Source organism: Diplotaxodon limnothrissa, linkage group LG7, assembly GCF_057381915.1.
Source record: "Diplotaxodon limnothrissa isolate DT_005_m linkage group LG7, D_limnothrissa_male_GT1.1, whole genome shotgun sequence".
Lineage (NCBI taxonomy): Eukaryota > Metazoa > Chordata > Actinopteri > Cichliformes > Cichlidae > Diplotaxodon > Diplotaxodon limnothrissa.
In genome coordinates, this window is record NC_140602.1 from 1,787,949 (window position 1) to 1,932,127 (window position 144,179).

Consider the following 144,179-nt stretch of genomic DNA (forward strand, 5'->3'; position numbering starts at 1 on the left):
GTAAACCCCGCCTCTGTTCAAAGATGGTCGCTCACAGTGGACATAGATGCTTCTTTCACTCCTCTTTCAAACCATCTGTCCTCTCTGTCCAAAATGTGAACATTGGCATCCTCGAAAGAGTGACCTTTGACCTTTAGATGCAGATGGACTGCTGAGTCTTGTCCTGTGGAGGTGGCTCTTCTGTGTTGTGCCATGCGCTTGTGAAGTGGCTGTTTGGTCTCTCCAATGTAGAGGTCTGAGCATTCCTCGCTGCACTGTACAGCATACACCACATTGTTAAGTTTGTGTTTTGGCGTTTTGTCTTTTCGGTGAACCAGTTTGTGTCTGAGCGTGTTGCTGGGTCTGAAATACACCGGGATGTCATGCTTGGAGAAAACTCTCCTGAGTTTCTCTGATACACCGGCTACATAGGGGATGACAATGTTGTTGCGTCTGTCCTTCTTATCCTCCCTCGCTGGTGTCTGGTCTTCTTTTCTGTGCCTCTTTGCTGACTTTAAGAACACCCATTTAGGATAGCCGCACGTTTTGAGTGCTTCCTTTACATGTGTGTGTTCCTTCTTTTTCCTTCAGGCTTAGAGGGAACATGTTCTGCCCGGTGGTGTAGGGTCCTGATTACTCCAAGTTTGTGTTCCAAAGGGTGATGGGAGTCAAAGAGGAGGTACTGGTCCGTGTGTGTGGGCTTCCGGTAAACTTCGATGTTGAGGTTGCCGTTCTCTTCAATGTGCACAGCGCAGTCCAGGAAAGGCAAACAGTCGTCCTTTGTGTCTTCCCTGGTGAACTTGATGTTTTTATCCACAGCGTTAATGTGCGCAGTGAAGGATTCCACTTCTTGTGTCTTGATTTTGACCCAGGTGTCGTCCACATATCTGTACCAAGCTTCTCGGATGAGAGGTGAAACGTCTTCAAGCAACTTAAAGAAGTCCAGACGCTTTTCTTTGCAGGCTCCTTTGACCATGGCTCCAATAGTTTGCTGACGACACAGTGGTGTTGGGCGCCATCTTCAACAACAATGAGGCGGCCTACATGGATGAAGTGAAGAACCTGGCATCGTGGTGCCATGATAACCACCTCCAGCTGAACGTCGGCAAGACCAAGGAGCTGGTGGTGGACTTCAGGAGTAAGCACGGAGAGCTTCTATCCTCCGTGTGTTGAATCAGGAGCTACGTATCAGGTCACATTTCACTGCGTGTTGTACTTGTATAACTACGCACGTGACAAATAAAGAATCTTCAATCTTGAATCCTTTTCATCAAAATGAAGAATGGTATCATGACAGGCAAAATTGAGGAATTTATTGGCCAGACACGAGCCTTTTTAGAGCCATTTTTGGAAACTATATCAATAGTGGCAGGTGCAGTATTTCAAAATAAAAGCTTTAAAACAAAATCACTGTGTAGATTGCAACTACAAACAGTACAGGTCATTTAAAGTCTACATTTATTAGAACGACATATGTTAAAACTGACTAAATGTATATTCATAATATGCACATTTTGGACCCTACTATAGCTTGTTTCCTGGGGGAATTTTAATCCAAAGGATGCAGATTTACTTTTGTTACTGAAAAAGATGCAAACACTGACGCACTGGGACACAGCAGGAACGCAGGTCTAATCTCCATCTCTATCACACATGTTCGATACCTATCCATTTCAAGACTATGAACAAGCTTATTCCACAAAAGTGCAGCACACTGCCTCTATGCTGCTGTTATTTCCCACAGTGCCGACTGGCTGCTATAAAGAGATACTTTGGAGCAGGTTTAGCTTTCTCCCACACACTATCCCTCACTTCTTTCACCCTTCAGTCCACTACCCAGACCAGTCATAACTATGCACAGACATCAGGGACCAGTAGTAAACTCTGGCCTCTGTGCACAGATGGAGACGTTCTCAGTCTAAACGCTATAAAGAAAAGGAGAGTGGAGAGGACGAGTAAAGGGATGAGACGGGGGTCAAATCCAACAGAGAAATCAAAACATTTGTAGTTTATTATGGGAATTTTACTCCTTTCCTTCTCTGTGTACCCTCTTTCCAGCCTCCCTCCACCCCTCCATCACCCCTCTCCAGACTGGGCTTTCACTTTGGGGGGCCCTCAGCTTCCCTCTCGGCTGATCAGGGAGCTTTCAAGGTACCCTGATGGATGCTAATGCTGGACTCTTTCAGATCGTTTTACAGCCGGAGCCTTTGATCTGCCAGCAGGCCTCTCTCCATGGGCTGCCTGTCCTGAGAAAATGTAAATCCCCGCCTTACAGACACCTGTGAAAAAAATACAGCAGAAAGGGGTGGGGGAGGGGGGGGGGGGGGGGCAGAAAAAGAAGTTACTCTAAAGAAAAGGGGGAAGAAAAGATACAGTATTGTGACATTTGGAAAAAGGGGGCATAGTTTAGATTGCAGCAGAGTAACAAAGAATGAGATGGAAATTGTGAGGAAATAAGAGTGAGCAGCTAAAAGGGGACAGAACTGCAGAGAAAAGAGTAGAGAAACCGAAACATGGCGAGCAACAAAGAAGGGAAAGAGGAATGGGGAACACAAAACAGAGGGACAGAGGGGACATGGATGGATGTAACTGAAAGAAAGGCTACAACAGCAAAAAAGAAGGAAAGTTAATCTAAAGGTCCCAGCGTGCACGACAGGGAGAGAGAAAGCCAGATAAAAACAGCGGACTCAAAGTCCGTAAATGCGGAGACAGATGGACAACATGACTTTGGGAGAAATAAAGAGAAAGACAGAAAGCGAGCTGAGCCCAGACAGACATATGAGGCACGCTGTGCAGTTCAAGGGGCGGATGTGTCTATACAGTTGAAAATTTAGGAAGGAAGAACTGAAAAAGAAAGTATGTTGAAGGGGACTCCGGTCAACAGACACCGGTGACAGCAGTGAAAGAGGCCTCCCTCATCAGCAGCAGCAGCGGCAGGGCTCTGAATAGCAGGGCTGCTGCTAGACAGCTGGGTGCAGCTGATCTTTGGAAAGACTGTGGAAGAGCGCTTGTCTTCCTCCAGCCAGCTGCTGTGTGCAGAGGCCCTCAGTGACAGCACAAGGCTCAGAATTGATTACCAGGGCTGGCAGTTCAATGGGGTGGATGGATGGAGTGCAGAGGGGTCGACTTCTCCGAGGTGGCGTGCACTGTACAGCAGCAGCAGAGCGCAGCTGCTACTTACTGTAACCTTTTCCAAGAAACAAACAAACCAAAAGAAAAATGATTATTATTGTTCTGACGCTGTCTTCTCTAAGCTTCGTCTTCCCTGCGAGACAGGCGTTTCTAGCAAGTGTGTCACAGACGAGTCTTGGTAAACAATAAGGTACAGAGGCGCCGTAAACCACACGGACACGAGCTCGTCTCGTATAGCTTTCTGTGTGAGGCTCTAGCCCTGCGTCTTGTACTGAACATTGACTTCTGTGAGACTTTCATTGTCTTATTACATTCAGGGGTCGAGATGGGAATGGGAGGTTAAATATACCCCCGCCGGCGTGGCTATAGTTCTGTAGTTCGTACGGTGACCCGCACACCTCGCTGACTCGAGTCAGTCTTCCTGCTGAGCTATCAAAACAGGAACGATGTCATTCCTCTTGCAGTTCTTGGGCATAAAACCAAACCCGAGGTCCACAGTAGCAGCGGCATCCTTCTGTCTGCGTGTCTGATCAGGGCACATCCGGCCATCCTGACTTCCCTGCGACGCCACCAGGCCTGTGTGTCATAATAAAGGAAGGAAGGAAGGCCCTGCGGTCCACGAGAGGGAGGGCTTTTTGAGAAAAGGAGGGAGGAAGTCTGAAAGGGTGTCTTAGCTGGAGTCGATCCACTCCATTGGAGCCCCTCACTATAGAAGGGTTGTTTGGACAGGGACAAGGCCGAGCACAAGTGTGTGTGTGTGCACCAAGATCATCACAGAGAGGGAAAGTGTTTTGTTGTATTTATTGATGGCTCAATTCAAAACATTCAGCACATAATTCTAGCTGAGCCACAGGCCTGCTGGGGACAGAAGATGGGTGTATATGTGTGTGTGTGACTCAGTCTTTCTGACACTGAGTGAGACCACAACGGAAATGAACTGAGTCATCATTTTGACATCATTTAAGAGCACACAAAACCTCGAGTGCTGTTCATTTTTGTGCGAGAGAAGCTGCGTGAAAACAGCAGTTCTTCTACGTGTCGCTGGTGCAGCCAAGAGCATCACCTTAGCTGGAGATTTTGCTTAGTAACTCATTTCTGCAGCCACATTTACGAGACGACACAAGCCATTTCTGCAAAAGGAAAATCTAAGTGTCAAAGCGGTGGCAGAAAATTTGCAGTTGCCAGTGAAGTGCTAAAAACTGCCAGCAACAGATCTCGTCTGCTTTTGGCTTTGTTGCTGGCGAGCAGGGGAGAAGTAAGTCCATACTGGAGAACGCTTTGGAAAAGTCTTTTCCTGGTGTGAGCAGCGGGTGGCTGGGATCAATACTGCCATGCACAGAAACACACAACCGAGCACACTGCTTACCAACTGCTACAGGTGTTGTGTCCACTAGGATGGCGTAATCGGTTAGATTCCTGGAAGGAAGGGCGAGTTAAGAGCTAAATGTGGAGCAGTAATCAAGGAATGCCTGGCAGCTGCACTTGAAAAATATATACACTTGGGTTTCACCTAACAGACAAGTGCAGTAATAAAGTCTGTTACTTTATAAAATAAATAATTGAGCGGTCACTTGTTGCACGCTTGTTTCAAGCTACAGGAGAAATATTTGGCGTGTCGAGTTCGTGTGCAGCACATCTGACAGCACTCCTGCTCCATGTTTAAAAAAGCTCCTTCAGCACAGTCTGCCAGTTACAGTTAAACTTCAACCATAAATCAACACATCACTTCCTGTATTGAGTCATTATTGTTTTGTTGATTTATAATTTCAATCCTTTCTTCGGTGCATTCAGCTGATAAGACTCACAGTCGGGGCTTGAAAAGGCACACCCTCGCCTGCTCTTGTCCAGCTACTAAAAATAAGCGGTGAAGCAATGTGAAAACACTGATCTATTTACATTCTGTTAACTTACAGCCTCTACACTGACTGTAGTGCTGAATCGGGGCTTAATGACTGAGGGGAAATTTCACTGCTTTTTCCTGGACAAAGGACACGGCGAATAACTGCAGATCCTGCAGAGAGAAAGAGGGTGAAGTGAGCTAAGAAGAACATGGCTGGAACGTGCTCTTGAAAGCATGTTTGATGTAAAAGAGGAAGAAACGGGAAAAGAGTAGGGCTGAATAGAAGAGTCCCCACAGGGCCGAGTGTGTAGATACCGTCACATCTCATTCCTTCCTAATAGCCAGAGGGAGGCGGGGACAGAGATAAGAGAGACTGCAGGCAGACTGTGGATACAAATCTCTCTAGCAGATTTATGAATGATTGGGATCAGGCGGGCACGTGGTGTGTGATGTGTACGCCCTGCTCAGACCATGCGAGCCATCACGCATCTCCTCTGATGACACTGCAGAGATAGGCGGCGAGAACACAGCAAAAGTCAAGATCACCGGTTCCATGTTCACAGAGTCCCATAAAACATCTAAAGGAAGGGGCGTGGCCAGCGCAGAAGTACTTTCATTTTACCTACCGATCAGCAGGGGGCGACTCCCCGTGGTTGCACAAATAATCCGAACTGTTTGGAAGTTCATAAGAAAAACTTCTCAAAAGAAAAACTTCTCAAAAAAAATCTGACGAGTTTGTGATTTCAGTTGCTGGTTTCAAGCTTCATTTAAAACTGTCTGAGCACTGTGTGGTTACCCTGTGAGTGTCGGGTCGTTGAACAGTCGACTAACAGTCAGTGTGTGCTATCACCCTGGCTGTGTCCATTATTTAAATACAGTCTATGCTGCTTTAGCAAAATATTGTCAGTCTGATTTATTATGAAAAATATCGATGATAATCTGATTACGTCAAACGAAAAAAAATACACTCCCTTTGAAGTGTTTCTAATATTACTGCCAACTTCATAGCTTATTGTCTTTATGCGGGAAAAACACAATAACCTGCACCGGAGCATAAAATCTGGGGATCTTTAGCAGTGAAAAGCCAAAGAATGTCTTTTAGCCATTATGGAGCTTATCTGCCTGAAGAATAAAGACAGCGGCAGCATTGTGCGAGTTCCACACTGTAAGAATATCTCCAACAATCTTGTTTTAAGCTGGAAACAATTTAGAAAGTCTTGGATGAGTAAAATAATCACATTACACAGTCTTGATTGAGGCATTTAGGGACTGATGGAGAGCAAAATGGTTTGATTCGGGTAACTGGTCACAAAACGTACTTCATGTATTTCATATTAGTGTAATGTGACAGCGGTCGTGTCATCTACAGCAAAGGTCGCCCAAAGCCAAGCACCTGATAATGAAAGAGGACTATTTTGCTACTGCTCACCCACCCCTCACCTCCCAAACCTCTAGTGAGGAAAAAGAAGTAAAAGGAGCTTGTTTGCATCTTATCTGCAGGAAATAGCATTAGCCAAAATTGTACTCTTGGGTTGGGGCTTGAAAGAGATAGCATGGCTGTGGCCATCATTAGCCTTGTCCCCCGACGTGTGGCCTGCCTCTGATCCAGAGCCAGGGCTGGGCGGGAAGGCAGAAGGTGGGCAGGAGAGGGTCGGCAGTCCTGGGTGGGCTCCGCCGCTTTGGCTTCGCTAATGGGCTGGCAAACATCAGCCCGGTATGTCGGTATGCAGGCCACCAATGTCTGTGCTGACGTCAGGGGGTTTACAAAAAACTGGCAGAGAAACAAGTAGCAGGTACCCAGCCCACCTACCCACCGACGCCCACGCCTCACCATCCCACCTCTGACTGAAGGGAACCAGCATTCAAAGCAGCGAGGCGCTTCTGCTCAGTCTGGACGACTCGCTGGGATTTCTGTGTCCATCTTTGCATGTTTTCTTCTTCTCACAGGGGGCAAAACGGTCTTTCTCAGCTCTCACATCCCACAATGCCCTGCACTGCTACCAATGAGAACTAAAACTTTTCCCAGCATTTTCCACAACGGCAGCTATTTTTCCCATGCTCTCCTTTCACAGAACCCATTTGGGGCATTGAGGCTATCAGACTGAGAGCTGAAAAAAAAGTTATCCATTCAATGGGCACAAAACACTTCACAGTATAACCACACTGTTTATAATTACATTCATTGTTCCATTAGTGTAAAAAACTGCTGTTAAACAACTGTCTCCCAGTTGACTGTACAAAGTGAAGCATTACATGATTCACGTCCTTTCAGAAACAAAGAGATGATTGCAAAGCAACATTTATAGCCTCTTTTGTGCCAGCGAGTCAGGGTTACAGGCTTGGCTGTCCTTGAGCCGAACCTACAGCCTGCTCAATAGCAGAGGCATCTCAACCTTTGCTCCCAGTCCTTTACAACATAACTATCCAGCAGCAACACAACCCAAGGCAGCAAGCACCATCGTGACCAGGACAGAGCTGAAGCAGCAGCTATCAGACACACTGCCTACTGATGGGACACTAGTGTCCTCTGTTGTACTGCAAAGACACTGTGATGTACAGTACAAAAACAGGAAGTGGAGGAAATGTATATTTTATAAGGGCTCTCTGATACTATAACAAGAGGTTCTCACAACAATAAGACGAAAGGCTGTGACACCACGACGCAGACCACTGGCCGGCTTATCAGAGGGCTGCTATTAATACCAGTGAGACTTTGTCCCCACGTCCCCTGGGGGAGAAAGATGGAGGAAGTCATCGATTCTTCCCACCATAATCTCTGGGAAGGAGAGACCTTGCCTTTTCCCTTTTGGGTGACAAGGGTTATTATTCTAAAATTTTGAAAGGGCCCACACAAGAGCTATTTCTGTGGCATTGGAGAGGCAGTTTGATCCACAGCAGCACCGACAGTCACCATTAAAGCCTCCACTTCCCAAAAATGTGGCCTGATCTCCGGGGATCATTTTATCTATTGAAAGCGCTGTTGATCTCTCCAAACACAAATTGTGTGTTGATATTATACCAACAGGAAATTGGCAACAAATCATTTGTTTAAATGCCTGAACCTAACTTTGTGTTTACTGGACAAGGTCCTCTAGTGGCAAAGGCAGGATGCCAACATTCACTAAGTTAGCAATGCTCTCTTAAAAGATTTCTTTCTCAAACCTTGTGAAGATCTGGACACATATAAAAGCAAAAGTTCTCTTCTTCATTTTGCATCAGATAAAACAAAAGATTCTGCGATATTTCTCAGCGATTACGTTGAGCAAATCTGTGGTATTAATCCTGTTAACTCCTTTGTAGATGTAAGAATAGGTACGATTTTCTTTACTTCCTATCTCTTTGTTCTACTCCTTTCCACAACACTACGCATTAAAGTGAATTTAATCTACTTATCAGACTCTTGTTCACCTGCTATAATATAAATGCGTCTCAAATGTCCAGTAAAACCTTCTTAATAAGCAGACGGGGGAAACTTGATCTCAAAACTAAGTGAAAGTGTGAGATATGAAATTATCATTGTAAGAGCAGCTTTATCAGAGTCAAATCATGGCTACACTTCAGGTTTCAAAGGGCGAGTGACGTCGATGACACACTAAAATGCTTGTTGTAAAGTGTGACAGCTGCCTCACCACCACACAAAGCATCTATAATGTATTTCAAGATGTTTGTCTTTCTTTCTTTGTGGAGATTAGAAATAAGCGATGCACGAGCAAATCCACATCAGGACTGTTGAAATATGTTTTGCACTCAGTTAGTATTGTATGTGTGGATGTTTTTAAACCAGAAAACTGTGCTGCAGTTGTTTTTGTAGTTTGCTCTCGTGTTAGCGTCTATGTTTAACACTATGTAAATTTCATCTGATCGGCGAAGATATGCTCTCGTTTCCTCTTTGCTAATTGTTAGGTCACATTTGTTGAGCTCAGTTTGATGATTATGTTTCTCCCAATACAGAACATCTTTATTGTTTGACTTTTGAAAATCATATAAAGCTCACATTCTCAAAACAGGCCTGTGAATGAGTGTTTCCAGGTCAGTACTTCCAAGACAAAAAGTCACCAGCACATCTAAATCTGAACAAACACACCGAGTCCTGTTCACAGATACAGAATTTCACATAAACAAACAAATAATAAATAAATTAAATAATATCAGCACAATACTATCAGTGCTGGGATAACTTACATTTTTGAGTGAATAAAAAGTAACAACATGCTCCGTAACTCCAAAACCTACACAATGTATCGAATGTGCGACTGTGACGCTGATGCAGCTCGTTTTAGCGCCGCACAGCAAAGATGAAGAATATCTTTATGTGAGCGCTGGAATGTGATAACAGGAGGCTTTCCTCACAAATACAAAAGTCTAAGGCGCTTGGAAAGAAAAGCGTCTGTACTTCTTTAAGTTGCTTGAAGTCCAGACGCTTTTCTTTCCAAGCGCCTTAGACTACGATGACCTGGATGACTGAGAACCTTCACAGACACAAATACAAAAGCAATGAGGAAAAAAATCTAAAGTGTTTCAAAATAAATATACAGTTTTTAAATTTTTTTTAAGCATTTCTTATTTTTCATTTGCAATGAGCTTTTTTCCCATTAAATTCAAAATGAGTATAAAATAGATTTATAGATTTATGTATAAACACACCATAAATATTTTTACTTCAATCAATGAAATCTAAATACCTTTTACATATTATATTATTACCTTTTAATGAGAAAGCATCCAAAGAAATATCAGTAGTGTTAAAAGCAGCTGTACATAAGGACACATGTGGGATGGTTATGAATATTCTGTTTTATTTGTGACGTTATGAATGGCAATAAGTACAGTCCATGTGAATCTGTCATGATCCTGGGTCTTTTGACCCAGCGTTTTAAGTTTGAGTTAATTTTGTTCATTAGGTTATCTAAGTTCATTTGGTTATTAGACTCCTTGTGTTTTCTTCCCCTGTATTTAGTTTCCCTCACCCATCGTGTTTCATGCTGCGTGTCTTATGTTATCAAGTTTGTATTATCATGTCTGTCTCATGTTTCCTGTTTTATTTTGAAGGAGTCGTGTGTTCTTTGTTCATTGTATTTAGTTTCACTTCCCTTGTCCTGTCATTAGGCTCATGTCAGTCAGCTGTTCCTCCATGTGTTCCCACTTCCCCTAATCACCTCCTGTGTATTTAAGTCCTCTGTTTTCAGTGTGTGATGTCAGGTCGTCTGTTGTCCACGCCATGTTTCCAAGTTCCTTGTCTAGGTTTTTCTTATTGTTTGTTTAGATTTCCCAGTTTAGGTTTGTGTTAATTTTGCTTCAGGTTGCCTTGCCCTTTGTTTGTACCTTTTTTTTACCAGCCATATTAAACGGCTCGCTTTTTGTTAACATTCAAGTTTTGTTCCTTGGAGTCTGCATTTTGGGTCCTTTTTTCAATTCATACAGTCTGCCCTCGCCAGACTGTGACAGAATCTCTGTCTGTGGTGGGACTAAGGAAATAAACTTGTGCAGAGCAGTGCGCTGACTCCGCCCCTTTTCTTTCCATATAGTTTCAGGTTTGCTCAGCTGTGAGGAGAGCAGGCAGCTGCACAGCGCTAATCCTAACAGAACACAAGTGTTCTGTTTCTGTTGCTGAGCGGCAAACCATGTGTCAAAAGTGTCGAGTCACCTGTTTATATGTTTTGAACAGTAATGTTCTGTCATCTTGGTTTCTAATTAGCAATGGCGTGTCCAGCGGGGTGGCCTGGGGGGGCACAGGCCACCCCCCAAACCAGACTGGCCACCCCAGGTGCCACCCCAAAGGCAAAACAATAAAATTCAATCAAATATCAAATGTCCGATTATGTTTTCACGGTGACGCTCAGATATCCGAGTGTAAGTGAATGCAGCATCGCTTCTGCGCATCACGTTAGCAAAGGTAGGAGAGCCAAGCACGAAAGACGGCACTGCAGGAAACAATTTTTCGGTGAAAGAAAATGAGGACAGAATAAATGTCCCGGTAAGTAATATTAAGTTTGTTGAGTTTAGTAAACTTCGGTGAAATTAGAATACCAAGGAAAAAAATAACACTTAAAGAATTATTGCAGCTGTGGAATATTTCAGACAGTATGCTACTGAGGGCAGCTAACATAAGAGTTATGAGTTATAAGATATAATCTAAGTCGTAACATTGCTGTATGGAGCTGCAGATTTGGTTGCAGGTTAACATAGCTGGACTGGCCATCGGGCATACCGGGCATATGCCCAGTGACTTATTTTTTATTTTTTTTGTAATGGCATGAACAATGAGAGGTGGTGGATTGGCCAGATGCAGGTCGATGTGTAGAAATAACTCCGTTGTTTGGTGGTGGCTATGACGGGGCTTCCACAGAGGCAACAGGTGGATGAGGGAAGGGGAGGCAGGAGGAGAGACCCGAAGCAGCCACCAGTCCGAGTGTCAGGTGAACTGAACTTCAGGTAAGAAGTTATGACCTGCAGTCTATCTGGGTCAGATATAAACCAAGTTTAGGTGGAGTTTATTTTCATGTTGCTGACTTTTTACTGTCAGTTGCAATAACTCGTACTGCGTTCTAGCCAGTTTGACGGAGTTTTTATACAGCTGGGTGGGTGCTATGATGTTACTGATAGTGAACTTTATTTTATTCATAAGGTTAGTAGAGTTGCCAACGGCTCCTTAAAAAAATGGGATGGTCCGTCATTCAGAGAAAATATTACGCGTTTCGTATTGAGCTGAGAAGAGACGCAGTTTGTCCCGGACTTTAGCTAGAATGGAAAAAAGACACAAAGCTGGATTTATTCTGTCTTTATGCTGCACAGCTGCCTCTTCTCTCATTCTCTCCCCCTCCCTCTCCTGTTGCTACTTCAATCATGAAACTGATCAATGATCAGCTGATCGGCTTTTCTCTCTTGTTTGTTTATCGCCCACTTTGCGCCAGAAAGAGGAAACCAGCGGATGTCGCGCTAAACAACAGCAGCACGTTTAAGCTTGATCAGCTGTTGTTAGAATTTATTTAATATTAATTTCTAGTATCAGCTGATGTTTGCTGGAGCCACAGCTGTAAAGCTGCTGGTCATGATGTCTGTTTAGATATGTGGTGAGAGGGAAACATGAAGATGAAACCAGGAGATGTCCTTACTGAATCATCAGAGCTGTGATGGAGAAACAGGTTTACCTTTTAGGTCACATGGATGAGTTGAAGTTATCAACTGTTTCTGAGAGACTAATAACACCAGGATCCTTTTTTATGTAGCTGACAGCTGGTAACTGTGCAGGGGCGGGTCTAGCAAAGTTTTGCCAGGGGGCCAGGTAGGGCATTAACAGGGAAAGGTGGGCACAAAGAAATACTTTTCTTTCTTATTCTCATTTAAAATACCTAGTTTTTATTAAATAATTATCTAAATCTTACAACCAAAGTTTTTATCTGACGTAAAATGTATAGAAATCATACATATACCAACAAGACTGTACATCACTGTCACAACAGCATTTGTTTTCATTCAAAGGCTTTATGGCTTTACTACCTGGTGGGTCGGTCTGTAGTCAAAATGCCCGATTTTCTGTCCCAGTCCAGCCCTGCAGGTTAATACTGGCAGTGTCACCATGCCAGCTGACTGTATTTCATCATCAGCCAGTGTTGTTCTTGATCAATATTACCAAAGTTGACCATAAGGCAGCATAGAAAGTATTTACTTGCTTTCAGGTTTTATTCAAATGTTAGTCTTTTCAGTTGTTTCTCCACTTTTTTCCTGTTTCAAAATCAAACACCAGTTTGTGAGAAGATTATCTTCTTTTTTTAACAGGCAGATAAAGTTTTGCATTGGCTAATTTGTCAATTGTTTGTTACAAATGTTCGTATTTTAATATTCAAAAATGTTTTTGCCCAAAACATATGTGCACTATATGTCAGTAAAAATACTATGCAAATATTGCTGTCCTTGAATGCTGAGTAAACACTGACAAAGCACTGATTGTATCTCTTGTACTTTATCAACGCAGTATCTAAAAACTTTGCACCGTAGTGGTTAAAATCTCATTCTAATAAGAGTTAAAAGCGCATTTGGTTATTAGGTTTATAGGATTATTGAATTATGGTTAAGGGTTGGTAGAAATTTTTTTTTAAACATTATCTGCCAATTAAATCTGCCACCCTTCTCCAAATCTGTGCCCCTACCTGGCCCCCCCAACAAAAATTTTCTAGACACGCCACTGCTAATTAGTTTGTCTTTAGTCGGTGCAGATGACAGAAGCCACAGCTGAGGTTAGCGAGGGCATCTCCACCTGCTGCTTCCTCAGAGAGATGGTACTCGCAGATACCGATTAGCGCATACTCCTTCAATTTAAAAAGAATAAATAAATAAATGTATAAAATAATATTTGTATTATGTATGTTATTATTTATTTATTCAATTGTTTTTTTTATCACCAGAAAGTGAAAAAAGGGCTTAAAAAATGGTGAGATGACACGTTACCATGGCAATATAATTTTACAGTACACCTATGAGTACCTCACTGTTGATACAAGAGCATCTCATGTCTATCTTTTTGCTGAAAATACTTTTTTAAATTAGCAAATTAAAAAGCAAATCAGTCATTGTGTGAAAAATGACAGAGGTAGAGAAAGCACCTAAAGCTAACATTTACAGGAATCCAAGCTTATGTGGTTTCGATGGCAGAGAAAGACACAGTAGTATCATATCATTGTGATACTGAAAATGACAGTAACAGGGTCAATAATAGATTCTCTGCTGACCTTTACCTGACTGAAAGCTGCTTCTCTTTCAGGGAATTACACACTCGCAGAGCGTCTTACGATAGACGCAGCTCAGTTAATACCATCGAAATACACCCGACCAACACATTAGTCAATTAGCTAATCAAAAGCGAAGGCAAAGTGCACGACTGCAGTGAGCGTAATCCCTGCTGCAAAGGCACAAATTAAGTTTCACGTCTATAGTGAGAGAGCGTTATGAATAAAAAGTTCCACTCCTCCCTCATATATCACTTTTTCAGAAACATCTCTGACAGAAGAAAACTACAAGCAAGAGCAGCAGAGAAGCTCCAGCAGGAGACCAGCAAGACTGGTTTCAATCAAAACAAAGCTACAAGCCCAGCATTGCTATGATCTATTGTTAACAGAGACGGTGGCATCTGGGGATAGAAGGGCCGTCCGCCGAGACCATCTACGCAGTGAGAAAAAGACCTTTTCTTTTAAAAGCATCTCCAAAACATCAAGGCGCAAACGTGCCGTCGGGCACACGATGACTGTTCATACACAGCCAATGAGTCATTTAAAACTGAATCAGTCAGGCTTAGTTTTGCCCGAGATCGAGCGAGCTGAAACGTAAAAAAGGGCACAGATGAGTAGTTGCTCACAGAAATCAGCAGCTCATTGAAATAAGGTAGTTTCCTCTTACCTGCAGTCATCTCCCGAGGCTTCCCCCTGATATGCACCTCACTGGTAGGATCCCAGTCCTAGAGGATACGATAAGTATGCTCAATGACATGTCAGAGATCTCACATTTGTACAGTGTGCAGGGATTATGCAGATTCTGAACGGTTTGACCAGATTGGAAATTCCTGTTACTAACAGTCATAAAATACACTGACGCACACTTTCCAGCGTCGCGTTTAACAGAGTTATCGTTACAGTTTAACTGACTGTGATTTCTTATGACAAAATCACAGCGCAGCATAAAACCGATGTAAAGCGAGCACTCAGGGCGGGTTAATAGTCACTCTGCTACTCTTTTTTCCAGGCCTTATCACTCATCGCAATGCCTTGGATGAGAAAAGCGGATTATTCCGCAAAGGAGCCAATTGACTTTATGCTAAGTCTCCTTCCTATCAGGTGTAATCTCCTGCTTTGCCCACAGAGATCATTTTATGTGCGTGATGCAGCGAAGCCCGAGGGCCTTTCACCACGGCGGGTCAGAGAGCTAGCTTCACTTCCGAAAGGTAATGCCCCACTCCTCCCTCCCTCCCGAGGTCCCGGAGGGCTTCATTTAATAGCCAGACGAGGTTGAATTCACCTGGAGGGGAAACCGCAAGGAGTGGGAGAGGATGATAGAAGCCAGTGAAACGCGAAGTTGTCACAACACATATTTTCTTTTTTCAAACAGAATGAACGCACTGGGAAAACAAAGCAGGTGAAAAGGAGCCAGGTTTCAATTAGATCCCTCAATCTTCCCTTATCCAGTCCTGTCTCTGAAACCCGAGCTCCCAGCCGGGCACATCAGTTACTCACTTCCTGTTAAACAAATGTAAGACAACGACAGCAGGAAACTATTCAGCTGAACCCGACTCGACTGCCTCTTTTCTGTAACTCTGATGGCATCTGATATTATTTATTAACCTTGTCGAATAACAAATCGTGCAGCTCTGAGCAGAAGCTTTGAAAGTCTGTCATCATGTCACCGCGCTTTCTCCTCTGTGTTCTTCCCTATAGGTCCATGCCAGTGTGCGCTGAAAACGCTCTGCACCATGTCCTGAAATGACAGCAGCTGCTGGGACAGGCCACACTGAGAGCAACCGAATGCTTCAGTGTGGAAAGGGGAATCTCCCACTCTGAACAATGCTCATTCACTCGTTAGTTCTATTCAAACAGCCCTCGCAGGGCCTCTTTTCTGAAGGAGGAGATAAAAACAGCTGCATTTTATCAGGGTATTAGAAAGTTACTCTTTTGTCCGCGTACCTATTTGTGCATGTGCGTGTCTTACACAATGCTAACAGTTCATCCAGGTGGTTGACAACAAAGATGCAAGTGGTGCAGGTAAAATCCCAGACCTATTCTGATTCTCTAATCTCTCTATTCTGACACACACTTTGATTTGTGAGTCAGACCAAAGCCTGAGTAAACAGCACATTGCGTAGCCACCCAAGTAAAGACCGAGAGCAACTTTCAGCCCACGTTTGTTCAGGGAGGTTCACCTATCTTTTCAACCTCAGGTTAATTGGAGGAGCAAACTCAGTTGATTGGCAGACTTCAGTGTTTTCCCCAATCCCCTTTGTGAAACGGTTCATTCGGGACTCCGTTAGGATTTCAGCCTCTCTATTTGCCGTTCACTAGCATGACTAAACAGATGTTTCTGCACAGAGGTGAGGACGCAGAGAAGCATAAATAAGTGAAAACACACAATTACAGTGCTGACAGAGATGATCCAGCTCATCAAAGATTGAATAAACATTAAGAGAACATAAGAGATTACAGAGGAGAAAGGAAAGATAAGAGAAGGAGAGAAAGGAGGCAGTTTGTAAGAGGTGCATTCAGGTAACAGGACAAAACCACAGATTCCTCTCCTGTTTTTCATGTTGAGACAGAAAGGGAAGCTTTGACTCGGTTGGCTGTTTTATGAATTTGATGAAGCATTATATTGTGCTTTATGTAGAAGAAACCTGCTTTATCTACTTTGTTCATCTTTTGACAAGACTGCTTGCAAAAGCACACGGATGGGAGGCACAGTGGTTAGCGCCATCGGCCAAAGTAAGTCTTGGGTTTCGATCCGCCGAACGGCCGAGGCTTTTGCATGTTCACCCGGTGCTCGTGTCGGTTTTCTCTGGGTACTCTGACTTCCTCAGTCAGAAGACGTGCATATTGTGATAGCTGCTGAATATAAATTGGCAGCGGGTGTGAATGGTTGTCAGTCGTGCTGGTGACAGACTGGTTACCCTGTGACAGCTGGTACAGGCTCCAGCCGAGCCACAGCCCTGAATTAGACAAGTGGTCCAGATGAGCTTAACAACAACAATAATATTAATTGTTAGAATTTACTCTAATGCAAGTGATGGAATAAATCTTTTTAAATCAACCCATCCATCCATTCCCTTCTGCTTATCCTTATCAGGGAGGCTGGAACCTATCCTAGCAACCATGAGTGGAGAGGCGGGGTCCACCCTGGACAGGTCACAGCCTGATGCAGGGCGAGCACAGAGACACAGAGTCTCTGTGAGGCAACAGTGCTAATCACCGCGTCAACGTGCTGCCCTTTTTAAAATACATAAAACAAAAAATTAAACCGTACAGAAACTGTTTCAAGCCGGACTGTTACCAAACATTATCGTAACCAAAATTAGCAAAAAACTTTATTATTTGGTCCGGAAATTATTCATAATCATGAACATCAAGCTAATAATGTTATGATTGAGAAAATGTTTTTTCCAGGTTATTATAGTTGTTTTTGTGATAGCTATCACACTCTGAGTGTAAGAACTGCAAGCATGAATTTAGTATACGTCCCTATTATTACACAAGTGTGCAGGATCGACAGAACTGTGCAGACATGTAACATCTTCTTATATATGTGTGCGTCTGAAATAAATCCTCTTTGGCCAGGTCAGTTTATGCACACTTGCATCTTACCTATACTATTGTTCACTTAATTAATCCTGATATAGTCCAGCTATGGGTCCAGTTAAGATTACATTAGGTCCATAGAACTAGGTAGAGAAGAACCTATCTATTCTTCAAGAATCAGCTAAATGCACCCGGTGCACACGTGGACCCCAACCGGTCGCAGCAGATGGCCCCGCCCCTCCCTGAGCCTGGTTCTGCTGGAGGTTTCTTCCTGTTAAAAGAGTTTTTCCTTCCCACTGTCACCAAGTGCTTGCTCATAGGGGCTTGTCTGCTTCTTGGGGATGTCTCCCTGTTATTGTTTGGTTTTCACCTTATAATATTAAAGTGTCTTGAGGCAGCTGTTGTTATATGATGTGACATAAATAAAGTGAATTGAATGGAAGTCATATGTAAAACTGTTGCTCACGCAGGAGGAGATGTTGTGCACAGAGCTAACTGGTTGCAGAGACGCCTCACTCTGCCTAAAATAATCAGGTGGAGGCAGAAAAGTTGTTCCTAAGAAAATCCGCCACAGTCAAAGTTTGGCCTGTGGCAGATTGGCGCCCTGTCAGTCAAAGTTAGTTACACAAACTTAATCTAAGCACCAGGTTTTATTTGAGTGCACAAGATAGAAAACAGTGTTTTCAAAACACGGCTTTATGGGTACTGTGATGAAAACACAGTGTGAGACAGGTGAAATGGATGAGACTCAACAGTAACAATCAACCCCCTCTCCCAGTGTGTACTATAAGGCTTCCTCCTGTATCTCTCCACTATGCAAATGTTTTCCTTTGTTATTGGTACTGCCACACACCAACCGCTGCAACATCAGCCACGGGCAGGTAGAGGTGATGGCACAAACTCAAGGGCATCAGCCAGGAGACCCTGTTCTTTATTTTCCCCCCACATGGTGAGCTGTTTTGTTTTTCAGTTGCTTTTGAACTTCCACTTTCACTGACTGCTTCAGTTTAACGATTAATGACTACCGAGGTAAAATATCACGGTTTGGGTTCCAAAATATGCACCTGCTCGCTGAAAAATGTTGAGCTGTAATACATTATTGAGTGATGACAAAGCACGCCTTGTGCATAAATAAGCCGCATCAGTGGTTTTGACAAAACCGATGCCTCGTGGATCAGAGTGGGATCATCTCATCTGAGGTTTGGGTTACTTAGTTTGTTGCTTTCAGCTGTTCATAGAAGTCTTTCTTCTGCGTTTATAGAAACTTTTAAAAAGTGTTTCACACATTTACACATATGACAGTATTTTTAAGAAATTAACACAACATAAAGATTTGTGATGGATTTGCCAAATGCATTTCTTCAGAGTTCTTAATCTGTTTTATTCATAAAACCCGATGTGTTATTGAACAGGAAATGAGAGCGTCACCAGCCTTCAGTTAATCAAAGGAGAGGGAGAGAGGATTAGAAACACTGGAGTCAATTTCCAATTTTCTATCTTAATGAACGCACCCCAGGAGAAATGACAAACACGTGACTGTGACATGTCCAAATAACCTAAATGACATGAAAGAAGTCATCTCCATTAAAGACCTGCACAGAGAAATGTACACATACTCAAAGATCCTTATAAAAATGCATGTGGGCACACATACATGTATCCCCACACACACATGGATATGACCAACAGTGGTGAACAGCTGCATGCTTGGTCTGGAGTGAGACCAGCCACCTCTTGGCCACAAAGGGCTGCTTGTGCCCTCAGCTTGCTAGAAACATAAAACACGAGATAAGACCAGACACTGTTTGCCAGAACCAGCGGACCTCCCCAAACAGGAACTGCAAGTGCAAGTGTTTAATGCACACACACAGACACACACAGAGGACAGCGTACACATGCAAGTACACCGCATGCTCAATCACACTATAAAGATGACTTGCTTATTTGTTAAAGACCACCTCTGCTGACCTACTAGCACACATTGCTAAGATCATCTGATCACCTAACAGTACCAAACAGCATCAAAGCATCAATAAGCCCATTACACGTCCCAAATGTGACAGGTGATTTAAAGTCTTATTTTATTTGCAGCTTCAGGTACCTGCTGAGCCTGTTTGGAATATTTTTGCTGATTGTTAATAATGTTACGCATCCCTGAGGTGGTTTAAGAGATCTTTCATTATCGTTCTCATTTCTTTTATAATGCGATTCTTTTTCTCAGTTCACGATATTTACTAAAAATGAAAGTCAAACTATGAACATATTCCACATTCTTTAGAAAAAAAGAATTCATAATAAATTAGGAAATAAAGCACATCTCTACTCAACACAATAAACACCGTGGTTTAGTTGCTCGGGCGCCGGAATCAAAAATAAAAGAGTGAGCTGGCTTTTTGACTTTGTTAGATATTAGCATACATTAGCATGTGTGTTGTAACTACCAGCCGTGGTTGTGTAATAGTCACACAAGCTCACAGTTCTGTAAAACGGAGTGATAAACAAGCATCGAAATAAACTGTAAGATGATTTTCGCATAAAGTTAATAAAGGTTGTATAATATCAACCATTATATTTTAAAATAGAGCAAAGGAACAAACTCATGCTCTGTAAAAAGTCGTCTGAATATAAAAGATTGCTGTGTCCATTGTGATATCAGCCACTTATTTTTAAGTGTTTTTGCAAGATAACCACACACCAGCTGTCAAACCATTACATAAAAAAATGCTGCTGACTATGGTTACAATTATGTTAAAATGTATCCAGCAGTTGTTTTTCTAAAAGCAGGTTATTACGTCTGCTGTTAAATTAGACATTTTAACCTGACTTTCTTTAAGAAGACACAGGAAAAAAAACTTATATACACACAAAATTGCTAAATGCTCTTATGTTTCAGGCCCTGAGATTGCTGCTTGACTTGGATCTGTTGTGTCTGAAATTGTGGCAACTGTGAAGTCACAGAAACCTACTTTTACGCTCTATAATCTGTTCTATTCTATGCTGCTCGCTTTCTGCTGAGTCATGATTTGTTCAGCCACCACTTGCACACGGACACAGGGCCACACACACCATGACACAGTAGAGTCTGTGTGGCTTGGATCAAGGTCCACTCACATAGGGGGAGGAGGGAAAAACCCCTAAACGTGACTGATGTCTTTGTCCTTATCACAGCCCTTCTTCTTCTTCTCCCCTCTCTCTATCTGTCCATCCATCATTAGGCCCGTCTCCCCCTCTCTGTCACTTCCCCGTCACTGTCCGTCTGTTATCGCCACTACCGTTTACCACTCATGTATTTGTGTGCTGCCTGAATTACTGCTATCTTGTTTCTCTTTCTGTTATGCAAAACGTTTTTCATGTGAAATGTGAGAAAAAAAATGCATCAATTCAACTTGTAGGAGTTCCTTCTAAGTCAGGGGTGGGCAACTCCAGGCCTCGAGGGCCGGTGTCCCTGCAGCTTTTAGATGTGTCCTTGAACCAACACAGCTGATTTAAATGGCTAAATTAGCTCCTGCAGTTCTCCAGAGGCCTGGTAACAAACTAATCATGTGATTCAGGTGTGTTGACCCAAGGTGAGATCTAAAACCTGCAGGACACCGGCCCTTGAGGCCTGGAATTGCCCACCCCTGTTCTAAGTGCATGAATGAGCTTGATGACCTTTTGGCATCTGAAATATTTGTGTCCGTTGCATCAACAGTACAGCGTTATAAAGCCAGATGTCTGAAGAAGATGTGATGGGAGAGATGTGGACGCCAGGTGGTTTCATCAACTGTCCACAGCGACCGGTGGGCATGCTCCTATGGCTCCTCCATAAGCTCCATCAGCCACAGATCTGTTACTCAGGCAACATTATTTAAATCTAAACTATGCAAAGGAAAAAATTCAAACACACACAAAAAAACAAATAAACAAACAAAACCATCCCTTTAAACAAAATGTTTCATTATATGGTTGAGAATGACGCCTGGGGGGATTTTACAGAAAGGTGGAAGCTTTAACATCTGTGTACGCAAATAAGAGCGAGAGAGCGCCACGGCGTCTGAAACACCTGGGGCTCGGTCCCTTTTGGGAACAAGCTCAGTGCTCATTCCACAAAATAAGCCTATCATAGAGAACCTCACTGATATAAAGGGCAGAGTGATATGAATGGTCACACATGCTTGCAGATACAGTCATGCATGCACATAAAAATGACTGTATTTGTTCTCATAATGCAATCTGAAGCTAGTGTCCAACAGAGTCGTTTCATCTATCAGCTCACTTTATCGTCATTCATTTGAAGTCCTTTGAGAATAAAAGCTCTAAGACGTTGCATTGTGATAAAAGTTTCTTTTATCACCAAGCCGTGGTTTTTGAATGACTGAGCCAAACAACATTCACAAATATTGAGATATTTTAATCCACTGAATGCACTGACTGAGTGAGACGGACAGTGTCGCAATGTTGAAATGGCCAGAGGTTTGTTCACACGGTACCTTTAGTTTCAATTTTCAATCATTCATGAATGCGAAGGAAACTTTGGACTCTGTTAACTTTAAAAGCGAAAGTTCAGAGAGACCAAAATGGTCACAACCAGCAAATGGCACAGGGAGTGGTGCATTTATTAATTTAGTTTTAGGCGGCAACGCATAAAGCATTCAGAGACTCCTTAGTATGGAACTGCAGCTTGTTTTTATTCCTTTTCACTTTGGCCTTTAGGTGCTACTTGGTCGGGGTTAAGGTCGGTCACTTACATTTAGGAAAAAAATGTCCTTTGGTTTAAAATACGCCACTTCACACGCACGCTTACTAAAAATGATGACAGTCTGTTTGAGGCAGACGGACGTCACGTGAGACGTGTCTCATGTCAGTGAGACACTAGCAAACAAACAAAACACTTTTGATGTTCTAGGAATGAAAACAGGCTGGATAATCAAATGTTAAACATTTAAGGAACTTTAAGAGAATTTTTTTTAACAAATCTGCCTTTCTTTCATTCCAGGCTGGCACAGAATTTGGGTCTAACATGAATTAACAGATCTGGGGTGGGGAACTCCTGGGTCAACACACCTGAATCAAATGATTAGTTCATTACCAGGCCTCTGGAGAACTTTAGCCATTTAAATCTGCTGTATTGGATCAAGGACACATCTAAAACCTGCAGGGCACCAGCCCTCGAGGCCTGGAGTTCCCCACCCCTGCAATAGATGGTGTATTTTCTTTAAATAGCCATAGCCCAAACTATTACTAAAATCAGACCATAAGTAAAAGGCAACAGTGTATCATATCTTTTCTTTGTCTGCGCAAAATATACAGAACTACAAGTATGAAAACACTCCCTGGCTTTCATTTCTTTAGGTACAGCTTGCTGGTAACGGATTAGAACCTATTTTGCCTTCAGGCCTGCTTTAGGTCTTCATGCCATAGGTTTTGATCCATGTTGGCATGGCAGTATCACACAACTGCTGCACATGCGTGATGCAAAATCTCCTGTTCTACCACATGAACTGCAAACTGAGATCTGATGACTGTGGAGTCTGTTTGAGTACAGTACTCTTAGTGTCAAAAAATGCTATCCTCCTTGAAGCAGGCATTTAAACAATCTGGTCTTTAACTAATGACGTAACTACTCTGCATTTATTAAGGCTGTAGTTTTTTTAACATGTTTTAATGTTTTGTATCTTGTTCTATTTAATCTGAACAAGCCCCTAAAACAGTCAGTGATCACTGTCAGCCTCTCACTTTTTATTGCCACTGTTCATTTTAAAGCTCAGTGTTTAAACCCTTCTGCTGTAGCTACAGCCCAGCCCATGCAGCAGTATATGAATAACTAACCTGGTATTGTGGATGGATTATCTCAGTTGTTCTCCTGACTGAAGTTTGGTCCGTTTACAGCATCCTGCCATGCGATTGAATTTGTCCCTAACCATCAGGAACCCTCACGTTAACTTTTATCGAGTGGAAAAAAAGTTAGTGTTCATCCTAACTATGCTAGCATAGCTGTGTCGCTAGCGATCATGTAGCACATCATTATATACCAGCTAGCCCAACTTCAGTAACCCTACAAACGTCACTGCTGTTTAGTTTTCTGTCTTCATTTATGTTGGAAGTGATAGCAGAGCTGTACGTTTGAATTTTTCAGAAATCTCTCAGTCAGAACATGCTATCATGTTTAGGTGGAAGCTAGCGAGCTAACTTCCTGCTAACTTCTAACTCTGTTAAATTTCATAAATTGTGTTTTCATGGATGCCTGGATGTTAAACTTAATTGTTACACCTGGTAAAGCAGCAACGCTGATCATTTTATTAAAGATGAAAGAATTTAGACAGTTTGTAACTCTCAGTGATGCCGCAGTGCTCGTTTGACTTTGGGACCTGCAGTGGAGTTTGGACCCGGAAACGGCTAATGTCAGACTTAAAGAGCAGATGATCATTTGCCTGCAGTGAAGACAAAGAGACATAGATTGTCTTTTGTACCTAGTGCTAGTATTATGGTTAATAACACTAAACCATAAGGGCTGTTGCCATTATACATTGCACTTTTTGGATGATAAATTTAGTTTTTTGTCATCTGGGCTTATTTGTTATTTGTTGTGTTTGTTTGTTTTTTAGATCTCTGTATGGACATACTGCAAATCAATTTCCCATTGGGGACAATAAAGTTACCATTGAACCACTGAACCACTGAACCATTGGTACTAAGGGGCCCAAAGAGTATCAAGAAAATATCCTCACATTATTACACCAACATGCTGAGCCATTGATAAAAGGCAGGGTGGAATAGCCTTCATGCTATTTGCACCACATTCTAAACCTGCGATCTGAATGCTGCAGGCAATGTTTCTGCAGTATTCTGCTGTCCAGTTTTGGTCAGCCTGTGCAGATTCCAGCCTCAGTTTCCTGTTCATAGCTGGTAGTAGTGGTACCAATATGATCATTTGTTGCTGCAGCCTGCTTCAAGATTTGATATGTTGTGCATTCAGAGACAGCCCGTTCTCATTCCCGAGGCGTAACATACTGACGATTTGTCATGTCCCGCAGCGTTCCTGAGGAATGCGAAAGGCGACCTTCGGTGTTCTTATGCTACGCGGTGGGTTATGGATGAAATCCAGTAGAATGACGCTCCTGCAGTAATACACGTTCCAGCCATGTATTGCAGCCCTAACCATAACCTTATCCCTGACCTTAACCAGCACTTTAATGACATTAGTGCTTTCCAAAGCGATTTAAGTAAAACGAACGTACATGTGTAGATTCATTCCAAACCGCTCTCGTGTTTACTCATTTTTCCAATCTCGTAATATAGGGACGTGTTGGGTGCCCGGAAGCGTAATATATCGACGATTTGCCATCTAGCGTAAAATGTTAAGCTTTGGGAGTGAGAATGTGTTGTCACAGATGGTCTTGTGCATATTTTGATTGTAAAAAGTGCTTGTTTGCTCTCCTGTCGAGCAACCTGGACATCAACAAGGCATTTCTGCCCAGAGAGCTGCCACACACTGGACATTTGGTCTTTTTTGGACCGTTTCTGTAATCCTTAAAGATGGCTGTGCAAGAAAATCCCAGTAGATTAACAGTTTCTCAACTACTCAGACCAACCTGCTGGCATCAACAGCCACGCCGCATGTGTACCTAATGAACAGGGCAGCGAGTTTTTACCATAAAATATATAGAAATATTAGCCTTGTGTTATTTACTTTATTTCCATTTAACATACAAATCTGAATAATTTCAGCATAGGAACACTTTTTTCTGTAAAAATAAAGAAATATTTGTAATGAAGATTTATGTTGTCTGGACACTCCTACAGTAGTCACGCCCACGTTAGAGTGAACGGTAGGAAAGCATGTCAAAACAAGGTCACAGACTAATGAAGAATGACAGAATTACTTATTTTTAAATATAATTAATTATGTGTAGCTTATATTATTGCTCCAACATACTGTTTCCATAGTTTATGATGAAATAACCCACTGAGAAACTCTGGCACGCAGCACAAACATTCTCCAAGTGTTTCAGTGACTACAGCTAATTCCTGCATCACCGCCTGTGCCTCGAAACACTCCACCACTGTTTTCTATTTGGATTGAGACATTTATCTCTTTTTTCTCTTCATTTAGCCACTTGAAAAAGGTCCTGTGATTGAGCTGAAGACCTCTCTTTCATTCCCAGAGGGATTTGACTAAACTTTAACTGTTGTTGGGCAAAATAACTCCACATGACAAGAGGGGGACTGATTCCCATGTGATTGGTTGATAATTGCCTTGTTTGGAATGATGGAAACATTCTTTGAAATCTGTGTTGCCACCGTTCATGGGCAATTTAACGTACCTGTAAGAGGAAAACTGCTATCACTGATTAACAGAAGCCAATATGTTAGAAGACTAACTTCCTTTGGTGAACCCTGATCCAGAAACACTATACTAACAGCCTGTCTAGAGGTGGGTTACTCTCTCCATTCAAACTGGAAGCTGGTGAGAATGAGAGACACAGTAACTCTGGAACCAAAGTGAAAGTTTGCACAAGTTAACAGTGATAGGGCTGATTTAAAAAGAAAAGATAAAGCACTGCCATTTCATTGCTTTCAGTTCACAGTTTGACTTGGGTTAACTGCCATTGCTGTGACTCATAAATCAAAAGGGTGGGTCCGTTATGATACAGTAAATATGCTCCACAGCTAACTGCTTTTTAAACTCTGTCAAACAGAATTGGGCACAATTAACACAACGTTGATGGCCGCTGATCTGCAGCAAACAGGATGGTTCTTTGAGTATGAGAAGGATGTGAAACAGAAGGTATTGTGAGGTGTGGCAAAGAGCAGCCTGCAGGTTTGGAACAGCTGAGGGCTCTTGCTCTGACTCAGCATGCTGACACGCTGTATTTTTGTTGTATGGTGAGGTGATTCTCCTCAAATCAGTTTTCCTCGACACCGATAAATCATGCTGGTTTCCCGTTCTTAAAAAAAAGGCATTCATTGAAAACTATTTGTTAAACAGAATTGGAGGCGAGAGAAAATAAACAATAAAAAAGTAATAAGATACTATTTTTGGGTGTCACGTGACTCCAAACAGGCTTACACTGCAGCGTACAGCAATAAGAGCCTGTTGATTATTGTGATCTGTTTGAACGAACTATGACTCGTCTTACTTGCCCTGCATACAAATGTGCAAACTCTATATCCTGCCTGCTTCTACAACTCTCAGAAACAGCAGGCTCTAAGTGAGGCTCTTCCTTTTCTGCCTTTCGGCAACTGCAGCCAGCCGGCAACGAGCGCCCTCTATGAATAGCTGCTGAATGCAAAACTGAAACTACAAGCGCAGGCAGCTGGACAGGGACAAGTGCCGCATGACCCCCAGGAGCACTCGTGGCAGAGACAGCGGTGCAGCCCCCCGGAAACAGCTGCTATGCTATCAGTCACCCTCCACACAGTGACACACAGATACTTTTTATGGCTTCAGAATGCATAAAGCGGCATTAAATGATGTGCACGTAACCCTATCCAAACTACAAATTCATGCCTGCTTTTCATTTAAATTATGGATTGTGTTATCTAACACACTTCCTGCACTCACACATTTGTTTAGCCTCTTTGTGTGTGTGTGTGTGTGTGTGTGTGTGTGTGTGTGTGTGTGTGTGTGTGTGTGTGTGTGTGTGTGTGTTGACAGCTGTAAACAAGTTAACCACAACATCAACCAGGCAAGAAAACAACAGCATAAAGCAAAGTCCATGATGTGTTAATACTCATGGTGGATGAGGTTTAGACCAAGTCAAGGTGTTAAAGTGAGAACAACCCAACTCAAAACAGGAAAAGAACCATACACATTTATTTATGCACATTCTGAGATGAAGGAAAACCCTTAAAAATATCTACAGTAATGAAGAACCTGGGCCAAAACAGAAAGCGTACAATTTCCCTCATATGGGAACAGCAAGCAGCGTAACTTGGAAATCACATATTTTCCATATAAAGCATTCTGGTAAACATCCTGTCACTTCAGTTCTAGCTTTGGCTTCTTTCACCTGTTCTTCCAAAATACTGTGCATACTTTCATATCCTGGTTATTGTCTCGTCACACCTTGTGTTTTCACTTTCTGGGCATTTAAGGCCAAAACCTCAATCTTAGAAATTAAAGGGCCTTCTTCTGTTTACATACGCTGAATACTACGAAACAAACGAACAAACCCAAGGTCAAAGGGCACGGCAGCGAGTTTATGTGGAGGCTAATACATTAACAAGGTATGTGGGGAAATTTATAACTGCGTGAAATTGCTCAAAATGAAACCCAATATTCATTCATTCAAAATTGTTTATGCATGATGGACCCTGAGATGTGATAAGGGAATTTATGATAGTTCTTGAGGACTGATAGCAGAGCTCAGTTAGAAAAGGAAACTGAAAAGAGCAATCGACAATTCAAAGGTGTGTTTGGCAGTAACATTTTCAGAGAGACATTTTTACGATCAGCTTGTAACTCCTACTGTAAAACTCCACCTTCACCGATGTTAACGATGACTCATGTTTCGCAGGACAAAAGAAAAAGAAAACATGATTCTGTGTTTAACAATTAAAGCCAGAGTTGATAGAGACCACAGTCATGTAATCTTATCAGATGAGAGGGGGCGGCTGCTGTTGTTTCCGCTGGCACGCCTTCACGTCGGTGTTTGCTTTTATACGACCATTCCACATCATCACGGCAGGGAAAGGTGGAAACTTATCAGTGTGAACAAAGTGCTTAGAGACTCCAGCATGATGCATGAACTCTGCATTCAAAGCATTTAAAACACCGACTAAGCCATCAGTCGTATGAAATTACCTGAAGCTTACTCATCAGGGGACATGGATGCTATGGATAACATGCCTGATCCTGGTGTCTCTTTACTTCAGGACTCCTGGAAATGTAGCGTCTTAAAAAGATCACAGTTAATTTCACAATTTCCAGATTCCCAGAGCCCAGCGTTTACATCCATCTTCACGACCAGCTGTGTTGATTGTACCCACAGCGTGCACAATCTCAGTAAACACCTGCACGTACGTGCATTCACGGGACCACTTAGATAAACCAGTGTAAAAATAATACGTGCGACCAAAGCGCAGCACCACCAGCCAGGATATCGAACCGTTGAGTCTGCACATGCTCAAACATGACAGCGCACGCATTCACAGTTCTCACAGCTTATGTAGAAACTAAGAATCCACACTGACACAAAATGACATTTACATATTTCCTCATGCTTTCAGTTAAATGCTCCTTGTTGTGAAAAAAGTTTAAAGACTCAGCTTAACTCCCGTCACCCCTCCCTCCTGTCTTTCCCTTCCTAAGTCTTTCTTCACCCCGGTGTGGCCTCACAGGGCCACACCTCACTTCCTGGCTACTGATTACAGCGTCAGACTCACAAAAGGCAAAAAACAAGCGGCCGGTGTCTGTACCAGGTACCATCTGGGTCTGGTTACCCAGAAGAGAACGATGATGGTGGGGTGGAATGTGTTCCCTGCTTAAACTAAGGGGGCTACAATAACCCACTACAACGGTCACGCTTTCACACAATGTGAACCTTCTTTATATTCAAGCAATGCCTGGAAGATTTTAATTCTGGCTGTTTGTTTGCACTGCATACTAAGCAAAAATGTCATAAAACACCACCTTCGCTGCTTGATGCATCTGAGAAAAACTTTAAGAATAGAAGTAAAAGAAAAATGTGCAAGTTTCTGTGCAGCTCCAGCTACACTACAGGAAATGCTCAGTAAAAAGAATTATGCATAAACATGTGTAAAAAAAGTTTAAAAAAAGTTAAAGTTCAAATAAGAAAATCAATTAAGAAAGAACAAAGAAAAACTCTTTGCAGTGTTTGAGTCCCATTTCTGTGCGAGACACGATAGAGCCTGTGTATTTCACTCAAACATGCGTACAACTTTATTTACTGACAAGGAGGCGCATGACACATGGAGACTGCTCAGCTAACAGCCGTGGAGGTGTATTCCTAAAGGGTTCACAAAAGTTTGGAAAACAAACAAAAGACAACAAGATACAGAAATAAGAAAAAAAACAACGTGTTGATGCATCTCAATCATCCAGGAAAGAAAATCTCCAGAAGTTTAATCTGTTCATCTGGACGCAGTGTTTTGTGGGAGAAACGTTTCGTCATCATCAGGTGACGTCTTCAGTCTCAGCTGACTGCAGGTTTCAATCTTATAAACCGTACATTTGTATAATGACTGAAACCAGCCCAGTGAAGGGACAATGGGCTGTAAGATGGTGACAGATGTACCCTTAGGCCCCCTCCTCGATTCAGAGACGGTCTTTCCCTTTTCACGTAAATGGCCACCTTGACTCCGCCCTCAAACCAGCGTTCCTCCCTGTCCAGGATGTTACATCCTCATCATTGAAAGAGTGTCCACTGGCCTGTAGGTGTGAATAGACTGCAGGTGGCTCTTCTGTGTTGTAGCCAGAGGTTGTTTGGTTTCCCCGATGTATAAATCCTGGCAATCCTCCTGCACTTAACAGCGTACACTATGTTACTCTGTTTGTGTCGGGGGACCCGATCCTTGGGCTGGACCAGTTTTTGCCGCAGCGTGTTTTGGGGTTTAAAAGCCACAGAGACCTGATGTTTAGAAAAAATGCGTCTCAGCTGCTCTGATACTCCTGACACGTACGGGATCACTACAGGTTTTCACTTAGGCAGCGGTTGTTCTTCTCTCCTGGATCGGCTGGAGCTTTCTTTAGGAGCCTTCCCAGCTTTGTGGGGATAACCACATTTACTCAGGGCCTTCTTGATGTTCTTCTGCTTCCCTGGCTGCTGTGTCAGTGGGGATGGTGTTCGCTCTGTGTTGTAGCGTCCTGATGACGCCCAGTTTGTGCTCCAGTGGATGATGAGAGTCAAACCTTAAATACTGATCCATATGTGTAGGTTTACGGTACACGTCAGCTTTTAGATGTCCCCCATTACTGATGGAAATCTCACAGGAGAAAGTGTGGAAAAATAAAAAAATAAAAAATAAAACAAAAGAATGTTGTTTGGAATGTAGATGAAGTATTTTAAATATTCAAAAATATTTCAAATATAGACAAAGTGCTCTTCAGTTTTAGTCTATGTAAGGTTGATCTCACATAGGATGAATTGATGGCGTCTTTGCAAGAAAGTAAAGAGGGAAATCTTGCCCGTGAATACCAGTAATATATTATTAGAAAAAAATAATATTCAGGATAATAAAATCTAAAATAAAAGCAAATATTTTTAAATAATAAAAACAGAAATAAGGAAGGCCCACTGACACTAAACTACACTGGAAAGAAAAAAGTAAATTAATGAAAAATAGAAGTCTAGTCTCCTCTGCAGGCCTTTATCTCCCAGCCATGCTGCTGGGTGACATTGCTGTATTGAGGATGTCCTGGACAGAAATGATAACGCTTTCCTCTCCTCTGAGGTCATTTCCTCTACTTACAATGCATTTGGACCAGCTGGTGAACTAGTTTGTGGATTAGCAGCGGAGGTCAGCGTGCAAAGCATCACTGTTGGAGAGATAGACATCATGCCATAAAGTCACTCCTGTCTAACAGCAAATAGCTGATATGTTTTTAGTTTTGTGGAAAATACAATTTTGTAAATAATTTTAAGTTTTCATACTGTTTTCTGCAGTGTTGGGAAATAATGATAATAATAATAATGGATTGCATTTATAGCGTTTTTCGAGACCCTCAAAGCGCTTCACAATTCCACTATTCATTCACTCTTACATTCATACACTGGTGGAGGCAGCTACAGGTGTAGCCACAGCTGCCCTGGGGCAGACTGACAGAGGCGAGGCTGCCATATCGCGCCATCGGCCCCTCTGGCCAACACCAGTAGGCGGTAGGTGAAGTGTCTCGCCCAAGGACACAACGACCAGGACAGACAGAACAGGGGATCGAACCGGCGACCTTCCGATTACAAGACGAGCCTGTGAAGAACAATCTCTCACCCCAACCAATCACAGCAGATGGCCCCGCCCCTCCCCTGAGCCTGGTTCTGCCGGAGGTTTCTTCCTGTTAAAAGGGAGTTTTTTCTTCCCACTGTCGCCAAAGTGCTGCTCATAGGGGGTCACATGATTGTTGGGTTTTTCTCTGTATCTATTATTGTAGGGTCTACTGTACAATATAAAGCGCCTTGAGGCGACTGTTGCTGTGATTTGGCGCTGTATGAATAAAGCTGAATGGAATTGAACAATGACCACCCACCTCAGTCACGGTGTCACAGCTTCTCTAACATCAAGTTAATCAAAGCACACACGAGCTACTGAAGTGTTAATTTAAAATGACTGACAATGGATAATATTGCAGATAATGTCCATATGCTTTGCTGCTGAAAATCATTATTTTCCATATCCACTAAGCTACAATGCTAACAAGGTATCTACAAATTACACATTGTGTTTATCCAGGACACAACACTGTGTTTGTAGTTAAAGGTGAAACTGAGATATTCTGAAACCTGTCTTATGATTATATAGATAGAAAGCAATGTGAAGTAAATACAGTTTGTTCTGATGTTAGTGAAAAATAAAAATGTTAATATTGCTTTTATTGCTAACACTGTGGATGGAACTGAACCTACCCAGAAGCGAATACGAAACATTCTGCTGTATAAAGTAATGTGGTTACTATTTAGCATCAACTTGGTAATACTACAATATAAATGATAACAAAATACTGTTCTCTCTAATACTCACTGCAAACAGCAACCTCACAAATTCAAATGAGAACGCAGAAGTTTAATCAGAAGAGAGATGCTCGGTTATGTAACGCTGACCTATAAAGAACAAGAGACGCATTTGAAGAAATACTTTTTTTAATATTCATGTTGCAGGAATTTGAACACTAAAGAGTGAGAAAGACAACTAGAAGCCCCGATTCCATAATATCCAGGAAAAATCTCTCAGAGTTTTCTTCTGTCGGGGGAAAAAAGAGAAGTTATAAATGGCTGACTGTAGGGATTTACATACACACTGTAATGCCATTCTGTACTGAATACACACGATATTGTATATATTACATCACAGAAGGCACTCTGAATGCTTCTTGTTCATGCCTTAACATTGGCGCTCGTGGCTCAAGAGTTGGGTTTTGGGTGTTCATCTTGTAATCGGAAGGTTGCCGGTTCGAGCCACGGCTCAGACAGTCACCTACTGGTGTTGGCCAGAGGGGCCGATGGCGCGATATGGCAGCCTCGCCTCTGTCAGTCTGCCCCAGGGCAGCTGTGGCTACAACTGTAGCTGCCTCCACCAGTGTGTGAATGTGAGAGTGAATGAATAGTGGCATTGTAAAGCGCTTTGAGGGGTCCCGAAAAGCACTATGTAAATGCAATCCATATTTATTATTATTAAACCGATGACTCAATAACACACAACAGTGTTCTGATCTCTCAGGTCATGCTTCTATAGTATTATTATTACTATGGTACAATTTTTGTGATGTAACAACTTGAACCTGTCAAGGAACAAATTTTGAAAGTAAAATTGTTCAGGTATCATGTTCGGTTGTCAACATTACTTATTGGTTATTCATAAAGGCGACAGCATTTAATTACACTGTATTTTATTCGTTTGTCTCAGTCAAGGTCTACAAATGTAAGCGAAAGTGGACAGCATGCTACTGAACAAGAAGTGATTCTGCTTACACTGCTACAAATCTCACAAACATTTAAATGCTAACAATTAAAAAATGTTGTTGTATGCTTGCAGGTGAGGATTAGCCAGAATTTGGAATAACGCTAAAGACAGAAGGACTGCAGAAAACAGACAGAGGTGGGAGTGTCTTGGAGCAAGAGGCCAAACAGCCAAATCGCTTCTCAACAAGTTTGGAGAGCAACTGTGTCTGTTGGCTCTAAAAGCAGAAGCTCAGTCAGGGTGGCTGAAGAGGATTCTTCTTTTGTTCCATCTCTGTCACCTAATCAATTTTCTTTGGCAAGTCCTAAATAAAGTCATATAGTGGTACTAATGTTTTAATATCATGCCATATGTCTGTGGCACAGTTATGGCCCACAGACCTCTTGATCCTCCTTCTGTATCCTGATTCATCAGCAGGCTAAAGAGGCGGCATTTGCTCTGCGGTGGGGCATAAAAAAAGTAAACGAAGACGAGCAAAGGAGGAACTCACAAGAAGGGAGGGGCCTGAGAGAAAGTAAAAAGCATAAAGAACTAACATAAGTAAGAAAACAAATCAGCATCATTAAAAGTTTAGAGATTGAAAATGAAATGAAATGAATTGAGAATGAAAAATAAAGATAAACAGAAGAATAGTAAATTTAGGGAAAAGGAAGAAGCAAAGGAGGAAGATGATAAAGAAGAAGGGATGAAAAGAAAGGGACTGCTGGGCTCAGCAAGTTAGTGATTACTGATTAGCCAGCTCGATCCTGTAGGCAGGCCTGTCTGTCCTTGGCTTGGGAAAACAACATAAAAGGGAGCCGGCGGTTTTGTGCCGGGACTTGAAAGCTTGGTAGCTATCGGGAGACATTAGCCTTATCAATAGCCGGTCACTAGAGCTCGGCTATATGAAGCAACAAGGGCACTGCTTTTCCAGAATGAGATAACCGACACTTACCACAGCCCACGTTTGCATGTGCAAGAGCAATAGGTACTCCCCAACAACGTGACACATAATGTGTGACGGGAACAAAAAGAAATAAAAATAAAACACAGACAATGTAGTGACGCTACTGGACAAAGCGTCGCCTACTGTGGTGGCAACCCGAATCAGTCAGACTGAAAGGCAACGTGTCTGATCCAGTACCCAAATGGCAGGAAAACCCTGGCAAACAAGCAGTGGGCTGTACTGTATGTGCCTGATGCTTATTAAACCACATGATTTATTCGCCTATTGTCCTGTACGAGGCTTGGACTGGACAGGAAGGTTAATAAGTGCAATGGCATCTTTCAATCACTGAATAGAACACCTTGACACTTGCAATGTGTGTTTGACTGGCTCATGGAAGAGTTTTCCATTGGTTCAAGTCCAGTAGTCCAATCTATTGAACATGGGTCAGTGGAAAAAAGATCTTTGAAAGGGATGGAAGGACCGTGGCGAACTGTGATAATGTGTCAAAACATCAAAAGACTTTCTGGGAAGATTCCTGTTTTTCTGCAACATCCATCACCCGCTGGACCAGACAAACAAACTGGTGGACAACGAAACCAACACACACGCATACACATACTTTCCCATTACACCAAAGCCTTCCCAGTATATTTGTGCTGATTGATTTTTGTGGGGTAAGGTCATCCTGAACAGCTGCTGCAAGACCTGCAATTCATTTGGAGTTCAAAGAGTGCTTGGGTCGGTCAGTGCCATTACTGTTTGTCCTTTACCTAATGACGTCATTAGGCATCATTTCTTGTCAACAGCATGCATGACAGCAAGTCTTCTGTTTGCTCCAACAGTCAGCTAACAGTGAGAATGTCATTTTCATTCTTACATGTGCAGTTAAATGTTACCACATATGATCATCAAGGTTTCCACTTATCAAAATCTCTTCAAACTGACATCATCATCTACGATACAATTTTACAGAAAACAATGATTTTATTAGAAAGTTACACTTTACTCAGCTGGATAACCAAGACACAAATTAGCGTAGTAGTTATTCAAGTTAAAGAAATTATAAATTACTTGGCTGTAAAGCACCTGTACTCTTATCCTACTTGTGCTTGCTATGTTACATTCTTAATATTTGCAATCTACAAACATCTGGAACAAGGTTCAAAGTTACAAACTGCCCTCCGGCGCCACATTTTTTTCACATTTGCTCTTATCTCCAATTCCCTGCGACTAACCCTTGTTTTCTTTCGTCTTTGTCCCAGTTCTAACACCATGGCTTGCTTCAGATCTTGTTTTCCGCTCCCTCTCTCTCAGCTGACTGGCTGGCACACCTATCAGAGGACAAAGTCCCCGAGCGAGACAACATATGCATGCGCATCAGAGCTCAAACGCATATGACACGCAAACACAAACACGCGCACTGGGATCCTGACACATTAATACACACATACTGCATCTCCACGTACAGTAAGCACTCGCTTCCAAAGTCGTCCACCGTCATGCCTTCGCACAGTTCACTTGATAAACTCTTGTGTGAGGCTGACGAAGCAGAAGAGGGTACTCAGCAGCCTGAACACTCAAGCAGGTTACATACGACTGCTCAGTGTAGCAGTGGACCCACACTATATGACTAAGCCCTTTAAGGAAGGGCTTTATTTTTAATACCATTCATCAATTTTTCTATTTTCTTCCACTTATCCATTTCAGGAGTGGCACAGGGTGTGGGGTGCGTGGGCTGAAGCCTATCCCAGCTGCCATATGGTGAAAGGCAGGGTACAACCTGGACAGGTCGCCGGCCCACTGCAGGGCCAGCACTGCCACACACACACACACACACACACACACACACACACACACACACACACACACACAAATAACAGCTTTGAAATGACTGACCTCACACTTGTCTTCTCATCTAAGTGTATTTCTCAAGAATTGCTTAGAAAGTTGTTTGTCGTTGTTATAAAGGGCAGATCACTGTCAAAAGCATCAGCTGACATCAGATGGTGCCATCTCTGCTCAACAAAAAAGAAAAAGTGCTAATATTACGGCAAGAGCAAACACAGAAGGATGTTTTATACAAAAATAAAGCAGCGATGCTTTAGCTTTGTAACTATGCGGAGTGACAAGTACAAGCCAAGTGTGTTTTTCAATGTCATTTTACATTGATGGCCAACAGAGCTGTGATGGATGACAGAGGGTGCCGGGACATTTTGCAGCCCTGCTTCACCATCAAGGGACTGATGTTGGAAGAAGAACAATGGACTCAACATGTCAGCTACAGTTTAGGGTTAAATCAAGCATATCAGGTTAACAGTGTTAGCATTCTACAAAGGATACTTATCATGTAAATATTGTGGAGACAATAGTTGAAAGATGCTTTTTTATAATGCAGTCAGACCAGAACTACTAATTTCTTTTTATAAACACAGCGCTGTGAAAAATAATTCCCTTCCTGATTTCATATTTTGGCCCTGTGTGAAAAAGTGATTGGCCCCTAAACCTAATAACTGGTTTGGCCACCCTTCGCTTCAACAACTGTAACCAATCGATAGCGATGACCTGCAATAACAATTTTTTCACAGAGCTTTGGAGGAACTTTGGCCCACTCATCTCTGCAGAATTGTTGTAATTCAGCCGTGTTGGAGGGTTTTCGGGAATAGACGACCTTTTAAAGGTCATGCCACAGTATCTCAACAGGATTCAGGCCAGGCCTTTGACCAATGCTTCATTTTGGCCAGACACTCTCCTCAGGATGTTTTGGTAGACAGCAGGTTCCATTTACCACAGCAAGTCTTCCAGGTCCTGAGGCAGTAAAACCGCCACCAGACCATCACAGTACCACCACCACGTTTTACTGTTTAACTTCATGCCAGATGTAACACACACCTTAGAAAAAGTTCACCTTTTGTCTCGCCAGTCCACAGAGTATTTCCCCAAACGTCTTGTGGATCTGTCATGGTCCCGAGTCTGATGACTCAGTGTTTTGTGTTTATTAATATTATCTTATGTTCCTGCAGTGCTTTGGATGCTGTTCTGGGTCTTTAGTGGCCTTTTTGGTGGGTCATTGATGAGGAGCCACTCCTGGGAAGGTTCACCACCGTGCCATGTTTTTGGCATTTGTGCACGGTGGCTCCAACTGTGGTTCGTTGGAAACCCCACAGCTTTAGGAATGACTTTATAACCTTTTATAGACTCGGACATGTCATTTGTTCCTGAATTTCCTCGGATTGCGGCACGATGTCTTGCTTTTCAGGATCTTTTGGTCGACTCCACTTTGTCAGGCAGGTCCTATTTAAGTGATTTCTTAATTGAGAATAAGTGTGGGTGTGGCTAGAGAAAGTGAACTCGGTTTTCCAAAGATGGGATACACCACAGTAACTTATGTTATAGCAGGGGAGTGTAATTTTTCCACACAGGGCATTGTATGATTGGATTTTTCCCCCTTAATAATAAACACATTTATTTCTAAACCGCATTTTGTGTTTACTGTGGTATCTTTGTCTAATATTTTAATTCATTTGATGATCTGAAACATTAAAGTGTGACAAACATACAAAATAATAAATCAGGAAGGGGGCAGACACTTTTTCACACCACTGTATGTTTATTTTGTAGTTGCACCAATATGACCTTACCCCTTGAAATTGCACATTACAGCCCCCAGTTGCAGTCTAAGGGCCCTAAGGGTGCAAACTCATTCTTAGCTCCATTGGAAATTAGGACAAAATGTGTCTAATCAGTCTGACTCAACTTGTTTACCATTTTCTTAAAATGTTAACATTCTCCTTGAAGCATCATTGTAATGTAACAGCTAAATTTAATCTCTGGCAGTCTCATGGCAATGTGTAAAACAGCTGAATATTAAAATAAGTCACATTTTACTGGAGAATCCGAGCCTTTGCACAGATCACGCAGGACTCCATCCCATAAGGAATGAATGGAGAAGTTGTTTAAGTTCAAAGCAGTAGTTTCCATCCCTTAGGAGGAAACCAGAGCGCTCTGTTTGTCATTGATGTCATCGCCAGCAAACCACACTTCAAACTGGTAATAAGGCAGCAGGGTTATTCACTCCAAAACACAGAGGGCCTTATTTGTTCAAGCTGCACACTCCACGTGTGCCTCCATGCTTCTACTGATGCTGTGCGCTAATGGTTCCCACATCAGACTCTTAGTGGGCTTAGTCACATATGATTGCCATGCATCCCGATCTCCATCCACCACACCTCACATCGAATGCATTCGTCAATTAGTGAGTGGCATAGGGTGAGCAAAACATGGCTTCTGAATGAGTCTCACACTGAGGGATGCGAACAGGCTGGCTGAAGAAGTCAAGCTGCATTTACAGAAAAGCATATTAATAGTGATCTGACTTTAATTTAACTTGGAAAGAGGGGGTATGAGTGTATATGCATGCTTATATGCGTGTATAAAGCTGCGGGTTTGCGAGCGGCCTGCGCCAACTAATTTTAAACATTTCAGACCAGATCTCGAGTCAGCCACGTCTGGCCCCATGGATGGGTAGACCAGCGTCGACATCACTGTTTGACAACACGTATGGCAGATTGATTTTCTGGTTCAAGTTGAAGGGAGCAAACAGATGTGAAAGGGAGCTACAAGATTACACACAATGAGGAAGGAAATAAAGAAAAGCACAGCACTGGGAACATGTGCTGCAATCTGCACCGAAATAGATTCTCAGATTTTTAAGGACGGTATAAAGTATTAAAAAAAAAAAAAAAAAAATCTAAGAAACTATGACAATCAAGTGGACCGGTATAGAAATGTGGGTTATCTACTCATGGTGCCCTTCCCTTTGCTCAAGGACACAGTTTGTTGTCTACATCCATGTGGTGTTACATCAGATGTAAGATTACTCACTAATGCAACTGTGGGCACTCTGATGCTCGAGAGGTTTACATACACGATTGTTTTAGTGGGAGCAGGCGTTTAACTTGGATCTTTATGCTCTTTGTAGAGCTTTACTAATTATCTTTGACTTTACAAAAACAAGTGCACATCAGCACTGATTCTCACTAAATCCAGTCGTCCAGAAATTAACCTCTGTCTCTCTTCCACAGCATGTCTTCATCCCGTCTTCCTTCTCTCACCCCAACCAATCACAGCAGATGGCCCCGCCCCTCCCTGAGCCTGGTTCTGCTAGAGGTTTCTTCCTGTTAAAAGGGAGTTTTTCCTTCCCACTGTCACCAAAGTGCTGCTCATAGGGGCTCATATGATTATTGGGTTTTTCTCTGTATGTATTGTTGTAGGGTCTACCTTACAGTATAAAGCACCTTGAGGCGACTGCTGCTGTGATTTGGCGCTGTGTAAATAAAAGTGAAGTGAATTGAATGTAATCCTTTGAAGATCTACAGCCATGTACAAAAAACCGAAAAAAAACTCTTGCTATCATAAATTTAGGAGATTGTACAAAAAGTATTCGGCCCCCTTGAACTTTCCCACATTTTGTCACATTACAGCCACAAACATGAATCAATTTTATTGGAATTCCAGGTGAAAGACCAACACAAAGTGGTGCACAGGTGAGAAGTGGAACGAAAATCATACATGATTCCAAACATTTTTACAAATCAATAACTGCAAAGTGGGGTGTGCGTAATTATTCAGCCCCCTTTGGTCTGAGTGCAGTCAGTTGCCCATAGACGTTGCCTGATGAGTGCTAATGACTAAACAGAGTGCACCTGTGTGTAATCTAATGTCAGTACAAATACAGCTGCTCTGTGACGGCCTCAGAGGTTGTCTAAGAGAATATTGGGAGCAGCAACACCATGAAGTCCAAAGAACACACCAGACAGGTCAGGGATAAAGTTATTGAGACATTTAAAGCAGGCTTAGGCTACAAAAAGATTTCCCAAACCTTGAACATCCCACGGAGCTCTGTTCAAGCCATCATTCAGAAATGGAAGGAGTATGGCACAACTGTAAACCTACCAAGACAACCACCTAAACTCAGGCCCAACAAGGAGAGCGCTGATCAGAAATGCAGCCAAGAGGCCCATGGTGACTCTGGACGAGCTGCAGAGATCTACAGCTCAGGTGGGGGAATCTGTCCACAGGACAACTATTAGTCGTGCACTGCACAAAGTTGGCCTTTATGGAAGAGCGGCAAGAAGAAAGCCATTGTTAACAGAAAACCATAAGAAGTCCTGTTTTCAGTTTGCCACAAGCCATGTGGGGGACACAGCAAACATGCGCAAGAAGCTGCTCTGGTCAGATGAGACCAAAATGCAAAACGCTATGTGTGGCAGAAAACTAACACTGCACATCACTCTGAACCATCCCCACTGTCAGATATGGTGGTGGCAGCATCATGCTCTGGGGTGCTTCTCTTCAGCAGGGACAGGGAAGCTGGTCAGAGTTGATGGGGAGATGGATGGAGCCAAATACAGGGCAGTCTTGGAAGAAAACCTCTTGGAGTCTGCAAAAGACTTGAGACTGGGGCGGAGCTTCACCTTCCAGCAGGACAACGACCCTAAACATAAAGCCAGGGCAACAATGGGATGGTTTAAAACAAAACATATCCATGTGTTAGACTGGCCCAGTCAAAGTCCAGATCTAAATCCAATCGAGAATCTGTGGCAAGATCTGAAAACTGCTGTTCACAAATGCTGTGCATCTAATCTGACTGAGCTGGAGCTGTTTCAAAGAAGAATGGGCAAAGATTTCAGTCTGTAGATGTGCAAAGCTGGTAGAGACAGACCCTAAAAGACTGGCAGCTGGAATTGCAGCAAAAGGTGGTTCTACAAAGTATCGACTCAGGGGGCTGAATAATTACACACACCCCACTTTGCAGTTATTTATTTGTAAAGAAATGTTTGGAATCATGTATGATTTTCGTTCCACTTCTCACGTGTGCACCACTTTGTGTTGGTCTTTCCTGGAATTACAATAAAATTGATTCATGTTTGTGGCTGTAATGTGACAAAATGTGGAAAAGTTCAAGGGGCCGAATACTTTTGCAAGCCACTGTATTTGGTGCGAGTATGCATGCTCTCGCTCACTTGTAGTCATTTCTCTTTCCATCTGTTTTTATTTTGTTCGATTTTTTCTGATGCCATTTCCACAGCAGAGCAGTGGGTCACACTTTCATGTGAGTTTGTGGAATGGCTGATGCAAGCACAGAATTAATAGCATGCAACGATAAAACCATCTCAGACATCTATCAACTGCTTAGCTGCTGAGATATTTGAATAGCATCTTTTCTTTCGAGACACATTTTAGAGCAATTGGCCGTATAAACAGCAACATTACTTTGTTGCATTATTTATTTTATCGACCTTTAAAATCACAACCTGCAAGTATATCTGCTAAATAAAAGAACTTTTCCTCTGTGATTCATAGCGTTTAACACCTATCCATCATCTGATGTCAAACACATGATCAAAACCAACACACAAAACAGTTTGAGTTTCACATCTTTAGGGATCATCCCACACTAGCTGGGAAACTGAATGTGCGTGGGTGAGTGTTTCATATTTCCAGTTTAACTGCTAAACTACCTGTAGGTCTATAGAGTTTTTGTTCCCTCTTGTCTTTGATCTCTGCTTCATTGTGGTGTAGTGATTGACCTCAGTCAACTTGATAAAACATTCCCCACCTACAATTATTCTTGTAACACATATGAAGGACATGCTATTTGCAACAGGATGATGTCAAGAGGCATATAAAAAGCTCGATTTAATCCAAGCATTGTGTTGTACTTCAGCTGGTGGGTTAGAAATTCTGTTGGCTGTGCAGGAATGTACCACAGATGCAAGTACTCAACAGCATAATGTACACAATATCAAACTAAAAGAAACAAACCCATTATACCAACCTGGTTACCGGTTTTGCAGGATGTTAAATAAAAAAAAACCCCAACAAGCAGTAACAAAGACAAGATGAGAATAAATGAACAAATTCAAGACCTTACATTTTCATAATGTCAGGCAACATATGAAAATTGTTTTCCCCCTCTGTGATGTCAGATTAATACATGACCAAATACCATAACTTCCTGATGTGCTGTTCACTAAAATGTGGGTTGCTGTACCGAAGAGGGCTGCAGATCAAACGCGGTGGCCTGGGGCAGATTTGATCCAATTCCACTTGGTTACAGAGGTCTGCATTTATTCTCAGACATTTTCCATATAGTAAAGTCAGACGTCACCCTTGTGAGGGAGGCCCCTTTTTCAAATTCTCTTAAACCTATCAGCGGATGGAGAAATGAGAGCGGTGATTGTAGATGGTAAGAAGGAGCCTGGGAGCATCTGCCTTCCATTGCCGAGCACAGCTCGTGCGTTCCACTTCACCGCTGGCACCGTCGCTGTTACCGGAACCCCACAGTCATGATTGAGGTTCTATCCTTACAGGTTGTGTGTGATGCTGTTTTGGGCTGTGCTTGTTTTTGTTCTCTACTTCAGAGATAAGACATTTGTACATTACCGTTCCCGTTTTGTAACATTTGTCTCTTTGATCATCTTTGGTCCTGTGGATGGATTATCTCAGTTGTTCTCCTGACTGCAGTTTGGTCCGTTTACAGCATCCTGCCATGCGATTACATTTGTCTCTAACCATCAGGAACCTTCACGTTAACTTTTATCGAGTGGAAAAAAGTTAGCGTTCATTCTCCAGCTTCACTGTGTTTATGTTATGCTAACATAGCTGTGTAGCTAGCTACCACGTAGCACATCATTATATAGCAGCTAGCCCAACTTCAGTAACCCTACAAACGTCACTGCTGTTTAGTTTTCTGTCTTCATTTATGTTGGAAGTGACAGCAGAGCTGTACGTTTGAATTTTCTCAGAAATCTCTCAGTCAGAACATGCAATATCATGTTTAGGTAACTAGCGAGCTAACTTCCTGCTAACTTCTAACTCTGTTAAATTGAAGCTTGGAGTAACTTCAGACTTAAAGACCAGATAGCTACCGAACAATCATTATTGTTAGTGACTTGTCACAGTGTTCCTGTCACGATCGTGGGTCTCTGACCCAGCGTTTTCAGTTTGCGTTTTCAGTTCTTAAGTTATTCCTTGACATATGTTGAGTAACATATGTCAAGTCTACATTTGGTTGCCTTAAGGCAACCAAATGTAGACTTAAGGCAACATTTGGTTGCCTTAAGTCTAGTTACGTTTCACTTAGGTGTTCTGTGTTGTGTTCTTGTTCATGTTGTCCAGCTTGTGTTATCATGTCTACGTCATTCCATGGTGTTTCCTGTTTTATTTTGGAAGTCTGCGTGCAGGTTTGCTTTCTTTGTCTCGTTATGTCAGATTAGCCTCAGCTGTTTCCCCTTGTGTTTCCACTTCCCTTGATCGCCTCCTGTGTGTATTTAGTCTGTGTGTTTTCTTTCATTCGTCGGCAGGTCGTCTGTTGTTTCTCGCCATGTTTCCTGTCCAGGTATGTTCAGGGTCATAATAATAATAATAATAATAATAATAATAATGGATTGGATTTATATAGCGCTTTTCAAGGCACCCAAAGCGCTTTACAATACCACTATTCATTCACTCTCACATTCATACACTGGTGGAGGCAGCTACAGGTGTAGCCACAGCTGCCCTGGGGCAGACTGACAGAAGCGAGGCTGCCATATCACGCCATCGGCCCCTCTGGCCAACACCAGTAGGCAAGTAGGGTAAAGTGTCTTGCCCAGGGACACAACGACCAGGACAGAGAGCCCAGGGATCGAACCGGCGACCTTCCGGTTACAGATGCGATTCCCAACCCCTTGAGCCACGGTCGCCCCGTGTCATGTCAGGGTTCTTCATGTTGTTTTTTTAGTTCTCCCAGTTTAGGTTAATGGTTAGTTTTCATCAGTTTGTCTTGCCTTTTGTTTGCACTTTGCACAAAAAAAAAAAAAAAAAAAAATCTGCCTTATTAAACGGCTCTGCTTTTGTTAAATATCAAGTTTTGTTCCACATTCTTTTGTGTCTGCATTTGGCTCTACCATTCACAGTTCATACAGTCTGCTTCCACTTTAAAATTTTGCTGCGGTCATCATAAATGGTAAATGGTAAATGGCCTGTATTTATATAGCGCCTTACTAGTCCCTAAGGACCCCAAAGCGCTTTACATATCCAGTCATCCACCCATTCACACACTGGTGATGGCAAGCTACATTGTAGCCACAGCCACCCTGGGGCGCACTGACAGAGGCGAGGCTGCCGGACACTGGCGCCACCGGGCCCTCTGACCACCACCAGTAGGCAACGGGTGAAGTGTCTTGCCCAAGGACACAACGACCGAGACTGTCCAAGCCAGGGCTCGAACCGGCAACCTTCCGATTACAAGACGAACTCCCAACTCTTGAGCCACGATCGCCCCATATAGTAACGGTCTTATCTACTGCTAGATTTTAATGGCCAATCTCAAACAGCAATTATGGCCACAGTACAGTCAATAAAACATGCATAATGATGACAACAGTTTTTCACCGGTTAAATATTTGATGTTTACAGTATGAGTGGGTGTTAACGTCCAGATAAGCTCAACTGTATTGCACCACATACACAATGTGGACAAACAGCTTTCTTCAGCACTTGGAACGAATTCTACACTTAAGATAAGGTGCACAGGTAATCTGGTCCAAATAAGCCATCTGCTGTTCCCACAGCAAACAACAGAGTCTAATAACACTGTGCATCCAATCAGATTGTAGCGGGGTCAGCCGAGATAAAGGCAAAGCAATAAAGTGAAACAATCTGGTGCTTTGACACTACAAGCAAGAAAGCTTGCTATTTCGCTGCTGCGCTAGGGGCAAGAATGTGCTCTTTGAACCAGCTTTATTTAACAGCGGAGCAGCATGCGCACAGCACGCCCCGAGTCTCCGAGCAGGCATAGGGACTGTTTGCTCCTGGCGTGGGCACATCAGACGCAGGGCCACTGGGTCAGGGAGCTGGCATCCTCACCCCTGGCACAAGTCGCTCCCCTTGCGGGCGTAGGGGTTGACACCAGGCTCATGGTGAGCACCAGACAGACAGGGGCCTACCAAACAGCTTGTGACCATAACCAACAGTGGCAGAGAACAATGAATGCAATTATTTACAAGAACACAGTCCAAGTCTCTTTTAGTCTCTCCCCATTACGCCTGTTTACTCTCGCTCTCTTTCGCGGAGGGGCTGCGACCCCGCCGGTGCAGTCGTCAGCAGGACCTTTTCACAGTGCCCAGGGCTACCCGGCTATTCATGCTCTACCGCCATTAGACTGATAATTGTCCAGCTGCAGCCTCTTTCCTACCAACTTCACATTTTGGTAAAAGGTTGAGGGACATCCAAAAAAAGTATATCAACTATAAGACGAATATGGACTTTTTGATACATTGTTGGTAATGTGAAAAGATAATACAGTGCTTTCATGCACCATCAGGGAGGAATTTCTCATGGTCTGACAACATGGCACAGACTGAGAAGTATCGCTTAGCACATGGACAATGGCTGGGAGGAGCGGACATCGTAATATTTTACGTTTTCTTTCCAGGATAAAAGTTAATTACGGCAGCACTCGTTGACCGTAAGAAAGCGAAACCTAGCGATATATCACTATGATGATAAGGTGCCGCTCAATAACCGCAGGTACTTCAATCAGGCTGTGCAATTACTTATCTATTACATAATATAGTAGAATTGCATCACTAGTCAGGTCCGAGTGGAAGCGTACCCTGGCCTGCTGTAATAACTTTATTGTGACTAATACCACAGTGGAAGAACATGGCTTCCTTAACCCCTCGCTGAACAAACAACACATACTCGACGTGGAAATCGCAGAAGAATAGTCCCAGATACAACAAGTGCACGTACCAGCTGAACGTGTGAACACAACTGCATACGTGTGATCGTTTTGCACACACGGTCACACACTTGCACACATACAGTAGATACACAGAGTTCCAGTTTGCTTTTCCCCCGTGGCTCTTGGCCGGGGGCCTTTAGGAGTCTCCAGATGAAGAGAGCGCGGAGTGTGGCAGAGGGTCCCTCCATAAACAATAAACAACAGTTATCTTGTGTGCAGCCGTCTGTGTCGAGTGCCACACGAAGCCAAGCCCAGCATCTGAGAGGCGTCTGCTCCTCTTTACGCCTTTGGTCTTGTCTCTTTCAATGGTTTATAAAAGTGTGGATGTGTGTGTACACGCCTAAGGGTGTGTGTCTCTGTTCCCAGCACAGGGCTCCTCTGTATTGTATTCTGGGCCTGGCTTGGAGTAAAAAGGCAGAATTAAAAGTAGCGGGGGCAAGAGAAAGGGGGCTGCCAGCACACTGCGGAACTGCAGGGAGCTCCCCCAGATCCCAGCTGCCCAGGACTGGCTGAGAGCTTCAGGCGAGTGCCAGGCTTTCTTGGCCCTCGTGGAGAAGGGCCAGAGAGAGAGGAGGCGGACGTCAGAAAAAAAGCCAAAAATAACATGTGAGCCTATATAAAGAAGGCTCCGGGAGAGAAAAAACGCTGACATATAAGAAATGCTCAGTTTGTTGGCAGGTAGAAAGCATCAGGGGCATGTTTTGCAGCTCTTTTCATGAAGAATGAAACAGTGTTTTTTCAAATAATAATTGCTTATATAAGGTGTTCATATTTTATGAAGCACTGGAACCAAAGCACTTCCTGAGCAGCTCAATGAGTTGCTCTTCCAGTTCTGGTGGCCTGAAAGTCTCTCCTTCCCCACAGGGGCTGGCAACACAGAGGTTTATCTGGAACTGTTTAATGCATTATTTGTCCAACAATCAAGGAAGTGAGTTTATTTTGTAGATAATTGTAGCTTTTGTTGCATTGATGGCCGAGATAAGCCAGAGTTCCGAACCATTAACTGGTTGTGCTTTTGCTGGCAACAACAACAACTCTGTAAAGTACAATGATGCGTAAGAGCACTGCAAACAAGGCAGAAGATCCTGAAATGAGCAGAAGAGGCCCCCTACAGCTACGCAACGCCAATCAATCAAGTTTGTTTTTTTCCAGAGCTACAGTTTTCTTACATTTAACTTTCGATACTTATCAGCAAATTGGCTTCCAACCGCCCAACTCTTGATCTGCTCACATCAAATAACACGACTCAATGAAAAATTGGGGCCATTAACAATGCAATATTCAAACCATATGTAAAGCCAATGTCTGATCTGACTCCCACCGCACACTGAATGGAGTTTAACTCTGCACAACTGCATGAAGTGCAACTGGGCCCCGAGAGTCGGGGCTCTGCTGTTAGCAGTAATAATTACAGCTCAGGCTCGAGCCTGTGGAAATCCCCCTGGCTGGTCTAGACACTTTTGCCCTCTGAGCTGACCCAGGAACTGGCTGGGGTGCTAATCATGGCGCTTGGCAGACGGCAGCATTTTTCCATAGGTCCTCAGAGAAAGCCCTTCCTCTGCAGAGGCAGGTAATCACAACAAGAGTACATCCCGCCCAGGCTGCAGGCCAATGAATGTGTGCCTGCTTTGTCCACCCCAGGAGGAGTTGGGACACTATTTCTGTGCTCGTGACAGAAACAAATGACCCCCGTGTCACCCTGCTCGTCAGCCTGACTGCCAGCTAGGGGAGCTAATGTGGGTGGTGTTCGTCATTGTGCCTTCTCGCCCAGGGGCAAGTGAACAGGAAGTGAGCTAAACTACAGCAAGGGAGTTACTATTTACGTCTATGCGCTGTTTACTCTCGGAGACTATATGAGGATGGTGGGAAACTCAGCACTGAGGTGTTGAACATTCAGGAGTGGGCAAGAAGGAAGCAGATTGACTGTATATAAGTTAGCTACTAAATCAAAGTCCTCTAGTTTCTGCAGTGCCCTTGTTCCTCTGAATTCCTGCCCTTCAGATAAACAGCACAGCCTACAGCTAAAGGGGAAAGGTTCTCCTCCCCGTGTCAAGGTCCTGACGTACACCATCGTGCTTTCCACTGCTGGATCTTTTCCTCTGGACACCTGCATTTTATTTGTCATGTCCAGAGGGGCCATTTGAACGCATTTCGTCACCACTGCTGACAAGCTCTTCTCTAACACCTTATTACTGCTACAGTAGCATCAGTAAGCGTTAATTTGTTTTCCATTTAATGTGTTCCCACCTACACACATCATTTTTCACATCTTTTGCATTGAGCTTTAAAGCTTTTAACAAGCAGTTACATCTATAACTCCACAGCAGTCAAAGACAAAGTGCTGATGGAGAGGATATGACACTAAATATATTTACATTTAGCATCACGAGTCCAATCATCACTAAAGCACATTTCATACAAGAGAGCAGACGTAGACAAACTGAATAATTTAAGCTTAAAAAACATGATATTGAAGTGTTTAGTCCATGATGTCAGCTCGCCGGAAAACACTCTACTTTCAGAGTTGCTCATAGCACCTGGTTTACAGGTGAACTAGCAAAAAACAAAGTTGACCACATTTCAGAATAACGTTGCTTAATCAGATCAACAATGTGCTTTATCTAATAGTCAGTTACTTCTATTTAGAATCTTTCTTATTCTCAGTATAAGAAAAAAATCAATTGAGAAAAGAATGAAACAGTTACACTAGAATAACGGTTTATTATAGCAAAGTACTTTTATTTACAGGACCTAGTGGAAATGACCTTGATTTTGACCTTTCATATATTTTATGGTATATAAGAATATGTCTGGCTCTGACATTAAACCCTCTGACAGCTGGTTTCATCTTCATGTGTTATTCTACTGCTTTTGTTCTATGTTGAGATGTGAAGCAGACGGACCACCAACACTGTTCTTAATGGTGAACTCTTTAATGTTATAGTCGGTGTCCTAACCTGTCAAAATAAGGCATATTCAGGCTTCACAGGTTATGTGTTCTCTCCAACAGAAGGCAAAGCAAAAGTGCACCAAGCGATCCACAAATCACTGTGTGACGACGTGCCTGCTGTTACCTGTACCGCACAGCTAGAAGATGAGCATCACTGTGTTAAAAGACAGACAGACAACACAATTTAAATGTGTTGCACAACAGAAGGTGAACAAGTCATGTGGAGAGTGCTGCAATTCAGGGCAACACAACAATGCTATTCAACCAAGAACACAAGTAAGAACACAGCACAAATTGCAACATAATGAATGCATGAATGTAGCGGTTGCTAACTTTAATTGTCCAACATTAGCTCAGACGTACATAAAGGTGAGGCTTGTCAGCGTCTGTCTCACAAAGATGGAAACCTCAAATGCAGTCGCCAAAGATTTGTGTCCAAGGAGCTCAATGAGTTTCAGGAAAAAGGTCAATTTACTGGACACATGTTGTCATATGTTATCCCATCATGCGTTGTTTGGTTCAGGTTTTATTAACATCATCCTCAGGTGTGATGGGTGGTGATAGGGCTGGGCGATATGGCTTAAAATCCATATTGCAGTGTAATTCAAAGCATATGCAGCAACGATATATATTGCGATATATTATTTTCATATATATATATATATGTATGTGTGTGTGTGTGTCAGAATGACTGAACAGTATAGCATGCCGTTTTAAGAACATATATTGTGCAAAAGGTTTTTTTTATTTTTTAAATTACAAAACTTTTCAAATAATTTTTACGATGTAACAGATCTTTTTCCAAAAACTGTAACACAAAGTTCTTACATTACAAATAAAAATGAAGATAAATGCACAACAATTTTTGAATAAAAAAGTTAAATATCAGTAAAACACTAAATTCTAAGTTGTTTAAAATAAAGTGCAAACTGTGCCTTTGGAAAAGATCAGTCTGCTGGTGTGTAGGGCCTCTTTTTTCTTTCCACTTGACTGACTGGGCGTTTGTGGAGAGTGCAGGGTTTTCCTCATATTCCAAAACGTGCTTCGTCTCTTCACTATTACTGTCGCCCGGCATAATTTGCAGATGATATTTTTCTGCTTAACACCCGACTGCTTAAACCCAAACCAGGTGCATGTGACCGACGTCGCGCCGGTCTTCTTTATGAGCACCTCCTCCTCCCCACGTGTAAGCTCCATGCTTGCAGCCACTGCGATGCTTTTGACCAAAACAGGCGCAGCTTGATGACATCATCAACATGCACTATCGCGGTACAGCAGTATTCGGTCTTTAAGTCTGACCTTATTAGCCATCTCTGGGCCCAAACTCCGCTGCAGGTCCCAAAGTCAAACAAACACCAGCATCACTGAGAGTTAAAAAATGTCTAAATTCTTTCACCTGTAATAAAATGATCAGCGTTGCTGCTTTACCAGGTGTAACAATTAAGTTTAACATCCAGGCATCCATGAAAACACAATTTATGAAATTTAATGGAGTTAGAAGTTAGCAGGAAGTTAGCTCGCTAGCTTCCACCTAAACATGATATAGCATGTTCTGACTGAGAGATTTCTGAGAAAATTCAAACGTACGGCTCTGCTATCACTTCCAACATAAATGAAGACAGTAAACTAAACAGCAGTGACGTTTGTAGGGTTACTGAAGTTGGGCTAGCTGGTATATAATGATGTGCTACGTGATCGCTAGCTACATAGCTATGTTAGCATAATATAAACAAGCTAACTTTTTTTCCACTGATAAAAGTTAACGTGAAGGTTCCTGATGGTTAGAGACAAATGTAATCGCATGGCAGGATGCTGTAAACGGACCAAACAGTAGCCTTAATAAATGCAGAGTAGTTTGGACGTGGAAGCAAAATTTATCACGTCATCACTTAAAGACCGGATAGTCAAAATCTCTACTGTTGGCCAAATTCATATTGTTTCTGAATCTGAAGTTGAATAAAATTACACTATTAAAAAGAAAAATGAGCTAGCCCGGTATTACTGCAGCAGGAAGTTACCTTCCGTTACCTTCCCAGCACACGGGCACAGTTAGCCCCAGCACTTCATAAACCGGTGGGGACCTGAGATGTGTACAAGTTTCCAGAACATTACAGTCAGCTGTAAAGTGTTCATATCTGCACATATTGTGTTGGTAACTGATGTTTTTCAAAAAAAAAAAAAAAAAAAAAAAAAGCTCCTGCACCGGCTGGGAATCGAAACCAGGCTTCCTGTGTGGCAGGTGAGAAATCCACTGAAACAACCAATGTCTTGAAGAAGGGTATCGTGACACCTGCTCCTGCACCTAAGGTATAACTGGTTTGAGGTTTGAAGACCTATAATTTGATATTTAACGTAAGTGATGCCAAGCAATTTTGTGGCTCAGAAAATGCTACCATGACTATCTAAAATAAGGTCAAGCCATCTAAGGTTCAGCATTCTCCCCTGTAGGCCTCAACTATAGTGTACCCCTTTAAACACACACACACACACACACACACACACACACACACACACACACACACAAAGTCAGTGTAAGTAATAGTATTGCATTACTGTGAGAAGGCAGAGTGTAATAAACTGGATTTTCAGCTGCATCAAAGTCGGCTTAGTTGTCAGAGGGTGACACACTGGTATTGAAGATTTGTTTTTTGGTATCAATGGATGAACTAAAGGCACTCAAAAGCACAAAAATCATGTAAATTAATACACCTGCACTACAGTGTTAGGTGGACTTTCATTCCCGTAGCTGCTTCATTTCTTTAATATTTTACAGAAGGAGTTGTTTGCATGGCATCCCAGAGACTGTTTATTTCACAGTGAGGAGCTGAAATGTTGGTTAATTTGGTTTCCTGTCAACAGTTCCCACAGTCTAAACAGGAGGTCTCAATTTCAGTGGTCACCAAATAGTTCAGCGACATAAATATGGACGACTTAACTACAGATCTTGTGCCAGAATGTTTTTCCTCCACTCCACAACTTTGAGTGATCTGAGTGATAAATGTCTTTAAACAAAAGGCTCCCAATATCCAATATATATAAGGACTAGTTTAACAGGCACATGGGTCAATACATGAGTGGGCAGGGCTGGACTGGGACAAAATAATCAGCCCGGGCATTTTGACCAGTGACCGGCCCTCCGTGGTATTAAAGCCATAAAGCCTTTATAATAAACTTAAACCTCACTATCCTCACGATTCTGCTATTCTAAACAGTACTTAGCAAAAATATAAAACAACCTAATTTATAATTACATATACCTCACTAATAGGATTGCCAACTCCCAGCAAGATGCTTAACTGATAAAACCGATTTTAACTTAATGCACGTATAAAACAAATGCACAGAAATCTATTATTTTTCTCCAGTAATTAAATTCATTCAACATCTTTCTTCAGCAGAATCGCAGCCTGCACAGATGGTACCTTAACAAAGGAAAGAATACTATAACTTACTAGGATATATACTAGACTTAATATTTACTGAATACAATAATGGATTTCTATACATTTTACATCAGATGAAAACTTTGGTTGTAAGATTCAGATAATTATTTATTCAAAGTGAGACATTTTAAATGAGAATAAGAAAGTATTTCTTTGTGCCCCCCTCTCCCTGTTAATGCCCTACATGCCCCCCTGGCAACACTTTGCTAGACCCGCCCCTGCACAGTTACCAGCTGTCAGCTGCTTAGAAAAGGATCCTGGTGTTATTTGTCTCTCAGAAACAGTTCATAACTTCAACTCATCCATGTCACCTAAAGGTAAACCTGTTTCTCCATCACAGCTCTGATGGTTCAGTAAGGACATCTCCTGGTTTCATCTTCATGTTTCCCTCTCACCACATATCCAAACCGACATCATGACCAGCAGCTTTACAGCTGTGGCTCCAGCAAACATCAGCTGATACTAGAAATTAATATTAAATAAATTCTAACAACAGCTGATCAAGCTTAAACGTGCTGCTGTTGTTTAGCGCGACATCCGCTGGTTTCCTTTTTCCAGCGCAGAGAGAAAAGCCGATCAGCTGATCATCGATCAGTTTCATGATTGAATTAGCAACTTTCTAGCTGAAGTAGTGCGGGACAAACCGTGTTCCTTTTCACCTCAAGTTTAAAGTCCGACCTCCTCGGCTGTAATTGGTCCAGCCCAGAGTCGATCATGACCAACTGGCCAATCCACCACCTTTCATTTATACCGTTGAAAAAAAGAAAAGAAATAAAACCCCATCGGCCCATAAAAACGAAAAATCACGAGCGGCCCTCCAGGCAAATGCCCGGTACGCCCGATGGCCAGTCCAGCCCTGTGAATGCGGCACAGAAAGGGATTAGCAAGAATACCAGAGGTGCAAAACACCAGCTGCACCAGTGTACCAGTGAGCCAGGACTGCAGGACTAGGTGCACCGCCTGGATTGATTACAAGAAGGACTATGACTCAATCCTGGAATGCCTAGACCTATACAGGATCAACAGGACCCTAAGAGCCTTCATCAGGAACTCAATGGGGATGTGGCGGACAAAACTAAAGGCCAACTTCAAGCCCATAGCATAAGTCACCATCAAGAGCCTTACTGCCCATCTACATGTGGATGTCTATATTTTGCTAAGGTGAAATCTGACTAGGGATGGGTATCGTTTAGGTTTTATCCGATACCAAACCGATACTTTCGAAATGGTGCCGGTGCTTAAACAATGGAAAAACACAAACTTTGTCCAAAAACCTCTCATGTTTAACTGTTTTCCACTTTTTCTTTGGTCATTTTAGCCTTTTTGGCCAGGGTGAAGGGAGTATCTGCCATCAAACAAGAAGACAGCCGCATGTAGCTACGACGGTGTTTGCTAGTTCACCTTACATGCATTAATGTAATAACGTGGTTAGCCTACTCAACGTAAATTACACACGAACAACATTAAGCTACTCACGCAGAGAAGAACGGCTGCTGCTGCATCATCATCCTCATCATTTCTGCTACACTGGCAGGGCTAGGGGCCAGGACTCTCCTCTACCCGCAGTAGATGTGCTCGGTGTGAGGTCTCGCAGCAAGCTATCAAATACGGTGCATTTCTCGGCTTTTAAAAAAAACGCTATGCGTCGCCAGGTGTTTCATCGGATTTGAGGTGTTACCTCCTTTGACAGTATCACAGTATCAGCTTAAAGCACTTGTTGCTGCTGAGTTTGCATCTTTTGCTGTGAAGTGCAGCCAGACTTTTGACTGCTTCGCCTTGGGCATTTTTAATCTGTAGCTCTGCTCTAAAAGATCGTACGTACCTGGACCCGCCTACTGTCCTCGGAAACGTAAAATGATTGGCTAGAATCTAAAGTGTATCACAGCTCAGGAAAATAAAGCACCGAAATGTGCGCTGCTTTTCGGTCTGGTTACTACGGTTTATGTCAGAACTGGTGCTATCATGGCACCGGATACCGGTACCCATCCCTAAATCTGACACCAGAATCTCTTTCACACCTATTTTGACTTAAATACTTAAAGAAAGAAAATGACTTACATTAAAACTTGGACAGCTTCGAGTGGGGTGGAGATCTCCATGTGTAATTTCAGCCGAGTATCTGTCACTCAGGGATCCCATAAAGAGCCTGATCCAGGCTTTGGTCTTAATTCTTGCCTTGCTGGCCTTTCTGGTGCTGCTTCTCTCTGGTTTGCGTGACATTATTCTTCTTACCTTCATAGATTTTTGAATTGTGTTTGCGTCTGTGGTAAAAGAAAAAAATGCAGAGGTCAAATTTAGAATTTTGGTTTAAAAACATATTTTTATTCCTCATACACTGAAATATTATTATTCTTATTTTACATCTGGTCATTCTTGTGTGAGCCTTTTTCTCTTGGTCCTGTTGGGGACTTCTGATGCCCACGGTGATCTGATGCCCCCCCGACATTATTGGCAATGGCACAATCAAGCTGCCAATTATTATCTACCTCACTGCCCTTGCTAGCAAGCTGACAGAATGGGCAGCATTTGTCTGGCTGGACCTTCCAGTGCCTGCCTGGCTGGCTAGGCTGGATCAGCGAGTGCATCCTGATCCCTGCTTACCAAATATTAGAAAACAATTCTTCCATAATAAAAGTGTCACAGCAAAGAAGGACTCATCCAGGCTGGAGAAACTGATCAGGAAGGCTAGCTCTGTGGTCGGCATGAAGCTGGACACTCTGGTGACAGTGGCAGAGAAAAGGACATTAAAGAAACTGATGGACATTATGGACAATGCTGGGCATCCTCTGCACACGGCCATAAACAATCAGAAGAGTCTGTTCAGTGACAGGTTGCTTCTCCCCAAGACAAGAACTAACAGACTTAAAAACTCCTTTGTCCCACACGCCATCAAACTGTTTAACTCCTCTCTGGAGGGGAGAGGGAGGGGAAACAGGAGGACAAAGGAGGGGGGAACAACTAAGCTGTAGTGCCTCTTCACCTCACTGTACAATACCTTGTGCAATACTTTTTGTAAATAGTCAACAGTGCAATAGACTTGAAATGTGCAATTCACTTGTATTTTTATTTTTTATTCCTATTTATTCTATTTATCCCCTTTGTATATTTTATTTATATTTGTCTCTGTATTTATATATGTGTGTGTGTGTGTGTGTGTGTGTGTGTGTGTGTATATATATATATATATATATAACAATTCTGTAACTGTAACTTCGGTCGTTGCTGTGCTTTTTGGAAGTCGAATTTCCCAGAGGAACCCACCCGAGGGATTAATAAAGTTCTATCTTATCTTATCTTATCTTATCATTTGTAAGGTTAGAAAGTCAGGTAACACTAAACTTAAAATAACATGATTTCATTAAAGAACTAAGCCAGTCAATGAGCAGTTCTCTTATCACAGTCACAGACGGAGATCTACACAGTGTGGCAGATGTGTGTTTGCAGGAAACCCCAGTCTAACTGACAACGTCTGTGGTGTGTCTCATCCTGAGATCTTCTCAAATGTGGTCGTCTCCAACTCTTACTCCACCTCCCCTCTAATTACTGACGGCTGTTTACCCACCAGAATTCCTCTTATTTAACACAGTTTATACTGATTAACATTCAGGAATCAAGTTGCTACTTCCTTTAATGCGCTACAGATGCTTTCAACAGTATCTGACAGTGATGTCGTACATCTTTAAGAGTCGACGAAAAGTGGCAGCTGAGTCACCGACCTGTGTCCAAGAGCCAAAAAGACTTCACTGACCACATGCAACCAAAAATGAGACGGCAGCTTAGCGGTAATGCGGTATGGAGGATAGCGGTATGGGAAATATCACTGAGAGAACAATAAAATGTAGAATAATAACAGATAAGGTCTGTGACACAGATGCTAAGACTATTTTAGACAGACACCCTTCTCGTCAGTCTGAAATTGCAGAGCTGAGGAACGTTCTCTTGATGTAAACATCACTGGAACCAGAGGATCAAAGACTCATGACGACTCACGGACATATGTTATAGCCTACAGATGGTACAAACCAATGTTTTGGTGTGGTCGTGACTCTATACAATAATTCATATTTTTAGTGGTTTTCTAACGTCTAATTATGCAAGTTGTTTTCCGTTGTCTGCCATATGACCTCGCGTCGTTAGCTTCGTCCACCAGTGCTTAACAGTTCTGGGCAAACTGTTAAAAACTAAAGAATGGACCTTAAAAGACTCGTCCACTAAAATCCCTTAAACAATTTAAGTTAAAAAATAACATGCTAGCTGCACAGCAAACCTCCAAATGAATCTGTGAAGCATGTTTCGAGCTGCTTCTGGTGGCCTAGCCCTGACCCTTGACCCCTGCTCATCTCAGTGAGATATATATGCAGATAAGTTGTGGAAAAAGAGTCAAAGGAGCTGTATCCAGTAAACGTACAGAATCAGTACGCACATACTGTATCCAATCTGAAGATGAATTCTGGGCAATTTTGCTTACAGGGAAAAGTAAATCAGGATCAAAGTATTCTTTAAAGTTCTCTCTGCTTGAAACAAGCTGTGCACATGTACTTGGCTCTGGAACAACATCAACAACGGCACTGCTTTGCAAGACAAAAGAGAGAGCAGCGATTAGCATGTGCAAGCTACAAAACATTAGAATATCCTCACTTGAATGATTAAACTCTCTCCTCCCCATGGTGCTGATGGGAGGGGAGCTGGGTCCTGTTAGCTGAAAGCAGGTGCTTCAGTGTCAGTCCAAAAGCCGAGCCTACGTTTCTTAGCCATTAGCCACATTTAGCTTTCATTGCATGTCAAACATAAAACTGCTGAGTAAAACTATCTGTGAATTAATGAGGCCCGAGTCAGGGAGCTAAATGTGGATGAACAAGTTGAAGACATCATATTTCTATAATTTTAGAGATACAAAAAATTCACAGGTTTGAAAAATTGTTCACACTGTCTCCTAAAGTGACAGATTTTATTGCAAGCACTGCCGTCTTCAGCTGAAGTAAGATACTACCTACATCGGCGGTCCCCAACCCTGGGCCATGGACCGGTATCAGTCCGTGAGTCGTTTGGTACCCGACCGCGAGAGTTGAGGCTCGGGTGTGAAATTTCTGGTTTTCAGGGTTTTTATCGTTAACTCAGTTTCCTGGGGTCTTTTTCCTGTGTTGCAGCTGTGCGTCTTATTTTGAAAGAAATGTTCACGTGTTACCATAGCAACCAGAGAGCATTATGGGGCAGAGAGGAGGATGCTACTCTCAATGTTGTTTACAGACATGCTGGTAAAGCCGTGCGTCTTATTAGTGGAGCTAACGTGGCTGTAATGAAGGAATTTAATTTAAGACGGCACTACGAGACAAAACGTCAGGATAAGCTGAAAAACCTAAACGCAGAAACTACAGGAAGTAGAAGAGCTAAAGAAGAATCTGACATTTCAGCAGACGTTTGTCACCAGAGCAAAATCACAAAGTGAAGCTGTTGTGAAAGCAAGTTTTATTGTAACAGAGGAGCCAAATGAGCCCGGTACCGCTCTGAAGAGCTGCAGGATGAAGCTGTGCGACGGCTTGTGTCCAGACAAAACGCAGATTTTGGCAAATGTGAGCCTGAGCAGAAATACGATTGCTGATCGGGTTTGTGAGACGGCCACTGATTTAAGAACACAGTTGTGTGAAAGAAGCAAAAACTTTATTGCATACTCGGCTGTGGATGAAAGTACAGACCTGATGGACACTGCACAGCTGGCCATCTTCGTCCGTGGAGAGGAAATACTGAACATTAAATCGATGCACGGGACAACAACAGGAAAAGACATTTTTTAAAACGTATGTCAAAGTGTAACGACATGACACTGCCCTGGGACAAACTTGTTGGACTTACAACAGATGGAGCGCCGGTGCTGTGCGGTGAAAAAAGCGGACTAGTCCGCAGGATGCGAGTAAAGATGCAGGAGAACTGTACCGGTGAGTTAACAGCACATCACTGCATCACACACCAGGAAAGGATGTGTGGTAAAGTCCTAAAAAAGGAGCATGTAATGATCACCGTGACGCAGACCGTAAATTTGATCTGAGCAAAAGTTTAAATCACCGTCAGTTTCAGTCTTTTATGTGGGAAATAGATTCAGAGTTTGCCGACATTCCTTCATGCAGAGCTCCGCTGGCTAAGTTGGGGAAAAGTTCTCAACAGAGTTTTTGAGCTCATGTATGATGCCAAGTTAAAGTTTATTTTTTTAAGTTGTCTGTTTTTATTCATATTTATGTTTAAAATACATGTTTTAGTGTGTTCAATAAATGTTTATCTTGTTTGGCCCGAGACCTAAAGTGTGCCTTGAGTTTTGGCCCCCAGTGCGATTGAGTTTGACACCCCTGGTCTATTTGGCCGTCTCCTTCAAAGTCACACTACAGGCAGGTGAACCACTCCGCTCTGCCTCTAGAAAGTTATTCGATAAAAATGAACCTCATCCAGAGACTTCAGCAGGCCCTGCTTTAACACAGCTACATTTCATTACCCTAACACTTCTTTAGTACACTTGATTCATTGATCAGCCAATGAGGTGTCCACCACCATCATATGACACATTCGCACTCTCAGTTGTTCTCATTTTTTGAGATTTATGACAATGACAACAATGACAACACAACATAAACCAGAAAACATGCTGAAAATATGACTACAAAAACATTCTACAGTTCATGAAGATGCAACAACCTTTGATAAACGTCTCCATGTAGAACTTTTAACAGCGGAAACATCAAAGCTTGGATCGGTGCCACGTTCTCCAAGTCCGAGTGACCACTTGTCTCAGCTTGGATGTGATCCTAGAAGTTTTTGACATCGATGTCAAAGAGACAGACAGTCTCATTCAGACAAACTGGTTCCTTCCTGGCTCAGCTCTCTTGTTCTCACAAAATCCAACACATTCATAACCAAACAGTGGTCAACAACACAAGAGGATCAAAGACGTAGAAAGTCTGCGATTCAGAAGGAGTGCCAAAGGGTTTTCCATGATACTCAACACTAAATGACAACAAGTCAGTAATGCTGGGAAATATCATTCACGACTTTAAGCTCTTCCATGATGCAACTCGATATCCTGTACAGATAAAATGCTGCTGTTGCAACAGCAGTGCTAAAGAAAGATCGCACTAAGTCAGCTTACATGCACAACAAAATGTTATTCGTTTATTAGTATTTAATCGTGTTTAACACACTCAGAGCTAAAAATTAAAAACTACAAAAACTTTGACCACAAAGTCACAGAATCGAACATTTGACAAACTCACTTTAGAACCACCCAATATTTGTTTGCTAAACAATTTATAGAATATTGTTCACAATCATCTTTATAACAATAATTTCTGTACGACACACTTCCCCCCCCCAAAAAATCTAAATTTTATAAAGACCTTAAAATTAAGACAGAGCAAGAAAAGCACGGACAAGGCTGGACTGGTAATCTGGTATACCGGGTATTTAGCCAGCAGGCCGACGCACTTTTGGGCCAACGGACCGGCCCGAAGGGTCGCTGCTCACCGGCGATTAAAGCAGGACAGCAGCCCATTCGTTCCTTTTCATCCATCACTGGATTGCCCAATCACATCTCTTCATTTCTCTTCAGGTGTCAGTCTGTCATCAGCTAGCCCACAAAGTGCTGCAGCACGGTTACTAACTGATGCACGCAAGTCAGACCACATATCTCCCGTACCAGCATCCTTACACTGGCTGTCAGTTAGTTTTCAATTTGATTTAAGATTTTATTTCTCGTTTTTAGGGCGTCGCACGGGTTAGCACCCTCATACCTTTCTGATCTTTTGAATTGGTACACTCCTGCAAGATCGCTGAGGTCTGCGGATCAAAGCTGTCCCGAGGTCCAGATTAAAGCCCAGAGGAGACCGGGCCTTTGCTGTGACTGCTCCTAAACTGTGGAACAAACTGCCCCGTCACATCAGGACCTCCCCAACATTAGACCCATCTGAAATGCCACTTTTATTCCTTGGCTTTTAAATCAGAATGAGTTTGTACTACTTCTTCTTATTTTATGCTTCTTTTTAAAAATTTGATCATGTGCGTCTATGTTTTATCTCTTTTGATAATCTTAAAATTACAGCACTTTGGTCACCAGTTGCTGTTTTAAATGTGCTATATAAATAAATCTGACTTTGACTTTAACTGGCCGGGCCCTCTCCTACCTTCGCTGAGCGCTCGCACCGCTTGTAGAAAACCTTAAGTGTGGCAGAAGTGGGAAAAAGGTGGAGCTGAGAAGCGGAGAGAAAAACAATAAAAAGAAACTAAAAATAGATGCAGCAAAATGGGTCAAATTAACCGACACGTTAGCTGCTGGACTGCCGCACCGTTAACAGTAGTACCAACAACAGCCAGCAAACAGGCTTCGCAGGCACAGGAGGTGCTGCTGCTGCTACACCAGCCGTGGAGAGGTGAGGAAAGTCATGACATGACAGTAAGAAAACAGATGGTGGGGCATAATTCTCAAAGGAGAGAATCAGAGATTCAGGTAAAATTTGACCATGAGCCACCGCTAATGCTAACAGCTAAAGTGTAGCTATGAACTATCGTCACAGCTGTGCAAAAAGAAAGAACCCAACAGTAACTGTACCAACCTGATTAAGCCCTGTTTCAATATCTATAATCAAACAAAATGAAATATGTACATTTATTTACTTTTGTTATCTGCCTGGTCCAAAAATACTGGGGCCGATTTTCTGTCCCAGTCTAGCGCTGAGCACAGATGTAACTCATAACATTAACAACTCGACCCCATTAAGTGTCCCATTACGCTGGCCTAATGAGTGCCTTGGAACAGGCTCAGCCAAATGGAATGAAGTCATTAATGTTATTAATTACACCTGTGCTTTCTATTTTCCTGTAGACCTCTAACATCAGCCTCTGATCCCGTCGGTATTTTAAAGCATCCCATAACAAATCCGAGGTTTGTTTCAAGATGACAAAGGTTCAGATTTGTTCAGTATCCAAAGAAATCCCTATTAGTTACACATTAACAGCACAGTTTGAGGGTCCGGTACCTCGCAGAAGCTACTTCACTGTGTGTGTGTGTGTGTGTGTGTGTGTGTGTGTGTGTGCTTTTAATTTTTATTGTGTGTAATACTATTACACACAATACTATACTATTACACATATACTAAAACTATTGATAATAACTATTCTGGTTCTGCAAATACTAAAGTGGCTCCCTCCTAAAATCCAATTGTTACTATGTTGATTTATTTCTTTCCTGCTCACTCACATGTACATATGTTTTCGTACTCTTGTCTGTCTTTGTCTCAGTTTTTCCTGGACACACACGCTCTATTATCTGTCACTCCAAGTCTTCTTTCTGCCGCTCACTGGCTCCTGGGAACATGTTGAATATTCATAACTGTCCTCTGATGAGCATGCTAAATGGGTGTCAGAATGATTTGGCCACATGACAGAAGTGGATTGTCTTTGATAAGCCCCGACTTGAGCCAGAACAAGGCGGCGAGGAGTAAAAGAGCGACAGGGAGAAAAGAGACATTGACCCCAGAAGTTTTTTTGGGTTTTTTTGGTTCTTTGTTGAACTGATCAGAACTTGGGTGTAGAAATGTTGAAGTAAGGGCTGGGCGGCAACGGAGGGGTCAGTAGGAGGGCGGACCCCTGTGGTGGCCCTGGGGGTGAAAGTCATTGTCACCAGGCTTTAATGGGTCCCAAAATTCCTCAACTGACCAAAACCTGTGAACGACTGAGAAACGAAAGACATTTGTGATTCAAATAAGTCCTGTGGGAGCTTCGCTGTGAGGTCTGGAGTTGGAAAAGGATCTCAGAGGAAACAAACGCGCTCCCATCCCAGCACGGAGAAGCTAACCTGGTATTCTTTTTTGCTACAATTTCACATTTTAATATTTTTACATCACAAAACTGTGGGATTTAGCTCGGTTTACTCTGACTGATGAACAAGAGCAGCGTGCACTTGGGAAATAAACCATTCCACTCGTTTGGCCACATGGCGGGGGTTAACATTCAGAGCACAAGGTTAAAGAAAAGCACAGAAACATTGGATTTAACATTATGAGAATACAGTTTATTTACGTTTTTTGACTAATTAACATTAGACCCTCTCTTTGTAGTAACAAAGTAAAAGTCTCCCTTTCCTTGTATATGTAATAAGTACACAGCAAACAGACATTTCTTGATTCATCCGTTTGGAACAGTAGAACTTCACTCATCCCGTCAGACTACGCAGCACTGGACCACGCTCGGCACAAACACGTATGACTTCACACATATAGGAATTCTGCATTCCATGTAAAGCAGTCTAATCTGAATTTATGGGCTGAGTTGCTATGACGCTCATTTAGTGGGAGCACGGAGGGCTGGGATTACAGGCATAGTTTCCCCTGTCAACCAAACATTTGGCTTCGCACTAAACCTTGATGGCAGAGAAAGACCACCAACCACTTGCAAACTAAAGCCCGTCATAATCTGCTGCAGGTAACCAAAATATATAAAACATCCATTCACGCTTACGCGCAGCACAAAATCACAAACTTCCCTGTTAATCTTCAGTAAATCTGCCCCTGATTTAGCTTTATCTGTCTTTTGTTAGCAGGGCTGGGGTTGTAGAATGACAGGGGGTCACAAGGGTAAGACTTCTTTTCCAACATCTGCTTAAAGAGAGGCGAGCAAGGGTGGGGAGCAATGCAGGACAAGGGGCCTCCCCCTCCTCAGCTCTTGAGCACACCACCCCAACCCCCAACTCTGATATTTTTGGAAGTCTTTTTTCCTTTATTTTGCCTTTTTTCCTCTTTTCCTTTCCTCTAAAACCCAAATAAAGTGTGTGATGGATGAGTGAGCAGGAGCAACACCTCCCCCATCAATCTACAGGCTTTAGGGAGGAGGGGAAGGCTGTCCCTTTGCAGGCCTCCGGAGCACCCAGCAGCATGCCCCCCATGTCTGTCTTGCACACAGACACTGGATACAAACATGCAGGAGCTTTATTACATAGTGGCCATACATACATAGCACCTACGAACACTCGCAGATGCAAATGCAGATGCAGATGCAAGTTCAAAGCCTTTGCACTTTGCACACATACAGTGCAGAAATGCAATGACACATAAAAGCAACATTCTGAAACCTCAAGCCTTATCACAAATACCCATCCATTACAAGTTAACAACCCCTTTAAAGCCCCAGCGACAGCAGATAATGCAAAATCTTCCCAACCGATGCACGAAGGAGAACATTTAATGTAAGGAGAGTGAGCAAGAAAAGAGTGTGGTGAAAGGAGACACCAAATGGTCCTAGTTAGTGGCTGCAGAGCGCAGAGATCTCAACAACAAAGTCTCCCTGAGAGCACCACCAGTGCAATGATGAATTCCAAGAGAATGTCGTCACCAGGAGCCGGGGAAAGGCAGGGAAGTGGTTTAAGAAGAAAAAAGAAAACCTTGGTTTCAGCCCAAGGTTTGTATGTCTGTCTGTGGAGTTGCAATATGCATTAAACATACTGTATACTGTGTAAATATGCATGCGTGTACATCCAGAGGCTGGTCGGCAGACTTTCAGACGGGTCGATCGTATGTAACAAGATCACCGCTGTGCTCAAACACAGGAACCATTATATCATCATCATGATAACAATACAAAGAATTTTCATGTAAAAACAAACAAAAACAAGAATGCTGGCACAAAATGTATGTCGCGAATATTTCAATTTTCCAACTCTTTACACACTCGTTATTCGGCTGGTAGGATCAGGAGCTCCAGCATTCTGCCCGAAGACGCGACGCTCGCTCAGACTTTCACTGAGTCAGATCAGACAAAATAAAGCTGCGACGACTTCTCAGATGTACCAGTGAACTGTGCCTTTGTCATCTGTCCACAAATCAGATCAACTACGAGCAAAAGTGAAGAAGAAAGATGAGGCTGCCTGCCTACTGCTGTTGAAGAGGTGGTGGAAGTACAGTGATTAGACAGTGCAATGACACCTGAATGCACAACTACGACTTGCTGATGTCTGTGAAGGTTCTCAGTCATCCAGGTCATCGTAGTTTAAGGAGCTTGGAAAGAAAAGCGTCTGGACTTCTTTAAGTTGCTCGAAGACGTTTCACCTCTGATCCGAGAAGCTTCTTCAGTTCTCGGGTCAAATGGGACATCTGGGACTCTCCACCATTTGCATATGTGGATCTGGAGCTTGAGAGCTCTACCCAATCGTAAACAGATGAGTCACGATGGATATAAATGTGCACACAAACACAGAAGCATGCACACACATGTTCACTTTATATGGTGGTATGTGTGTGCAAGGTTTATTTGCAGCCCCCAAACTTATCACGGGCCAAACCAAAGTCAGCAGACTTCAGGCTGCTTGATGTGGGGACGAAAATCCAGTGTTGTTGTCATTTTTGCTCGTGGGTCGGGCGAGGGCTTCCGGTATTTTCATGCCACAATCGAGTGAGCGGTTTCCCAATCTGTGTTGGGATACAAAACGAACCACCACACGATGAGAAGTTTTAGAAGTGCCAAGACTTTGAGTTTTTCTTTCCCAAACATGTAAATTTGCTGCATTTAATTATCTGCTGAAGTGACAGCATTGTGTCATTCAGACATAAGTCACTGTTTAGTGTTACGGTTTCATTCCAATGTTCCAACAAAAGTAAGCAGGAGAAGGTACGTGCATGATGTTGCATGGACAGAAAACTGGTTGCACTTGCGGAAATGACCACTGTTGGCACACGCAGCACAAAGCGTGTTGTGCACTGCTGCAGTGCGTGATGCCTGCTCCTGCGTTTCAGGTGAAGGCTTAGAGAGAGAGCTCTCTCTTTCTGCACTAGGAAAAGTCAAAAGCCATCACTTATGCACGCTGCGACATCAAATATTAAAATCTAGATGTTTTGGCTATTTTGGACAATCTTCACCTTTTAGTGAGATGAGCAAACTGAACAAGAGGTGCAAATTAGTGATGTGCACGTGAACACGTTCATCGCTGCGTTGAGTAGTACATAAAGTTTGCTAGTTCCCGCCTGGTAACTTTTAGAGAAAATGAACATCCTTTTCATTCATACACAAAGCAAACACATTAGATGCTGTCAGAGGAAGCCAAGAATAGCCACAGTAGAACTAAAAATACGAGTTATCACTGGCACACACTGAGTCAGTGAGAGGTAGGAGAGAGATGGAGAGATAGAAGTGGAGAAACAGTGAGAGAGATCGCTTAAGCAACAGCTGTGAACATTTTCCGTTTGAAGTGAAACATTCCTGCGTGCTCGTGGCCCTGCACACTCCAGCGGGCTTCCTCTCAGCTCCATGTGGTATTTGTCCCCAGCTAAGATCCAGGGAGTGGGAGAAAGAGCTGCAAACTTTCCCAAGGATACCATCCAGCCACATGCCACTCTTGTCCTCTGTCTCAGAACAGCCTTCCTCCTCTCCAGCTCTCCTCCTACACTCCCGACCTCTCTTTACCGCCACCTCACCGTGACCTGCGGCTCATCAGTCGACCATCTTTAGCTGTAACTGCCAAGTTTGAGCCCTTTCTTATCATAAAGTGAAAAAGGTTTCGCCTAAAGCTTAGCGATGTAGAGTCTACTTGGACGTGCCGTGACCGCAGCTGGACGTTCATGAACAGGAGATCTTATTGATTAAACTTTGTCTGCATCTTCTGTTGTGACACAATTTCAAGATCTATAATTCGTGTTAACGTCACTGGTTAAAGGTCATGGTGTCATCGAGATGTTACATGTGATTGATTTGGAATTTTTATACCATTAAATCTCTTTTTTTTTGGCCTGTGAAGTGAAATGTATTTTTATTTTTATTTCTATTATTTTTGTTGTAACTGAAGAAACTGAAGCGTTTTGAAGTGAGATTGTCGTTTTGTTTGGAGGAAAGTTTGCGCTTCAGGGTCACCGCAGTTGTGACTTGGCGTGCGCTGCCTCAAATGGAGGAAACATTTCTTCCCACAAGAAGAACTGGATGTTATAACTTCCTCTAGTTTCTACCATTTGGAATTTTCCAGTTATTTTTGTTGTTGTTACTTTCAAAATAGTTCACTATAAGTGAACATGTAAATTTGAGTGTTGCAGGGAGATCCTTTTTCATCTGGTCACAGCGTTTCATCAACTTTAATTTCACGTTTCTCACAGTAGTATGACTTTGTAGCATAAACTGAAATAGCATTTAAAGATCTTCCTTCTCTCACACTGTCTGAACACCTTGTTCATCCAGTTAGCTAAAGAAGCTCAGCGGAGGTACATTTTTAGTGCTGTTTGTCTGTTTTGCAGAAGTATGCAAATGTACCATGGCCAAAATTTATGAAGCATGCTGGAGAGGTGGAGTGCAAAACCCATTACATTTTTCTGTGATTCCCGACTGCAACACGGGGCACTGGCTGAGTTACTAAATGTTACACAGCCTCGTGCATAATTCCTTCAAGGAACTGTCTGCTGTTGGGTCTCCCTCTGCTGACCCCTCTGCTGCATTTTTCAGACCTCTTCACCTCCATGTCTCATGACAACTGTAACTGCTGTATGTGTGTGTCTGTGTGTCGCCCCCGAATTGTGTCTGTGCTTGTGTGTCCTCAGCATCTTGGGTCTCCAGTTGTGAGAGTAACACGACACTTTGGCCCCAGCCCGTTGCCACAGATGGTAAGAGCACAACAGCTAAGCAACAAGAGGGAAGCACGGAGGAAGTGTTGTTATCACCAGCTGGCTCAGCGGCTCAGCCAGAGCAGTCAGTAAGACGAGAGCAGTGACAGGAACGCGTGGGTGAACACTGTATGTAGCCTATATAGAGGCCCCTGAAGTGTAAGAGGACAAGTGTTAGGAGCGTGCACGTGTATACGCACTGTGCTGCTAGACACAGTACATGTATCCACAGCTGCATATATGTGCACATGTTGGTATGAGTATGCACAGCCTTTAATGCTGCTCAGTGCGGTGGCCCATACATGATGTACTTGCAGCCCTATGACCTTCATCTTGTTTGCGCAGCCTTCTGGGACGATGACAAGCTTGTGTGTTTGTTGCTGTGCTGTTTTTATCCCAGCAATTAAAACGGTTACAGCGATTTATTAACCACCGATAAGCTTCCTGCATGGAAGTATCAATTAAAAAAAAGTTTTACTTTGTGGCTTTTTAAGCCGACTGGGTCATCGGTCTTCATTTCATACACTACAGTCATCATTTCTGATTTGGTTGTGTTATTTGGATGCTTTACATTGACGCCTGCTCGAGTCGACGCCTTTCATTGTCTCTGAGGGATTTAGACCTAAAGAAGTAAGGGCTTCTGACAGTTGGGAGGATGCAGCTATGAGACCCCGAGTACCCGTAAAACTAAAACAAGAACACATTTCCTGTAACATACATTGATTCCCCTCCCCATTTTTGTGTGTGTGTGCGGTAAATGTCTTGTGTGGCCTTGTGGTGGTGTTACAGAGTTCACACACTCACTCGTCTGCCTGGGAAACTTCTCTAACACGCTTCATAACCTTATAAAAATTACTTATTGTCGCATATGTTCAAAAGTCTGTTTACAGTTTAGGGGTAGTTGGGACAACGCAAAGATATGGCAACGCATCATTTTCCAAGCACACTTTTTCCAAGCAGGCCCTTCTCTTTCCACATAAATCTTTCCATATTTACATCTCCATTTATAAAAAAAAAAAGTCCAAGGCCAACATTCCCTTGCTCTCATCATGTCATCCCACCCTTTCCTAAAAGCAGTTATTGTTAGCATGTGGCATCATTATATTGTTATATCCTAAAAACAAAAAGGGATTGCCCGTTTGAGGGGAGGCGGTTGGGCGGGAGCAAAAACCTGACATCATCTCTGCCTCGTCTCTTTTAATAGTTTTTTGATGTTCAAATTCAGCCGCACCTCTGTCACACTACATCTTTAAGAGACGAGCGCTCCTGTTAAGGAAGGCACTGTTACATAACGGACCCCCCACCTCACACCCCTGCCCCTTCCTGTGCACATGTTTTAGAGTGTGACTGCCATGAGCTCAACGCTGAGCGGGGGGACAGAGGACCCTCTGAATGATCAGAGCTGGTAGGGGGGAAGATAGAGAGCAGGAGCATGCACCCCCACCCCCCAGCCGTTCCCTGTTTGCGGACAATAGGACTGTTCAAAATAGTACCTTGCTTTTTCCAGGCTTCCTGTCTGTGTCCCAGCTTTACAATATTCCTTATCAAAAGGGGAATGCTAAATTAAACTGGGATGAAAAATTGGGGGTGGGGATGGGATATAAGATTGAGATCTTATATCCCATCCCCACCCCCAACACTTGCAGGCGAGGAAAGGATGGTTCAGTGCAGCTTTAAAGACGGCGAGATGCAGTTGACGATAGATGCAGAGGTATCGCACCCTGCAGTCAAGCAAGAGTGTGAACAGGACAGGTTACTGTACCAACACTAGCTTCCTGTGCAACTCACGACTGGCTACGATGCACATGCAACACAGAGCGATGGATCTCTACTTAATCCTGCAGCTGGCATGCAAACCTTTTGAGATTAGTCGACTCTGACCAAATTAGACCACAGACAACAGTGCCTCACGTTGCAGGAACAACAATGGACACACATGCTGTCAAAAACAGGCTGTACATACCCACAGAAAACACAAATGAAAGCCTAAAATAGGCTTAGAGAGCGAAAATCCCCTAAAACCTTGTCTTGAGGTGGGTAAACAAAGTAAAAGGAAGTTCTGTAAGAGTCATCATCATATACTACTTGAGAAGCATTTGCATTCTCTGAATATTTGTTGATTGATGGGTTAAAAACAACAAAAAGGTCATTTGGGAGTGCGCGCTTACTTGAGATCTTGTAAAAAGGCTGATGTACAATTTGGGGGAATATCACTGATTAGATGTTTAAAAGCTAAATTTAATTTCACATTTTTGTGAATCAGATTTTCTTTTGTAATGAAAACTATAAGAACGAAAGTGTTCTGTGGACGTCCGGAGAAACAGTAATTTGTTACCATTAGCAGTATAGCTCGCTGGCGTTCCGCCACAGACTTAATTACAGTTGCAGAGAAACATCTGCTCATTGGCCAGTTTGACGGCCTGACATCTGTCACATTCACGCAACGCAACACTAAGAGGCACTGTTCATTACAGTTAAACTCCATCAGCATCGCATCTACAATCAAATCAAATCAAAACAAAACCATGGTCGGGAAACAAAAGTAAAACAAATTTTGCAAACATCATGTAAAAAGAGCTCCAGACCACATGAAGGACAGAGAGTAATACGACGTTGCTCGCCAGATTTCTGAGAAAAGCAACCCGTCTTTCTTTCTCTTTCAAGCTCTCTGAGGCTCGCCGTGCTGCTGCAGTATGAAGACAGACCCTATCCTCCCCGAGGGTTCTGCTCGGTGCAAACCCAAGAAAGAGTTTTCTCTGCATTGTGTAGAAGACGTGTTGTGAAAGGTTTTGGCTCTGACTGCCTGGCAGCACAGGGGGTGCCTGTGTGAGGGCCTCATTCATGGCTGTAGAAATATGATGTGGTGAGTAGATGCATATGGGGCTGTACATCTCTCCCCTTTCTTTCTGAAGTGCATTCAAACCACGTCGTCCCACTGAGAGCTTCATTATACTGCCCAGGGGAACGCAAAGTCATCGTGGGTCTGTGGACTCATTGGCTTCTTTCTGTCTTTCTAATACAAATTACAGCAACTTAACAGGAAGGGTACCTCGTTGATCCTAGACGAGCGCCAGGACCGAGTGCCACACGTCCTGTCATCACAGATAAATGTCCCCTGCTGCTAATCTCGACTTTATTTTCTGAATGAAAAGGTCAAACGTATCGATATATTTCCTCAGCTCCATTGTTAGAGATGTGGAAGCATGCTTGCCTGCAGCTAAAATGATAATGAACTTTATATGAGCGTGCACAACAGCTCAGCTCTTTGTGCAACGCGAACAATGCGATTGTACACGTGAGCTTCAGACATCGATAAAACCCCATCTGAAAATGGGGCAATCCACAAAACCAAAATGTTTCAAGAACAAAACACAAGTGCCGATCACCAGTACGTATACTTGTCTCCTATTCAAAACAAGTAGCACATACCAGCGACAGTTGGATAGAATGTGGCCCCATACAATTAACAACAATTGGCTGCAGTCCCTTAAGGATTTTCTCAGACAGAAGTGCTTACAGTATCAATACTGTCCCTCCCTGGCCTGCAGTGCTGTGGTATCATATCTGGCCTCTTTGTGCGTGAGGGGATTTCCAGCCACTGAAACGGTGAGCCGGTTGGGAATGGGCATTTGTCCTCTGGGCGACGTTTCTTTAACTGTGGGAACGGTTCGCTCCGTGTAGGCTTGAATTCACGGTGATAAATGCGTCACGTGCATTGAAGTGACATCAGGCCCTTGTGGTGTCCGTCTGAAATGTCAGATTTATCTTCAAAAGTAGGATTCGGAACTGGATTAAGGCCCCCGGTGTCTGTCTCTGCTTTGACTGATTAAAGGCTATTAGCTCAGTGGCTCGAGCTCGAGTTCGGAGTGATATTATCTTGGAAAAAGCATTTAATAAACACTTTGAGAAATAGTATGAAAGCATTTCATCTATGGCTGTAGAATAAAGTAATTAGTATAGCAATGTTTTGCACACGTCCAGACTGATAAATGCCCTGTTACAGAATAACAACCATAGTTTTTTAATCCACAAATTACTGCAGTTTCCACCCAAAGCTATCTAACCACACGCAGACACACGTACCAAAGAGGAAGCACTAACATCAGCGTTATTAAGAATACGGCAATCGGAGATTCCTCACATTCTCACACGAGAAACAATTTACTACTCGAATCAAAGGACGGCCACCAGTGGACAAGAGACACAAGAAACTGTTTCTCCAATCAGTGTTAGTTAAAAAAACAACATACAAATACATAAAACGTACACATTCTTAATGTTAAAATACGCACCTAAACTAACTTACAGCACAAACTTCAACCTAACAGCCAGCGATACATTTCTAATTTAATGCAATAAAGTAGAAAGAAAAGAGAAAATGGCTACAGCTCTCATCTCCTTCATGTGTTTCGCAGGAAAAAAACTGGAACTGAAGTTGGGCGCTCTCTCTACCAGGAAAGGTAAACGTGATCACAGAAAACAGAAAACTGATTAAACTATATTAATATGGCTCATTTTGTACATTTCTATACAATATAATACAACTTCATACAATTTAAACAATCTTAATATTGTATATTCTGTGCATATTACCACTGTGACTGTTTCAGCCACTTGCAGTACACCCACACATAAGCTACATAAGCACTTGCTTTACTTTATTATTTTCTACGCTCAGATTTAAGTCTATTCTTTATTTTACTTAGGGCTTTATTTACTTGTGTGAAGGGAAGCTGCAAAGTAAGAATCTCACTGCTCTGCGTAACCACTTGTGTTTTGCAGTGTATATGACAATAAACGTCTTGAATCTTGAATTATTAATGTTCCAGTTGGAAATCTGCAAATTCTTTGCGTTCACTTGTATCATGTAGTTATATTACAATAATGAATAATCCAACAATTAAATCAAAGAATTGAATTAAAGGATGCAGGATTAAATCACGAGTGATATAAACTTAAGCCCATAAAAGATTTTACCAGTCAGAGCGTCACATGTAACGGCTGACAAACCTGATTCTCCAAATTACAATAAACTGTTGTCTGACAAAGAGTGTGCATGTGACCACAGATAGTGGTGCTTTTGTACAAGCAGATGCATAAACTTGTGTCTTAGTGACTAAATGACCAGGAAAAAAAGTTCAGTAATGGTCAGTCTGGTCAGTAATGAGCAGACAGAAGGTTAATCAGATCTAATGCAGAAAACCCCAGCTGCACAGAAACCATTCTTCTCTTAACAGACTTGTAGTTGCACAGATAGACAGACAGATGCGGCTTACAAAACAACTCTGGAAGAGGAATGTCAGCCATTTGGCATGTACAGTACAACAGATGAATGGCTTTTGTTGAGCGGTTTCACCGGTCTTAGCTGACAGAGGGCTAAAGTCAGTGCTCCCCAGCCCAGCAGACAGACGGCACAAAGACAGGCCAGTGTAGTTCATCCACAGTTTTTCTCTGGGGGCCTTTTCACAGCTAATCCACCAGGCCCGAGAGGAGCAGCAGGACAGGTCAGTAATGCTGCTCCACCTCTGTGGACGCCCTAGTCTTTGGCAGCATTATTGAGGCAGATAAAGGAGCTAGAGGCTGCCTTCTGTCTCTGAAGTTATTCTTGTCCAACTGATCCTGTTCCCTGACATTGGACTCTTAGAAGCAAGACTGGCAGCTCAGTCTGATAGCCAGGTAAGCCCAGTAGGGCCTGCTGTCACTATACTCTACCCTGGTCGGCCTGTCGTGAGATTAAAAACGCCTCCTTAAATACCTTCATCATCTGCGATACGTAACCGTTTCTTTCTTTGTCTGAGTTCCTCACCCGACTTTAGGATGATGAACATTTATTCATTATTAATGAAACAAACTTGCAATACACGCCTCTGACTTCAAAGGACTCTCAATGTGTTACATTCCATATGGTCCCTACCTCTGCGGTGGCAGTGCTTTCTCACAAAACTTAAACCCTGTTTTCTTTTTTGAATGAGAGAACTCTATTGTTGCTGAAATTGTCCATCCAAACCATAGCAACTTCCCCAAATCGGTATGCTGCAGGAATTTCTGGCTCCGCTGCCAACTCTAGCTACCTGGTAAAGGGGATTAGGGCTGCTTTATCCTTTAGTCAAGAATGCGGAATGGCTGAACTTCTGACCAAGTCAGACAGTCTTGACATTCAAAGCACGGGTTCCAGGGTGATGCCCCCAACCTCTGTCGTCCTTCTCTCAACTTAAAATCCCATCAGGATAATTTAGTGTTGAGAGGACTGAACAAACTACTGATGCTATAACCCAATATGACTAATTGATATTGACGTAGCCCATAAACAGTAGAAATTTCAGTTTGGTCATGTCTACAAAATAAATAAACAAATGAGTGGTTTTAAATACAAATAAGATAAATGCATACAATATTGGGTTGGTTCATTCACTTCTGTGAGCATGGAGCACTAGCTGCAGCCGGTTGAAGCGATAGTGATAGATAAGATAGCCGCTATTAGTCTCAGAGATGGGAAATTCACATTGTTACAGCAGCAAAACAGGAACAAATAAACATATACAGCATAAATAAGATGCAGAAGAAGACTGTGACCAACTTTATAAAAGCAGATGCTTTGGCATTTTGCAGGTTTGAGGAAATACATCACCGATGACCTTAAAGAGCCAACAGTTGCTGCGCATCAATCTAGGAAGGTTTCTAAGGCATTTCCAAACAATCTGAAGTCCATCTTTCTTCAATAAAAAGATAATTCACAAGTGGAAGAACTCAAGACAGTTGCCAATCCTCCCAGGAGTGTCCATAACAAAGCTCAGAGATAGCGCAGAAAACCCAGGAGCTAAGTGTTAAAGTTTATGACAGTGCAAAGACGGAGACTAAACAAGTGTGGTTTGCAAGAAGAAAGCCTCTTCTCTCTTAAAAATAAATCAATAAAAAATGGCAGTATAGCTTCAGTTTGCAAAGCTGGATCTGAGCACAGACTTCTGGAATCATGTCCGTTGGACAGATGGGAATAGCGTGGAGATGTTTGGTCATAACGTTCAGCATATAGCAGGGAGGGAGCAATGATTTCTCTTTGTTCTGAGCACCTCGTAGTCCGAGTTGACCATGAGCTCCTTTGTGTACCAAAGTATTCCAGAGTCAAATGTGAGACCATCTGTCCCACAGCTTGGTCAACTTTGGGTCATGCAACAGGACAATGACCCACCAGCAAATTTACAACACAAAGGATGGGAAAAAAGGTGCTGGAATACACAGTCAAAGTCCACATCTTGTAAACTTTGATGAAGTGAAGCAAATTTAGATATAACAAAGTTAGAACTTCGTGACCCTGCAACCTCTTTCCTCTGTCGCTAAAACATTAAAATCCTCTGTTAAGAGAACAAATTTATATTGAGCTGTCTACATCGTATCATGTGGGATTTAGGGTGCTAATCTGTGACGAAATCTGTGTGATCCTTTACAAAAACCTCCGTCAACAGAAAACTGTTTGCTAACATTTAATATAGGTCTTAAAATATCCGATATGGTTCGTGAATAAAGCAGCTTTTCTCATACTGTATTTATTATAAATATATCGTTTTTCTACTGTCACAGAGGGGAAAATGATTTCTTAAGTAAGCAAAGGCAATCTTACTGTTACCCAAGCATGAAGTTTGCTATGTTGAAAATGAGGAACAGAGAAACTTGCAAAAACCAAGGAATTTAAACTCAGGGTGCACAATAACACGACGTCTCAGTTTAGCATCCGCTGAATTTCCTGCACTGCAGTTCTTGTGCTAAAGGACGGAGAGAGTAGAGACTGGAAACCAGACAGAGGCAAAAAATGTTACACACACCTATAGGTGTGGATGGGAAACTGCCTCAGGCGATGAGGTGTGACCTTTTCCACAATCTCAGCAGTGAAACTGTGTGCTGTGATCATCAACAGCAATGAAGTTTAATAAAGGGAAGCGTCATCAGTTATTGTCTGACATCACCAGAGATGGGCAGTAACGCGTTACTGTAATCTGATTACTTTTTTCAAGTAACGAGTAAAGTAAGGGATTACTATTGCAAAAACAGTAATTAGATTACCGTTACTTTCCCGTAGGAACGCTGCGTTACTGCGTTACTAAAACCGGGATTTTTTTGCGAGAATGTCTCACGACAGTGACGTAAGCGAGTGCGACGTTCGTGACAACAGCTGTGTGCAGATCAACAATGGATCACATATCAAGTGCGGGAGAGAGTATGAGCGTGCAGCGTTTAAAGCAGCGGTCCCCAACCCCCGGGCCTCGGACCGGTACTGGTCCGTGAGTCGTTTGGTACCGGGCCGCGAGAGTTGAGGATCAGGTGTGAAATGTATAGTTTTCAGGGTTTTTATCGGTTTTCAGCGTTATTTTGTTATCGTTTACTCGCTTTTCCTGGGTCTTTTCACGTGTGTTATGAATAAATCTTCTTTTTTCGGTACCGGTAATAGTTTTATTTTGTTGTATTTGTTGTAAAATATTGTCGGGCATAAACCGGTCCGTGGCGCAAAAAAGGTTGGGGACCGCTGGTTTAAAGCGTGGAAGTACTGACCTTACTTTAAGCCTGCTTTACAGGTGAAAATAGAGCAAAAGGACCGCTAGTCTTTGATGTTATTTATTTTCTGCTGTGTTTTACTTGCATCTATTTGAAAGACTGAGTGTAAACACACACACACAAAAAAGTTAAACAAATTTCTTCCAGTCAGAGAATGTTGCAGATAATTTAATTTTTGCTTGATGCATAAATTTAAAAGAATAAAACTAATAAAACAAGTTTTAAAAAGAGACTTTTCCATTTGATTACATTTTGTATGATGGATTATGTAGAAAAAGTAGAATTGGGCTGAAAGATCTATCGCTTTATCACCTATTCAGGCTGTAAATCATGTTTTTAAAAAGTAACTAAGTAATTAATTACTTTTGAAAATAAGTAATCAGTAAAGTAACAGGATTACTTTTTTGGGGAAGTAATCAGTAATTAGTTACTGATTACTTTTTTCAAGTAACTTGACCAACACTGGACATCAAACTGCATTCATTTCTCCCGTCTGCCTGTTTGTCTTTTAAATTGGTGTATAAATAAGTAACAAGTGAAACAAAATAACCACAATAGGGACACACAGGTGGACAAAAGTGAGCTGTGGCGTGGGAAATGAAAAGACGTCACAAACAGTTTGTCATTAATAATTAGTGAGCATGTGCTATTCCCATCATCTCTGTATGGAAGCCCATTTCCGCCACTAAAAAAAAAAAAAAAAAGTATCCATAACTCGAACTTTTGACTTATTTTCTCAAAATTTTGAGTTAATAACTCGAAGTTTCGCATTAGCGCTGCCAATCAGTAATCTACGTAAAGCTGAAGCCCTCAGCTGCAAATGCTACAGCTAAGCTACCAGTATTACGGTCGTGAATGCACAAATTGCTGATTATTTTCAGCGTGGCTTCACAAATGATGAAATCCCTGTGTTATTAGCTGAATCACATGGCGTTACTATCAGCAAACGTACTCTCGAAAGTGCCAATTTGTTGCGATCCGGTTTTGAGTGCACACTCGCCTGCGCCATATCCTTCCGGGTAACAAGAAAATGACGTCATTTACGTAGATTACTGATTGGCAGAGCGAACTCGAAATTTTGAGTTATTAACTCAAAATTTTGAGAAAATAACTTGAAATTTCGAGTTATGGATATGTTTGGGTTTTTTTGTGGCAGAAATAGGCTTCCATATATCTGTGCATTAACCTGAAGAAAAAAGAAAAAAAAAAAAAGGTGGGCAGTGTGCAGTAATCAGTCAAACGAGGTTCACCGTGTCCTTCCTTCTCTTCAGGTTCAAACACTGAGATAACAACTTAACAAAGAGAAACTAAAAGTAAAAAGAAGAGGAGAGACACATGTTTTATGCATGTATTTGATTCAGATGCTTTGACAAAATATATAATAAAACTTTTAACATCAGGGGCAGCTGGTGCAGTCCAGGGCCCAGAAGGAAGGAAGGGCACAGTCGACCTCAATATCAAATATCTTCTGAATATCTTCTTCTTTATTACGCTGCATGCAAGTCATTGCTGCATTAAATTAAATTTGGACAGACTGTAGTTCCACTGAATCTTTAAGTCATGGTTCTTGTGAACCACATATATTATGTGAAATATATTACTCATACTTCCTGACCTTGCTCTCTGTCACTTGTGGAAAATGCACGTAAACCTTTTGCCATCATCTATGGAACAAAATGTTTTTTAGCAAGTGTCATACAGAGTAATGCATCAGTGCACTACACGGCTGTGACTCTGAGCAGTGGCGTGAGGACCGAGAGATAAAGTGATACGTCGAAGTTCGAGACGAGGGTTAAACATGAATATCTGAAGACTGTTAAAGATATTAGCCTGAAAATTTGCACCGACTTACTTATGGTAACCATCAAAATGAATCAGAGTCTCTCATTTCGGACAGAAACAGCCAAAGATTTCAGAGTATTAGCAAACTGAAATATTAAAAAAAAATCAAGCAGGCCTACCAAGTTGCATATCTAAGCGTACACTGATAAAAAAAAAAAAAAAGTGAATTAGTGACAATTTCTTTTTTTTTTCCTATTGCAACCAATTAAATTTGAGCTAAAACAAAAATATCACAGCAGTCATTACAAGCATACAGTTCTTAGGCAAAGCGCAGATGGTTGAGCACAAAATGATCTGTAAATTTGATGATTTGTGACCTGATGATATCTGAGATCTGGTTCAGTGAGTTAAATGAGTGTGCTTGTTTGGTAAAGCAACTCTAAGGACTGAATTCTTCAGGTACATATCTGTGACTGTCACCAAAAGCCCCCGTTGCCCCCAGCCGTGCACATGTTCTGCAAATACAAATGTTTCTTTTTATGCACACACAGAAATTCTTCATCACTTGTTTTATAGATGCACACAGGCTCTTCTACAACTCTGGAATTATTCCTGACTTCACAGCGCTGGATTTTTCTGACATTAATTTGTGTCTATTTAAGGTTTGGCCAACAGCCAAATTCATATAATTATAATGCTGAAATTCATGTTTGAACAGTATCCATCCTTCCATTAACGATGTTGCGTTAGGACAGGTAAAACCATGTCCCCATTTCCCCCTTTTCGCCTCTAAGCTATCCTGCAAAAATAGCTATCATTGATCGCATTCCTAAGCCATGACCCTGCGCTGTAGGTGACTCACAATAAATTATGAAAATTAAAAAACAACTGCAAAGTTAGAGCTGAGCAATTAACTGAAAATTAACCAAATCTGCCATTTTATTTGGAACCTCTAACTGACATCATCAACATAATGTTGCTCATTTTGTAGGTTTGTTAACCCTTTAAGACCTACCATAGAACCAAGTCTGCCAGACCTTACTTTATATTTTTACATGCTGTGGAGCCATTTTTGGGAGCATTTCAAGTTGCTATACATCAATACAACCATTATAGCCCAAATTTTAATAATATGTATGCATTAAGTCCATAGTAACCACATAAATTGCAATAAAGTGCAATAAACTACAAAAGATTTGTATATCGTTTTTGTTTTCTTTACATATATTTCTAGTTAGAGAAATTTACGAGGCTTATCCCTCAAAACTGTAAATACAAAAAAGTTGTAAAAAATAGTTTACAACAGGAAATTTATTTTAAGTGTCTTCATAGTTTTATTTTTGAGATACACCAATTTTTATACACTGCAGGAAAAACGAAAATAAATATTATAATGCAAATTTGCAAAAAAACAGCATATGCATCAAAATAAACTATTTAAAGCAGTGCAATATGAGTTCTAAGCATCCCAGAAACTATTCAGAAAAGCATAAAGTCAAACATGACTTTTAAAAGCACCAGTAAAGGCTTATAAGGCCTACAAGTAAAAAACTACATTTCCCGCGAAAATGACATCACTTCCAGTTTCGGGCAGGTCATGGCGGACATGCAATAGTTCGCACTGACGTCTATTCCAATGTTGGAAGTGTTATGAACAGCTGATCGGATCGGCAAACCGTGTTTCTGGAATATTATGTTTGTGTTGCTGCAAGTGCTTTTTATGCAATTTTTGCAAAGCTATATGTGGAAGGAAACCGTGGCCGAGGACAAGCTGATGGCATAAGATGCAAGTATAACTCCTCCGGTTTCATATGCAAAAAAACTTATTGCGCTAGCTTACGTGGTTCCGGTTCTACCGGGATTTAAAAATAGTTACCCAAAACAGAGCGTGCTGCTCTGACCGGCTTTAAAGGGTTAAGATTCTGTAAATGGCCTGTATTTGTATAGCGCTTTACTCGTCCCTATGGACCCCAAAGCACTTTAGACTACATTCAGTCATCCACCCATTCACACACACATTCACACACTGGTGATGGCAGCTACATTGTAGCCACCCTGGGGCGCACTGACAGAGGCGAGGCTGCCGGACACTGGCGCCACCGGGCCCTCTGACCACCACCAGTAGGCAACGGGTGAAGTGTCTTGCCCAAGGACACAACGACCGAGACTGTCTGAGCTGGGGCTCGAACCGGCAACCTTCCGATTACAAGACGAACATCGCCCCATCGATAATAAACCTAGTTTCAGGTCTTATTGCCGAGCCCTACGCAAACTTGCAGCTAACTCGATTAAAAACACAGATGGTGTCACACCAAAGGCAGAGTATCACATCTGTTACAAGTGGCAAACTCTAACAGTAATAATGGCTACAACATGTAACAGTGAAGTGCCTACAGAAGAGTTGCCCTGCAGGCACTACATTCATTTTACATAAGTTGTATTCATATATAGAGACTCAGAATAAACCCCAATCTGAGGTAAAAGAAGCTCCGTTTGAGTTTAAAGTGTAAACGTAAAATTCTGAGAAACCGTTGTTAGGCCACAGCCCAAACTACGATCAAAGACAAAAACCAAATCTTGTATTTATCTCAAATGAAAACCAAACGGGGCTTTTCCATTTTTAGTCGCTGCTTGTTCAAGTGATACCACATTACACGAATGAACGGTATAAAAAAGAGAAAAGAACCATAGAAAACAAGGTGTGTCTTGGTTTGGCAAGCTAAATGTGTTTTTTCTCTACAGAAGAAAAAGAATAAACAGGAACTTCTCCAATAAATATGTTTATTGCAAAGATAAAAATTAAACAGTGTAGTGAGGGTTTCTATCCATTTTGTTGAAAGATTCACAAGGTAAGTCCCAGTGCTCACACAGCCTCTCCTTTCCTTCATGAGCCAGTATGTCCTTGATGGAGGATGGGATGCACCTGTGAGGGGGATGCTGCAGCCACAGCTGACTTCTCTCAGAGAGCCAAGTCTATCAAGGACAGCTAGAGCGAGACATACCAAAGAAAGCGCCGCTATCGCACAGAAACTGACAGCTATGAGTGAGAGTGTCAATCTCTGTCCCACATTTAGAACATAATAAACATGCAGACATGCATACGCACACCCATATACACACAGTGTGTATTTACTGGATCAGCATAAAAATTCTTCCACTCTTTTCTTCTTAGTTTGCAGCAATTCCCAAATTCCCCGAAAACCCCGGGGTCAGCCAGAGAAGGGAGGACCGAGGCTCTGAGCCCGACACCTGATGCCCTCCTCCTGGCACCAAGGGCCACTGAAAGATTCCTCAGGCCTGTGAAACCAGCCGGCTGCACACAGGGTTCAAAGATTCATCAAATTCCAGGGCAGCTCTCGGTGGAGAGTTACTTTGCGAACGACCACACAGAGCCAAAACCTAGCAAATATTTGGGAATGGTAATTATAGACTCAGTCAACCTATAGGGGGCAATACATGCTGCTTTGCATATTAATGAAACGCTTATTCACCACATTAGTGACGTCTATTATCTATATAGACACAGAAATCATTATTATTATTATAATGAGAGTTGATGCTGGACTGCTGGACATCCACTACGGCAGATGATGAGGGAAAAAAACAATTTGGGAAATGTCCTGTTGGGGTGGAAGCTCCTTGCTATGATGGACGGATGGTATGTCTGTTTATGCATGCATGCGTGTGTGTGTGTGTGTGTGTGTGTGTGTGTGTGTGTGTGTGTGTGTGTGTGTGTGTGTGTGTGTGGCCTGTCCAGATGGACTAAGGACCAGTATGGACGGACTGGGGTCACAACAGAAACCAGAGCATCAAAGCTAAGAGGGATGCTTCCAGAAACTTGGCACTTTCAAGTAGCACTTATCCAGGGGTATCGGATAAACTTAACCCTGCTGTCAGAATGGGTGCCTGGAAGGAAATGAGTCGAGGGTCATGACCTTGAAAGCACAAGTCAAACGTCGCCGGCCACGGCACAGAGAGAGTCACAATGTAAGGAGTGCAGCCCCAGCCTTCTCGTGCCAGATGGTCTGAAAACCTGAGTCGACCTCTGATAGAAATCTCTGACGGCTCTGGTTCTGTCTCAGGCCCCTCTGCAACAGCAGCAAACTGATACATAAGTAACGTAGCAACTGTCACAAGGCGACCACACAGCACTTTGGACCAATTTCCTTTCATTTGTCTTCCAGTTAAATCCAAAAACTCACGAGTGTTAGCTTTGAAAAAGAGGAAGTAGGAGACTAATTAGTTAATGAAGATGTGAAGCCATATGTTTACTTGACTGGGCTGAATTTGTTCAGCAGCAATCTGATTGGTGCAGCTGTATCATTAAAAGTGAAGCAACATTTGCTTCACAGTGACAAATGTTTCTTTTTTTAAGGTGTCTTCAGTTCTAGTCAGCCAAATACAAGCTAGTGTGAACACCGCCATTAACCACACTGCCAACAACACAAGTAGGTCATTATGATGCATCGCTACTTCTCTCCAGCATCACTATGGTAACAAAAGTAACAAATAATTGATGCAGCACATCTCTCGTTCACACATTTTCTCTCGACTCCTATATCAGGTAATCATCTCATAGTAAGCAACCCTTACTTTTAACTGTACGTGCTGATCCTCGCAGATGTCAGCAACTACAAGTTACTATAGGAATTAAGCTAGCTTTACAGCAGATAGACCGGGTGATTTCCTGACTTTTTGAAGTAGCCAACATAGTGCACATGCTTTTTTTCTACTTCCCCCTGAGGTCCCGTTGCAGTGTCGATAAATAATGTTAATGGCTGTTTTGGCCCCTAAACTGACGAGGTAGGATCCGAGAGTCTCACAGTGTTTGCTTTGTGCCAACACCCACTGAACATCCAGCTGGTTTAAGGTTCAGTCAGCGATGTTGCACGAGCCGTTTGTGCTCAGGCTGCCTGCAGTGGCTACATTAGTTTTTGTTTATTTGAAATTTATATTTCCTCAAGCGTTGCCATCTTTAAAAAGTCGTACCTTTGTATTACTTAACAAACAGAGCAATAATCTGCGAACATATTTACTATTTCTCATCTCTAGATTTTTCCAGCAGGTCTACTGCTTTCAGTAGGGGCGGGGCAGTCACATGCTCTTGAGATATAATAGCTGATGGTCCCAAATGATATTTTTGTTTTGTTACTTTGTCGGAGATTCCCAAATAAACTGATCCGAGCATTGTGGAAACACATTTACAGAAACATGAAACAAAGCACCGCAGGTTTCCGGATTCATATTTTTTTGCTATTGTTCTTGTTTAGTCAGCAACAACCGGAAACATTTTCCCATCGTCAGTAGAATGACCACATGATTGATGTGCGGACAAAGACATCCTACATTTTGTGTCCAACAGGAAACTTGAATGCACTATTTCCAAATCATTTCCTCCGCTCAGCTCTGTGTGCTTTCAATATGTAGCAACGTTTCTAATGAAATAGTCTCTTATGAAATAATCTTCACTGATAGCCTTCCTGGCAGTGACTCTTAACTGCCAAGAGTGATGCTAGTGATGGATGTTATCACTGATGCTACATTTGGTATTAAATGCAAACAGCCTAAAATATAAAATCCGCCTGATAGAAAGAAAAAGCTCCAATGTTAGATTGACTGCATAGAAAAAAGAAACTTTCCCAGCGTTTGCTTACTTTTCTCTTTAAAATGTTATTTTTGCTTTGTGAATCAAAAAAAGAAAGAAGCAAATAATGTGAGAGAAATAATAGTTGTCGAGCAGGAAGATAATGCTTGTTTCTATGCATCTATGCTGCAGGGACACTTCAGTACATGAGACCGGACCTGACAGTCAAACCTCAACATTATCATTATGAAGCAGAATTATGAGTTTATCTAAAACTGCCAATCCAATAAACTTCACTGTCTGTAACACTAAACACATACACTGTGGCAACATAGCTGTCAGAGAAATTTTATTTTATTTTTTTCCATTTCAGAGACGCTGCATTTTTTTGTTTTGTTTTGACATTCACAAACTGGTGAAATGTTCCGATTACTGGTGAGGACCAGTGCTGAACTGGGTGCATCAACCTGATCACACAGAGTCAAAATGATGGGTTTCAATTTTCTGACAGCCAAAGCACAGGCAGTGTGATTTAGTGATCAAGGATAAGAGCTTTTACAACACTTAAACCATCTTTAAAAAGCGTAACTGACTGAAGGCTTCTTCACTTGCTCAAAACAAAACTGAGCTTTGACACTGGTATTTAAACCAGCGACCTCTCAAGCTCTCTCACTGACCCTATTAATATTAATGTCAATAAAAGTTGTATATATGCCGCGTCTATACAAAAAAAAAAAGCACAGGAAATAGAAAAACCAAACCAAAACACCAGTCGCCTCACATTCCTAGAAATCCTCCCAAAAATGAATACCAAGAACAGGACGTGCATGCACTCTTCTCTGCGTCACAGTGTTTCCATCCTGCGTTTAGCAGCTTAACAACGGCTGCTTTGTTGATTCTTACACACGCCATGCCCTGACTTTTACGTTACATGGACTGTGGTGACAGTTTGCATATTACTTGTTACAAATGACACTGTTTTGCATAAATGCTGCATGCTTTCAAAACCAGCAGTAAATTCTGGACAAAACATGACAAGAACCGTCATGGCAACGCAGAAGTAGGACACGAGGACACGATGACATGATTCTGCTGCTGCCATTATTTTACAACTGTACCGCATCTAAGAGTGTAAGTAGTACTGTAACCAAAAAAACACTTTAATACATATAATGAGGTTAGCAACTGACCGTGTGGTGTTCTAGTAAAATGTGAAATGTGTGGTTTGAGACAGGGGAACTACGTGCACGTTTCTCTACGACTGCCACAACACTTTATGATAAACAAACATGTAAACATGGAGATTACACAGAAACATACATCACATGCAAATACACACACAAGCATGACTCATCTTCACGTCTCCTTAGATTTGCATGAATAGTCACACACACACACACTTTAATTGCGACTACAGACAAACTATGACAGTCAATGGGAGGTTGCATCAAAGTCAGTTTTTGGTTTGCTGGCAGAGTGGTGACTATCTTTCAAGGGACACTGGTTCAACGGTTGAGCCCCAGATGGTTGCACACCTGTGGGCCTCAAAGAACAGCCAGCCCGTAGGAACCTCCAGAGTTTGTCAGACGTTTTCCAAATTTCCACCTTTTGTGTTGAACATATCGAAAATGCACTTTTCAGTCCTCACAGAACAGCCAAATTTTGGGATTAAAAAAAATGATACAAATGAAAGACTGAAATACCGTTTTTCACTTAGTACTTGTTCAAAATGGAAACACGTACTAACATCATAAAAAACGTCTCGGGACTGATCCTGAAAGCTTAGCACACCTTTCTGTCTCTCCTCTTAGATTTAGGTTCAGACTCTGGTTGGGCTGAAATTTCACAGAGTTCCTGAATAGTCATTCCTATGTTTTGTTACTTGTATGCTTTAAGTCATTTCTGCCACCTCTACTACTACTACTATCACGTTTGCTGTTGCAAAATTCTGTAATTTGTCCATATTTAATTTATTTAAGCCATATCACATGAGAGGGAGTGGATTATATTCAGTGCATGCATGCGATTTAGGATTAGGATTCAGCTTTATTGTCATTACACATGTATAAATACATGGTAACGAAGTACAGTTTGCATCTAATCAGAAGTGCAAAAGCAGTAAGTAGAGAACAAATACACAGAAGTACTGATATATACAGATAAAGGTAGAATAATGGTGGAATAGTTATATTATTATTGTTTTTATTATAAACAATAAAAAAAGCAATTAATTCTTTATATTGGATATTTTACCCTCATGTTAACAAAAAAAAAAGAACTAAATACACTGTCTTGTCAATTATAAGACAATAAAGATATAATAAAAAAATATCTACAATCTGACTCATATACAGGGATACAGAGAAGGTGCTCAGGTGCTGTGGCTGCAAGACCCAAATCCTTACCCCTCAACCAGTGCTCACAGTTAGTATGAGGTATATGTCTTCATAGACTGATTATGTTTTGAAAATGTGTTTATTTCCACATATATGAACACGGCACTGTGCATTATAGCCAAACACATATGTTGGTATCATCTGTCCAAAGGACATTGTTGCAGAAGTCTTGGGAATTGTCCAGACATAGCTTTGCAAAGCTGAAGCTGAGATCTTGGTGGTGTCTCTTCTCACTGATATTGTGTTAATGCACACCTGAATATTCCAAACCTGCAAACTGCCAAAACTTGTACTTTAACCCTTTAAGACCTACCATAGAACCAAGTCCGCCAGAGCTTATATTATATTTTTACATGCTGTGGAGCCATTTTTGGGAGCATTTCAAGTTGCTATACATCAATACAACCATTATAGCCCAGATTTTAATAATATGTCTGCATTAGGTGCATAGTAACCACATAAATTGCAAAAAAGTGCAATAAACTACAAAAAATTTAAAATCGTTTTTGTTTTTTAACATGTATTTCTAGGTAGAGAAATTTAAGAGGCTTATCCCTCAAAACTGTAAATATAAAAAAGTTGCACAAAATAGTTTCCCACCACAGGAAATTTATTTTAAGTGTCTTCATAGTTTTATTTTTGAAATACACCAATTTTTATTTACTGCAGGAAAAACGAAAATAAATATTATCATGCAAATTTGCAAAAAAAGCAGCATGTGCATCAAAATAAACTATTTCCAGCAGTGCAATATGAGTCCTCAGCATCCCAGAAACGACACAGAAAGTCATAAAGTCAAACATAACTTTTAAAAACACAAGTGTAGGCTCATGAGGCCTTGATGGTAAAAAACTACATTTCCGTAAAAATGACGTCACTTCCGGTTTCGGGCAGGTAATGGCGGACATGCAAAAGTTCGACCTGACGTCTATTCCAACATAGGAAGTGTTAAAAACAGCTGATCGGATCGGCAAAGCGTGTTTCTGGAATATTATGTTTGTGTTGCTGCAAGTGCTTTTTATGCAGTTTTTGCAAAGCTATATGTGGAAGGAAACTGTGACCGAGGACAAGCTGATGGCATAAGATGCAAGTATAACTCCTCCGGTTTGATCGGTTTTAAAGGGTTAATGGAGGTGGTCGCCTTGCCAAGGATCAGTTAATCAAGTGTATTTAATTAACCTGGCTGCTAGTTATTGTCTTAATTCCAAGATAAAGCATTAATGGTATCATTCACACAGCGCTTCTGCATTTTTGATTAATTCACATTAAATAAATATTACAAAGTGTAAAATGTCATATGTTGTTGTTCACCTGAGATGATAGTTTCCTCATTTTAAAACCTGCTATAAGCCAGAAAACCTTTTTACTATGATTGTATGTAGGTCTACAGATTCTCTGCATCAGGTCATTTTAAAATTTACTCTGCCAATAGTGATAATTCCAGTTGCTTTGGTGGCGTGTGGGACTGATTGATCAGGCAGGATGATTAGGACTAAAAGACCTGGGACATTTCAATATTTAATATAATTCAATAAGAAATGAAAATAGTAGCGTCTATTTATTATATAATGCTATGGCCACTCACTGCCATGACATCCTGCACGTCATAGTTCATCTCTTTGCACATCATGGGTCGCGTCTGTAACAGTTTGTTTACTGCCAAAGCTTTGGACTCATCTAGGAACTCTCCCTGGCTTCAGAGGGCTTTTGCACCAGGCCGATGGTGCCATGCAGACAGTATTTTGTTGGCAATCAAATCTGGCAGTCCGCTGTGGTGAAACTGTCTAATGTTGTTTCTTAATGGAATGAATTATTTAATCATCATGCTGCATCAAAGGAGCGAGTGACTGGACTTTGTGTTGCAGAATATTTCACAGCCCTCCCGTCTTTGTCCAAAATCATCAGAATAAATCTGTTTCATATTTCATGAATTTCAAAATGAGCACTAATAGATAATTATATCAAACTAGCACAAAGCCCAGGGTACAGTGATGCTATGGAGTTTGATCCTAGTTGTCCGGATGTATTTTGATGACGGCTTTATTATTACGTATTAAACAATTTAAAAAATAGAAACAAAATCCAGTGTTTAGACTTTTTAGGATTGAGGTAAGCATTAACAGCATTTTTAAAGCCCACGTTGTTGCGCCATCATAGGAAAAAAGTGGATGGTTTTGTGCTCGGGTTGTTTCCTCAATATCGTTGGCTGCTGACCTTCATAACTAAACTTAATTATTTATGGAAATATATTCTTGCAAACTTCAGTTGTTTACACACTTGATCTCCAGAACAAAATAGGAAAAATCAGTTTGGGACATGTGCAAAGTTTTTGTGCATATAAGTAGATAATCTGTGTCAGACGTGCTCTCATTCCGGGAAATATTCCATTTAGCTTTAGCCAGAGTGCTGGAGGAGTAAATGGACTCTATTGGTTATTAGTTACAATAAATATTGTTTTTTTTATTTGGTTGAGCACCCAAAACACTTCTACTCAAGTCTTATTCCTACAGGTACACCCACATTCATACACACATCCCCAAGTGCAACTCAGGGTTCAGTATCTTACAAACCGGATCTTACAAAGGACAATCACTTGATTCTCACTTGTGCAATCAGACCCATGATATCTGAGTGCAATCACACGTAGCTTGGGTTCCCCAGTTCCTCCAGTCCATGTGTCAAAGTATCCTTGGGCAAGATACTGAACCCTGAGTTGCCCCCAACGCTTCCATCGGAGTGAGTGTGTGTGCGTCCATGTGAAGTCAGATTAAAAGCGCACACTTCAATTCAAAGTAATTTTATTTATACAGTGCCAAATGACAACAACAGTCACCTCACGGCGCTTTATATTGTAAGGTAGACCCTACAATAATAGAAAGAAAACCCCAACAATCATATGACCCCCTATGAGCAAGTGCTTTAGCAACAGTGGGGAGAAAAAACTCATTTTTAACAGGAAGAAACCTCCAACAGAACCGTTTGGGGTGAGTGGATGAAGACAGGACAAACACATGATTTGGAAAAGAGACAGAAATTAATAACAAATAATTAAATTCAGAGAGGTTTATAAACACATAGTGAGTGAAAAAGGTGACTAAAGAAGAAACACCCAGTGCATCATGGGAATCCCCCGGGGAATTTTTAGGACATCCTGATAATAATGAATTACAGTCGTCCGGCCTAGAAGTAATAAATGCACGAACTAGTTTTTCAGCGTCACTCTGAGAAAGGACGGTTCTAATTCTGGAGATATTGTGCAAATTAAAGAAAGCAGTCCTATACAGCTCTAAGCTTTTGTCAGCCTGGCTACAGTGCTGAAGAGAAACCCAGGCTTGTTCTTATTTCCTTCAATCTGTGATGAACAGTAATATGTTCTAGCTTCATGGAGGGCTTTTTTATGCTCTCTTATTTAGAAATTATGATCATCTAAATTAGTGAGAGGCAATTTCCTCTCCAGCTTTATGAGTTATCTGCTTTAAGGTGTGCGTTTGAGAGTTATACCTGGAATTCAAGCACTTCTGATTTGGGATTTTCGTTTTCAGAGGAGCTACAGTATGTAAAGAAGTAAATATATTAACAAGATAATCTGTGGGAAAAAGCGTTGAACTTCGCTGTGACGCTGAAATCCCACTGGTGGACCTGATCACAGCCACAGAAACAGCAATTCGAAACAACAACATTGCAGAAGTGGAAGCAGAGCAACTGCGGACGAAATCACGGCCGGTCTCAACAATGCAAAGCCCCCAGCATCCAACATCAGCATGGAGGAGAGGAAGGCACTCACATCACTCGGTAATGACAACAGCATTATCATCCTTCCGACAGACAAGGGTAGGTGCACGGTTTAACTAAACCAGAAGGACTATCGTAAGAAATTCTTGTCACTGCTCAGTGATGACGATACTTATGAGCCCCTGAAATGAAACCCAGGAAGTGGCTACAGGAAGAGGGTGATAGACTGTCTGAAGCAGTTAGAACAACACAAGGCTATTGACTGGACCTCATACCACAGGCTGTACCCAGGAGAGTCTACACCAAGTCTGTATGGTTTACCGAAGATACATAAACAGGGTGCACCTTTAAGACCGATCGTCTGTATGATCAACTCGGTCACCTATAACATCTCCAAGTTTCTGGCTTCGATCCTCAACCCGCTGGTGGGCAGCTCTGAACACCACATCCAGAACACCCTGGATTTTAGATTAGATTAGATAGATTAGATAGAACTTTATTAATCCCTCGGGTGGGTTCCTCTGGGAAATTCGATTTCCAAAAAAGCACAGCACCGACAGAAGTTACAGAATATTATATATATATATATATATATATATATATATATATATATATATATATATATATATATATATATATATATATATATATATATATATAATACACACACACACACACACACACACACACACACACACACATATATATATATATAAATACAGAGACAATATAAATAAAATATACGAAGGGGATAAATAGAATAAATAGGAATAAAAATAAAAATACAAGTGAATAAAAATAAAAATACAAGTGAATAAAAATAAAAATACAAGTGAGAAGGTGAAGGTGAGAGATGTCATTACGGAGGCAGATGAAACCATAGTCTCGTACGACGTTACATCTCTCTTCACTTGCATCCCAGTCACGGAAGCGTTGGAGTTAGTTCGTAAGAGATTACAGGATGACCCCAACCTCAGCAACAGGACCGCTCTCAGCATTGACCAAGTGTGTTTGAACTGTGTCTTCATTCCACTTACTTCACATACAAGGGTCAGTCCTACAGGCAGAAACATGGGTGTGCCATGGGCTCCCAGTTTCACCCATCGTGGCCAATTTGTACATGGAAGAAGTGGAAAAGAGGGCTTTGCTATCCTACCCTGCAACACCACCAAGCCACTGGTTCAGATATGTGGATGACACCTGGCTGAAAATCAAATCTCAGGATGTACTACATTTCACGGATCACATTAACTCGGTGGACCGACACATCAAATTCACCAGGGAGGATATGAAAAGTGGCAGGTTAGCCTTCTGTGACTGTGAGACAAACTGGGCGTCATCAGGACGCTACAACACAGAGCGAACACCATCCCCACTGACACAGCAGCCAGGGAGGCAGAAGAACATCAAGAAGGCCCTGAGTAAATGTGGTTATCCCCACAAAGCTGGGAAGGCTCCTAAAGAAAGCTCCAGCCGATCCAGGAGGGAAGGACAACCGCTGCCTAAGTGAAAACCTGTAGTGATCCCGTACGTGTCAGGAGTATCGGAGCAGCTGAGACACATTTTTTCTAAACATCAGGTCTCTGTGACTTTTAAACCCCAAAACATGCTGCGGCAAAAACTGGTCCACCCCAAGGATCGGGTCCCCGACACAAACAGAGTAACATAGTGTACGCTGTTAAGTGCAGGAGGATTGCCAGGATTTATACATCGGGGAAACCAAACAACCTCTGGCTACAACACAGAAGAGCCACCTGCAGTCTATTCACACCTACAGGCCAGTGGACACTCTTTCAATGATGAGGATGTAACATCCTGGACAGGGAGGAACGCTGGTTTGAGGGCGGAGTCAAGGTGGCCATTTACGTGAAAAGGGAAAGACCATCTCTGAATCGAGGAGGGGCCTAAAGGTACATCTGTCACCATCTTACAATGCTGTGATTGCAGCCATTCCCCAACTCACTGTGAATGGTGCTCATGGTTATTGATCAGTGGTCATTGATCAGTGGGTTTTGGTCAGTGGTTGTTGATCAGTGGTCATGACAATTTACATATTATTGATTAAGGAACTGACCTCCCAGCCCATTGTTCCTTCAGTGGGCTGGTTTCAGTAATTATACAAATGTCCTGTTTATAAGATTGAAACCTGCAGTCAGCTGAGACTGAAGACGTCACCTGATGATGACGAAACGTTTCTCCCACTGAAAACGTCCAGATGCACAGAATCAACCTTCGTGGATGTGTGCGAGTGTTTAGGTAGCTGCTCTGCTCTGCGTTGGCACACGGCATTAAGGAAGATAACAGTGGATGAATCATATCCTTAAACTTCGTTGCTGTGATGACATCCTTTTCACACTGCTGTGTAATCCATTATTTTAAATTTAAATGTCATCAGAAAATGATCAGACACAAGAGGGTTTTCAGGAAACACTGTAAGATGTTCTGTGCCGTATGTCAGAACAAGATCCAGAGTGCGATTAAAGTGGTGGGTGGGTTCTTCTACATTTTGAAAGAAGCCAGTTGAGTCTAATAGTAGATTAAATGTGTTGCGGCTGTCATTTTCAGTGTCTACATGTATGTTTAAGTCACACACAATACTTATTTTTTCTGAGCTGAGCACTAAATCAGATATAAAGTCTGAAAATTCAGACAAAAAACTCGGGTGGATGATAGATAACAGCAAATAAAACTGTTTTTTGAATTTACCAGCTAGGGCAGACGAGGCTAAGGGTCAGGTTTTACTTTCATTAAAACTGTCTAGGTCTTTGGTTAGCCCATAGTGTTTTTTTGGACAGTCAGCAATTTCAGGAGAACATGCAGCTAAACACGTGACTCCTGTTCTGATTGGCACAGGCATGGGTTTAAAAAAGCACCGTATGAATGCGTGTGATTGGGTGAAAGCAACCCATGAAGTTTGCACATAGGAGATGGCAGGTAAAAGACAGCTTCACATACAGACTGTGGTCTTTCCCAGCTGTCATAGGTTAAAAAGTGGGGTAGACATAAATAAGCAAGTCTCTGGACTGTGGGAGGAAGTTGGGTCAGAGTGAACCCTTTTCCAAAAAGGGGCTTGACTAGCCAGTAGAGGTGGGAATCACCATACATCCCACGATACGATATTATCACAATACTTAACGCATGATACGATATTATTGCAATTTTTAAAAATATTTTGCGATATTCAGATTCTGTACATAAAGGTAAACTTTATCAATATTCATTTTATCTAAAATCAAAGTCTCACACTCAGTCTTTCTCTCATTTCAGTTTTATTGTTGACAAACTGAACGGTTTGTATTACAGTCTAGTCCAACTTAACTGAATGCAACCATCTGGTACAATTACAGCTATTCTGCACTATGCAATTTATGAAAACTGAAGAATTTGAAAGTAAATTAAAACAAAATATAATTTTACATTAAATAAAAAAGGTTTAAACTTAATTAAAATAAAACATGTCTTAAATTAAAATAAGTAAACTGTCATGTTTATTGCTGCCAAAAACAAGTTAAACACATTTGGACAGTGAAGGAATGTCAGGATTCTTGCTCAGAAAAAGGATCAACATGCTCTGAAGTCAGAGCACAAAAACCTTTTTGTAACAAAATATCGATTTCTGCTGTCCCTGTATCGATACATTATTAACAAACAAAATATCACGATACTACACAGTATCAATTTTTTCCCCCACCGCTACTAGCCAGTAGGTTCGCTAACCAGTGCACCTTTGAGTCACTCTGACTAATCTAACTAATACCAATTTTAGGGGTATTAGGCCCTTAGCAACAGTGGGAAGGAAAAACTCGCTTTTAACAGGAAGGAAGCTCTGACAGCACCAGCCTCAGGAAAGGGCAGCCATTTGCCGCGACCGATTGGGGGCGATGGGAGGAAGTCGGGACAGGAGTCAGTACCTAAGGTTTAGGATTTGCCACGCCTACGTAATACACGAGCAATTTGTTTAGACGAAGACAGAAATGTATGAATGAGGTTTAAATTGAGGCAAAGAGGATTTATTTATGTTTGAAATTAAATAGAAAAAAAAACTTGAATGTCAAATGTGATTTATTAGTTCACTTCCATACATTTGTGGTGACTAACACGAGGCAGGATATTAAAGTAGCAGAGTTGAAGTAGAATTTATACAAAATTCATTTAATATATGTAAAATAGGCCTTTTTAGACATCCCAGCATACAAAAGAATGGTTGGGCTGCCTCCCAAATTAAACAGCAGAGTATCTGTCAACAATAAGAGCGGTTTATCTTAAAACAACAATTCCATAATATCATATGTGATATATATAGTTTGTTTTCATTTTTCGAGCCCTGGAGTCTTTATGATTATTATTTCAGCCTATATTAAAGCCATGTAATGTGCAGTCTGTATGCAACTATAATCATTATAACATGTGAGCGCCACAACAGAGTCAGTAAAATGAATGCAGCAGTTCCATCTTAAGGTCATTAAAAGGTACTACAACAACAACAAAGCCCATGTTTTACTCTTTGTGCTCCTGCCTGTTAGCAGGCCGTGCTTCCTGCTTCTCTTATAAACAAAAGGATATTCACTACATGAATGTAATGCATCTGCAGGATGGTGGCATGAGCGGCAAAAATACGCATTATCCTCGTAAGAAAGCTCCATCAGAGCGACAATTGAGGGACTTGTACTTGGAGGAATTTGAAAGGTCTGCATGTCATTGACCAGAGGGTTCATTCATGCTGCGCACCCAGTTTGTTTGTTGCAAATGGAGATTTTTTTTCTTTTTGGGAAATTGTGACCAGCACCATTACTTTCAGGCCCATGTGAACTCATGCATAGATGTACAACTACAGGCATGTGCACAAACACACAAGTGCAACCACTCTCAGCATCTAATCAGACTGAGTTTCCCATGAAGTTTTCTGTGGTGCAAAAAGCGAGTTAAAGTGATTGCAGTGGATAAGTGGCCTAAGCAAACAGCATTTCCACTGTGACAAGGGAGTGTAGAGTGCAATTAGTCCGGCCGCATGATCTACAGTTCCATTCCTTTAGATAAACCTTCTTGATTACCCCATAAAACTGGGCTTTTTTTTCAATGGCATGTCATTGAGGAGAAATGGGGCCGTGCAAAATGCAAGGCTGGCAAAAGTCCTGGAGGTGAACAAGTTAAAACTCAGCCCCATGGGAACGACGCCAATCATCCATATTATAAGTTGTGACAGAGATAGCTCTGGGAATGAAAGCACAGAAAATATCAAAGTGCAACCAGCAGCAGCACTCTCTTGGCAGGTAAGAAAATGTTGTTTGCCAAGCCCGAAATGAGCACACGCTCTTCTTAGCTGCTTTTAAACATTGGCACTCAGCTATGATATTGAACAGTGGCTTTAGGCAAGTGTTAAAGGAGGTTTAACTAAGAAAACGCTGTCTCGGTTGAGCCATATTACATTAACACATCACAACTGAAGAAGAGCTACAGAGAAAACATTTTTCCTCTTTGCCCACTCGAACTCCATCGACCTGATTTCTGTTAACTTGTTTTCTGACTCTCTCCTGTTCTTGAAGCAGACAGCCGGGCTGCAGTGAAGAAGAGAGACGGGACTCACATTTACTGTAAAGTACAGTTCATCGCAACAGCTGATTGGTTTACAGCTCCTTCACATGGTTAGGATGTCATCGCTGGCAAAGGTGCCAGCTACACACACGCACAGAGTAAAATGCTGTAAAGCATGATCTAACGGGCAGACTCCCACAAATACACTGTGCTGCTGGTATAAACACAGTACGCCACAGTGAGGCTCAGACTGTCTGGAACAGAGTTCAGCCAACAGATACAGGACTGTATGGAACATTAGGATAGTCAACATGGAAAATGAAAATATGATTACACTGTAGTTTAGAGCAGCATTGTGTGATTCTGCAAACTGAGTGAAGTGCATTATGGAGAGCTCACACACTCAAGTGTAGACCCTGGTACCGTACAGTGAGGGGATTTAAGAGGAGGCAGTTAAGGGGTAGAAAGAGGGAGGCGTAACAAGCAAGCACACATAAAGTCTGTCTTATTCTTTTTCCCTGCCCTCCCTCTCTCGGTCTCTCTCTCTCACCATTACAGCAGCATTAGAAGCTGAGCTGCTCAACTGTTCCAAGATGTCAGAACTACAAAGCTCCCTTGAATGAGGGAATGTGGGGCCCAAGGCGGCAGTAAGGGAGCCTGGAACAGCTGGCTCTGTCGTGGGGCCTCCTGTTCCCTCGCTCTGCAGCCGCTAGCGGGGACAAGACAGGGATGTCAGAGTGGGGCGGGGGAGTGAGAGAGTGTGTGTGTGTGTGTGTGTGTTCATTCCTTTTATATTTTCTGAATAAGACAGACGACACTGTGATCACTGGCCAGGTCACCTTCAACAAAGCTGGAAGTGGCGGGATGGGCAACGAAGAAGGTTGGGTTAGGCCGAGGATTTGTTATCACAAAGGTTCATTTCAGGCTCTGAGATTGCAACGAACAGTGGTTGCAGCATTGCCAAATGACATGCAGGGTGCATTATCAAATAGGAACTAAGCAAGGATGGGAAATAGTGAGAACAAAGTAGGCTTTCAGAACATGACAGTATTGTGCCTTTCACAACACAGACGCACATGCACGCACACATGTGGACAGTACGCTGCATCTCCATCTGCTTTTGCTCTGTGCTTAGGAAGACACGGAAAATTAAAGGGAGAGACCACTTGTGGCTTCTATCCCACCCTTGGTGTCAAAGAGGTGTGACTTAAAAGAAAAAAGAACTTCCTGTTGAAGGTTAGAGCACAGAAATTTAAAAAAACGAAAGAAAAAAAACGTGGTTTCAGGAGGGTCCAAGGAAGGTATCAGGTTCAAATGCTTCGTTCCACAGTAGAGAAAGCCTCGTTCGCTGGGGTTTGCTTTGGGCTGCCACACATGACGCTGGAGATGATCGCACAATGCAGTGAATGGAAAGTGACTTAAGTGGCTACATGTGCAGTCATCGGTATAGAAGACCCACAATTACTAGCTGCAATGGAAATATGACTTTTAATGTAAACCATCATACAGTGAATGTAATCAAACGACATTAAGGCCCATGAAAGGGTTCTGTTATTCATTAAAGACACCATTCAAGAATCTCACTGCGATTGTATTGTTAGTCGTTTTTATTGCTTTGGGGATGTTGTCATCTGCATTAACGAGACACATATGAATCTGCTGAAGCTTTTTCACTGACAAATATTTACATGGGGATGAACAACTACAAACATGCATGCAGGCATGCAACATGGGTATGGTGGACACGTGCACGTTTGGGTTGTGAGCATTCAGGACTGCACGGGCGTTGAAGTGCACAAACACAAATTTGAAAACTAGAATGTGGAACAGCCCCTTTTGAAGGGAAGACTGGGTTTCCATTTGAAAATGCTAACCAGTGAATGAAAACACCTTAAAAAATGTTAGCCTTTGAGCATCCCGGTGAGGCAGCTCGAAGGCTTCGATCACAGCTGCTCTTAAAAGTGGATTTTAATTGTGTACATTTGCACAGTAATTATGCAAAGGTTCACCTCTTCCCTTCAGAGGAGCTTCAACATCTGGAACTGGGCATGACAGAGTCTTTCTTACCACAGCGAGAGGGAAACAAAAGAAGTGAGAGAAAAAACTGAAGTTCAACATTTACTTTTAAAAAAGGAAACCCCACATTTGCCTTTAAGCTGGCAAAGTGCAGGGCTTCCTTTTTATTGAGCAGGCGTGTGGGATATATGCCGGAGGAGAACACAAAAGATGATTTCTGGATTTCCTACTTTTGGCCCAGAATGCAACAGTAAACTTGCCAGACAGCGATTTAAATAGTCATCCCAGTAGCTCCAGCCACACATCAGAGTGCATGTGCAGCATCCAGCAAAAATCCAAGAGTCGTATGCAAGCTTGAGCTTGTTGTTTAGGGCTGCATAATCGATGACCTTTGCATTATCGATCCATAAACTGAAATCTTAAATTGTTAATGCACTACTTGTTTGGTAAACCTGAGAGTCTGTGGTTGCAGTGATGGTGGAGCACAGTGGGAATAAATATGGGACTAACTGTTGGAGGATGGAGCTGTGCAATATTTTAAAATCTGCTCAGATAATCGGTTAAATGCTATCTTAGAAGTGACCTGACTACCTATTCAAACTACCTCCTTAGAGACTCATGGGCATTATGTTTAAAATAAAAACGGACATTGCAAAAGTTTCCAAGGATCAGTGTTTTTTAAAGCTGTATTATGGCTGCAAAAACACAATAAATAAATTATATTGTGCTATAATTTCATGCTACGTGTACACTTAACATAAAAATCACAGACTAAAGTAGATAATATTCATCGGTCCTGTCATTCGTCTGGATGTTACCTTCACACACCCTCGTGAACAACGCTGAACACCTCACACTCCAGCTCAAAGCTCATCCCTGGATGAGTCTTCCAGGTATTCTGTCTACAGAATCCTCTGTAGTATTCATCTAATTAAGATCACAGAAACAACTCTAATTGATATGAAAACACTTCATTCTTTTCTCCACAAAACAACTGCTTGTGACAGCCTGCGCTTTGCAACCTGAACCAGCAGCAATCTATCTCTCATGTATAATGTTAACATTAAGTGAGGCAATAGCACTCATTTCCTCAGTTTATTATTGCACACACTAGTTACACAAAGAAAGCAATCTTACACAATTCACTTCTCCAGGGAGAGCCAAAAAAGAGGAAGCTTCCCCTGTGGGAATGGAAAAGACAAACACAGAGTGACAGGAGTGCTGTGGGCCATTTGGAAAATGTAGGCAAGGCTGCAATAGTAGCTCGCTGTTGTTGGTTAAGTCTGGATTCTTTGATCCATTATTGAAAGATCAATGTAAGAGTTTAAAAAAGGAGGAGACAGAAGACTGAAACGTTTTCACTTCTATGGAAGCCCGTTTCCGCCACAGAAAAGAAATATCCATAACTCAAAATTTCAAGTTATTTTCTTGAAATTTTGACTCATTAACTCAAAATCTTGAGAAAACTCAAAATTTTGAGTTATTTTTATCAAAAATCTTCTACTCAAAATATTTTTATTGAGTAATTGTGGATACAGTTTACAAAAAAAGAAGAGAATAACACAAAAAGTGTTTACATTGAATACAAAACAGAGCTTCTCATGTTAGAACATTGGTAAATAAAAAGAGAGGAAAACAAACAACAAAACAACAAAAAGCCACAACCCAAGAGGGATTATGATATTAACTAACCTTTTATTTTTGTCAAAATTATGGATACTTTTTTTTTTTTAAGTGGCAGAAACGGGCTTCCATACATTTCACCTGGCTTGGAGTATCAAGTAGTGATTTAATACTAGTGTTTAATCAATAAGCTGCATTACTCAATTTAGGGGAAGAGACTTTAAATTATTCTTTTATTTGCAAGGAAACTTCAGGCTTTAACTTAAGCACCAATTTTTAAATGTAAAAATAAAATGTACAAAATGAAAAAGACTTGCATCTATAAATTGAGTTTTTCTTTTTTTAAGGTTGTCGGTTCACTTGACAGCAGTTAAATCACTCACTACTCTAAACATACAAAGCAACGTCTTCATGAGTCGCAATCCTAAGCAAATGATTTGTAAGCTGTTTTGAACTAATACTGCACAGACATCTGATATAAATACCAGAGAGACACACTTCTGTTCACACGCCGTATATATGGTGGGACGTAAAGCACGAAATGTACAATAAAAAAAGTTGCATGTAAGGAAGAGGTAAAAATCAGTCGGATTTCAATCAACTCACTTCTCCTGCTTTTAGTTAGACGAGAAAATCAACAATTATCTGCCCTGAGAATAACGTGTCAGAGTTACACATTAATAAAGACATCTGCTATGAGTCTTTCTAAAAATTAAAGATCTAAGACATCTGCCAGTAGATGGATGGGCTGACAAAGAGAAGTGGCACCAAAACCACATTTTAAATTAATTTCCATTTTCCCGTCAAGGCTAACAAATAAAGACAACCTGTCCTGCGTCACTACCAAATGTCGCACGATGATCCCAAATCCCTTCAACGAGTCAATTATACCTCTCCCCAAGCACTGGCAGAGTATGTAAAGCCAGGACGTTCGGTGGCCTCAGGCTGACTCCAGAGGAAGCCGGCACAAATGACAGTCTAGCTCTGACTACAATGACTCTGACACATTAAAGTGTCTTTGAGGTATTTTCTCAAACGGCATATGACCAACACTAAAGACGGGAACTGAGAAACAGCTCCAGTAAAGAACAATTTCCAAATTGTCCAATTCATTGGAATCATATGCTGTTGTCAACTCTTTTTACTGATGCTGGCAGAAAGAAGGAACCCGAGTTAACAACAAAACAAAGAATTGAAGCTATGAAGCAAAACTGAAAATAGAATAAAGGTGAATGAAGCCTTATCAGTTACCACCTCTGACCAACAAAGGAGGAAAACTGCGTTGTTACAGAGGGATTATAGCAAAAAATAGTTTAAGAAGTATGTTCAATGTGTGGATGTGAAGCGTATAGATGTGTGCAGCGTGCTTGGTAGGTGGCATTTCCTTCATGACACCCACACAGACACAGACACACACACACACACACACATGTGCGCTTCCCCTACTTGAGCTGACTTGCATGCCGTGACATCTGGTCAGTGCTGAATACGATGTTCAGGGAAGTAAAGCGACTATATGCTGTGCACAATGGAAGGAAAAACAGAAAGCCATGGAATAAAATGCATTACTAGAATTCCTTGGTTCTCCATCAGCGTTTTCCTCCATCAACAATGGGACAAGAACTTATTCTAGTACAGCTTTGCCCTCTGGTAAGGAGACGTGTAGTGCCAAAACACAAGAACAACCAACACAAGTGAGAATAAATCCAAAGTTCAGGTTTTTCTGGGCATATTCTACTAAAATCCTAATAATCGTTTGCTCTTGAGCTAAATAGAAAGCTGCTGACAGTCAGTTTTGGCGTTGAATGAAACTAAAAAAAACAATGGCACTGGCCGTGTGTGGAAATGAGCTCAACTGCGATTCAATGCAAAATAATCTGCAGTGAATTTATCCTCTCATCCCCCATTACCGCATCCCCCCATGGCTTCATCTGGGAGAGACACTGGTTGAGCGAGGCTGTTGAAGATACCCACCTCCCTCTTCTCCCAGCACTGCCTCAGGAATGCTTTTCTTCTCCTCCCCTTAGCCCCATGTGTAGACGCCCTCTCTGCAGGGTGTGTTTTGCATGTAAAACAGGCTGCAGATGCTGTCCGCAAAAGGGACCGGGAGGGACAAGGGAGACCGGGACACAAGGAGGCCCCACTGCCATGCCACCCGCTTGGCCTCGCCTTGCTTTGCTGCCACCTCCTCCCATAACACCTCTCATTACTTTACCCCTACACCCCCCTCGTTCTTTCCATCCCCGGTTCAACGTGCCACCCCTCCGTCAGCCCCCATCGGCCATCCCTCTGCCACCCTCCTAGCACACGCAGTTGTGCGTCTCCCTGGAAACAAGCTCTAGTTGGTGTATGGAGGCACGCTGAGTTCACACAGACACGCTCACACATACACCGCTCTACTTTAGCGGATAGAAAGACCTGAGACTGCATTCGGACAATGAAAAACAGAAAGAAAGGGGGGAGAAAGAGAGTGATCACCTCTAATAAAATGGTTCTTTACAATCCTGTTATCCATATTCGGCTTGACACGACTACATTCAGGGGAAATAATTAACAAGTGCATGGCGGACATTAATATTGCATTTGACAGGAGACAGGTGGCTGGCTGGGAGCAGATGTTAGGAGGCAGACTGAAGAAAGAGAGAGAAGCAAACTTTTATACTTTAAACATGTCATCCCTGGACATTCAGATCTTCTGATTTAAATGCGTGTCTGTAGTTGCAAAGCGTTAAGGTAATCTCTTAGTTGCTGTAAACTCATTGTAAACTGATGAAACAGAGTTTTTACTTTATCTTATTAAAACTTTCAGTGCGAGGTTGTGTTGGTTGGACAAACAGGAGCCGTGTGAAAACCACTAATTCCAACAAGCTGTTTTTATTTGACTTGATCTGCAATCGACAGTCACTTTCTAAGCAACATTGTTGCAACATTGTTGCTTAGAAACGGCTCCAGAAGATGAATCAGAAATGTTTGTTACTTTAACGTTCACATTTCTGTGTCAGTAGAGTTCATCAGTTCATCCCTCTCTCTCCACATCCTCAGTCTGCTGCACACAAAGCTCCACAGTGTGGCCAGTTGTAGAGGGTGCAACTGTGATGACATAATGGGGTTTTCCATCCACTCTCAGGATCTGTACAGTGCTGAACAAGGTGTGGTGCAGTGTGAGTGAGAGAGAAGGATAATAACCTTTTACTTTTACAGTACACACAGCTCAGACGGGTGTCCCACAGTCCCCAAAAGCACCTTTGAGTTGATTTCTCACAGCGTGTAGATGTTTGACAAACTGCAGTGCAGGTTTTCAAAATGCTTAAACGGTGTTTTGTGTGAAGCCACACCTGACGTACTGCACATGTGCCAAATCTGACAGCAACTTTAGAGAGATTCAAGTCTTTCTGAATGTCCTCTGAGATGCCTTTACACAATAAGGACATAAAAAGGAACCATCCATCCAATACCAACAGTGAAGGGGGGGGGGGGGGGGGGGGGGCATCCCTATTCAACCAGGACAGTTTCAAAACCAATTAAAACTAATTCCATATGCTGAATATTGACGCTTGGATTTCTCATTATGCCTACTGCGCTTGTCGACAGTTGTTCACTGTACTGTATGTGTGCGTCTCAAAGGGGCTGCAGAAAACATGTGGGTCAGGAGGCAGGGACTCTGGGATTCTTCATGCTTTGCTCCACCATTTGGAACCACTCTCAGCCTATCACTAATTCCTCCTTCTTGGCAGCTCTACAGTTTACCCTCTCTCTCTCTCCCTTTCCTCTTTTCATCAGTGCTGGCAGTAGAACTGTAGTCTACATTCTGCACTAATTAACAACCTTCAGAGAAAGACCACCAAACTGGTGAACTGGCACACTCAAAGCACGCTTACAGTTAGACTCTCTTTTACTCTGTAATCTTTCTTAGTTCTCTATCCTCTAGATTCTATTGTACTGGAGGTTGTGCTGTATGTGCCAATGCAACTAAGCTAAGCTAAAGAGAACCAGTTTGAGAACCAGTTTGGCTCAGTGAGATGAGTAGCTGCTTTGAGACCAGGAAGCCCGGGTTTGAACCCTGCTCATGGTAACATTTCTTTTCTAGGGCAGGGATAGCTCAGTAGGTAGAGTGGTGGCCCATGATCAGAAGGTCGGGGGTTTGATTCCCCTGAACTGCTACCCTGAGGAAGGTACCGTCCCTACACACTGCTCCCCGGGCGCCCAATGGCTGCCCACTGCTTCACAGAGTGAATGGGTTAAATGCAGAGGGGAATTTCCCCAAAGGGATCAGTAAAGTATACAAAAAAAATAAAATAAATAAAACTCCACGCAAACATAAGAGACAGCTCGCAATCAAATTTGCACAATATTTCTCTGACTTGTAGTAGTACATCTGTTGAGAGTATTGCGGTGCTTTTGCCTAGTTATGAAGAGACTCGGAAAACTTCAGGCAAACAATATCATCCAAACCAGGTCACATGGTTGGTGGGTTTACTTTGGTAGAATATTAAGAAACTCTTATGAGTTTCCTATAGGTACCAAAATAAGCTAGAAAGAAAGCGATTTAGTGGTAAATCTGACTTTTTAAGCCTTCTCCTCCACTCAGCGTGCACATTATTAGACACCCAGAGAGAAAACGAGACATGATTTATCTACTAAAGACGGTAATTAACTTGTATGTTACAGATGTGTGATGTTGGAATATGTAAACAACATGAATACATCTCCCGTCATCAGATCAAGGGAGGATCAGGGTAACTCGATTTGCTGAATCAATTCAATTCAATTTTATTTACACAGCGCCAAATCACAACAACAGTCGCCTCAAGGTGCTTTATATTGTAAGGTCGACCCTACAATAATACATACAGAGAAGAACCCAACAATCACATGACCCCCTATGAGCAGCACTTTGGTGACAGTGGGAAGGAAAAACTCCCTTTTAACAGGAAGAAACCTCCAGCAGAACCAGGCTCAGGGAGGGGCGGGGCCATCTGCTGTGATTGGTTGGGGGGAGAGAAGGAAGACAGGATAAAGACATGCTGTGGAAGAGAGACAGAGGTTAATAACAGATATGATTCAATGCAGAGAGGTCTGTTAACACATAGTGAGAAGAAACACCCAATGCATCATGGGAATCCCCCAGCAGCCCACGTCTATTGCAGCATAACTAAGGGGTCATTCAGGAGGCTCTGCCTCCCATCCTACTTTTAAATACTCTAGGAACAACAAGTAGGCCTGCAGAGCGAGAGCGAAGTGCTCTAATAGGGTGATATGGTACTACAAGGTCATTAAGATAAGATGGGGCCTGATTATTTAAGACCTTGTATGTGAGGAGCAGGATTTTGAATTTAACAGGGAGCCAATGAAGAGTCACTAATATTAATATATTTTCCATGATGCTATTGTCTTTTTTTTTTGCCTTCAAATGAGCAAAGTAATATTTAAGATGGCCAACATGCTCATAAGAGTCTATGCAGTATACTGGAGCGCAGACACACACAGACAGACACAAATCCACACACTGCGTCAAAACCCCAAGCTGCTGGTCAGGAGCATCAATTGAGTCTCTGTTCAGTCCCTTTGCCTTCCTTGTCTACACTGCCTTCTTCCACCGCCGACGTCCACACCGCATAATTTGTCATAGGAAAGCACAACTCTCAAAGGAAACAGGCAGCCTTCAAAGCAAGCTTGACTTAATATGTAGTACAGTGCTGTTATCCAGTACTCAATTGTGTATCTCTCACAAGTTTCTCACCTCTAATTGTAAATTCTTAGAGTTCCTTTAGGAAAGTTGATGAATACGAAGGTGTGGCAGGGAGGCTGCTGACTTCTCAAGTAGTAGATTTGTACGATCGCTAGGAGACTTTGCAAGCAGAGAGTACCTTGCAATTGGAGGAAGTGCATAAATTGGAGTCACAATGCCATAAAAGGCGTGCCACCAAAGACAAAATCAAAGGCAAAGGAAGTGGCTCCAGATAGGGCTGGGCCATATCATACCGTTCACGGTAACACCGGTATAATGTTGGGCAACGACAAGAAAATGAAATATCGCGATAGAATATGGGTAAAATGTGCAGTGCCTTTGTTTTCATACACACATGGCGGTGACGGAGAATGAGAAGGGCGAAAGCGGATCGTTGAATGAAACGATGAACCAGAACTGGTTTGTAAAAATGCTGCAGCTTCACTGGTGTGGAACTGGTTTAGCTTTCGTCCGTCAGATACACAACAAAGCACTATTTTTGGTAGCGCATGCTAGCGGGCCGTCGTTATTACCGTGTTGTTTGGAAAATACGGCGCACTTAAAATCAATCCTTTGATTTTTCTGAAAGTCGACAGAGCCCCTTATAACCCCGTGTGCCTTATGTATGAACTCTGGTTGTGTTTACTGACCTCGAAACGACTTTATGTGCACGGCGCTCGAAAATCTGTCAAATGTTTCAGTGCGACTTTGCTGAGCTACGAAGCCGCACCGCTTGATGCATTGTGGGAGCATTACGGCTATCGTAGGCGGAGCCTCGCGGAGTGATACGTACTGTGCTTCAACATAATATTACCGTATTGTGTGTGTATAACCTCTTTTTAAGTGTTGTGGATATTATACATGGTTATGCTGAGGATATGTCGGCCAGTTTCCACTGGAAATGCCTTTTGGTTAAACTGTCAGCGAGGAATTTGCATTTGCACTGTTACATTTTTATATAACATTAATGCACATAAAAAACAGCTGCTTGTTTAAGTGAAAATACATTGATGGGTTTTTTGCACTAATAAAGTTGAGGAGTTGTAAAGTGTTTTGTCTCACGTCAATTATATCGTCAGTTATATCGTTATCGCAAATTTTCAAATGTATATTGTGATAAATATTTTTGGCCATAGCGCCCTGCTCTAGCTCCAGACGACCTCAAAGCAACCTTGAGTAAGATACTACATTAGTGTTTTGCTCGAGCTATCGATCCCCCCAATAATTCTGCATAATGGGGAAAAAAATCTAAAGTTTAGTAGCGCTGCATGAATATAAAGCAGCAGGTTACTGACGAAGAACTGAGCCGACTGCATAACTAAACAAGATGCTTGCATTCCCAGCACAACTGCAAGAAATGACAGAAGCATTCAGGAAAACCAAAAACGCAGACGGAAGATCAGGAAGATCAGGCGGCATCGAGGGGCCGATGCTTTTAGGCCTCCTCCACAAACTCAGCTGCGGGTCAGAAGCCTGGCAAGAACCCAAACATATAAAGCGAGAGGTGAGGAGTAAAGAATGAAGGAATTCAAAGGAGACAGTTTGCCTTGTTTCCCAAAGAGATGCACTGGCACGCCAGTGATCACAGACAGCCTCCAACGTTAAGTGACTCTGAATAGAAGCGAGGCAACGGCGAGAGAACGGCACAACAAGATCACTGGACCAGAGCGGGGCGAGCGGTGCTGGCAGTACCGCGGCATTGTTGCGGGAGCCGAGGAGGAGGCCGTCGCAGCCCGAGCCGACCGCTAGCCACGTGCTCCTCATCGAGGCCCGCGTGAATTATTACATTTCAGTCTGTTATATTTCATCACGGCTCATTACAGACAGACAATCGAGCTCGAAGAGGAGCGCCGTACTCGGGGTCCGCCCAGATGCCCTCGGAAAGAGAGAGAGAGCGAGAGAGAGTAAGAGAGAAAGAGGGAGAATCCCTGCACTCTCCCCTGAAAAGGATAGAGGAGGATGGACAAAAACACATTGTCTGTGGATTTAAAAAGGAGGCTTATGGCTGCTATGAAAAAGCAATGTGCTTTTAGAAATGGAGGAGAATGAATATGCCTGCTGATGCCCACTCAATGAGATGTACGCTGGTGGAGCCATAGAAAAGAAGTGAGAAATGAAAGGGATGGAATCTGAGGCAAATGACACTTGAGTGTTTGGAAATAACTGACAGCTGCACAATGGGACAGCAAAACAGACTGCAATCTGCTCATAGCTAGATGAAAAGACAGGGAGCTGAAAAGAAGTGTGACCAAATACATACAGAGATACTGTCCATTCACAGCTGAGCGGATAAACAGACAGCCGTGAAAATGGGCGAGAAAGGTGAGGTTTAACTACAATAGATGACCCGAACAATGAGATAGCTCCAAAGGCTCCGTGAAACAATTAGGCAAGTATACGAGCGATACGAGAAGTGCTCGCTTTAGGCCGCGACAGTTTTTATTTACCACATTCAGTCTCAACACGTTTAAGCAGAGACCGAACGCTGAGAGTTTAGGAGAAACTTTTCATGTCGTTAGACCGAAGCGCAGCCGATCACAAACCAGACGACGTATCCCTGCACGAATATGTACAATCACTGTGTCTCTCCTGACGAGGCTTTAATGTGCACATGCAGGCTCGTCTTCTTAATCTGTGTGTGTGTGCAGAGAGAGAGAGAGGGAGAGAGGTATTAAAACACACTCCTCTTGTCACTTGCTGTTCGCTGCATAACACAGACATTTTCCATTCTGTCAGTGCAAGCAGCGAGCACACTGGCTCCTTCTAAACTCAGCCGCCACTTCATTAAATGACTTCAGACTCTTGGCAGAGTCAGTGGGAAAAGTCTATATTAACTGTGTGTGAGATCCACGGGGTGACCAACAAAGGCCATAGTTGTTCCTCTGTGTTGGGTGCTGCTTGGGGAACTTCTGGGGCCTATTAGGGTACCCCCTCCACTACCCCAATGTGTCTACCACATGCTCCTGTTTCTCCTTATCCTCACTCTTGACTTCATACACCATGCATACATGCACAGACACAAGGATGCACAAAGCTTTGCTGACCTCTGCCCAACTTTTCTGTAGTTGGTCCCAGAATTAGTAGAACTAGACACAGCATGAAGGGGACTGCGACTGTTTAGACTGGAGAACGCGGTGAGGCGCAGGCTCTGGTTCCTGCTTTCGCAGCCCAACATGACGACCGGCAGTCTGATGGTACCTAATGGCCGGGTGGTACTGTTGCTCAACCAGGTGAATGTGCTGGATCATTTGGGAGCAGATGGGCAGAACTGTCAGTGACACCAACAACAGCACTCGAAAACCGCATCTGTTGTAATGCAAAATCTGGCGAAAGACTTTATCTGTAAAAATCCCAAATTTTTAGCATTCAAACAAATGTTTCCCATTAAATCCTTTGTCATAACAGCTTATTCAGCCCAGACTGCGGAGCCTGGGCTGAGCTGACATTGAGCAACAAATGCAGTCGTAACTCTATTAAAGTAACAGCAAACAATCCTTTTCTATAATAATACAGCACAACTGATTGGTAGATTTAGCAGCTCAAGTTTCAAACTCCTGGATGGAATGTAAAGTGTAATATTATCACGGTCTCATTAATGGTTTCACACGTGGAGACGAAGCCACAAACAGCTCAGACGTGAGTGATCAAATCTAGTGCCGATGACACTTAAACACAGGGCCACAAACTCGCACGCACAGAACGAGATCAGCGTCCAACAAACCACCGACTTCACCGACAAAGGCACAGCAGGCAAACAACCGGCAATTAATCAGCTAGATTGATCTGATACGCCAGTTTGTGTAAATTCTGCCGTGACCTTTAACCAATCTGGTGGATTTATTTGTTCTAATTAAGCAGATTAGGGCCACATGCCTTTGCAAATTAAGTCATTTATCTTCATGTGACAAGTTAGGAGGAAAGACCAACTGCCCCCAAGGAGAAAGGGCAATTTCTTCAATACTGTGAGGTCTGTCAAAAAGGTTCAAATTGGCCCCCCACATAGAAGGACAACACACTGCACAACTGGGTTGTTGTGTTGAGCTCATTTGATATTACAGCATTGCTTTAGATTGTGTTGCCACATTTATAACAATTCCTATGATAGATTTCTTCATACTTGTTGTTACGTGCATGTAAAGACAACTACAGGTCAAACATACAGCAAGTATCTGTTGTAAAAAGCTGCTCCTTTGTCACAAGGGGTCAGTGTTGCATTGTTGACTGCACAGAGCCCGATGCCCTTCCTGATGTCTCCAGCCATTAAACCAGTGACCTTACCCTTGTCATGGGAATGTGTTAACCACTGCACTATACAGGCACATCTGCTGTACTAAACAAAAGAAAAGCTGATGGACACGTTCCCGTGCAACAACGTCAACGGTTTTTTTAGACACCCATTATTCCCCTTCACAGTTTAAAGCTTGGCCAAGAGGTTAAAAATAACCCACAATGTCTAAATCTACAGAGGCCGGAGCCAGGAGGGACCCGAAGGTGGACTGAGCCAAGTAAGAGGCCTCCTCAGCTAGTCCAGCAAAACACTGAAGCCTGGGAACTTCAGCTTGTTTTCCGTACTGTAAGCCCACCTACTGGACCGACCTTGCACGTGCAGCGTCTCAATGAGTGTGCGTCACAGATGTAAGCTGAACACAAAGCGATGCATGCGATCGACACAGCTCTGATTCCATTCAAGTTTCCCCGTGAACGCTCACAATCAGCCTGATCCTACAGTTCATACCAGAGTCCATCCTTGTTGTTGCCAGAATTTCACAAAGCACACCTTTGACTGGGAAGTCTTCATCAAGGGAAGTTTTCTTTAAATTAAAATATACCACAAAAATGTTAATACACACATCCACGCAGCCACTAACCTGTAAATGACTCCCATCACCCTGAGCCATCTAACGCATTACACAAGGAGATTCAGAATGAAGGAATAACACGAGGCAACAATATGGCTCAGTTCTTTTCACTGTGGGGGTTTCACCCTGTGTGGAGATATAAAACACTATATCCTTCCTTCTCCCGAACAAGCAGACCCCCCGCCCCCCTCCACACACACAGAACATTCTCCTCTAATCCACATCCATCCTCTATGCGGAACGTCGTCCAGATTGGTTTCCTTCTAGTATAAACTTCCAACTTGAGGTCAGGCTTTGGGATCACAGGGCCAACAGAAGGTCATGTAGCTCGACTTCTACAGACGGAGCGAGCTCGTTAGTTATTTGTCTGCCCTCAGTTGCACCTTTTCACATCCCTAACATGCTGAATTCTGTTGTTAATGCTATGTTAGCGGGCTGCACTCAACATGATGGGACTTTGGATTCACTTTGGATCTGTGGCAGTCTTGGTCACCTCCTGGATCAATCCTGGATGGATGGATGGATGGGTGGATGGAAGGATGGGTGGATGGCAGACTGGATAATGAAAATTTAAAAAAAAAAAAAATCCAGGAAAGTCCAGGAAGTGAGTGATCAATGTCTATTGTGAGGATTAGTTTAACTAGATAAGATCACTACACATTTATTAATATTTATTACACATTTATTATTGTTTACTTATTTTTCTGCATCTTAGACTTTATTGATTCTTCGGTTCTTAATGGCTACTTAGTTTACTCGTTCGGACTGACTGGCTCACACTTCGTGTTTTTCATTTTAAAAAAAATATTCGATTTCTCAGAGTAACTACAACAACTGAGCCAAGCAAGCATAAAGCACTTCTAGGTAGATATTCCAAACAGTACGCAGCCCTAAACGTGATACAAATGGTTTTCTGTGTGTTTTTTGCAGTTTAAAAACAATAAAATCTCAATTTGAATCCTATAACTTAAGCTGACTGATGCTCTGTCATGTAAAACACTGTCTCAGGGAGTGAGTAGATTCTTACAGTGTATTTTTAAAGCACATCAGCATGACTATTCTGCCATCTAGAGGTACAATATAAGAATAGCAGCCGTGATTACTTGGAGCACTATGGGGGAACATCTAGCGCTGACAGCCTACGTGTACAGCATGTGGATCTGAACGTTCATAAAATGAACTTCACGTAACGCTGTGGATCAAAACTGAATGGAGAAAATCTTCACTGCATTTTTGTCACTCTGTATTTAACCCATTAAAGCAGAAGACTGGGAGATATTTCACTCTACAATAGGAATCACATTTGAAAATGTTTGCTTGACATTAGTTAAATATACTAACTATGTGGTATTTTAAAGTTAAGTACATGTTAATAAGTGTACAATTAAAGGCAGGTTAATTTTTCCATAAATAAAATAACATTACAAAAAACAAAAACCACGACCAGCAGTGCCGTGTAATTGCTAATAATTCAATACATGAAATAATTGCTCAGTATAAAAATAATTGCAGGTGTTGTTAGCAGCGATTTCACATTCTTGAGAAGTACTTGAGGTTAAATAAGTGCTTGAAATCCAACCTTTAAATAATAATTGATATTTGTAATTTAGAAAGTTGTTGTGCGCATAACGACGCCCTCTGCGTGCAGCCAGACTGCTGTGACGCCAGTTCCTAAACGCACATTACAACTGCACTAAGTAACGGTGTGTCACCTGTATGGAACGCCAGGACTGCCATAATGAATTAATTAAATACACCATTAAATAATTAATTAATTAATTGTGTCAATAATTAATTAAAATTGGAAATAATTAATTACATAAATATTTATGACACGTGTAATTAATTAATTACTGACATATTTAATTAATTAATAACACATTTAAATAATTATTGACAGTTTTAATTAATTATTTAATGATTTATTTATTTAATTCATTTTGGCACTTTTGTCCCCTTCATCTCTCTCCTTGAAATAATTTTATCTGTCAGCCTCACCCATCAAACTAAGTGGGCGGGGTCAAATCTAACATTTGATTGGTTGCCCGCAAAGTAAGTCAAGACAGGTCGATCCTAGATAATCGATTGCTTGTGTGGACTTGGGGCAGCCAGGTATCCCAGAATGAACAGGCAGCAATGGTGGTGGTGTACAGTTTTAGAATACCCCGTTTTTTTGTCACCAACTACACTTTTAATAGTGTTTTAGCTGCGAATGTAGTGGCGTAATCTTCACGTCTGGTCAGGTTGTCAACATAGAACATGTTTGCAAAAGTGCTCAGATGTTTTCAGAGATGTCACTAGCTCTGCTAACAGTCAGCTGACAGAGTGCACCGAGCTCACAGCCCCGGTGTTCCAGCTTAACGGGGGGGTTAAGTTAAACAGTTTGTTTACATATTCCACTCTCCGTGTTCCACATGTTGCATTCGCAGATTCTCATTTTCACCGAACGATCGTCTCTTTCCACCTGGTCTTGTGTCTCTGTGCTTCTGTAACATAAAGAACGAGCTGAGTTGTTTCTCAGGACACCAGCGATCAGCTCAACAGACCCTCAGTTTACCTGCATGCATCCTCCTCCTCACCTGTCAGCTGTTTAACACCTGCTGCTAATTCAAGAAACATGCCCACGTGACCTGGTGATAGTCACAGTTTAACTGGGCAGCCGGTGCTCGATATAACACAATGTCAGCGCATTTTTCTGCACAAGATAAGTAAATATAGTGTTCACTGGCACATGTGTTAGACTGAACCGTTCGCTTTTCTTTATCTGGTGTGTTTTGGATTTAACAGTGAATTTTGAGATTAAACTGACTTTTAAAATGTTTTTATACAAAGAGGAAAGAGAAGGCGCATTTCCACCGAGAGGAGCAGAGTTTGCAACAGCATGCTCATCATGAAGTCTGCAACCTGGACAGAAATATTATATCATCTGTTTTTTAATAGTTATTCAACTGTATTCTAAGCACCAGCTGTCTGTTAGAATTTTTAGAGTTTACTTAACTAAAAATAAACAAGGTTAACATACAATTTGTGATTTTTTTTTTTTTTTTGCTTTTTCGGTCATGTTATGTTTACCTGTCAAAGGCTTGTTACAAACTATGAAACACATGGTGCAGACTTCTGGATGTTAGAAGAAAACTAATACTGCTCATGAAGAAGACTAAAGGCAGGAAGGTGTCCTGTAAAACTAAACATGTTAATAGGACCTCCCTGTTTATATCATAGTTTATGATATAGCACGTGTATTTCAGTAATAGCCTGCTGATTTCAGTGTAGTGGTGAACAGTCGCACAGCTCACGTAGGCGTTATCTGTGATACTCCTTAACTATAATTTATCCAAGTTAACTTCAGTTAACCATTCAGACGGTTCTTTTGCAATGAAAAACATAAACACCCATGCTGCCGGGAGGTTTCCTCAGTGCCAGCTGTTAACATTACAGCTGCTTATGCAGTAACCATGGTAACCACGGACTCTGAGCGGCTGGATCGACGGAGGTCAGACAACAATTTTACATGTATGATCTTAAAACAGGACACAGCCACTATACGTGCTGGCCTCATATCAAATGTGAAAGCAGACTGAGTCTATGTTTGACGTTTGTTTATATCTAATCTTCCTCTCAAACATTTAAACAGCAGCGAGTCTGCAGCTGAGGGAATACAAACTCAAACTGTCCGAACAGGTTTGCTCGTTTCTTGCGTGGATTCATTTGGTGATTCATTAAATGTATAACTGTTATCCTAATCTGCTGCTGAGTCTCTTACACTGATGAAAATGCAGAAAACACAGATCACACCTGTTCAACCAATCACTTTCATTCCACTTTGATCTGGACAAACTGACGGTTCATCTCTGTTACAGTGTTGCTATATGTTTTTGTTCTTTATGCTGTAGATTTTCACGTCTCTGGAATAGCTGGCAGTAATACGGATGATTTTCTGTAAAATCATACTGATATGAGCCGTGAAATATTCGTAGATGACCGTTAGATTAGTCAGCTGGGAAACTCTGAGTTAACTCAGAGAGCTGAAGATATCGTGGACATGCTGACCTCGCTGCGTGGTGTACAGGGCCGTTTACCCTCATGATTAATATTCACAATAAAAATATTAGCCGAACATCATGAAGTCTGTATGTGTTTCATAGTGTCGAACAACCTTTGTACAGTTAAAGCCAGCAGTTACTACATGACGGAAACACCAACGTTATCTCTTTTATGTGTTTATACACAGGTCACGCTGATTACTGAACAAAAACCCAAAGATCAGATGTTAAACAGATTTATTTGCTCTCTCTCCTCCTTAAACATGTTTTTAATGTTAGTTATAATTCAGAATTGGTGACTGAAACACGTAGGACACATAAGAACATCGGGAAATAAAACCCTGATAAATATAACCTCAGTAAAAGAAGTCAGCGGTGGTTATTACAGCTGTGTACCAGGCCTGCGCTTTGTCAGTGGCAATAACAGCTCGATTGCTTGCGAGGCGAGCGGGTCTATCCCACGCTTTGCCGTGAGACTGGGCAGACATCTCCGACATCATTGAAGCACTTTTGCAAAGAGGCTGTATCTTGACAAACCGACCAGACACATGAAGATTAAACCACTACATTCTCAGCTAAAAAAATATTAAAACGGTATTTGGTGACACACAAACGGTTTTTCAAAGTTCAGTTCTGTTAGCTTCCACATGCCGGTTGTTGTGTGCTAAAAACAATGGCCACCAGGCCAAAGCAATGGTTTTGACTCGATCAGCGTTTTAATTATTTCGCATTTTAATAAATTCATTATTGCCACATTTAATTAATTATTTAATGGTGTATTTAATTAATTCATTATGGCAGTCCTGGCATTCCATACACTGTATCTCACTGCGTCATGTAAATGTTGCATGTGGGTAACTTTGACACCACTAGAGGTCGGAGTTCGACCACTTATGAACAAATGTGAAAAAGCCCATAGTTGCTGCATTAATTACGCTCTTTCAACAAAGTCAGTAAACAACTGGATGAAGAATAAAAATGCAAAGAGCTCAGATGAGAAGCTTCGTCTAACACGGCTTTTTCAGCAATCAGATTGAAAGTAACAACTGTTCCCACACTCAAAGATGATCATAAAGCATGAGTGAAATATCGCACAGGCAACTGAAATCTGCTCTTTCTATGAGATACACGACAAAACATTACTCATACCAGAAGACATCAGTCATTTCTACCCTTGATTTTTTTAATGTAGGACATAAATAACTTTCTCCTGTTCTCCCTTTACAATACCAACTCGTGTTCTTTGTTTTTCACAGAACACTTCATTTAGTTTGATTTAACTTTGCTTTTTTTATATGAACCACACCGGATGTGAAGATGCAAACTCATCTTCACAGAAGAAGAAAAAAGCCCCATTTGAGCAAAGTGGCACACTGTGCTGCTTAAAAAAAAAAAAAAAAAAAAAAAAAAAGCGTACCTCTGGGAAATGCACCGACATGTCTTGACGTAGACTCTCAGGGGAGTTTGCAACACCAAAACATTGCAATGTCAACAGCTGACATACCTATCAAACAACAAGACACACCCTACAACAGCTGTAGTGACCTTAGAAATCAGGCAAAGACAAAGATTGTGCATCAATAATGCACAGCTGTGAAGTACAGCAAACAAATACAGTGTCTAAAAATATGCAGCAGAAAGCTGCACTGCATTGAGGTTTATTAATAGCCCAAGCTGTACTTTGTGTTCCCCTTTTAACGAGTAAAACACACCAGTATTATTGCAACAGCAGTTTAATTAGACATCAATAAATAAACCCTTAACACAAGTATAAATGGTTTTTTTGTGATGCTGCCACTTTAAGGTGTAGAAACAAACAAACAAAAACCAAATAGACAAACAAAACCAAGATGTTTCATTGACAGCCAAAACTACCCACGGAGCAGAAAATGACAGCAACATAAACAAGTCAATAGTTCATTTGGCGTGAACGCTTTAAAGTAGGGCTGGGCGATATGACCCAAAATTCATATCTCGATATTTTTTACCTGGATGGCGATATAAGATATATATCTCGATATTTATTTTTAAAGCCATAAGTTAAGAACAAAAAGAGAGTTCTTAGTCACACTGTGTCCCAGATGTCACACGGGCACTTTTATTTACATACAGCGTAGATGTACACGAAGAAATTACTCAAAAATAAATTATCAGCATTTATTAAATAATCATGGTCTATAAATAAAAGAAAACAATGTTGTTTTTGTGCATAACAAAAAGCTCACAATTGTGCAGTGAAAATGTAAACTAATAGACGCTGAGCATAATAACAAAGAGACAGATTTCACAGCTGCACCACGTCTCTGAACAGGTGCCATTTGTGGTCCTTATACACACACAGTACGTATCACTCCGCGAGGCTCCTCCTCGGTAGCCGTAATCCTCCGACAATCCATCAAGCGGTCATATTAAAACATTTTTTGACAGATTGCTGAGCGCTGTGTATCACATAAAATCAGTTCGCGGTCAGTAAGCACAACCAGAATTCATACATAAGGCGCACTGTCGATTTTTGAGAAAATAAAAGGATTTTAGGCCGTGCAGCTCCTCCGGGCTGCATGTCGTTAGCGTGGTTAACTCGCTAACACGTTGACGCCGTCCAGCCCCACGCACGGGGCGATCCGCGGTAACTCGCTAACGGAGATTTTCCGCTTTCATCTTGTCATTGCCTGCAGGTGAAGCTATGGGGGAGGGGGAGTTGTGTTCAGTGAAGGAGAGGCGAGGCCGAGTAACGTTGCGTAGAGACAAAAGTGGACGAAAGAGAGGCAAACCTGCGGCTCCACAAGTATAATTATAACGTAACATAGACTATATCGATATAAACGATATTGTCACATCTTATATCTCGTATGAAAATATATCGATATTTTTTTAAAAACTCGATATATCGCCCAGCCCTACTTTAAAGTGTAACTCATGTAACTGCATCCCTACAGGATGTGAGCTGGAATAATCAGCATCAGCGAGATGTTCTTTCCTGCAGAGCAGATGTTAAATCTCAGAGATCCCAGTCCAGTTGTGTAGTAGACACATCGGAAGACACAATCCAACCGCGCTCTGCCTCCTCTTCCTCCTCCTGCTCCACTGAAAACATGCCAGCAGTCTTCGCTTAAAGAAACTTCTTCTCACACCGACTCGTCGTTTCTACTCGTCTTTGTTTCTCACAGGCCGACATCGAGCAGCATCACGAAACACCAACAAGCCGTTTAGTTTGGCAAAGTACTGTTTTCTGAGAAATACACACAAGAGATCAGCCGCTTTACCAAAGCAGCTGATATCGACATCATCTGTGATATTACAAGAACCATGACAGTGACTTCCCAGAAGAGCAACTTTTTACTCAAGGTGAAACTCCAAAATGACGTCAACAACTTCATTACTGATGCGTATCACCACAACAGTATTTTGCAGGAAGCAGCTTCTTCGTCGCTCACACTCACTCGTTAACTAGCCAAAAATAACTGATACATAATGCAGAATGTTATTATATGGTTCTCTATTATCCTTTTACCCTTTGTGTTTGTGTTGCCTCTTTTTTCTTCTCTATATGTAACATCGGCACCGAGTCAACACGTACGATCGTTATCTTCGTCTAACCTACGTCGGGGGTCGGCACATTGTGTATTCAAAGCAATCTAACCACCAAAACACTGCGGTCTGTAAGTCACAGCTGACATTTGTTTGTGTTTAGGTGCTGTGATGGGAAACGATGACGTCAGCGTGCTTCATGTACTGTCAGGGCGGTTAACAGCCCAACCTGAAAACAAACAATTCTCATTTCCCCTTCAACAGTCTGATCGCTGCTTGAGGTCATGAGCAACAATAGTTTTAAAGGGCACTCCAACAGCGATAAAGCTTTTATTATAAATCAAATGTTGCGGTGAATGCTATCAAACGTAAAAAACAAACAAACTCGTATTTCCTCAGAGTATTTCTGTTTTTAACTGACATGCAAATGCAACAAAACCACAGTGCGCCTTGTGAGTCCAGCTGTTATAAAACCCACACACTTACCGGCAGCTGATACGTCACGTGCAAAACAGAACAAACTGGGACATAGGTGGAGTTTTTACGTGATGACACGGCCTGCTCACTCTAAAAACGTTAGAAACAAAGCGATGCAATTGTGAAACTGCGGGGATCATTTCTCAACTTTAATTATTTGATTCTGTTTGAGGGCCAGATAAGATGATGGGTAATTTCACAGAATTTCCCTGAGATCTACCGAATCAGTTTCAGTGGTAACAGGTAGCTGACACACAGCTTGTGTGAACTGAGGCAGCCAGACGACAACAATCAAACTAACACATGTGGGCTGATTTTCTTGTGTAACTTTAAAGAGTAAAATAATGCCTTTATTAGTTGCACAATTTCACAATTACATAATCTTTGGAAACTGGTGGCAGCATTTGGAAATTTTCCAAATTAACGTTGGGAAACTGCATATTTGGACAGTCTTCATTATATGGAAAAGACTTGTGAAAAACACGTCTCTCTGTTCTGTTTCTGTTAAACATGTAACTTTGCCAGTTTAGTGTAAGCAACTCAATAATTCCAAGTAAAATATACCCACAAGTTTACTCTTCGGGTTTATATTTGACCCTGTCTACCGTGGTGTCGCTTTCTATCCAAAACAACATCAGCAAACCAAAAACTGCCCGTAAAAAGAGGCAAAGGACGCATGCAGACAAGTAAATGCAGCAACTGTTAAGCTTTGGACGCTGTTAGGAGACAGCTGAGATGAACTTTTTCAAAACAGAAATGTACTAAGAATGAGCATGATACCATCAAGAAATCAACTTCACAGACCACAAAATGAAATGCGTCACATTTCCAGAGAAGTTACAGCGGAAAAAGTCTAAAATTGAAGCCCCCCCCCCCCCAGGTCTGACTGCCTGCCAAACTTAACCTGATTCACTTTCTCAGCCACTCTGACAGGAAACTTTTCCTCCCCCTTCTGTCTCGGCTCCTCCTTCGCTGCAGTGGGCGTGCTGAGGGAACACAGAGCATGCAGATGTTGATGTTCCACAACGAAAGCTGTGCCCACATCCGCTCTGAACCGAGTCTCCCGCAGTCTACAGCAGGCTGTTCACACTTAACAGTAACACAGCAGGCAGTACTGCTTCTCGCCACTGGAGCTCGCAGATCAAGAACGGAGTTTAAACTTGGAGTCTGTAAATTTTAGTGTGAAACACACGCAGAAAATCGCATATTTAAATGAAATTAGAGAAACAGGTGTAACTTGACTCGTGACTCTGATTTATGGCTTTTCATACATTATAAGGAGCTTTTTCAACATTTCTCAGCGTGACTCCTTTCTCGTGTCCTGCAGAGTCAAATTTCCTATGAAACATTTGAGGCAGGCTTTGAGTAAGCAGCTTCTGATACCTGCTCTTATAGCAACCTGACGCATTCACAGGCTGTGAAGCAGCCTAATAACAGGTCTGTCTCACTCAGGCGGCGGGCAAATGCTGAGTGATTTTTACAGAAGTGTGCTCCATCATTAGCCTGCTCGTTGAAATTACTCCGAGAAATCAAGGATTGTTCAATTTAAACGGCCAGGACCAAGCGCTCTCTCGCTGCCTCACACACATACATGTCGACAGGAAGAGGGGAAGCAAGAGTGGCCCACTCTTCTTTAAGGAAATCTCTAAAATTGAATTCAAATCCCACCGACTGATGAAAAGTCTCGCTAATCATGCTTTTAGGTGATGCAACAGACACACTTTGCTCAAACTACACCGAAACGATCCAATGGAGACGTGCAGCAGCTACAAGCTGTTCCTACTCAGGACTGGAATTCACCATATAGTGGCGACGTCATTCGATACATTGAGGCAACCTCTGGCGACGCGTCCACATAAAACGGTTACATTTGGTCTTTCTGGACTGTCTCCAAACGCCCAGCGCGCATTTCTCCTCCACTTGTCGCGTGAAATGACAGCTGTTTTTGCACCCACTCTACTATGAGTAACGACAGCACGCATACAAACAGTGGGGGCGCGCGCACGGTGCGCGAGACACAAACACAGAATGGAGACAAAAACGGCGAGCGTGTAACACACATAACTGCGTCTCACCTGTTTTGAGTCGTTTGAGTCTCTCGGCTGCAGCACCACCGCGCTGTTTCGTAGTAAATACGGCGGACGAGCTTTAAACCAGCGTGTAGAAGTTGTTTACAAAGTTTCACCGTGAATTCCGACACTCTGATTGGTCTGAGTAAAGTTTAGTCAACGCCCCAAACCTCGGTCACCGGGCCGAGTGTCAAACTTGTTTCCCGGACTCGCTGCATTCATGTAACACAGGCAAGGAGGCGAACGAGAACACTACGCTGTAAACGTGAAGTTTAATATGAAACGTGGAGGCGATCGCAGCAGATTGCCCACTTATATTTGCTTTAATTTCAGTTCAGTTGTATTTACACAGCGCCAAATCACAACAACAGTCGCCACAATGTGCTTTATATTGTAAGGTAGACCCTACAATAATAGATACAGAGAAACACCCAACAATCATACGACCCCCTATGAGCAGCACTTTGGCGACAGCGGGAAAGAAAAACTCCCTTTTAACAGGAAGAAACCTCCAGCAGAACCAGGCTCACAAATATGAACATACACACTTCAGTTCTTTAAGCCGTTGATATTGACGACCCTTGTGTGGTATTAAATGTCCGTATTTATTATGAATATTTATTTATTTATTTTAATTATGGTAGTTTTTATTTTAATGGAGAGAGACAGAATATCAAAAATCCAGAAAAAAATTACATGACAGTTATACATTTATTTGCATGAGTGAAATACTGTAATACTGTGCTCAGAATCAGTATCTTCCATTCCAACCTTCATTTCAGCCACCATGGGCAACACCAAAGAGCTGTCAAAGGAGGTCAGACTTGCACAAGGCTGGAATGGGCTACAAAGCCATCGGAAAGAAGCTCGGTGACAAGGTGACAACTACTGGTGCCTTTACTACTTTGTTGCAAGAAATATAAATGACCCATCAGTCACTCTCAGTCTGGAGCTCCTTTCATTTCTTGCTGCATGAAGCTATGATGATCATGAGAATAGTGGTGGATTAGCCCAAAACTTCATGGAGGAGCTTGCTATTGATCTGCAGGCAGCTGGGACTGCAGTCACCAAAAACACCATTGATAACACACTGCGCTGTAATGGCAGCCCCGAGGCCCATCTGCTCTAAAAGGCACATGTACCGGCCCGTCTTAAGTTTAGAAATGAGCATCTAATCATTCAAAGCATGACTGGGACAAAGTGCTGTGGTCACATGAAAACAAAATCAAGCTCTATCTGCCATGTTTGGAGGAAGAGGAAGGCTGTACATGGCCAAATGACACCATCTCCAGAGTATGGAGGCGGAAACAGGAAAAGGGTGCAGGATAGCTTCATGGCATTGAGGGGATCATGGACCGGGTCATGTACCGTAGAATATTAGATAAGTTATTTACATTACAGCCTCACAAGTGATTTATTACATGTGTGATGCACCTAAAAACCCAAAATAAGTAGTTGCAGGGGGAAGCGTTTAGAAGCACTGCTTTAGTGTTACTGCCCTAAGAAAAGTAGACAAAAGTGGAAACGTTGCCCCGAGGCAATGAACCAAAAATGTTATTTTAGTAAATAAATGAAATGAATGATTTTACAAACAAATACACTTCGGATACATTTCACATGTTCATGCATATGCCTGTATATTTTTTAAAATATAGATTTTCCACTTAAGCAGATTTAAAAATAAAGTTGGCCGTGACTCTGAACTTGATAAGGTGAAGAAAATGGTTGTGTCCCATGCAGATGTGGTTCTGGAAAGAACTGTCCAACCCTTAGGTCAAAGGTCAAACATGCATTTTACTGAATAGCGATCTTCCCTGTGTGTATTTAATTACACATGTTGTTGGTGCTGTTGCTCCAGTGAATAAGGCAAGTTGTTAAAGTGCTTTAATTGCTAAGGTAGAGTAGAAAAGGGCCAGAGAAAGAACCAGTCCATTCACAATTTACCAGCCATATATGGGCAAATAAAATATTTAAGGAACAGTGCAATAAGCAGACACGCTGTGTGTTCCCTGAAGGCAACAGCATTCTACAGAGGGTTAAAAAGTGCTTGTTCATTCAAACAGAGAAATAAAAATAAGAATATCTTGGCAACATTTCTGTTATTTTCATGGTTCGAACCTTATGGCACTGCCATCAACGTCCTGCTGTTTGTGCACCAACCGTGTATCACAAACAAATATTTCATTAGCTTACAAGATGCTCAGCGCAGCCACAGTAATAAGAGAACTGCGTCATCTTAGGTTCCAGTTGTGCAATTTACTAGAATTTCTTTTGAAATGATCAGTAAAACTGATCAAATTGTCTGTCATCTAAAAAAGTTTGCGCTGTTGGAAGTAAACTGTTTATCACGACAACATTTTTCTGCTAGGATAAAATCACGAAGCGATGATTTTAAAGTACACAAAATACATATTTTGTATTACTAAACTAAACTAAACTAAACTAAACTAAACTAAACTAAACTAAACTATCGCTTCTATTCCTTCATTATCTTCACAGACTGGTTGAATGTGCTGAATCCTGAGGCAGTAAATCCATAGATGAGCTTGAGTCCCACGACAATAACCTTTGCATATGAAATATTATGACCATTAAAAAAAATGACATTCTGCAAAATGTGTGCTTTTCCTTGACTGCTGTTTTGCTGGCAGTTAGAGCCCAGAGCCTACATTCATGCCTCAACATTTTATAATTAACATGCATGTCTTTGGACTTCAGGAGAAACCCTGAGCATCTAAACGTACACAGGGCGTGTACATGCTAACGCCACGCAGAAGCTTCTGCTTTGGACACAGAACCTTCTTCCTGTAGGCGACCATGCTAACCACTGCACCGCACTCTTGGCTGGTTTCAAAGGCCAAAGCTTTCAATTTTTGAAAGCCTTTATGTTGTGCTTATATTCACAGGTAACCAGATAAAACCTATTTAACAACCTCGTCAAGCTAAAGCAGGAGGAAGTCCATACAGATACACAGTGCATAGTGTCAGTTCAGTTCAGGTGCTTTTAGTGATCACACAAACATCCCAGCAGCAGATGAGCAGGTAATATAGTAAATGCTATACAGCACTAGCTCACAGACACACAGAGGGATCTTTGCACAACAATTCTCACCTCACTCGAACCTGATGAACTTGATCTCATTCGACAGCGTGTCACCATCACTACATCACATGTGAAGCTGTGGTGTGAAAAACCTTATCTGTGTGCCTGCCCACTCATCGCACGGATGGAGACTTAATGAGAACATTCATAAACATTAGAATTGCTACAGATAAATAAATTCCTCTGATCATACTGATCCTGGACGCACGAGGCGACTTTTACACGCTGCAGGAAAAATATCAAAGACAAAACAACAAAATACGATCTTGGTCAGCAACTGTGTTAACAAGAGAAGGAACGAATGAATACAAAAACTGCTAATCACATTCAGTGAGGCTTAATCCTCCTGCCAATATGAACATCAGCTTATAGCGAGTTACGTGATCGATCGCCTCTTTAGTTTATGACTTCTTATCTGCTCATACAGCCAGCAGAATGCAAATGTTTATTAAATCAGCGAGCCCTTTTAGTTTTGAACAAACATTAAGAAAATGGTTTATGTTTTCCATTACTGATCTTCATGGGCGTATGACATCAACGCTGCGATAACAATGTAATGAGAATTTATGTGCATACGTCGAGTCTTTGAACGTGGCTGCACAGACTTATCGAGCTCAGGACGCCCACCGCTCTCCGTTTGTTTCAGTGTATTTCTCGAACCTCACGGAAGGCTCTGATTAATGAATATGAATTTCTACCTTGGTGGGCTCGCATAATAAGTGTGTTACAGACGAAGCATGGCCCGGCTTTGATAAGACGAAGTAATATTCTTGAAGATAAGCGCGAGTGAAGAAAAAGGCAATTCTTTACAGACGTCATATTCCTCATTTTAACTGGAAAATACAGAAATATGCCAAACAAGGGAAGTGTTGTGTTTAAAATCACATATAAAGCTTTTCATGACATTTCACACACGCATCCTCACATACCTCATACAATTTTTTGTCACAGTTTAGGAGCATTAAATATTTTATTCTAAATGCTGATTACAGGAAATAAGATCATTTATGGAAATGAATACTTTGGCTCGTGATCATTTCTGATATAACAGTTCTGCAGATGAAATGCTGCTGAAATGATATGTTTCATGGCTATATCCTGCTGTTCTGCTGATGTGTGTTCAGAAATGAAGGTCGGAGTTTGACGAGTCTGACGAGAGCGCGCAGATGTCATCGGCAAAATGACGAACCAGCAAAAGCAAACGCAAAGAATAAATACGCTGTAAATATACGCTGAACTAGTGAGGACAGGTTTTACTAATCAAAATCTATATCCTTTTCAAATGTGCTTTATTGTTGTTCAGCAGAGGCCGTGGTGATTGTGGACAATTTCATCATGTACCAGCTCCGCAGGGCTTAATCCCACCTAGAGAGGTGGTTGCAAGATGGCAAGCACATTCTTTGATTGCACTGTTTTCAGGGCCATTCAGCTCCTCTGGGTGAAGCACAAAGTGAAGCAGGTGGACAGCAGCATGGTGTCCTGGATTACAGGCTATTTAATTGACAGAAAGTGCTGTTTGGCCTCCTCCAGAGCATTGTGGTGGAAATGCTGCAGAATAAAAAGGAGTCTCACAGGGAATCGCACATTTCAGCTTTCATTTTCACTCTCCACACAGTAGGCTTCAGATTCACTTCAAGCCAGTGTCATCTCCAGAGTTTCTTTTGATGACTCTTTTGTTGTAAGATGTGCCATACAGGGGAAAAAAAGTAAATCCTGCATGAAATGAAAATTTGAACTAGCGCTGGACACACATCGGGACAATGGGCACGTTGAATCCACTCCTCCTTCAGTTACAAAGTGTTTGCAGGAGTTGGTACTAATAATAGTGCAGCATTTCAAAGCTTCATGACATCAAAATAATAATTAAAAAGTAAATGTGATCCGGGAGATATCCACTCGCACTCACCTTTGCCTGATATGCTGTTCTGTTGTTTTCTACCAAAACATCTGCTACTGGTAAGGACTGGATTCTACTTTGGATTCTATTCATTTGAAATTCATTATAGATGATCAGGTTCTACATCAGTGCAGTTCTACAGTATCTCACATGGGAACTATGACAACAGGCTCGCTTGTACTTACCATCTACTTTATAGAACCTGTAGGAACAAGCTGTTGGTGAGAATCCTTGTTGAACAGTGAAAACTGTTGGTCGAGGCCTTTGGAAGCGTTATAATACAGAAGTGCACTGCACTGCAGGCAGGCTACTGATGGAACCAGCTCAGAATGCAGACTGGTGCTGGTTTGCTGAAATACTAAGCAGTGACCCTGACACAGATTGTTTGGGTGGAAGCAAATGTTGTTCCCAAACCTGTATATGTCATTCAGCATTAGTACCTTCTGACTGCTGATTGTTGAATTATTGTTAAATTGTCCAACTACTTGCCCATGCAAATAATTGAATAATTTATCTCATTAGTTGTAAGATGTCCAGCTGACTTGTTCTGTTAGATTAAACAACTTTTCAAGAGTTTTGTCCCTCTGCTAACCTTATTTTTTAGGTTGCTGACATCACATTCACAGCGAGCAGTGGATCCTCATTTTATTGACACTTTACACACAGTACTGTACCATCTCAAGCTTTTTGGATCCACAATCATGTATTCTCTGAAATTAGCAATTTATGTTTACTGTATTTTCCACACAAGGCACATTTAAAATCCTTTAATCTTCTCAAAAATCGGCAGTGCGCCTTCTGTATGAATTCTGGTTGTGCTTACTGACCTCAAACCGATTTTATGTGCTACACGCCGCTCAACAATCTGTCAAACAATGTTTTAGTTTGTGGAGATACAGAAATTATTTTATTGCTGCCATATAACCTGCATCATTATAAGTGCATTAATAATATTCTTTACATCATTATTCCATTTAATAATATTTCTCACAGTATTGATACTGTATTACAGTTGTTTATTGAAGATGTCCATTTGAGGATCCTTCCATGTTAACTTTTATTACAAGTATGGTCAGAAGTATTTTATACACATTGCATATCTGTGCTTATTTTGAGTTGATGTTCAGTTCATTGAGGGTCTTAAGCTTCACTGGCGTGACTGTCCAGGTGATACATGCTGAGGGAAACTAGAACATAGAAGGATAACTGCAATGCATGCTTACAGTACATATAATACATATAATCTAGGAATAGGCCTGAGCAGAGGCCCAAATGTTTCCAGCTTCTTGTTGCAAACCTGTTGCATTTTATTCTACTTGGTAACAGATGACTGGAGGCGATAACCAGCCCTCAGATGCTCTGAGGGCTTAAGATTATTATCTTGTATGGAAGGTGTTATCAAAATGAGAAGTTCTATGTCTGTTTATAGCTATTAAAGATGTACAAGATGTACAACTAACTGTGACTAATGTCTGGAACCCATTTTAATCTGTCATTGACGCCATGGGGGGGCGTGTACCCCACTGCTTCATAAGTGTCCACAACATGTATTTTGGTCAGAAGACATATGTTGATGTTTTCTCCGAGCTGTTAATAAACTCAACGGCTGATTGCACTTTTTTGGGGCCTCCGTGGTTTGTGACACTGCTCTACATTGATTGATTTCGCGACAAGTCCGACTTTGCTAAGCTACGAAGCCGCAGCGCTTGATGGATTGTTGGAACATTACGGCTAGTCAGGAGCCTCGCGGAGTAATCTGGGTCCTAAACTCCCCCGGTTCAGGTCCCAAAGTCAAACGAAGAGTTAAAAACTGTCTAATTTCTTTCATCTTTAATAAAATGATCAGCGTTGCTGCTTTACCAGGTGTAACAATTAAGTTTAACATCCAGGCATCCATGAAAACAGAATTTATTACAATTAACGGAGTTAGAAGTTAGCAGGAAGTTAGCTCGCTAGCTTCCACCTAAACATGATAGCTGTGTCCCAAAACGTCGGCTGCATCCTTCGGAGGACCCGGCCTTCGCAGTCTACGTGGGCCGGGTCCTTCGAAGGCCGAGAAGGCCGGAAGTGCGAGGCTGTGAAATGGGACGGTCTAGCCTACAGATTTGCGTCACCGCTGTCTCAGTGGAGTTTAATAAACTTAGCCGTCTGCTTCTTGCTACTAAAATATAACAGGACACTGGTGTAAATTCTCGACCATCTCACACTTCTCTTTAATCAGCTTTCTGTTTGATGTTTATTCAGCTGTGTGAAAATCCCGGAGGAACCCAAGCGAGCGATTAATAAAGTTTTATTTAATCTAATAACTTTAACCTCAGCCAAACCGATTTACTCAGGAACAAATAAAACACCGGAAAAATCCAAACAATAACATTTTTAAGTTATCCGAGTGACTCATATATCATGTTTAACCTGAGTAGCGAAAGACGGCGGGGGTCTGAAACCGAGTTCACAGCTCTCCCCGGCTCCAGTGAGCCCTCTAGCTATCGAGCGGGTGGGTAACAGACGTCTCCGAAAACGTCGGAGCACTTTTGCAAATATGCGATGTCTTGATAAACCGAGCAGATATTTGAAGTTTACACAGCTGAAAATATGTTTAAAGTTTATTTTGTGACCCAGAAAGAGTAATAAGAGTAATATTACAACTAAGTAGCTGCTGCCATTGTTGGAAACTGGAATTGGCTGGGCCGCACTATGAATTCTGGGATATGGTGGGCAATGAAGGATACACCCGACCCATCCTTCAAATCTCGGGAAAAGGAGGACGCATAAGTCAGCTGGATTCAGAGGAGTCGCTGTGATGTAATCGGTCTACAAATGCGGCCTCAGGAGGATGCAGCCCATGAATAAGGACACCCCCAGTATTTACGGTCATATCCGCACGCACATGGGGAGTTGTTTTTTCTGTAGCCTATCCCATGTAATGCTGGGTACTTATTCATTTAATAAAAACATTATATACTTATTGATTCTAAGTATAAGTATTATAGATCCAGACATTAATTTAAGAGACTACCGATCCCATTAAGTGTACGTTTTGGGACACAGCTGATATAGCATGTTCTGACTGAGAGATTTCTGAAAAATTCAAACGTACAGCTCTGCTATCACGTCCAACATAAATGAAGACAGGAAACTAAACAGCAGTGGCGTTTGTAGGGTTACTGAAGTTGGGCTAGCTGCTATATAGTGATGTGCTACGTGATCGCTAGCGACACAGCTATGTTAGCATAACATAAACACAGTGAAGCTGGAGGATGAACGCTAACTTTTTCCCACTTGATAAAAGCTAACGTGAGGGTTCCTGATGGTTCGAGACAAATGCAATCGCATGGCAGGATGCTGTACACGGACCAAACTGCAGTCAGGAGAACAACTGAGATAATCCATCCACAATACGAGGTTAGTCATTAATATACTGCAACAACATGGGAATAGAGCAGCTGCAGAGGATTCAGCATTAATGTATCTTTACTTTACTTTATTTATACAGCACATTTAATAACAACAAAATGTTGGCCAAAACGCTACAAAAAAAAAAAAATCAATGGTATGGAAGTGGAGGAAGCAAGAAGAATGAGTTCAGTAAAGTTTGACTTATCTGTTTTGTTTCGCTTAATGCGCCTTATGGTCCGAAAAATAAGGTGTATGATTTATAGATGGATTTAGATGAACAATGAATGGAACAGATTTTCCTATAAGAGTCAGATGAGGTTTTGCGGTTTTGTGGAAAAAAAAGGTGGATTTTTGTTAATTAAAAATCAAAAAACATTTAATAACATTAAAAAATGTCTGCACAATAAATGTTCGTGCACAGGCCCCAGAACTACTCTGAATCTTAGAATTATGCACGTTCATCTGTGTTTTGCAACTACAGCCAACCAAATCTCTCAACCAGCTGTCTAATACGTGCATGCAGGTAAGTGTTTTAGTTTCATTGGAAGATATGAGAATTGAAATAAGCTGTTTTTTCACTGACATACATAATAGTATTGAAAATTAATTAAAAATAGGAGAATGCATGAAAAGGGATGATTGCTTAATTAAGCCCCACAGTTTTGATCTTTGGCTCTGACGATTCTAAGTGGATGCAGCAGTTTTTGTGAGTTTGCTTAATTATGATGCGTAATCCTCAACCCTCCTGAGGGTTCGACTGCACCACAGCAGCAATTAAATCAAAGAACTGAGAATGAGGAAATCCTTCCTTTCAGACGAAAACAAACAAAAACAACAGAAACAACAAAAACAAACAAAAACAAAAAAACACTGCCACCAAAAAAGAGCATATTTTATTATCGTGGTACGGGACATTTTTAAATTATTGGCAGATTTCAGACAGATGAACAGGTTTGGAGGGAATGAAACAGAACACTGTGCCTCTTATTTTTGTATACCTTCCTCGTGGTTGTACACATTTCTCCTGTCTGCCATTTATAATTTATTCCAACACATATTGGTGTAGGGCAACCACAATTTTTTTGTACATGTACAATGACAATAAAGGCCTATTCTATTCTATTCTATTCTATTCTATTCTATTCTATTCTAATCGATGAGCAGTCCTTAGACTATCAGGTGTGAGGGCTCTTTAATACGTGCGTTCATATTTTTTCTGTGAGGAAAAGCATTAAAATGCACCATCAATCATAAATACAATAAAAGAGAGGTTGTGGAGGTAAGCATCAACGACACAGAGCTCTCAGTTCTCACTCCTTCTTTATTCGTCTCCAACATCAACTGCGCATATCGCGCCACAAAACACAGGAACACACTTCCTCTACACTGGGTGTGAGTGGAGCCCTCTAGTGGTCCACCACACATGCCCCCCCCCGAACACCCAGCAGAACTAGTCCAGGACCCGGGGCTTAAGCAAACGGCCGGAGCGGCTGAACTGGGGGGGTGGGGAACTGACAGAGGGCAACCCAGCCCGGGAGCGAGGCTGGCACTGGCGGTCAGAAAAAGCTGAAGACGACTCGGACTCCGTTGATTTCGGGTCGCTCCTGGGGGAAAAAACAGAATCCATCAGCCCGGTGGCAGGTGGGCGGCCGCAGCGAGGGGCCTGGGCCGGGACCACCTGATCCTCTTGCATAACATGTGCAGGCTTAAGTCTGTCAACAGAGACAACTTCCTGCCGACCGCCAAAGTCCAAAACGAAATGTTTGTTGCCTGGTTTAAGAACCCTGTATGGCCCGTCATATGGTGGACGCAGCGGAGTCCTATGGGCATCGTGCCTGACGAAAACGAAACGAGCAGAGTCCAATGAACTCGGAACAAAGGTGTCAGGCAGGCAGTGGTGCACAGGACCAGGAACAGGAAATGAGTTTCTTGGGGGGCGAAAAGGCAACAAAGAGGTATCGAAACATGGGGGAGGGCTCTCAGGTAAGAATTCCCCGGGGACCCGGAGAGGCTGGCCGAGGACCAGTTCAGCCGGGGAAACCCCGAGGTCTTCTTTAACCGCGCTACGCAAACCCAGCAAAACCCACGGAAGACGTTCGACCCAGTCGCCACTTGTCAAGGAAGCACGGAGCGCGGCCTTAAGTGACCGGTGAAACCGTTCGCACATCCCATTAGCTTGCGGGTGGTATGCTGTGGTGCGGTGGACCTTGACTCCCAGGCCGTCAGCCATAGCAGACCAAAGCTCGGAAACAAACTGGGGGCCCCTGTCCGAGGTAATGTCAGCAGGGGGGCCGAAACGTGAAACCCACGTTGACAAAAATGCCCTGGCCACCGTCGCCGCTGTCGTGGATGCCAGGGGTACCGCCTCCGGCCACCTGGTTGTGCGGTCCACCACAGTCAAAAGGTGCGTGAAACCCTGTGACTGCGGCAAGGGACCAACCAGGTCCACATGAACGTGATCGAAATGCCTACCCGGGACACGGAAAGGCTCGAGGGGTGCCTGTGTGTGCCGGTGGATTTTCGAGCGTTGGCATGGGATACAAACCGCCGCCCATTCTTTCACCGTCTTGCGAAGGCCCGGCCAAACAAACCTGGCGCTGACCAGCTTGACCGAGGCCCGGTCGCCGGGATGAGAGAGGGCATGCACCGAGTCAAAAACACGACGACGCCACGAAAGGGGAACCACCGGGCGGGGGCGGCCGGTGGAAACGTCGCAAAGAAGGCGCGGACCGCCGTCCCACACCGGGGTGTCCTCCAGCACGAGGCCCGTTTTTGTTGACTGAAGGGCAAGGACGTCCGGGTCAGCACGTTGCTCGGCGGCCATGGCAGCGTAGTCGATGCCGACATACACCGGAGAAACCAATACACGTGAGAGACAGTCAGCGACGTGATTGGACTTACCAGCCAGATGCTGAATGTCTGTGGTAAACTCAGAAATGGCCGCCAACTGGCGCTGCTGGCGTGCGCTCCATGGGTCAGAGACCTTGGACATCGCAAACGTCAAAGGTTTGTGGTCAACGTACGCAGCAAAGTTGCGACCCTCGAGGAAAAAACGAAAATGCCGTGTTGCGAGGTGCAGGGCCAGCAACTCCCTGTCAAAAACACTGTACTTGCGTTCAGCATCCCGGAGCGTACGACTGAAAAAGGCGAGCGGTTGCCAGAGACCTGAAACCCGCTGTTCCAACACTCCGCCCACTGCCACGTCCGAGGCGTCGGTGGTCAACGCGATCTCCGCCGACGGAAGCGGGTGGGCCAGCAGGGCGGCGTCAGCCAGCGCAGACTTGGCTGCGGAAAACGCACGGACGCGTTCAGGCAGCCAGTCAACCGGATCTTTGGCTGTTTTACCTTTTAAGGCAGCATAGAGTGGCTGTAGCAGGTGGGCAGCTCTGGGGAGAAAGCGGTTGTAAAAATTTATCATCCCCAAGAACTCCTGCAACGCTTTAACCGACGTGGGACGCGGGAAAGCCGAAACGGCCTGGACCCTGTCGGGCAACGGAACCACACCTTCAGCGGAAATGCGGTGCCCGAGGAAATCCAGAACAGGCAACCCAAACTGGCACTTGGAAGGGTTGATGATCAGGCCGTGCGCTTCCAAACGCTGGAAAACCTGGCGCAGATGGGACTCGTGCTGGCTCGCTGAGCAGCTGGCCACCAATATATCGTCCAGATAAACAAAAACGAACGGCAGCCCACGCAAAACTGAGTCCATCAGCCGCTGAAAGGTCTGGGCGGCACCTTTCAGGCCAAACGGCATGCGCAAAAACTCGAACAAGCCGAAGGGGGTAATGACAGCGGTTTTAGGAACGTCTTCGGGGCGCACGGGAACCTGGTGATACCCCCGCACCAAGTCAATTTTAGAAAAAATCGACGTTCCGGCGAGATTGGCAGAAAAATCCTGAATGTGGGGGATGGGGTAACGGTCATTCTCCGTGGCATTATTTAAACGGCGGAAATCTCCGCATGGCCGCCACCGACCGTCCGATTTGGGCACCATGTGAAGTGGAGAGGCCCATGCACTGTTCGAACGCTGTCCAATGCCAAGGCGCTCCATGGCTGCAAACTCTTCCCGAGCGACGGACAGTTTCGCGGGGTCGAGGCGGCGCGCGCGCGAACACCGGGGGCCCGACCGTGGGAATATAATGCTCAACCCCATGCTTCGTTACCGTGCTAGAGAAATTAGGGACAGACAGCGATGGAAACTCTAAAAGCAAACGCTGAAAAGCATCCCCGGAGGTCACTACATTAGCCCGAATCAGGGGCTCGGCGGCCCGAGTAAAACAGGGTAGCGAAGAAAACGAGAGAGCATCGATTAAACGTCTGTTAGCGACATCGACAAGTAGTCCATGAGCACACAGGAAATCAGCACCCAAAATAGGTACAGAGCTAGCAGCAACAACAAAGTTCCACTGGAAATCCCGACCATGAAAACAAACAGTCACCAACCTTTCCCCAAACGTTTTGATGGGAGAGCCGTTAGCTGCAATGAGCTGCGGCCCACAGTTCGCTGCTAGTCCGTCGGCAGCGGTAGGGGGAAGGAGGCTCTTCTGGGAGCCGGAGTCCACGAGAAAACGTCTCCCGGAGCGCGAGTCCTCTATGAAGAGCAGCCTTTCTGTATTGCCAGCGGTCGCGGCTGCTACGGCGCGCTGGCGGGTCCGTTTCCCTGGGCCGTGAAAGCGCAAGGCGGTAGGCAGCGACGCGCTCTGTCGCCAAAACGCTGATGGTAGAAACAGATGCTCTTTCCGCGGTGCCGGCGTGTAGCAATCCCTGCCGTCAGCAAGGGGGCGGATGCTCCGGGGGAGGCAGGTGGAGGCGTGGAAGGTGCCGCCGGCGTGTCCGTAGCCAGGGCGTGAACGTCGAAAGTGCGGCTAGCCAGGAGAATGCGATCCGCTTCTTCAGCCAGGGAGCGATAATCCTTCGCAGGCAGAAGCGGAGAGTTCGCGAGGACAGCTCTCACGGCGGCCGGTAGTTGGCGAAGGAAGAGGTGCACGAAGAGGAAACCACCGTCATCCGGCCCGAGCAACGATAGCATGTTCTCCATGAGCTCGAGCGCGGTACCGCCACCCAAGCCTGACAGGTTGAGGAGCTTTTCGGCTCGTTCGGCGTCGGAGAGGGCATAGCGCCGAAGAAGCAGCTCTTTGAGGGCGGCGTATTTCCCTTGGGCGGGTGGGTCCCGGAGGAGCGCCATCGCGCGACGGGTGGCCAGCGGGTCGAGCGAGGCCACCACATGGTGATACTTCGTGTCGTCAGCCGAGATGCCGCGAAGGGCGAACTGAGCCTCCACGTGTACGAACCATGACGGGGGGTCATGGAGCAGTTTCAGTGCCACAGCGAACGTAGCTGCAACAGGAGGCGGAGGTCCGGCGGCCGCTGATGCATCCATAGCGGAGTGTGCGTTATCTACGGCCCGTTGCATGCTCGAGTCAGGGGTCACCAATGTGGAGGTAAGCATCAACGACACAGCTCTCAGTTCTCACTCCTTCTTTATTCGTCTCCAACATCAACTGCGCATATCGCGCCACAAAACACAGGAACACACTTCCTCTACACTGGGTGTGAGTGGAGCCCTCTAGTGGTCCACCACAAGGTAAATAACGACACCTGTGCTGTTTTTTCAGTCTAATTAGTAATTCATGTGTACTTTAACAGATCATATGGGGAGTTCCTAGTGAAAAGCTGCGTTTGACAGCAGCAGTAACCCCGACTCCTCCTCTAACGCTCCAATCAGCGCTCGTTTACGAGGAGCTGCACTTGCCGTCTGTTGTTCTGATGGCGCCTTCGTCTCGTTCTGGTTGCAGATTTGTGAAAAAGTGGAATCATCGTGTTGACACTGTTACAGCACATTTAGCAGCTCTGGTTTTGTTATAGTCGGATCCTGGTGTCTGTAAATCAGACTTCACTTGGCATCTGGGTTTGGCTGCACAACACCGGATGTCGCCGAGCAGGAACTTGTTTTCGTGTAGTCATTCTCAGGTGCAAACAAATTTTGTTAACCAAAAGGATGCTGTTTCGTGGCCATTACTGGAATCTCGTCACACATTAATCACTTTACCCTACTTCTATGTCTAAATAATGGGAGGCGTGGTCACCATTTAGGCATAAAGGTCATAGGTCAGGTGGGTGGAAATGAGAAAACAAAAACAAACAAAAACCAAATAACTGTACTCTCTTCTGGTTGGTGGCTTTTTGTCTGAGGCTCCCATTTAGATGCCCTGGGAGTGCTAGTGGGCTAATTAGCACCGTGCCAAGTGCTTAATCCCCATCGAAGTCATTAGTCTGGGAAACAAACTGTGGTGCTGAGATTGAAGGTAATTAAGAGCGATCCCTGACACACAGGCTGAGTGTTATTCTTCTAAGCTCAGCCTAGTGTCAAAGGAGCTCTTGAGTTTTCATTCTGCAGCTTTGAATATTCTCTGCAGAAGGCGAAATATACTGTAGAGTTGATCTTTTCTTCTTCTACAATATTTCTTTCATTTCTTCTTGCTTTTTTCACCCTCATTGCAGTCGTTCTTGACATTTGAGCGCCTGGATAGTCAGCCACGAGCATGCGTATGTGTTACCTCAAACATCAGACATCTTAACACGCCTGTGTGAAATTTATTATTCAAAATGTAAACAGAGACTGGAAACCCCCGCCTTATGTAATTCTAGACATTGTTATGTTATCATGTTATAATGACCCTGTGATGATCCCTGGATCCTAGACTGCCTTGTCTTTAATCTGACCTCTTGAGAGATTTGTGCTTAGGACATCATTACGGTGGCTAATTGTCCCATTCTTTTTGAAACATGCAGTTTTTAGAGATTTGTTGCAGCATCAACTGAAAGTCAAGGACCAGAAAAATATTTTTTGGGGAAAAAAAAGTCTAATTCACTACCAGCAGGTGGAAGAAGAGGACACAGAGAGATGGAGAAGTCCTTGTGGCACAATGCTTCACTCACAGTTAACACAGAGGACTTGGAAGATCAAATGGAAACCGTTCCTATATTTACTTGCTCCCCTTATTATTGTCTTTCGCAGACAAGCTGTCTTGCAGCCTGCATGGCTACGTAACCGTGTGAGTCAGACATAAACACATGCAAATGAGATATACAGGGAAAAAGAGACCTATTAAGGCAAACTGCAACACGCAGATATTCACAGGTAGCAGGAGGCTGATATGCTGATATGTCTCCCAGATGTAAGCCTCCTTTAAACCAGGTCGACATGATGTCGCCTTTTCAAAGGTGGGTTTATTTCAGTAAACATAGTCCTTTATCTCATCAGGGGTTCCAGTGTGACAGCAAAACTCAGGTGTATTCAGACCACCCACTGAGCCATCTGGGCTTCAAGGATTCACACGTTACATCCTTGACTCCTCACAGGAGGAGGAGGGAACAGAAGGAGCGCAGGCAGGGAGGCGGAGCTGTGTAACTCCTGTCTCATTAGTTGCCCTGTCATCACTTGACTTAGTAGGACAAAGCACATAACCTGAGTTAAGAGCTGACAGCTCGTGTAAATATAAAACATCACACTGAGCCCTGGGCTGCAAATGAAAATATGACATTAATTTTGTGTGTAGTGGACGCTGACAGTTAGAGCAGTTGACATTGTTCTCATAGAGCGTAAGAAGTTATTAAAGGTAATATTGTATATTATTAGAGACACTATAAGGAAATTTACAGGATATTTTCAGAATCACACGGTTTATATTTAGCATTTAGAAACATTTAGAAATATTTAAAAACAAAAAATGAGACTTTATTTTGAAATAAGACAATAACATTTTGAGGCAACCTGATCCTGATCATGGCCTCAGATCATAAGACCAATAACGTCATCAGAGATACAGAATTAGCTGAATATGATGTTTAGTGTTTGAGCGTCTCAAACACTTCCTGAGGATATCCCAGCTAAGGAGAAATACCTCATTCTGCAGAAACGAGCTATGCATTCTGCATCCGTGTTCACAAGGATTCACACAGCAACAGAGCACCTACTGCATCAGCCCTTTAAACAGCTGTTAACACTTAACAAGTATTGCCTTCTTTGTCTTCTGGACTCACTGATCCATTGTTACCTGATGTAGTTTTGGTGCCACATCCAGTTTGAATGCAACAAGGTTAGAAGGGTGGTTGTGATATTAACCACCCCTAGTTTATATTTACCAGTGATTGGAGAGAAGTTGACCGGAGACGCCTGTGGACTTTCCTCCACTGTCACCTGACCTATACTGAACATTTATGGGGGCTGTGAAAGAAACATTGCTGACATTACAAGAAGCTCTTGGAACATTGTGACATTATGCAGGAATGACATAAGTAATCTCATGGTGCGTGCCAGCTCATTAAACACTGTGTATAATGCCTAAATGGCACCAAGTCACAGAAATATGGACATTTTTAGAGATTCTGCTTTTAAAAATGCAAATCAGAATTTTCCTCCTTGTATGTTGTTGTTTTTTATTCCTTGTGATGCAGCATGCATGAGGCAAGCCCACGGTGGCTTTCACAGCTTACCGGGTTTTCACAGGTGACCTTAAAATGAGACGAATATATTAAACATAAATGAGTATGCATGGAAATAAACAATCCTTTTAATGCAGCACAACACATCTGTCTTCCTTCTATCTTCATCCTCTGTATGAAATATGAAAACAAATACAATAGTTGCTAATCTCTTGTTGTTCTTCTGGTCAACAGCTTTTTAAAAAATATATATTTATTGTTTCATCATTAAAGCAGATGCTGTGATCAGATCAATGATCCACCGGTGGAACGAAGCTCAGTGAGCGCGCAGCTTTTTCACAGCTGGCTGTTGCCAAGCCACTAGGTGGAATAATGGATCCAAATTTAGAATAATTACACTATAAAGGGCTGTAAAATCATTCACGTAATTCCAAATCACTTAACAAAAGAGTAAGTTTTTTGTTTGGATCAATAAATGTCACCAAAGCAAACACAGAATCAGCTCTGCATTAAACAGGAGCACAGCGCTGAGACGAGATGGAACTTGAGTGACTTTAACTCTATTAGATAAATTAATTCATTTGCATTCAACGTTTGTGAGCCACGACTTGATAGAATCGCATAATAAATGGATAATATTATTTTCAGGAACTACAGCTATGAAGCAAACAAACACCAGAGCTTTTATTTTGTTTCTTAAAGCCACCTGACACTGACCACAACTCATCCAAAACTACCATTTATGAAGAGTATCAGAGAGCCACGTCTTTAAGAAAAAAACAGAATCAGCAAAGACCTGATACAGAACCTGAACGATGCAGCTGGCCCTTCAGTTTACTGCTCGCTGCAGCCTCGTCAGCAGCAAAGGCGAGACGCCGTTCCTGAGGACGGGAAAGTTGTGTTTCAAGCTACACAAGAACTGGACCTTGATCAGTTCAATCAACTTCAAAACAAAAGTTTCAAACTGGAATCCAAATTTGGGTTACAAAATGAGGCCAAACCAAAACTGAGAAAAAAAAAAAAAAAAAAAAAAAAAAAAAAAAAATATATATATATATATATATATATATATATGTACACATTATTTCAAACACGCAAGGTACCAAAAACCTTCTCGGTGGAAGTAATGAGACTTGTAATGACATCTTTACAAAGGCAGCACTGTGACTGCTACTAACCAGGCGTCACGCTGTGTTTAAGGAGAGCAGATAACAAGCAGCTGATTTCAAAGATGACCAGGATTCATTGTCTTCTAAATAAAGAATAACTCATTGAGACAAAATTAGACAAGATGCCACTTCAGATGCATCGATGGCACGTTTCTGTAAATGTGAAGGTGCGTATTTTCCTACAGTGTGATAAAAACACACAGGTGAGTGACATGAAGTGGGAAACATGTTTGTCGTGCATCAAAGCTCACCCGCTTCCTGAATCTTCTGTCATCTTCTGAGGTGACAAAATCTCACCAGCTGAGCTTTTCAAGCATCCGCTGCTCAAACCTGACAAAATCTCCGCCTTTCTGGAACCATCAATAGATCCACACTGAGATTCATGTGACTGATTACACTTCCTGTCCTACATACCTGAATTCTGCCTGTTTCTCTGTGGGGTACCTTGTTAGCACTGTTCTCGTGGCTGCAGGGTCCAATTGCCAGTTCTGATTACTTGATGCTTTGTTAGGCACTGTGATTGTCACCATTATCACTTTCCTCATCAGTAAAGCTGTGGAACTGATAGTAATTGTAATTGCCCGCTTAGTGGTTGAGCATGTGCCTCTCTTGGTCCTCCCATAGCTGTCTGTTGTCTCAGATAATATGTAATTAACTGGATAATCTTTGGTGTTTAAAGCTCGTTTCAGAAATTCAAACTTCTTTGTTCCTCGCATTGAACGAAAAGAATGGATAACGCACAGGACTCCAACAGAAAGCCAAAGCGTTTGGATTCTTAGTCATTAGCTGTGCTTACAAACAAATATTTAGTTCATAAAGAATCCCAAACCAATATGTTCTTCAAGTAAAAGTTTGGGTTTAAAGCCATTTAAATACACAGTCTGTTATCCTTTATGAAAGTTAAATATCTCCAACTTGTGTTAAAGCACCAGAGATAAAAATACAGATAAAGGATTTCACATTTTATGTCTAACACAACTCAAATCTCAAAGGGCAGGAAGAATAAGATAAAAGTAAAATGTTCTCTTGTCAGAGTAGGAACAAGTATTAAACGCTGGTAACTACGCAGGGGGATCATCTGTTCTCTGCACTGTAGCGCTCTTATGCAATATTAAACTAAGCACAGATGCTTTAAAGTCTGTTTCCTGTTAATACTAAACTTTATTCCAGTCTGAGTCACATTTTGCACAAAACAGAGTGATTTATAACAAAGAATACAAATATACTGTTTGTCCTTTTTATGATTTTACTCATTTTTCTCACATGATTGCAAGTACATTAAGGTTTCACCTTGTGATATGATAAGAATTCAGTTACTTTAAAACACCAGTATTGGATTTAAGAAAAGATCATTTGGACTGCGCCATCATTTCACGGTGGATAGCAACAGTGTGTATTTGCCCTCTGCCACTGAAAGAGTGAATAAGTGTTTAGCACTGTAAGCGTTCATGTTTCTGTTATCTCAGCAGAAGCTTAAATACTTTTAAATATGTTGACAAATTCACGAACCAGGATTGCAGAGGCACGATGAGAGGCACGGCAGTGAAAGTAGCAGCTATATTTTGAAAAAGGCATAGAAGCACATTTTCATATAATTTGTATGTTCTTATATTGCTAAGGTTTCTGAAGATGACAGTTGTATGTTTATTAAAATACAGCAGACACGTTTGCTTTTCGGCTGGGATTCACATCAACAGACTGACAGCCGTAGTTTGATCAAACTTTCCACTGAAAATGTATCAGAAAGTTTGACCAGCCTTTACCCAAATGTATTAGAATTTGGTTACAAGTAACCGACGCTCTTCCTTGTTATTAATACACCACGGCAGCCATCGCTTAGTCTCTCTTTTGTGTGATATTACTGAGCTATTACTGCTGGGCAGCATGTGTAATTTAAAATGTGCAAGTTTTCTGCAGCATTTCTAATGCTTTTGTCAAGGCTTGTCACTCCATTGTGTACCTGTGTGTGTGTTTGTGTATCTACATTTTACTATACATCCACTCTGTGTATATACACACATATAGTCACTGTGTACGTGTATAAATTTAGTCTCACTTACAGCTTACATACATATGTGTATATTTTTACATTACAGATCCATATTTATATTCCCAGATTTGATGCTGTTCATTCTTTCGACCGGACATTGAACTTTTTATTTTCCACACTGCCTGTGACATAGTATTTTTATTCTGTTTTATTTTAATCTATTCTATTGTTTTTTTCTTAACTTTTGCTGCTCTGTCCACTTTCTGCTGCGACCCAGCAAATTTCCCACTGGGACTGATAAAGTTTTATCTTATCTTTTCTTATTATATTTTTTAATATTATTATTATTTCACTCATTAAAACGGTTGTAAAATTGCTGTTTTGGCACGAGCCAGGTAGCATGCAGCCTGCATTGATATTTAAAACTTGCAGGTGGTGATCATGCCTACAATGGCGTTCATAGACACTATTTGCAGCTGACCTTATAAAAGACAGTTGCCAATATGAAAAAGTCAAACAGCAGGAAAATTGAGAAGAATTGTGACCATAATATCTTTCTGCAGTTTTTCTTCTTTGCAGTCTCGTGTGAAATACTGACCATCGGGATCCTTTCTGGTTACATTTAAATGCGCCAAATACTCCTTTAGTTGAACTTTGCTCAACAATAGCAAACTACAAGATGGTTTCTTTACGCATGCTTCCACCTAAGGCTCCTCCCACCACCACCACCAAAGAAAAAGAAAAAACAAAACAAAAACTCAAAAGCTAAGAACAAAACCCACTTGGGTGTGTCATGGAACAGACACCAAGAGGAACATCATCTCAGAAAAGTGAGTTCCTGTGATAAAACAATCGGCTTATTTTTAACCGTTTAGAAAAACTGACGTGAAAATATAACTTGCATTTGATTTGGAACGTGCTTTGAAGAGGCTACCAGGCGGCCGTCGTCAGACACAGATATGCCAAATTAGGCACTCAAAGACAAAACAGGCTTTCAAAGCCTGCAGTTAACCTGATTAGGTCTCAGTTAGAATACAAAGGCCAAAAAAAACATTGGATTAAAACATAAAACAGAGCTTTACTGTCGTGTCCTATAAAGATGAGACATACCATGGGTTGAGAAGAACACAGAGTAAGTATGGCTTCAATTAGTCAGAAAAAAAGATCTTAAAAAATTATAGCAAAGCAATACTTCGTATATTCAGGGAAGTGCAAAGGTTTACAGAGCTCTACTTCTGACCAGACAATCAGTTTTGTAAAGCCGCACATTCACATTCAAGTACAAATTCAAGACATAGAAAAGAAGAAAATGGTTTCAAAGTTGTGTACACCCATCCTGATTCAAACTAAGTGTTAATTTTCCATTTTAATCTTCATTAATCGTATTCTTTTTTTTTTTGGATCTTATACTTTATCTCTATGAGAAAGTTCATCATCTACTTACCTGTTATATTAAGAAACAAAACAACAACAACAAAACAAAAACTCTTGGATCCTCTGGGATAAATCAGATCAGATCAAAACACATTTCTGCTCCCTGACAGCTTCAAACTTTCTATTGTTCTTCCTAGTTTAAGAATTGTAAAATGTTTTTACTTCTATAACTAAATAACTATTTACAAGATTACTAAAAACTATTTGTGAGTTGACAGTCGTGGAGGAATATTTCAAACCATCGTCAGCTAAACAAAAGAAGCAACATGATAACGTGAAAGCACCTCACTACACATAAAAATGTGCATAGAGCATCCACAGTGAAAATGCTGAAAATATGGTCCCCATCAGTGTAAAATGGGTTGAAATGACTGCTGTACATGTTTAAGGTTAAGCACATTTGAAATGTTTTATTAGACAGATGTGATAAGAGCAGCCGTCCCTTTCCATTATTGTCAGAGCTTTGCTTGTAAATGTCACAGGAGTTACTTTTTCACATCCTATTTTCTATTCTTCACATGTTAATCAGGGTGGTTAGCAAAAAGAAACTCACCTGTTATGATTCTAAATCAGTAAGCTTGTTTACATGCTAATGCTAACTGTACTTCAACAGAAAGCACAGATCGTAACTGATCTCAGAGCAGCAGCTTGCCGGCGTGCTACACTTCCATCAATACACCTTCAACCCCAGAGGTTTACCCACATGCAGAAAGTACCAGAAAGGAGCTCCTGACATCTCAGCTTGTCCAGCTCACCTCACTGTTAGCAGGAGACAGACACACCCATGAAAAAGAAACAACTACAGTTTCTCATGAGCACGAAACAAGTAGCGCTTTCAGCAATGATGGGACCACAAAATGGTAGTAATGTAAAGGATGGACAGGCCAGGAGCTTTATGAATGCACTGTCAGCTTCTCTTATATTTTACTTTATATAAATACTTTAAATGAATGTATTCTATATAGCTCCTATAGTACCAGCAACAGAAGGATCCTTTGTCTTGATGCATCCTCAATCATCCAGGTAAGAACATCCCAAAGGTTGATTCTGTTCATCTGGACGTTTTCAGTGGGAGAAACGTTTCATCATCATCAGGTGACTTCTTCAGCCTCATTGACTCCGCCCTCAAACCAGCGTTCCTCCCTGTCCAGGACATGAACATCCTCGTCATTGAAGGAGTCCACTGGCCTGCAGGTGTGAATAGACTGCAGAGTCCTGGCCTGACGAATCAGCTATCGAGTCATCCCTCTGATAGCTATCTTACAGTGCTACGTTTGGATTGGTTAAAATAATTAGAAATTACTTTGTAACTTATTTGTTAAACAAATTGTTGTTTGTTTGTTTTGTTTTTTTACAGTACGGTGAATTATTAAAGATATCAGCCTGACTACAGAAACTGATTCAAAAGCAATAGAAGAATCTAAAACCTGAAAGGACGTAAACCTAAACTAACATTACACAATTCATCAACTGGGAAATGTGTTTATGAATGTGCTGATGGAGGTCTATTATGAAAACCCCCTCATGCCAACTGGATCAGTGACGCCAAGCCTGTGCATGCTTGATTAAATTACAGTTGTTGTTATTCAGTGGGTCAGAACACGTCCAGATTGTGACTTATTTTCAGAAAGGCTGAAAAACACTTGGGAGAAATATGAGGAGAAACACAAGAAAGATAACCTCCTACTAATTATAGCGACGACACAAACCAGACTCATATTCTCAAAGTTGGGATTCTTGATCTTCCACATTTACCACCTACATTGTTCGGACACTTTTGGCCTTAACTTTCATCAGTATGTCAGCTGTTTGAAGCAGATATTAATCCACACACTGTACAAATTCTGCAGCACGTTAACAAAACAATGATTTTAATGCACTGAAGAAACATAAAACCTCCACTTCTCCAGCTGCAGATTCATCGCCTTGACCTGCGGTTCTGTACATGTAAAGACATTTATAACATCACCAACAACATTTGTATCCATCTTCTCTGCACTACTGAGGGTGTCAGGAGACTCCAGTAGGACACAAAAGACAACCTTCACAGATCAACTGTCGCTCATACAGATGAGTCCATTCAGATTAACATGGAATCTATAGTCTAATCTGCACATCTGTGGAGTGGATCGTGAAATGCAGAAGCAAAATGTATGGAGGATATGAAGCTTCTGTTCACATATATGATAATTTATAAATAACACTGATAGGAAGATTCTTAAGGTTTGAAAGTATCTCTTTGTTTTTAATGTGTATAAGTAACATCACCTTCAGCTCGTTTAAAGATTACTCGGGTATACATCCTGTTTTCAAAAACAGAGAGTGGGTAATTGAGTTTGTTGAAGTACCCTGGTGTACAACCTACACGTGTCATATCAGACCTCCAACCCCAGCTGCAGTGAAACCAAACTCAACCAGTTCTCATCTGTTGCTGTATATTGTGTGTGTGTGTCCATGTATGAGGCAGAAATGGAGATATGGAAGTAGATAAAGCCCATGAATACATAACACTGTAATAGCAACGCAGAGATGGTTGTGAAGTAGGAATGCATTACATGCAGAGGTTCGTGGCGAGTTTCACTTTACTTTACATCACCTGCCTCATGAATTCACTAAAATCCTTTTCCATGACTGGAAGGTTTTCAACTTACATAAAATATTGTCAGAAAAAGACAAACCTGCTCTTCTAATTAGTGCTCGTAGTGCCCGAGACTTTGCACTGAACATCTGTAGCTGTATGAACAATAGCCCAGCTTGTTTTTATGTATTTATTTCATGTTCCATTTGGAGGTTTTCTGCAGAGCGAGGCCAAGCTCGCTGCCTGTCCAATGCCTACAAATTCAAAATTAAACCATGAGAACAAATAATGAAGAAAGTAGTCTGTTAAAATGAAAGAAGTTGTGTATACAGACCCGGCCTCGTCTTTGTTCTCGTTTGCCTCTCTGTCCGACCACATAGCAGAATTAATGTGATGAGGGAACCGGACTGAGAGAACATAATGAGGTTTATAATTAGCCTGTGGGTTAGAGGGCTGGTTGCTGGAGGTCAGGCCTGAATGCGTCTCTGTCGCCAGGTTAATGTATTTTAGTTTGTGTGCGCGTGTTTTGTAGGAGGAGGGTTCATTTATACCTGACCACCAATTAGCTTTCTTTTCCTCATTTTAATAGTTGTTTACAGTAATTATAATAATCAGCTGTATTTAGCAGCGTAATGTAAATACTTTATTTTTAAACAAAAGCAGGGTTGTACTTACACATTTGTAGCTTTTAGTTTTGGTTTTGCTCAAATGCTTTCATCACTCCTCCGTACCGACTCAGCACTATTTACACTTTCTGAAATCGTCTACAGTGACCACTGTCCAATTAGTCTGTGAGTAATTCTTTGGAGGACTGTTGCCAGCCACCGGCTACTCTGTCATGATGCGATCTCTCAAGTTAGCAAACAGAAGCAGCACTGTATCAGCTTCACTGCAGAGAAACCTGCTGCTGCTTGAACAAAGCAAACTGCTCACAAAACACAAGTCAGGCTCCAGGACAGAACTTTAGGCACTTTATTGAAAGCTACACCCTTCCCTCCCCTGTGATGTAACCATTAAATATGACATGAATTCATTGGACTGTAAACCTTTAATGGATGGGTTATGATACTTTTGATGTGCAAATGTAGCCATTAACGGGGGATTGAACCTGGAGTGACAGCTCTGTGGTGTAAAGGTTATGAGAGCTGTAAAAATAATAGACTGCAGACCCAGAGATTTGTTATTCCTACCAGCCTTCTAATAAAACACCTTATGCATGTGCATGAGTCAAAGTAAAGATAACGACATCATCCTACAGCACTAGTTTTACATCAGGGGACTTGTTGACTTGTCTGGGAACAGAATCCCAGATAATTCCAGAAGCACTTGTATGGTCTGTTCTGTTTCCTCTACTTGGATCAACATCAGTACATTCGTGTAAAATCACCCTTACAGCTTTCAGTGGATTAAGTGATAAAGCAGTGGTGTCCAAACCCAGGCCTCGAGGGCCGGTGTCCTGCAGGTTTTAGATGTGTCCTTAATCCAGCACAGCTGATTCAAATGGCCAAATGACCTCAACATGTCTTGAAGTTCTCCAGAGGCCTGGGAATAAATTCATCATTTGATTCAGGTGTGTTGACACAGGGTGAGATCTAAAACCTGCAGGAGTTGGCCAAGCCTGTGATAAAGGGTCGAAGGTCAGACCCTTTCTGTTATTTGTTATTACTGACACAGTGTTTGCTTGTCTCGAAATTAGAAGCCACT

At 42.2% G+C, this 144,179-nt stretch overlaps 1 long non-coding RNA gene across 1 annotated transcript; it reads right to left on the reverse strand.

Annotated features, from left to right (window-relative positions):
* Positions 1-2,136: 2,136 nt before the first annotated feature.
* Positions 2,137-118,571, reverse strand: LOC146627534 (uncharacterized). The gene is made up of 4 exons (XR_014906358.1): positions 118,470-118,571; positions 54,000-54,202; positions 14,342-14,399; positions 2,137-2,258 (listed from the first exon to the last, which is right to left on the reverse strand). It is a non-coding gene; the product is annotated as an uncharacterized LOC146627534 (long non-coding RNA).
* Between the last annotated feature and the right edge of the window lie 25,608 nt (positions 118,572-144,179).